The sequence below is a fragment of the Anomalospiza imberbis genome, chromosome 28, assembly GCF_031753505.1.
Source record: "Anomalospiza imberbis isolate Cuckoo-Finch-1a 21T00152 chromosome 28, ASM3175350v1, whole genome shotgun sequence".
NCBI classification, from domain to species: Eukaryota; Metazoa; Chordata; class Aves; order Passeriformes; family Viduidae; genus Anomalospiza; species Anomalospiza imberbis.
In genome coordinates, this window is record NC_089708.1 from 2455202 (window position 1) to 2572121 (window position 116920).

The following is a 116920-nucleotide window of genomic DNA, read 5'->3' on the forward strand; positions in this document are numbered from 1 at the left end:
GTGCCCTCTGCTTTCTGCAAATGCGGTGGTGGGACGCAGGGATTTGTGAGCGTTCTGAGGAAGAGGAGAAGGGGTTGTGTGAGCCCTGCTGCCAAGAGGAGCCCAGGGAGAGCATTTACTCCACCTGCCTGCTCCCTCCTCGCTCTGCAAAGCTGCTGCTGCTTCTGCAGCAGGTCCAGCTCCTGGCAAAAGTTCAACACTGCACCAGCCTGGGAGGAGAGAGGAGGAGAGTCCTGCAGAAAGGAGGAGCTCCGCTGCTCCAGGCCACCTTTGGCCAGCAGCAGAACTGCTGCAAGCCAGGCAAGGGCTGCAAAGAGCCCGTTTCACTTTTCCATCAGCAATTCTTGCTGTGCCCCAACTTCCAGAGGGTTCAACAGGCTTTTAGCACCTCCAGGCATCACCCTGAGAGCTGCAGTTTGTGTTTTATGCCACATAAAACTCACCCCAACGAGCCCAAAATGCTGCAGCAGAGGACTGGGATGTCCATGGGAGCAGAAAAGTTTTGCCCCAAGGAAGATGGTTTTGTCCCGGGAAAGGTAAAAAACATTATCTTTTTAATGAGGCCAGGTAAAATTGGATGAGGGGAGGGAAGGTCCATTTGCACCCCAAATCAACAACAGTCGGGAGGAAGGTGTCAAATTAGGAATAGAGAGGTAGGATGGGAACAGATGGAAACCCTCCAGCTTTGAAGAGGCCTTGGGGCTCTTCTCCCTCACTCCTGCCACCGTTCCCAAGCCCTGTGGGCACCAAGTGCTTCTCCACAGCACGGCCAGGCTGCGGGAAATGGGCCCAGTACTGCAGCCAGAGTGGGAACAGCCCAGTTCCCACTGTGGGATTGGGTTCCCCACTGTGGGATTGGGTTCCCCACTGTGGGAATGGGTTCCCCACTGTGGATTTGGGCTCCCCACTGTGGATTTGGGCTCTCCACTGTGGGATCGGGTTCCCCACTGTGGGATCGGGTTCCCCACTGTGGGATCGGGTTCCCCACTGTGGGATTGGGTTCCCCACTGTGGGATTGAGCTCCCCCCTGTGGGATTGGGTTCCCCACTGTGGGATTGGGTTCCCCACTGTGGGATCCAGCTCCCCACTGTGGGATCGAGTCCCCCACTGTGGGATCGGGTTCCCCACTGTGGGATTGAGCTCCCCACTGTGGGATTGGGTTCCCCACTGTGGGATTGGGTTCCCCACTGTGGGATCGAGCTCCCCACTGTGGGATCGAGCTCCCCACTGTGGGATCGGGCTCCCCACTGTGGGATCGGGTTCCCCACTGTGGGATCGGGTTCCCCACTGTGGGATCGAGCTCCCCACTGTGGGATCGAGCTCCCCACTGTAGGATCGAGTCCCCCACTGTGGGATTGGATTCCCCACTGTGGGATCGAGTCCCCCACTATGGGATTGGGTTCCCCACTGTGGGATCGGGTTCCCCACTGTGGGATCGAGCTCCCCACTGTGGGATCGAGCTCCCCACTGTGGGATCGGGCTCCCCACTGTGGGATTGGATTCCCCACTGTGGGATCGAGCTCCCCACTGTGGGATCGGGTTCCCCACTGTGGGATCGGGTTCCCCACTGTGGGATTGGATTCCCCACTGTGGGATCGAGTCCCCCATTGTGGGATCGGGTTCCCCACCGTAGGATCGAGTACCCCACTGTGGGATCGGGTTCCCCACTGTGGGATCGAGTCCCCCACTGTGAGATCGAGTCCCCCACTGTGGGATCGAGCTCCCCACTGTGGGATCGGGTTCCCCACTGTGGGATCGGGTTCCCCACCTGCCCTCACACCCCTGACAAAACAAACCCGGTGCTTGTCCCACGAGCACCTTCCCGTGCTGGTGCTGCAGGAGGGCAGCCTCAGCTGTGTGGGTCTGGGAGTTTCTCCCATTTCCCCCCTTTTTTTTGCTCCCATGACAATTATTAAACCAATTTCAATAGAGAATTTGGAGGGGTGCAGGGCAAGAGGGATCAGCTGCTCTTGCTGAGTGGGAGGTGAAATGGCAGAGTGGGAGTGAACAGCAATCCCTGCAGATCCCGGGGAGGGTGGTGGTCTCCCTGGATTGCAGAGGGAGCTGGGAACATCCCGGCTCTGCTGATGCTCCTCCTGGAGCCAGACCCTGGAAAGGGGCTCAGAGTTCAGGGGGGTAGGGGTAGTTTTAATGTTTTTTGTTTTTTTTTTTTTTTTTTTTTTTTCCATGATGATTACACAGTAAATAATTGTAGAATGCTTAAAATGGTGATGCAAAAAGAAACATTTTGCCATTTGACAAACCATTAAAATCCAGTTTGTGCTCAATTTCAGGAGCAGCCAAGGCCGGGGTGACAGGGGTGGCTTTGAAGGGCGCTGGTTTTGGCAGGGAGGTTTTTGGGCAGGGGAGGAGCAGCTGCTAGGGGAGAAGGGTCTGGCGTGGTCGGGGTCTGTCCCGCAGGGATTGCCGCTGGAGAAGGGCGGGCGGTGCCCCGGCCCCGTTTTGCCGCAGGAGGAGGATGCTGAGGAGGAGGAGGATGCTGAGGAGGAGGAGGGTGCTGAGGAGAAGGAGGATGCTGAGGAGGAGGAGGATGCTGAGGAGAAGGAGGATGCTGAGGAGGAGGGTGCTGAGGAGGAGGAGGATGAGGAGGAGGAGGATACTGAGGAGAAGGAGGATGCTGAGGAGGAGGAGGAGGAGGAGGAGGTTGCTGAGGACGTGGAGGATGCTGAGGAGGAGGAGGAAGATGCTGGGGAGGAGGAGGAAGATGCTGGGGAGGAGGAGGATGCTGAGGAGGAAGAGGAAGATGCTGGGGAGGAGGAGGATGCTGAGGAGGAGGATGCTGAGGAGGAGGATGCTGAGGAGGAGGAGGAGGAGGATGCTGAGTCACTCCCGCAGCTCCTCCACCCGAGCCTTTCCCGCAGTGACAATGATGGAGACAGCGCACGCTTCTCCCACAACCTGACTTTTGTTTCTCTTTTCTCTCTTCCTCTCTCCGTTCCCCCCCACCCCACTCTCCCAGTCCCAGTCAAAAGGAATCGTTGCTCTAAAACAAAGATCTACGGCTGCAGCTGCCATGAGATGCTGCTGAATCCTTTCTCATTCGCTAATGGACCTTCCCGTTCCTCTGGAGAGCAGCAATAATCTTTGATGCACACAGAGAATGCTGCAGCAATTTTCTTCTCTAAAGGAGCCCTCCTGGGCACTGAGTGAGTCAGCAACGATTCTCCATCACTGGCACTTCTTGGAAGAAGGGCTGGGCTGGGGAAAACTTGATTTTTTTTTATCCATTTCTTGCAGGAATTGGAACAATAAAAAGCTCTTTGCTGCTGCTTTGCACTGCCTGCTGTACAAGCTACTCCTTTAACCTCTTTGTCCTCCGGGATTCCCACAAAAGAGCTCAGTAAAACTCTCAGAAATTGTCCAGTGTGCAGCTCTGGGGGAAATGGGAAGGGGAAAGATACAGCGAGGCCAGGCTGGGTGGAGGAGCCTGCTCCAGGGGAAGGCTCCTGCCCATGGCAGGGGCTGGAACGAGGTGGGATTTAAGGTCCCTTCAAAGCCAAAGCAGCCTGGGATTCTGTGGAACATTCATTGCCTCCAGCTATATTTTTAAATCGTACTTTCATTTGTTCAGAATTTTTATTTATAATATTAAAAAGAAAAAAAAAAAAAAGCCCAACTCTAACTTTTGCTTTAGAATCTCTTTTGCCTTCCCATATTTTATTTTGAAATGCCACAATGGTGAGCAGTATTGCTCAGTGGTCTTGTTTCCCTATGACAAAGTTTTTAATTAAGTGATAATGCACATTTTTCCCAGAGCACTTGTAGATTAATACAATGAACTGAAGTTTAAATAGTGACTTTTTAATCCTCTTTCTGTAGTGTTTAACCCCAGTTAAATTCTGTAGTGTTTAGAAAATTCTGTATGCAACACCTTTAGCTTTTATGGGCCTTTTTCCATGATGATCACACGGTAAATAATAGTAAAACGCTTAAAATGGTGAAATAGATGCAAAAAGAAACATTTTACCATTTGACAAACCATTACAATCCAGTTTGTCCTCAATTTCAGCACCAGCCAAGGCCAATTGTGGATAGTCCCACAACGAATCTGCCTCGTTAACAATTCCTGGCCTGAAATCTCCCTACAGGAAGGAAAAATCCATGGGAGCAGCAGGGCACCCTGGCTGCGCATGAAAAATCCCAATCCCTGCTCCTGGAACTCTTTATTTTGGCTTTTATTTCAGTTTGGTGGCCACAAATCCAAATGTCACCCATCATCCTTGGCTCTAAATCTCACCCAGCCCAACTCCTGACTCCTTTGGGAACACGACTTCCGGAATTTTCTACAAGGGCTGAACTGGAAAATTTGTTCCTGAGCCCTGAAATTCCGAATTTTGTGAGCTGCTGCTGAGGTGCAGGAAAAACCTTTTCCTTTTTCCTTGGAATCTGCTCGAGTAGTCACTGCTCCTTCTTTTAAATCCATGAAACATGCTCGGCTGGGGGGATGTGGGGGTGGAGGGTGAATATTGGAGTTCAGAGCCTCACTGACGGTTTGGAATTAGGAAATCCCTTTTCTCCAGCCCTGTAATTTCCATCGAGCTGTTTCCCCAGACAGAATTGTCTGCGTGACACCAGGTACAGCAGCATTTCATCCGAGCAGCCTGAGGGGGGTTGATCAAACTACCAAGGAGTGTGTGGGAAAGTGCAGGTCTTCCCTTCTCGCCGTGTCTCTGCCTTCCTCCCACACTGCTCAGCAAAGTCTCCAGGGCTGATAAACTCCTGAGGAACATTTGGAACTGATCCCTCAGAGCTTCCTTTGGGAGCAGCTCGTTCCTACCACACCTTGTGCAGCTCCAAAAGGAGCATTAAAGCCCAGGCTCCTGAAATGTAAGAGTTCATCAAAGAAATAGAATTAAAGGATGGAGGAAAACGAAGAGGAGATGAAGCATCGAGGTCTTCCCAGTGATTTAATTTCAGAGGGTGATCCTGTATATGATAATAACAGAGGGTAACATTGTCTTGTTCTGGAGCTTCTCATGTGCAGATCTCAAGATGCATCAAAAGCATGAATCAGCTTCAGAGGAGATTTGGATTGTCCCAGCTAAATATGGAGTTACGATTATTTCAGTGGCCCTGGCAATGGTTCCCAAGGATGTTCCTGTTGCATTTGCTCATTAAAAACACCACAGACACCCACTGGCTCCTCATGAGCTGCTCCAAAATTAGACCCCTGCGAAATGAACCCCAAATGGGGACATTTCTCTCAGTGCCTCATGTTAATGGTTTGATATTGATCCTGCTGCAGAACCTGAGCTGTGTCTCTCCAGTGGGAGATGCTGTTTGTGCCCTGCCCTGTGCCAGCCTTTACAGCAACACGTGCAGAGTGACAGCTCCTCATTCCACCAGATATGCACCCCCTGGTGCAGGAGGAATCTCCACGTCAAGGCCCAGAATTGGCTTTGCACGCCCAGGATAATGGGGATGCAGATCTGCCATCCGAGCCCTGCTGCAGCCACTGCTGCCCGGTGGGACTGGGAGGCTGGGCTGGGCTGGGCACTAAAATCCCCCCATGGACAGACCAAGCTGGGCTTTGTGCTGGGGAGCTGCAGATGGGGCCCAGTTAAATCCCTGAGCGTTCCCAGTGCCCTTCATGGGGAGCAGGAGGTGGAACAGGCTGTGTTTATTCCAGCCTTTATCAACCCCACTTAGGAAAAGCTTCATATTCTCTTGGGGTGTTCTGTGGTACAGGTTATCAATGGTGAGTTTATTAATGGAATGGTTATTAATGAGTTAATTGACTAATTACTGCACTGTGAAGGAGGGAGCATGGGCTGAAATACAGAGTCAGGGCCTGGCTATCAGAATGTTAAAGAAAATGTTACATTTATTAACATTTTAGGGCATGTCTGTTATGGATATGACACTGTCTGTCATTATCTGTGCCTTGCTCAGGGCTATTTTATTTTAAAAGAAAATCCCTGGCAGTCTCAAGGTGTCAGAGCAAGGGGATGAACTTGGTCCGAAGGTTGGTGTCACTGAGGGTTTATTTCTGTGGATCAGCCCCTCCCTGGACAGGCAATGTCACCAGAGCAAATCTTCGCCTGCTCCAGGAAACCCAGGCGGGAACAGTTTTAGGAGCAGCACCAGAGATGTCTGAAGGGGATTTCCTGAGCAGGGTAGGGACCTGAATTCAGCCCCACTGTCACCCCAGAAATCCCAAGTTCTCGTGGAACATAAATAATGACTCCAATAAAAAGTGACAGGGGACAAAAATCTGCCCGGCTGCACCCACACAGAGCCCAGGTCTGTGATTTCCCTGGATTTACACCCGGTTGTGGTGCAAGGCAGGGGTGCTCTCATCCTCTGCACCACTTTGAGATGCACCTGCCTGGAACAACCAGGAATAAAGTAATAAATTACTGCTGAACAGCCTGCAGAGTCTATTCCACGTGCAGCTGCTGCAACGTTTTAAATTTAATTTATAAAAGGATATAGACATCAGCTCTATTAAATTATCTGCCCATGAGGAATGGGGGGATGGAGGGACCATTAGCAAATGCCATTTGCTGACCTCAGCCTTGCCCACGGGGGGAATGAATGATGAACAAAGACACATCCCCCATTTGTGGTTACCCAGAAGGAAGGGGCTCAAAGGGTCAGCCATGCATTATTCCTGGAGAACAGGGACGGGGTCTGGGCGAGGGGCAGATGTGAGATGTGATGGATATTCCTGATCTCAGCCCCAGCAAGGGCTGAGCAGGAGGATCCTGCAGGGCTCACCCTGGATTTACTGAGGCCCATCTGCCCCCTTCGCACCAGCAGGAATGGTGGCATGGATTGGAAGGAGCAGATAAGGCTGGGTTGGATGTTGGGGGTGCTGTTAGGGCACACTTTCGGTGCTCTCCTCAAAAGGGGCAGAGCCCCCAGCCCTGCCCAGGCTCCTGGGGAGGGAGGCACGTTCAGTGCTCTGCAGTGACAGCTCCACACCTGGAAAAAATCCATCAGCTGTCCTGGCTCCAGTTCTCTTCCCTCACACAGTCCCTTCCTGCCCAGAGAGCAAAACATCAACTGAGGCTGCTCTAATTACCCTTACCTCCCAAAAGCTGTTAGTCAAATCCAGATTTACTGAGATTTTTTAGAGAATTCCGATTTTTTTTACCAACACACCCATATTCCAGCTATTTGATGGCACATTTTCCTCCAAAAGCTTTTTATTGGAGTGTTTCAGGCCTGCCCAGAGCCCTGACCTTGCTTTGCTTTTCAGAGCTGTTGTGTAGCTCCCATTATGTTTTCCTGGATTAGAACTAAAGCCCAGCGTGCCTCCAGAGGATAAATAATGTATAGAATCAAGCTGGAAGCTGGCTAGAAGATAATTGCCTGCAGTCCAGTCATCTGGAGTCCCATTTAAAGTTCCATTTCACTCCTGAAGCCAATCCCAGCAGCAGGGCTTTGGGGATCAGATCGTGCTGCTGCTCCCTGCCCGTCTTTGGCCCATTGATGGAGTGTGCAGCTGCAGGCCCAATAAAGAAATCAATCAATAGGATCAGGCCCTGCGGCTGATCAATGCAGCCTTAAAAGCCTGCAGATCACATTACAAGGGTGCCTGCTCCTGCAGGCTCAGCAGATGTGGCTGCAGGCTGGGATTTGGCACGGAAATGGGACTGGAAATGAGCCGGGCTCCCCTGCAGCCCACCCTGCCCCTTCTCCTGGGGGGCCTCTGTGTAAAGCCCTTTTTGGGCCGTGGCTCTGCCATAACCAGAAATGCTTTTGGGTTTTGTCCTTCTGTTCCGTTCTTTGCACAAAGCGAGAGGAATTTCACCTCGGAAAAGCTGCTCCAGCCCTGCCTTCAGTGATCGTATCACCGCCCACAGTGACAATATCCACCGGGACAGGAATGAACTCCCACCCTTGTGCCTGGCTGCCGCCCTGGAGGCACCAAGCAGCACCGAGGAAGTGCAGCTGTGACAGAGCAGAGCAAGTCAGAGGATCTTTTACCAGCCACCACCAGGATTTATTTATTTCTGTCCATTTGATGTGCAAGAATGTGTGGTTTTATTTTTGGCAATCAGCCTCTCTGTTGTCACTTATTCCCATTCTCATCCGTGACATTTTGACATGTCAATAACATTCTGGAGGCTCATCCCAGTGGCAAGATGATATTAAAAAGCTGAGGATGAAATAGCCAGGTTTGTAGAAGATTTGGAGGAGAACTCTACAAGCACTGATTCCCCCTGAGATATTGAGAATTTATGAGGCAAGAAAAGAATGGAAGGTTTGCCCAAAGTGACACATAGCAGTGAGGAAGAGCAATTTGAACCTGGACGTTTTTCACAGTTATCCACTAATTACCATCCCTCCTTAAATCACACATAATAATAAAGGAAATTCCACAGAATTCCACACAGGAAAACATCTCCAGGGCTGTGATCTCACCCATCAAGTGCTTCTCTCCACCTTTATCCACAGCATGCCCTAATAAATACCTGCATCATGAAGCACCTGAAGAAATTGGGACTCTTTTCTTGAATTCTCTGGACTTTTAATTAGGGACCCACCTTTAATTAGGGACACAAAGGTGCCTGAGTCTGTTACAGTTCCACCCAGTTCAGGAGAATATTCTTGCTCCTGATTTCTCAAGCCAGCAGGAGTTTTCTGTGGAATGGGGACAGCCCTGTGCACCCCTATCTCCTCTGGGAGGGGCAGAAATGAAGAGAAAATTTTGGGGGTTAATGCCAAGTGCTTTCAAATCCATAACAGCCATGGCTGGGCCCCACAGACATTAAAATGACCTAAATATCTGTTTATTTAACACCTTGTTTCAGCTCAGGTGAAAACAGCTTGTTTTCATCCAAACCCCAGTGCCCTCACCCTGTTCCACAGCTGATGCTTCCTCCAGATCCCTCTTTCCCATTTCCAACAAATTTGTTCTTTTGAAATGCAGAACAGTGGCAGGAGCTGTGCTAGGGGGAGAATCCTGAGTCTGTAGCTGAGGAGCCTTTATTTTAAAAACAGGGAGTTCACAAACATGAAAAGAAAAGCTTTGCAGGAAGAGGGGGTTGGCTCTGCCTTCCCAGGCTGCTGCTAATTCCTGTTCTCACCCAGAACTGCTTGGGGCCATCCCATTCCAGTGTACATTGAATTCCAGCCTGATTTTTTATGGATCCTGGGATTAAAGGAAGGGAATATCAGATCCTGGACCACAGGAACACTGCAAAGTTATAAAATGTTACAGGAGAGGCCAAGAATCATGGAATGGGTTGGGTTGGAAAGGACCTGAAAACTCATCCAGTGCCACCCTGCCGTGGCAGGGACACCTCCCACTGTCCCAGGGGGCTCCAGCCTGGCCTTGGGCACTGCCAGGGATCCAGGGGCAGCCCCAGCTGCTCTGGGAATTCCATCCCAGCCCCTCCTCACCCTCCCAGGGAGAAATTTCTTGCAATATAAGAATCCGCCTATACAATTTAAATTTTTATTACCAAGCACCAAATCCTGCTAATTTTCCTTCTGTTTTATCCACGGGATGTTGTGTAAGGAAAGATTAAGGATGGTTTTTGCCTTTTGTCTTTCCTGAGACCGTTTTTGCCCAGCCTGGCTTGGCACAGCTGCACAGTGACAGTGCCTGAGCTGTCTGGAGATCAGCAGTGACAGCAGAACATGACACAGATCAGCAAACAAACTGACCCCGTGTGTCCCGGTGGCACTGCACCAAACCACTCTGCTCTGCTGGCTTTTTCCCCTGCCTTTCCTCCTCTTCCTGCTCTTTTCCCTCCCCACTATTCTTTAAATGTCTTTTATTCCTCTCCAAAAGACTCCCAGCAAAGATTATTTATTTTGTGCAGTGCAAATTCACTCTTTCCCTACCACACTCTGTTTTGTCCTTGTCCTGTGTGCTCCACACTTCCTGTTCCAGCCACCTCAGGATCCTGACCTCATCCAGTTCCCATTTTAAATCAAATGACATCATGCCATGACATTTCTTTGGGAATTAGTTGTTTTTTTTGGTCAGCTCCTTCAGGTACTGGAAGGCCACAGGGAGGTCACCCCAAAGCGTCTCCTCTCCAGGTGAGCATTCCCAGCTCTCCCAGCCTGTCCTCGCAGTAGAGCTGTCCCATCCCTCTGATCACCCTGGAGCCTCCTCTGGACTCTCTTCAGCAGCTCCAGCTCCTTCCAGCTCCTTCCAGGTTCTTCTCTCCAGCAGCTCCTGGGTGCAGGGCTTGGCCAGCTCTGCAGGGGGGTCTCACCTGAGTGGGTCAGAATGGGAGAACCTGGGAATGGTTCCGTGGCTCCTCTGGCCTGGCTGGGACATTCCTGCAGCAGCCCCACCCTCCGTGCTCCCTTGTCACTCCAAGCTGACCCAGCAGTGACAGCCAGGCTCACCCACAGAGCCAAAACCCCAACCCAAACCCTGCCAGGGTTTATTTCTGCTGCTGGAGCTCCAGGAGTTGCTGTGAACACAGCAGAGCCCAGTTTGCTGCACCGGGCTCCTGAGCCTGCCTTCTGCCGGGGGGCTCAGGGTCCCTCCTGCCTCTTCCCAGGGCATTTGTTTGGCTCCTTCCCTCTCTTGCTGGGGGTGTTTCACCCTGCCCTGGTTGCCCCCCGCTTTCCCTCTGGTGCAGCCTCAGGCTGTGAGCAGCAGGGCTGCCTCTGCAGCGCATCCTCCTGGCCCTGCTGCAGAGGCATCAATAAATCCCAGAGCTTCCTCAGCGTGCCCAAAGCTGGGCTGCCCTTCACAGGGGAGTGAGGATACTGCTGCTCTGGCTCTTCCCACATTTCAGTCAGCTCTGACCTCGGGAACTGCTCTAATTTGTGCTCTGTGGCAGCTCCCTTGCACACCAGTGACAGATCAAAAGTAGGGGACTGCAGAATAGCCTGTTCAGGTTCCTCAGATCCTGGCACTGAGATTTATCTAAGGAAGAGCAGCAATCCAAGTGAAATATTTGTGTGGAGCAGATGGATTTATTTGGTGATCTGACACAGATTCTTATCCTGGAAAGAAATTCAGGTCAGTTGTGAAATTAAAAGTCAAAGACATTCCTTTAGGAGATGGTTCTCTGACTAACTTCAGCAAAGTTCCACTTTTGCTTCATCCTTCCGGCCAAAAGTCTTTTCTGAGGCAGAGCTGGGTTTACAAATAGCTAATTTTTCACCAAAACCAGAGCCTGTGAGAAAGTTAGTGTGCAGCCTGTGCCTCAGTTTGCCAGATAAACCAGCTGGGCTTGGGAAAATTGCAGTGTCATTCCTGCCTTGTAGCGGAGCTTTGCAGTGAGGATCCAGGAACTTGGATTCCCAGGCAGGCATTTCAAACCCTGCTGCCTGCAGCAAGGAGAGAAAAAGAACAAACAAAAATATCCTTTCCATGCTCACATGGACATAAATATCTATTGGAACTTTGTCAGGAGGAAAGGGGCAGTTACAGCAAACACAGATCACTCCTACCTGGACTTTCTGGCTCCAACCCCACATTTTTCTGCCTTTCTTTTTTCTTTTTATTTTTTTTTTCTTTTTTCTTTTTTTCCTTTTGAGGCAGTTTGCCCTGAAAATAGTTAAGCTCTGGGTCTGATGCCAGCATTGCAGCAAGGGGATGGAGCAAAGCTGAAGGGCAGCAGGATGGATGTGCTGCATCTTTAACTGGGTGTGCCCAGCCACTTGCTGCAGTCTCTGCTGCAGTGAGGGCTCTGCTGCCTCGTTAACCCTCTTCAGTTAATGACAATTGCAGCTGGTGGCACACTCAGGCAGACAATTTGTCTGTGAAAAAAAAATTAGCCCATGAAGGGTGGGAAACTTCCCCCAGCACATCCCCTAGCTCTGCCAGCACCCAGCCCAGGGGTCTGTCCCCGAGCCTGTGCTTTAGGGAGTTAAAAGGTGCTGCTGGGCACAAAAAGGAGCCGGGCAGGGATTGCAGCACCCGCAGCATCTCGCCCCATCAAACACCTCTGCAGAATCTGCTGGATGTGGCACTTACACGGAGATGATTGGGCTGCTGAGCTTCCTTTGCATTTTTAACAGTCCCTTAAACTCATCTGATGTGTGGTCAGGAAAGGTGCTGGCTTCTGAAAGTCCTGAGAAGCAGCTTTTAGAGGATTAAGACAGAAATTATTTTGAAAGTGTGTGTAATGCCTTCACAACTGCAGTGCTAGCTGGTGAGAGGAGAGGTGAGAGCTTGCAGCCCAGAATATTAACTCAGGGCTCAGATGTGAATTAGAGACACGTTGCTTAAGAAATAGGGGAAAAACTGCACAAGAAGGATGGAGCCTTTTGTGCTAAGAGAAAATAAGCACATTTATTTAGGGCTGTGGGCACTGCTGCTGTGAAGGCTGGTGATCCAAAGCTTTCCATGGGATGCTTTGGGCATCCAAAGCTTTCCCCAGCCTCCTTGAGGGCTCGTTCTCTTTATATCAAAACAGCCATCTGTGACAGAAGTATCATATTAAAATCCTGGGGAATTTGTTTGTTCTAAACTCGGTAGGCAGTGTTTGCAGTTATTTTTAGAGACATTTCCTCAGCACACCTTGCAATTCCTCCCTGTGCAGACACTAAGTGCTGCTCTCAGAACAATCCCAGCGTCACCAGCTGCACTCGCTGCTCCAAACCTCATCCTTTTTTAATTGAGGTTTTGATCACGAAATGCATCTGAGACTTGATCTTCCTTCTGAGAAGATGGCGATGCCTTTTTTTTTTTTTTTAACCTAAATCCGAGAGTGATACTTAACCACAATAAAACTATAATTCCGTTGCTGCTTTAATAGCAGCTCGCACGTTCTCACACATTCACGCCTGGGGCTCATGGGCATGCATGAGCTCCTGCAGGATGTGTGGGATTCAGATAAAAGCTCCCAGCTCCTGGCGAGGGCTGGTTGCGGGATCAATCCCTGCAGTCAGGGGAGGGCAGGCATCACCCCTGCCTGCCCGAGAAGGGCTCGCTGTGCTTTTGGCACTGGGAACGGGAGAAGTTGCTCTGTTCCCACTGCTGCTGTGGAAATTCACAATTCTCAGGCCCCGCGGAGACTTCAGAGGGGGCTGCAGGAAGCAGAGACATTTCACTCGGGATTAGACAGCGCTGACATTTCCAGAGGGATGGCAGGGCCGGGGTGGGGAGGAAAAAAAACCCTCGGGGAGGGCTGGAACAGAGCAAACCGTTCCGGACCCCAGCGAGCATCAGCATCAGCAAAGAAATGCTGCTGATTCATCCGTGCGTTCTCCTCCTCCTTCGGACGAGCTCTGGTGCCACCAAGTGCCAGTTCCCCAGGCGGAGCCAGCCCTGCCCGCCCTGCCAGCCCATCCTTCCCAGGGCATGCAGCGATCTGTGTGAGACCGGAGCTAAAATAACCCCGAAACTGCACTAGAAAGGCTTGAGGTGGGCATTTACACCATGGGCCTTAAACCTGATTGCAAATGAGCTGTTAATTAGTGATTGAGCCCCCGTTCTCAGCTTAAATGTGGTGACTGAAATGACAGAAACAACAGTTCAGGAGCTGACCCAGCAGATGTAGGTCCTGCAGCACAGTTTAGAGCCAAAGAAGTGACAGATGCTTCATTCCTGAGCACGTCCTTCTCCCCAGCTACAGCCAGGGCAGGTTACTCAGCAGAATGTGCAGGGGTGGCCTGAGAGCCAACCTGGGGCTGCTGGGCTGGGTTTTGCATCCAAGGAAAGGGCTGGGAAAAGATTCTTTTGAAAAAGATTATTTCTTTTGAAAAAGATATGATTTCTTTTCCAGGGAAAGAGCTGGAAAAAAGATTATTTTGTTGGCCTCTGAAATCCAAATCGAAACCGAAGAGGAGGGAAGGTACAGCCTTAAACTGTGGCAGCTTTAAAGCTCTGATGGGTGAGACAGTGGCACATCCTGGGGATGCACTGATCTTATGTAATGTCAGATGTAAGAGTGCCAGCACTGACGTAAACTGGGAGCTGGGACATTTTTAGGTATTCACTCCTGAGTCTCAAGTGGACTGGCTGTGCCAGCACTCTCTGTGCTGCTTGGCTTTTGTTCTCAGCCACTCAAGGTGATTCAGGCTTGTCCTGCATTCCTTCTGCTGGGCTCTGGGAAGGGAATAATGCCTGGGCTTCAGAGCTCAGGTAATATAGAAATAGAAACTCCTGCTGCTCTTCTCCCATCAGCAGAGCTGTGCTGAACTGCACCATCTCCAGCAGCTGGGTCTTTTTTCAGCCCTTGATTCCTTTAGAACAAAACAGAAGATTTTATACCGGCTAAGGATGGTGTACTACTACAGCAGTGCTGTTAATAAGACTGGAATGCTTATCTATGAAATTAAACCTATGTTAGCAGACAGCTCTGAGTATTTGCAGCACATCCCTGCTGGAATGGGGTCTTCAGTGGAGAATTTCCCCCCACAGTGGATTTCTAATTGCTATTTTTACTGACATTTCCCAAATCAGTGAAGATGGGAAGCAGCCACAGGGCAGATAAAGCTCTCTGAATTTTCCTTTCCTGCTGTAGAAGAAAGGACAGAGTCCCTCAGTCTTGGCAAAGTGGATCACGAACCTCCCCAGGAGCTCAGTCTGCTCCTGCAGTGCTGAACAAAACCTTTCCATGTTCACAGGGCTGGGGATCATCAAATGCCAGCTCCACTCTACTCTGCTCTGCCTCCCTGCCCTGAACCCATGCACTGATGTGCCTGAGCTGGGGCTCACTGGGAGCTGAATCACAGCCCTGAACTGTCAGAGCTGGGCTGCAGCTGGCGGATTTGTGCCTTGTGAGGAACATTCAGGAGCAGCAGAGGTGTCAGAGCAGGCAGAGAGTGGGGCTGATTCACTGCAGGTCAGCTCCTCCACTCTCCTTGGCTCTCCAGTGCACACTTTGGATCAGTAATTAGGGACTGATGGAAGAAATGTGTTTATTTTCTCTTAGCACAAAAGGCTCCATCCTTCTTGTGCCGTTTCCCCCCTATTTCTTAAGCAGCGTGTCTCTAATTCACATCTGAGCCCTGAGTTAATATTCTGGGCTGAAAGCTCTCATCTCTCCTCTGTGACAAGCACATTTCTCTCTCTCTCAGGATTTTTCATTGAGGTGCAAAGAGAGAAGTGAAAGAGAAAACAATTTCTATTTCTGCTCCTTGTTTTTCTCTTGTGGAATGTGTTTGGAGAATTGTTTACCTAGAGCGAATGCCTGGTTGGAGCACGGTGGATTGTTTAGGCCTGATGGATAATCAGATCCACCTGTGTCTGGGCTCTGGAGAGCAGGGTCACGAGTTGTGAGTGAGTTAGAGATGACAGAGAGAGCAGCATGTAGTTTTTAGTATCCTCTTCTATATAGTATATTAATGTATCATAGCATAATTATAATAAAGAAATCATTCAGCCTTCTGAACTAAGTCAGACATCAGCATTCTTCCCATTGGGTTTGCTGACATCTACAACACTCCTCTCACCTCACAGGCACATTGAAGAATGTGCCTGGATCTGGACTCTCACAGAGCGTAATCCTCCACCCTGAGAGCTGCTGCTGGGTCAGGCACTTTTGTCTTACACTGATCAGACTTGGATTAGGGAAGCAATGCCAAAATCAAGCCTTCCTGCCTTTCTCTGCAGCTTTGGTGAAATTAGGCTGCTGTGTTAGAGATAACTCTGACCTGGGCTGAATTACTGGGGCAGGGTATTGACAAGCTGTTCCTCATCCATATCTACACTAAACTCAATAATTAAAATCCCAACAAATAGGAAGACACAGAGCAGCTTTTCCTTACCCACTACAGCGAGTTACAAGTTGCCAGCAAGTAATTCTATTTTCTTTTGCTTGCTGGGTTGACGCCCTGCTCCAGGCAGCGGGTACAGCTCTGGCAACAGCGAGCTGACGTCAAGCCCAGCACTCCTGAGCCTCAGGAACGGAGCTTTGTCAGGAATTCTCCTTGGCCAGAGCCACATCCAGCTCCTGCAGGCACAGCAGGTCTCATTCCCTGGGATCAGAGAGGTGAGAACAGCGTGCTGGCTCTGCCTGGATGGGGGGTGATTAATCAGGGCTGCTGGAGGGCTGGGAACAGCAAGAGCTGCTTCCCTGCAGGAGAAAGTCGCTGCTTGCCACACGATGCCACCTTCTGTGCACGGCAGAGTGGCACAGCCACTGCTCTCAGCATTCTGTGCAAGACAGAGGTTCCAGTCGCTCCCAGTTCCGTAGGACCTATGGAGTGAGTGGCCACTCACTCAGCTGGCAGTGCCCCCTCCCAGTGCCCCTGCCCTCCTGGGCTCCCGCAGTGACTCAGAGCAGGTGATTTTACTAAAAAAATCCATAAATATTCGTGTATGACATCCCCAATCTGCATATCAGCCAGTGTCACCCAGTGTCACCCAATATCAGCCAGTATCACCCAATATCAGCCAGTGTCACCCAATATCAGCCAGGATCACCCAATATCAGCCAGTGTCACCCAATATCAGCCAGGATCACCCAATATCAGCCAGGATCACCCAGTATCAGCCAGTGTCACCCAATATCACCCAATATCAGCCAGGATCACCCAATATCAGCCAGTGTCACCCAATATCACCCAGTGTCACCCAATATCACACAGTATCAGCCAGTGTCACCCAATATCAGCCAGTGTCACCCAATATCACCCAGTGTCACCCAGTATCACCCAATATCAGCCAGGATCACCCAATATCAGCCAGTGTCACCCAATATCAGCCAGGATCACCCAATATCAGCCAGTGTCACCCAATATCACCCAATATCAGCCAGTGTCACCCAATATCAGCCAGGATCACCCAATATCACCCAGTGTCACCCAATATCAGCCAGTGTCACCCAATATCCGCCAATATCACCCAATATCAGCCAGTGTCACCCAATATCAGCCAGGATCACCCAATATCACCCAGTGACACCCAATATCAGCCAGTGTCACGCAATATCACCCAATATCACCCAGTGTCACCCAATATCAGTCAGTGTCAGCCAGTATCAGCCAGTGTCACCCAATATCACCCAGTGTCACCCAATATCACACAGTATCACCCAGTGTCACCCAATATCAGCCAGTGTCACCCAATATCACCCAGTATCAGCCAGTGTCACCCAAGATCAGCCAGTGTCACCCAGTGTCACCCAATATCAGCCAGGATCACCCAATATCACCCAGTATCACCCAGTGTCACCCAATATCAGCCAGTATTACCCAATATCAGCCAGTGTCACCCAGTGTCACCCAATATCAGCCAGGATCACCCAATATCACACAGTATCACCCAGTGTCACCCAATATCAGCCAGTGTCACCCAATATCACCCAGTGTCACCCAATATCACACAGTATCAGCCAGTGTCACCCAATATCAGCCAGTGTCACCCAATATCACCCAGTGTCACCCAGTATCACCCAATATCACCCAGTGTCACCCAATATCAGCCAGTGTCACCCAATATCAGCCAGTGTCAGCCAGTGTCACCCAATATCACCCAATATCACCCAGTATCACCCAATATCACACAGTATCACCCAGTATCACCCAATATCGCCCAAATTTGGATTTCTGGAGTGGAGAAGTTCCCAGGAGAATCCAGCCCCTGGAGAATCAAACCTGAATGTGCCTGTACAATCAATTTCCTTTAAAATGTAAAGCCTTTTCCAAGCCAGAGAGAAGTAATTTATAGAGGACACTGCAAGCTCTCAAGTCTCTTATCAGCAGCACTGCAAGCAGCAGTATCCTGGAAAAGAGGTTATTGTGTTGCTTTTGTTTCTCAGTTGTGGTTCTCTGTATTGGGAATATGTCTCTTTCCTCTTTCTCAATGGGACAAAGGGGAAATAAAGTTAAATGAAAAAAAATGTAGAAAGATAAAACTCATAAAAAGAGCCAGCATTGGATGAATGGAGAAATTCTTAGGGCTCTGAATGTATCATTGATGTGCTCATTTACTCCTATGCAAATGCAGCTGAGTCATAAAAGCAGACAGACTTTATTTTTTTAATTCTAAAATCTGCTTCTGCTTTTTTTCAGAGCATTTCTTGTAAAGATCTCTGAGCTGCTTATGCAAATAAATCAAACCCTGCAAGCAAATAGAGAATTTGTGTTTAGAGAGGATGCAAAGATGCTGCCCTTAAGTTGTAAATTAATACTTCTGAAGAATTGCACAGAACCACTCAAAATTGCAGCAAAATCAAGCCCATTTGAGGTTTGCAGCTCCATCCTAAATGGAGATCAGTCTGAGCCACAAAATCTGGGGTTTGTGTGGTTTTTTGGTCCTTTATTGTCTGTGATTAGATCTAGAAATTGCTTGAGCTTATCAGCTCTAAGATCTGGATTTTATTTTTCTTTTTATTAGCATTGATTTGTTACTGGAGCAATAATTAAATGTGACAGCAGAGATAAGGAAGCAGCAAATCCTGGGAGAGTGCTCAGGTCCTTCCCTGCTTTGCTCTCTCCAGAGGAATCTAAAATTCCCATCCCAACCCGAAAGTCGGTGACTTTTTGTGAGAAGCAACCCGTAGACCAAGGCTGAACAATCATTTTTGGGTACAAAATGCATCTAAATTCCTTAGGAAAAACACTTTACTCCTGCATGGGGCTGGAGAGGGACTTTGGGGTGCGTGACAGGGGTGTCACTGGATGATCTTTAAGGTCCCTTCCAACTCAGACCATTCCATGATCCCAAACACATTTCCAGCTTAAATAGGGGATTTTGGCTCTCTGCTCTCCTGACTGCCAAAATCAGAGGCTTCATTTTATAGCAACACTTTTCACATAAACCTCCCAGGAGGACAGGAGAAAAAAATAAAATAAAAGACTACTGCATTTAAAAAAAAAGACTCATTGATTGCCATCTGCTGAAGACATGTCCCAAGAATTATTGGGAGCTCATTTCCAGCCTTGGAAATGTTGATTAAGTCTGACCACACCACCCCCCTGCTGAGGACACTTTCGGGAACAAGGCATTAAAGATGTAAGAGCTGCATTAAATATAAAATAATCAATATCCAGGACCCAGCTGTGATGGATGGCCACCACAGAGGGCTCCTCCTAACAGGCACTTTGGAATTAGCCAGGGGTTATTAATGAAAATCCTGCCAGAACTTCCTCCTTTTAATCTTCCCCATGATATGGAAAGGGAGGGAGGAAGGGATAAGCAGAATTACTGGCACAGAAAGGAAAATGTGAATTCAGAGTCTGGAATTCTCGTTCCAGACTCTGAATTCAGAGTGAATGAGTCCAGCTGCACCCCTGGGTTTAGGGCAGTTCTGTAATCCTGGCTCTGTTGAGGGTACAGAGGTGCAGGAATGAGGGGGGAACTGGAAAAACTCCACCTGAATTCACACTGGTGTAAATAAGCAGAGTTTCTGCCCAAGATGCCAAAAATCTCAGTCAATTTTCATCTTATTAGCCCAAACAAATATCACTCCTGATCAGCTCAGCTCCTCAAGTGCTGGCAAAACACCTTTTTGCTCTTAGTACTAAACCCAAACCCACTCCAGCTCTCCTTGCTGTGCAGTAATTGGGAATTCCTTCATCTTTTTCTTCATTCTTTAGCCTTTTTTCCCAGTGAAATTCCTACCCAGGTGGGTAAGAAATGCCATAATAGCAGAGTTTATTTTTCCATCAGGAAACAAAACTGAGCTCTGTCCCTATGGCTCTGATTATAAACCCATTTTAATTTCCATGGTAAATGGAAACAGTAGAACAGAAGCAGCCCCTCAGAACCTCAGCAATACCTTCCTACAAAACGTTTATTTCCCCAGGAATTACTAGGGTAGAGAGCACAGGGGGCCTGGGCTCATTCTCAGTGTCATAAACCTCATCTTGCCCTTGGGGACACTTCTGCTGCTGTTCCAAACCCAGCAGAATTCCCTGCTTCCTTTGCTTCTGCGCAGCTCCAAACCATTCATGGAGCTGCTCTGTGGAATGACCTGCATAGAAAAAAATATTAGCTAATGGGTGAATGTGGAATTTTTAATATGGTTGGAAACAAGGGGCCAAACCCAAGCCTGTGACCTTTTAGTTCTCTAGAAATCATGAGCTGGAGGAAAGAAAAGAGGGAAGGGGAAGGGGAAGTGAAGATGTACCAGAGATCTTTGTCTCCAAACATTTTGTAATAAAAGCTGGGAGTACTAAAAGTCCATGTCTGCTCAGTTTGTTCACTCTTTTATTTCCTAGAAATAGTCACAGCTTCCAGCCCAAGAGTTTTGATGATGAGATTTTACCCAAGGCCACTGACTTGAAAAACCTTCCATCAAACTCTCAGCAGCCTTCCAGACAGAGGAACTGCAGCACAGCCTTTGCTGACCTGTTTATGGGATGCTTGAAAGGCAGATACAGCAATTCTGCTGTAAGGCAGCACCTTGGCATCACTACTTCAAACGCATCAGTCAGGTGGAATTCATCTCACAGCCCTCCCCGACACTGCTGGGACCAAGGTTTGGTGTGTGAAGTGTGAAAAGAAGGCAAAATGATTCTTCCAGTGAAGCTGTGCCGATTTCCACCCCCCGAACGAGTCCCTGATCCGAGGAACAAAGCCTGGCCTCCAGCAGGAGTTCAGGCAGGAGTGAGACAGAGTAAAAATTGAACAGGGTAGAAATCCATTTGGATTTAGGTGAAATGTGCCTCTTTGAGCTTGCTAACATAAGTAAAATATGCTGTTTAGTCTGGTAACTGCAGCACTAGCAAAACTGCCCCAGCTAAGGAGAAAGAATGCAAATTTCTAAGCTAAAGAGATAAGAGATAAAAGACTCCTCGGACCTTGAAACAGACAGCGCAGAGTGACCCAGGAGTTCTCTCTGTACTTTCTGACAAAAACTGAGTACAAGTGTAACTAGCTGTAAGTGTAATGAATATGTGTAAGTGTCATGAATATGCATGAACCTATTGTGAAAATCCATGAATATGCAAATTAGCTAGAGTAATAAAAAAGATCGAGAGTCCTCAGGAGCACGCATGTCCTTTGAAAGGAAAAGATCCCTCACACGCGCCCAGCGCTGTAAATACATACCAAATCTTACAAATCAATCAAAATTGTAAGGTTTTGATTCATCACCGCGATTCAGGAGCCCAAGGGTTCCTGTGCTGCTGCTCAGGAGGCTCTTCCTCAGTGCGTGGGGCAGCAACACGCAGAGAAAATGCACAGCTGAGATCTCTGCATGGTCCAGCACCTGAGGGATCGTTTCCCACCATGTTTCCCTTCAGAAATATTGATTTGGGACTTCACACCTTCCTCCTGTACTCGCTGGTGGTCTCTCCCTGAAGGAAATTCAGGCATTTATCTCGCTGGCACTGGCAGCTCAGGATGTGCTCGGAAGTGCTGCACACAAGCCAGGCCACCCTCAAACACTCCCGAGCTTTGCTGCTAAAGCAAAAGCTGATTTGAGTCATTGATGCTTTGATCTGCATGGACAGAGCTGCCTGAGCAAAGGGAAATCACCATCTGGGGAAAGTGCTGGCTGAATGGGAGGTTTTTCTGTCTCTCCTTAGAAAGAAGCGGACGGAGGAGGGGCAGGGAAGCTGAGCTTTGAAATTTTAATAAACTCAGCCATAAAATACAAAGCGATGAAAATGGAAACGGCAGCGGACAGCTCCTCTGATTGCAGGACACATCAAGGCAGAAACTTCCCCAGCTGCCCAGGGCTGTTGCAGTCTCCATTCCTGATGAACTGAGAGGAGTCAGCTTTCAGGAGTCAGGTGGCTCTGAAAATATTTGCACAGAATCACAAAATGGGGAAGAAGACATTTCAGGGAATATTCCTCTGGAGAAAGAGCCATAAACCTCTCTGACAAATCATTGTCCTGCTCAGCTCTGTGTTACCCAATTTAACAGGGGCAGAATTCTCCTGAATCAACAGCTTTGCCCCACTAGGGCTGAGGGAATGCAGGGCTGACTGGGAATCCAGGGAATTCCGTGGCACTGAGGCAGAATTCCATGCCAGGTCCTGCTGATAAAGGGAATTAAAACCCTCTGGACCTCTCCAAGAAGCCTGTGCCTGCCTATTGTTGGAAGGCAGATCCAAAAATCACTAGAACCGGGAGGTTTTGGACATCGCTGAACCCAACTGAGTGAGCTGTGGTGGAGTCACCACCCCTGGAAGTGTCCAAAGGCAGGGTGGGATCTGGAGATTTGGGGATGTGCTGTGCTGGGCACGCTGGGACTGGCTGAGGTTGGGTTTGGTGGTTTTTTTCCCAGTCTTGGAGGACTTTTCCAACCTTGGAGGATTTTTCCAACCTTGGAGACCTTTCCCAACCTCAATGATTCCATGCCAGGGTCTCTGCAGCTCCTGGGTTTGAGCTGGGAGTGCTGGGGAGGTGCAGAGCCAGGTCATTATTGACTCTGACACACACTAACAAACCCAAACTTGAGTGACTCCTGGGGAATTCACTGTTCCTGGATTCCTTTCAGCAGGAATCTGAGGCACTTTTGAACTCCTACAAGGCGCCTTTCAGCATCATTAAGCACCTAAACACCTTTACAAATCTGTCCCCAGGAAATCTCCCGTCCAAATCCTGAAACGTTTGGTAGTTTTACACAAAAGCAACAACTTTTTCAGGAGCACAAATCCTATTTCCAGCTGAGAAACAGGCAGAGCACAGTGTAACCCACAGCAGCTCATGCATTGCTGCAAGGTTTCTGTCTCCTGCAAACCCAGTTCAGTGTGTTCCACCTTCCTGCAGGGATGGAAAGAAATCATTTCTGTACTGGATGAAACAACAATTTTTCCCTCCCCTGTCCAGCTGCAGATGGGAACAAGTTTGTCACACCTTGGCTCCATCAGAGCTGGGTTCTGGTGCCTGTAAATTCAGTTTAATTAATGAACTCTGCCCTTTCTCACAGAATGGCTGGAGCCAGGGGAACTGGTGGCAGGTAAAGAGTGGTTTTGCTTAAAAAATGTTTAGAAATACACCTGACACCTCAACAGAACACAAAATGAACTGCCAAGAGGGTAATGCAAACCAAGGGACAAAATCAACATTATCAGACAACTGGGTAACAAAATGTGCAGTGGAATATTCAGACAGAACCTATCTGGGCAATGGGAATATCTCAAACATTGTTCCATGATAAAACATGTTCAGGCAGATGGATAAACCCACTGCTTCCCTCCTTTTTGTGGGGTATTTGCATATTTAATTAGCCACCCTACTCTGCTGCTTTTCTGCATGGTTTCTGCTGGGGACTGAAAACCAAGAGTTCAATTCTCATCAGACCTGATCATTCATCTTCAGAGGGACCGACTTATTACATCAATGAGCAGATGGCTTTTCTTGTATGAGGTTTTTTGTTGGCTTCATTATTTTATTTTTTTCTCCAGTTTCCTGTTGCTAAAATATAACCTGGTTTACTCAAGGGCCCTCTTTGCTGTTTATACACTCACAAAACCTGGCTTGAGAGGATCCAGACTGATCCAGGAGAACTCTTAAGCATTATCCCAGAAAAAAAACCCAACATTTTTTTTCCTTTTCCCATCGTTTTAGCTGTAGTAACACTTTAACTGCTGTAGATCTGATTTGGACACAGGAGGGCACCAGAATTCCATTTCTTAAACTTCAGTTGTGCCACAAAAAAAAAAAAAAAAAAAAAAAAAAAAAAAAAAAAAAAAAAGAGGATGTCAGAAAAGTCTGCAAGAACAGGGCTTCTTTTTAATGACTTTAACTTCACATTCAGAAACTTAGAGACATTTAGAAATGTAGAGAAAGGTTCTCCTTTTGCAGCCTGATCTTTCACAAATGTGCTGCTCTTTCAGCTATAAAGGACCCAGGAGTAACATGACTTTCTTAGAGCACTAAAAATGTGGGTGAACCTCAGTCACCCAAATTCTGCCCAGCTCTGCTCTGTCCCATGACCTCAGAATCGGGGGTTTGATGTGGCTGAGAGTTAATTTCTGCTGCAGCCTCAATTAGAATTTAATTACTGATCCTGTTCCTGCTCGGGGCAGAGAAGAACAGGCTCCCCATCAATGGCCCTGTGAAGCGACAGAGAAAATGAGAAGGAAAACATGGATTTGGTAATAAAAAATGAAATAAAAGTCTTTCTGAAATAACTCCACCTTTCAGCGAGAGCTGAGCTCGCTCCCTGACACTTGCAAATCCTGATATTTGATGGAGCATTCCCCAAGTTCCCCCACTTGGGTAAAACCAGCACTCCAGTTGCTACTTGCCTGCCTTTCATGCTTTGCTCTGGTTTTCATTTGCTGCCAAGAATTTGTTTCACCTGGGCTGGAAAAACACTGGCACAGCTCAGGCAGCTTATCTAAAAATCAGGGATCTCACAGTAAAATCAGGGTCTGGGCTGTCAGTTCCACTCCTGAGCAGAGAATTGGCAGCCAGAATTCAGGAGGCCTTGAAAAAGAGTCGGTGTCTCCATGAAAACTTTTCTTCTTTAATGATCTGAGCAGGTTCCTCAGTCCCCCTCCTGTTCCCTACAGGACACCTCTCATTGAACTGATTCTCCTCTTTTTTTGGGGGGTTGTGTTGCAGAAATCAATGCCCAGGCCAAGTAAAATAAAAGAAATAAAGAAAGAATTAAAACTGCTTTTCTAAGGAAAGAAACAGCTGGTTTTGCTCTGCTGAGGAAAAACATTTTAACTGATTTTGGGTGCTAGCACACAGAGGACACCTTGAATTTCAGCAAGGAATATTTAATTCCAAGCACTGAAACTTTTACAGGATTTAACCATCAGCCCTGGAGGGTGATGGATGGAGCATTCTCACGATGGAAGGGAATGCAGAGTGATCCAAAAACCCCATTCTCCTTTGATTCTCTTGTTGCCATACACTGCAAAAAAACGGCCACAGAAAAGCCACATCCCAATCATAGCAGGGAATATTTCGAAATCCAGGTAGTCCGAAATCAGACCTAGAAAATCATAGTTAATTGTGCTGACATCCCAGTGACACTGCTCTTCACGTGAAGGCCTCAAAACCCTTTGCAATATCAAGTTTCCATTTATAAAGCCTGGGTGAATCTTTCAGGATTTGCCAAACCCATAAATAGTTTCTGTTCACATCCCACCGGGAGGGGCCTTGGCAGGGCGTGTGCTCTCTGAGCCCCCAGCTCCAGGGAAACACACCCTGGCCCTGCTCAGTCTTTAACCAGAGCATCTGCAGCTTTTTCTGCATGAGAACAAGGATTTTGTGTGCCAGAACGACGTCTGAGCGAGGCTGGCTGCGCTGAGTTGGTGTTTTATAAATAACAAATCAGTTAAGCAGCTCCAGCTTGCAAATCTTGTCTCATTTTCCTTCTGTCCCTCCTTGCCACGCTCTGTGCTGAGGCCCCAGGCACTGCTGGAGTTCTCAGCAGCACCTTGAGCCCCTGGGGAGCAGCTCCGGGATCATCTCCCCAGCAGCAGCCCTTGGGACAAGACCCAAACATCATTTCAGGGCAGGGTTTGGGTCAGGGTTATGAATTTTCCATAAAAAGGGTTATGAATTTGTGGCAAGCACATTTCTCTCTCTCAGGATTTTTATAAAGGTGCAAAGAGAGGAGTGAAAGAGAAAACAATTTCTATTTCTGCTCCTTGTTTTTCCTGTGTGGAATGAGTTTGGAGAATTGTTTACCTGGAGCGAACGCCTGGTTGGATCACGGTGGATTGTTTAGGCCTGATGGATAATCAGATCCACCTGTGTCTGGACTCTGGAGAGCAGGGTCACGAGTTGTGAGTGAGTTAGAGATGACAGAGAAAGTAGCATGTAGTTTTTAGTATCCTCTTTTATATAGTATATTAATGTATCATAGCATAATTATAATAAAGAATTCATTCAGCCTTCTGAACTAAGTCAGACATCATCATTCTTCCCATTGGGTTTGCTGACATCTACAACATGAATTTTCTGTAAATAGGGTTATGCATTTTCTGTAAATAGGGTTATGAATTTTCTGTAAGTAGGGCTATGAATTTTCTGTAAATTCACTTCCCCGGTTTGGCTGCCTGCTGTGAACGGGGTGTGACAGGACAGCACATCCTGGGTGAGTAACGCTCTGCGTGTGTGACAAAGCCAGCTCTGCTCCTGGGGGGGACAGATCAGCACCACTGTTACAAAAGCCAGGGCATGGTGCAGCAGGACTGTGGCTAAGGGTGACAGCGAGTGTCCTGCCTGCAGCTTTCGGCTTTTCTTTGGGTTTATTTGTTACAGCAAATTGCTGATAATTAATTCTTATTTATGCTGCTCTGCCCCTTACAGGCGCCAGGGAAGAGGAAGGAAAACTGAACTTACTGGAAACACAGGTGAGAGAGGAGGGACTATGGAAAACTCTTCCTGAACACGCCAGGCTGGAATCAGAGAGATCCCAAGTGATCTGCCCAGGGCACCCCGAGAGCTGAGCAATAACCCTGCCCTGCTGCCTCTCAGCTGCAGTGTAAAATAATCAAAAATGGGATGATGTCTCCAGATCTTCACGCTTTAATGCAATTAAAGAAGTGGTCAGATGTTACAATATTCTGAATGATCACTGTTCTCTTTCATGAGAGACAGAGGTGCCCTGTCCATGGCAGGGGGCTGGAAGGAGTTAAGATTAAAGTCCCCTCCAGCCCCACTATTGCATGATTCCATGGGCTCCACAGGCACTAATACAGACCACATCCAGTTACTACAGCCCTGGAGAGATGGGAAGAACCTGGATCTCCTCAGTTTAGCCCTAAGGCTGGGTGAACAATGTGACTTAACATCTCTTTAGGTGTTACTAAGCATCCCTGTCCCGGGACTTTTGCTGGCCCAGGTCTAGCCCCGCAGGGCCCAGCTCGTGCTCAGCTGGTCCCCGTGTCCCCAGCTCGAGGTGCTTCACCTCAAAGCCCTTTCTGGAGTGGCAGCTCCTGGCTCTGGAGTGGAGCTTTGCGTCACCGAGTGCCAAGTCAATCTCTAGAACATCGAGTCTCCTGTGAAGTGTGGCCCTGTGACATTTCCCAGATGCCTGGAGTGCTTTTCGAGTAACCTCGTTGTTTTCTTAGCTATTAATGAGTTACCTTGAACAGCGCAGCAGCCTTGGAGCAGCCTGGGCTGGTGGAAGGGGTTGGGATGACATGGGCACGAAGTTCCCTTCCAACCCAAACTATGCAGAATCACAGAATATCCTGAGCTGGAAGGGACCCACTGGGATCACTGATCCAACCCCTGCCCCAAAATCCCACCCTGGGCATCCCTGGAGTGGTGTCCAAACGCTCCTGGAGCTCTGGCAGCCTCGGGGCCGTGCCCATTCCATGGGGAGCCTGGGCAGTGCCAGCACCCTCTGGGGAAGAGCCTTTCCCTGATCCCCAGCCTTTCCCTGATCTCCACGCTCAGACTGACAGCGAAACCCCTCATTACCGTGACAGCGGGGCCGTTTCTGCACGCTCACACCCCAAACCCTTTGAGCAGCAATACCGAAACCACGACCCGGCTCCGTCCCGAGCGCTGCCCCGCTGGCTCGGGCCGTCTCCCGGTCCCGGGGCGGGGCCGTGCGGGACAGGTGATGCCGGGGGCGGGGAGAGCCGCCTCCTTCTCTTCCTCCTCCTCCTCCTCCTCCCGCGCTCTCCCCTCCCTCTCCTGCGCTCGGCGCGCCGGGGGAGGCTGCGAAGTTGGGCGTGTGCCGGGGAGTTTTTGGAGCGTGTTTGGGATCGAGTCTGGGAGGCAGGAGCGGAGCCAGGAGCGGAGCATGGCTGAGCAGCCCGCGGCGCCCGGCCCGCGGCTCCAGCGCGGGGCTGCGGCGGGCGAGGCGCGGCGCTGAGCGAAGCCCCGAACCCCCCGGGACCCCCCGGGACCCCCGGGACCCCCGGGACCCCCGGGACCCCCGGACCCGCCGGCATGGCCCGCTGGATCCCCACCAAGCGCGAGAAGTATGGGGTCGGTGAGTGAGTGCCAGCCGGGATGCCCCGGACCTGTGTGCCCCTTTCCCATCCCTTTCCTCTCTTGCCATGCCTTCCCTCTGTTCCGTACCTTTTCTCCCACTCCATCCCATCCCTTTCCCTTCTCTCCCTTCCTCTCTGTCCCTCCCATCCCTTCCCGGCTGCTCTCCGCTCGCGGTCCGGCAGTGCCCGCTCCCTGGATCCATCTCGGTGCTGCGTGTCCGGCGCCCTTTTCCAGGAACCCCTCAAAGTTCAGGGCTGACTTTTCTCATTTTGCCTCTCCAGCATGTTTTGCACTGAAAAAAGCTCTTAACACAGCAGGACAAAATTTGCCTTCTGGTGTGCCTGGAAGGAGATGTGATTGGGAAAGGATGAAGAGGGTGTCGTGGGCAAATTGAGGGCTCTGGGTGACGTCTTTGCCAGGGGCTGGAAATCTTGATTTAGGGTGAGGGATGGGGAAAGCTTGACTGGAAGTGTCCCAGGCCAGGTTGGACGGGGCTTGGAGCAACCTGGGGTAGTGGAAGGTGTCCCTGCCCATGGCAGAAGTGAAACTGGAGGAGCTTTAAGGTCCTTCCAAGCCAAACCATTCCGTGATTCTGTGACCGACGCCTTGTACCTCCTGCTCTCTCTTCTGTTTAAAAGGATTTTTCTGAGTGCAGGCTCACTTGTCTCTAACAGGAACAGAACCCCGTGGTGTTGCTGATAAAATTCCGCTTTGCTTGAGAGTTTAAACCCGCAGTTTTGAGGTTGGTGGTGAGAATTGGGCAGGGAACATTTGGCAGGAAGCCACTTATGACACAGAGAGCTTTTGATAACTTACTTTACTAAGAGTGATCTTTTGTGCCACTGGTGCTCAGCACTGGACTTCTCAATGTGAGAAAAAAAAATTACTAATTTTGTGCTTGCAAAGTGTTCATCGCCCCAGCTCCCATGAGGGTGTTCAGCCCGTGAGTTTGAAGGTGAAAAACCTCACCCTGTGTGATTTTCACAGTGAGCTCAAGCTGGGTGACCCCTCCACTTCAGAGTGGCTGTGCTGGGAGGCAGCTCAGCTCCTCGCAGGAGCTGCAGAGACATTTTACACCGCACAGCCTTATCTGGTTTCTCCAGGTAACTGGCAGGGTGTGGAGTGCTGACACCCTGAACTTTGTTTCTTGCTGTTTATCCATGGAAGTGTGCACATGGCCTGCTGAGATTGCTGCGGGCATCCGTAATTTCCAAACTTTGGTGGATGATCAGATAAGCCATATCCTGCCGGGGTGATTGCCGGTGCTGGTGTTTTCTGAGCACACCTTTGAGGCTGTTCCCCAGCTCGGAATGGCCTTGGGCAGCAGATGAATCAGAGGCACTCCTCTGACTTCCCTTTTATTTATTACCTTCCGGGGTGAGTTTTCCATGCTGGCCTCAGCCAGCTGCTCCTTGTGACAGCTCCTCTCCCAGAAAGGGCACTGGCCTGAGAATAAGCAGGATGGAGGGAAAAAATGCCTCTTCCTGCATGTTTCCACCCAAAAAGCGTGGGGTGGGACGTACCCTGTGACTCCTGGGTGATCAGCTGGGTAAAAAAGGTGGGTTTTTTCCCCCCTGGTGACATGGGGGATGTCCTGCTGCAGCTCTGGGGTTTTATTTGCAGCCAGGACCAATGAGGTTGATCCACAGGCAGTGACAGAATTATTTAGGCATTGCCTGGCTTTGTCAGGAAGTGTTTGACTCACTTGCATTGTAATTTTGTCAATTTGATGTTTGCAGACTTGATGAGTTTCGTATCTGCAAGTGTGTCCCGTGCTGTGCTCGAGGGCTCAGCTCTCACTGGTTTGGGGTTACTTTGGAGAGAATGATGAGGATTGAGAGGGAGGTTTGGGCTTTTGGGCTGGGACTATACCAGTGGTGAAGTGGCTGCAAGGAGGGGAATGCCCCAGTTTGTGTGGGGTGGTGACAAATCCCAGCCAGGGATGTGTCAAGTGCAAAGACACAGCTTCTGTTCAGAAAGAAAAGAAAAGACTGAGGGGGGGGGGAATCTCACCAATTGATATAAACATCTCCAAAGGGTGCCAGACGCTTCCCAGTCACGGCCATAAAATAAAACACGAGTTCCACCTCACCATGAGGAAGAACTTTTTCCATGGAGGTGGCAGAGCCCTGGAACAGCTCCAGGGAGGGCCTGGAATGTCCCTCTCTGGTGGCATCCCAAACCCACCTGGATGATTCCTGTGCCACCTGCTACAGCTGACCCTGCCTGGGCAGGGGCTTGGACTGGATGATCTCCAGAGGTCCCTTCCACCCCTAAAGAGTCTGGGGTTCTGCAAAAGAACACCCTGGTTGTAGCTGCTGATGGTCTCTGCTTTGGACACTTCTGTAGAACTACTTGGATTTATTTAAAACACAGCCCTGGAAGGCATGGCAATGAAGTGGGGAATTCCAGGAAGTCAGCCGTGTGATTCAGTGTCACTTGTCTGATTTCTGCCCTTCAGAAGGGTTTCTGTCCTGGATTATGTTTTACAGATCCGTGCATTGTGAGTTCCAATGGATTTGCTGGGTTGTAGCTCTGGCCTGGACTGGTTAAAGCTGGGGAGGCTCCCTTCCCCACAGATGGCAGAGGGCTGAGTTTGGAGTGGCAGGGAGGGTAAAACTGGGAATTGCAGTGTTTTTAGGGAAGCAAACGTGAGAGACAAGCAGCTTGCAGCTCTTGCAGCTTCCCCTTAGCAATGAATTCCCAACCAGGAGACAGATGGGATTTGGGGAGGCACAGAAACACCACGGATCAGCTCACAGGCAGCATCTCCTCCCTGAGCAACAGGGTTTGCTGGTCTGACAGGGCCTCCTTGCCACAGGCTTCACCTCTGATGTCGGACTGAAAGAGTATCTTCATGGGAAGCTGATGGGTTTTTGGGCCACACTGAACAAAATAACCTATTCTGGTAAAACCAGAATAACCTATTTTGAGTAAAACCTATGTGTTTTACTAACCTATTTTGAGTAAAACCTATGTGTTTTACTCAAAAAGGAGTTGTCATTTGCAGAAATCCTTCCACAAAGACTCTTTCCAGTCAAAGAACTCTGCTCTGAGGGAAAGAACACCTTAGTGAATTCCCAAGACTTTTAACTTTCCTTATCTATTTGTTTTAAAATTAACTTAGAGCATAAGGAGCCAATAATGTAATTACTTTCTTTTTCTGCTGGCAGTAACCTGGGTTTGCACTGCCTTTAACTCAAGTGCTATACCTGGGTTGTAAAACCAATTCTGTCATTGCTCATCAGCTGTTCTTCACTTTGTGGACCGGAGGCTGTTAATGGAGTGAGAGAACCTGGAGTCTGTGGAATCCTAAATTAGTCTGTAATAAATCCATTATAAACCAGCAACCAGATCCCTTTTCCTGACCCCTTTCTGCTGCAGTGGCAGTGCTGGGCCAGGGCAGGGAGCTGCCCCAGCTCCAGAGCAGTCCAGGAGTGTCAGTGCTGCCTTTGGGGCCACGGTGGTTTCCAGGTGTCTGCAGTGATGATGGATCAGGCACACCAGGTTCTTGTGGCCCCTCTGACTATGAACCAACAGGATGTGAAGTGTTTATTCATCCTTGTGCAGCCTGAGCTGAAAATGCACCAATTGTTCAGTGAATACACCAATCTCAGCTTCCAGAGTCAGGAATTATTTACTTGGGTTTGGTTGGAAGAGCTCTGAGATGTAAAAACCAGCGTGGCTTGCAGCTGGATGCACTGGGAGGGCTGGGGGGATTCCATTGTCCTGAGGGAACAGCTGGAGCTGTGTCAGGGGGTTTTAAGTTGGATTTTGGGAAAGGCTCTTCCCCCAGAGGGTGCTGGGCACTGCCCAGGCTCCCCAGGGAATGGGCACGGCCCCGAGGCTGCCAGAGCTCCAGGAGCGTTGGACAGCGCTCCAGGGATGCCCAGGGTGGGATTTTGGGGTGCCTGTGCAGGGTTTGGATCAGCAATCCCAGTGGGTCCCTTCCAGCTCAGGACATTCCGCGATTCCCTGACCCTCATTTTTGGGCAGTGTGGCTGTTCCGCAGCGTTCGTGTGGTGGGACTGGGGAGGTACCTGGGATTACCCCTGCCAGGTTTTGGTGGCCTCTCACACCCCTGGCACCTGTCCTGGCTGGCAGGAGCAGAGCACCGGGCTGCTTTATTTGAAAATAAGTGTTGAAGTCTTTCCTTTGCCAGATCCCACTGCTGGTTGGTTCCAGTCATGGCTCAGGAATGGCAGCAATTCCTCAAACACCAAGCGGGGCCAGCCCGGGGTGATTGATGGAGCAGGGAGGGAGCTGCAGGACCAGGTCTGCTCTCTCGTGGCTTGGTTTGTGGTGGCTACCTGGAACATAGGCTACACAGTCAGAGAATAAAGTGGGCATTTATTACAGGCCTTCAGTAGATAAACCTTGGGCAGTCAGAAGGTGCACAGTGGTCACCAGTTTTTCAGACAGGTATGAGTTTGGTCCATTTACATATCAGGGGTTCATCCTCCAAGGACAGCTTCAGGCAATGAAGTCCTTTACCCCCAGTTTGCTCCCCACAATTCACTTTTGTTGATGCTTTTCAGGGCCTGAGGCAGTGGAGTGTCCTTGGTTCTCAGGCCTGGAGGGATTGTTTTGTGTGCCCAAAATGTGAAGGCAGTAACTAACACTCTCTGTGGAGTTCAGAGTTACGCACTAAGGCAGTGCAGGATCTGGAAAATATAAATGCTCAACTCTTAAGGCATCACTTGGGCTGCTGGGCCGTGAGCTCCTGCTCTCCCTGTCCCCATTCCAGGCACCTGAAGGGCTCTCTCCTCAGTCTGGGATCAAAGCCCTTCACAGTGCTGGGAGTTCTGCATCGTGTCAAATTAGGACAAAATCCATGTTTGACTCCACTTGCTCCTTGCTTTTCCCCCCCCATTCCTGTTCTGCCTTGGAGCTCATGTCCACTGTTGTGCCTCTGGTTCCTTGCAGGGGCTCCAGAAGGATGGAAAAGCCAATCCCCCCATTCCTGCTCATTTCTCCTGCTTTATTATCATTTATGGCTAAAAATTGTCCGATGGCAATGCCAACAACATTCCCAATGGGGAAAAGCAAAACCTTGGCATTGTTAACAGCAGAGAATTGAATCTTCCCAGCAGATGACACTTCATTTCTGACCTAGCTTCCCAACTTTTATTGGTGTTGTCTGCATTTGATTTGATGTGAAATTTGGCCACGCTACTTCTTGCTTCCATAGTCCTTTTTTTTTTTAAACCATATTAGTCAGGGTGATCTCTATTCTATTGCTTGTCATTCCCTGTGAAATTAATCCTGTGGACTTCAAAGGCATCTCACTGCCATGAACAAGACTTGTCATTGTTCCTTATCTTACTCTTACTTTGAAAAGAAATGTTTCCCCAAGTGTTTTGTGACTTGTGGCTGCTTCAGTTCCTGACCGACATCACCTTGGTGTTCAGGAGCTGTCCAAAGTTCATCTTTTTAACAATTAAATCTCTTTATTGAGGCTCTAAAGAGGCATCCAGAGCTGCTGGGTGTCTCTGGAGCTTGGGCTGAGCTCTGTCCTGCTGATTAAATGTGGGTTAATTCTTCTGAGGTGTCAAGAGATCACAGGAACCAACATCCCCCAGAGCTGGGTGTGGGACCAGTGCTGAATTTCACACCAACTCTTGATTGCTCTGGTGGTTTTTCCTCTGGCATAGGGACTGTATTTGCCAGCACAACTACAAATGGGAGTTACGGAGAGGAAAAGCAAAATAAACACTCATGAACTGAGAAAAGCGTAAATATGTTGGTCAAGAAACAGTGACAGTGTATTAATGTGTAATATTCTTGATCATAATGTGTAATAATCCTTAGCATTCAGCTGTTGAAAAATGCACACCCCTTCTACCTGCAAACTTTGATTGGAAATCTAAATTTTTTTTGCTCTTCAACTTGCACTTTACTTGAGTGGTAGAACATTTCTCTCAGCTATTACTTTTAAAGAAAAAAAGTCCCATTTCTGCCAGGACATTAAAGACACAACCATGACCAAGCTTAAAACCACGTCAGCCCACAGCCATAAACACATTTCCCCCCTTGCTGCTGGAGCTGAGGAGATGTTTCAGCTCCAGTGCATTTAACTGCTGATGCCTGAATGCCTGAAATCCTGCCATGGATTTGGGTGCATTTGCCAGCAAACCTGTGCTAATAAAACCAGCCCATAAATACAAAAAGTTACTAAGCAGCTTTTTGGGCTGGCAGTCCGTGGTTGCCTTCATAAAGCGATGATGTTGCAGAGTTTTAGTTGGAGCCGTTGCTGAAATGCTAAAAATGTCTTTTTGGTGCAGTACAGGCTGTTCTTCCTGGGGAGATCTCCCTGGGCTAGAGGGGGAAGCACCATTTAAAGGATTAATTCTCTGGCAGCCTCGTCCAGATGATGTCTGGCACATAGGCACAGAACACAGCTAAAGCAGCAGTGCTTGTGCTGTGGGGAGGATTCTTTGCTCAATGACACTGAATTTTTGGGAGATATCGGTGCAATCCAAGTGCCCCTGGTCCTGGAGGGTGCTGAGGCTGAGCCAAAAGTTCATTAAGGTGCAGTGGAGATAATGATTCCTGCTCTTGGGAAGTCTGGAACTTTGATCCTCCATGGCAATAAAGCCATTTATGGCTTCAGCTCCAAAGTTCTGAGAGTGGCTCAGAATGTCACGGGCAAGTAGTGGCCAGTTAGTTCTGGAAAAGTGCTTTTTTTCATTATTATTTTTTAGCTTATTTCACCTGATTCTTGCAGCTGTTCCATTCTCCTGCTCTGACAATCCCATGGGGGCTTCAAGCTTCAGAGAGACAGAGTTTGATGTAAAGGAATAAAGTAGGGAAGGCTTCAGTGGTTAATTCTTCATCTCCTGGCATCTCAGGCAGTTTAATTAAAACTTATTGCAAATTTTGGAGCAGTTTATTCTTCATTCTTCCTGGCAACAAAAGGATCAATATTCTTGTTTGGCTTTTTGCTTCCAGTGTAAGACCCCCCCCCCCCCTCATTCCCAGCCAAGATTTCTTGCTCCTCATTTTAATCCTATTCCCCCATTTCTTGTTACCTGGGAGAGGTGGCAAGAGAAGAACGCCTTGGAATTTGCATTTCTCTGGAAATGAGAAGCTGTGAACCAGTCTGTCTGTGCAGTGCCTGTTCTCTGATGGGCTTTGTTCTGCAGAATGGGATCAGTGAGCCCCAGGCCATTAAGGGCAGGTAAACCTGCCCCAAAGTCCACCTTGGGTGAGCAGAACTGGGGGTGCAGAATTGCAATCCCGTTGTTCTGCATGTCAGAAATTCTCCTTGTGTTACCCCTGCCAGCTCCTGGGAGCTCCAGGCTTGTCGGGATCCGTGATATTTAGATGCTCCCGAGTTTGTAGAAAGTCTCTGTCTTTCAGCCCCGCTGCCAAAGAAGGAGTCGTAATTCGTCTGTGCTGGTTTTCAAGGTTGTTTATTCTTTCTTATCTAAAATATTTTCTCTCTGGCCTGCAGCAGGTCTGTCCTGCAGAACAGCGTGCGGGGCTCTGCCCCTTAGCGGGATGTTACAAACATTATATACCAAAAACTACGTGTGCTATATTTACAATAACGTGCCAATACCTATCACCCATGTCGAACAGTGTGTCCCCAGCCCAAACCAACAGAAAAATGCCAACACCACAGGGAAACATGGAGGGCATGAAGAAGAAGAAAAAGGATAAGGCACGCCCAGTTTCCTCCATCTTGCCCCCTTTGAGCCCCTTATCTAGAATCCTAAAATTCTACTTTTGCACCCGTGCCACACTAATTACTACTTATATCAAACACTCAGAGCTTGTAATTCATCCTGAAAGGTTGAAAACTCTTTTGCATGGACAGAGATCAGAGACAGTGTCTCTGGGGGCTCTGTACAGGGGGGCTCCTGACCCCCTGCCAGGGTCCCAGACCTTCCAGGGCAGCCAGAGGGATGCTCTGGATTCCCACACAGGCTTTCCATAAAGGGGTTTCCCACTGGAGCTAGAATCTTCCTTGGCACTGAATCCCAAATTTCTCCAGCTGGGCTGAGCCATGCTATGAGTTCTTTCCTCAGCCTGTGGGAGAGCTGCTCTGTCTCCTCCTGAGCCCCTGGCTGGACAGGGGAAGGTGTTGGAGCCCCTGTTGCAAATTCCCAGCTGTGGCTCAGGTGGGTTTTGCTTGCAGCTGACAAGGGGGGGTTCCTCAGCTTTAGCCTGGGTTTGCTGTTGGTTGTGTTGATGCCAGCAAGGGACAGCGCTGAAGTTTGAACTCAGGGGGACCTTTCTGGTGAAGTTCAGCCCTCAGGCACAGTTGGACCCTGTGCTCAAATGTTTCACTCCTTAAACTCCTCGTCTCTGCCTGCCCCTGGAGTATGCAAACAGCAGAGCTCAGGGTGGGAGCACTCACAGCTCTGGACAGTAATTTCCAAGTTTTCCTACTCCTGCTTTGATGTTTTGCCCAGTGAGAACTGGGACAGTAATTTCAAGCCAGTGGCAAATTCAATTAATTCTTTTGAAAGTGCCACACGCTTTCAAGTTGGAAAGGAGCTGAGCAGGCCAATTTATAGAGTGGTGGGATCTTGCTTTTACAAATCTGCCAGAAAATTTCATTGGAAAAGTTACTATGTTGTACTTCAAGTGCCCAAGCACAAATTGCACTTTTAGCTCGGAGGAAAAAAGGTAATTACGGACAGACTTGGTAAAATCCAGTTGCAGTTGTGTGGGTGTTGTAAACAAACGCTCCATCTTCACAGGCTGTAAAAATGAAAATTAAATCAGAGGTTGCTTTTGTGGAGTTGGATTTCAGAGCCCTGGTAGGGGTGTGCAGTTATTAAATCAGAATTAGTGCCACAGCACTGTGGAGTTTAAACTGCTTCTTGTGGAGGGCACAGCCCCAAGAATGGCTTTGTGTTCTCCCAAGTCTCTTTGTCCGAAGGAACAAAGGAAAACCGAAATAGTTGAGGTGTGTTGAATCGCAGTGAGGCCAACAGCCTCGGCTGAACACAAACCAGGTTCTGCCCCCTCGAAAACCAGCGGCAAAACTGTTTGTTCTGTGGTCATGTTGGGACAATTTCATGGGGTCGGGGTGATTATTTTAAATGTTTTAATGTATTTTGGGGAGAATACTGGTCCTTCAGTCTGGGTGTTGGTGCTGGGATCCCAAAGAGGCAGAACAAAGCTGCCGGGCTTGGAGGACAGTAACATCAGCACCTTTAACCCTGACAGGATGCCTGGCAGGGATCACCAGACCTGGAACACTCTGCAGCCTTAAAAACTGTTCGATGCTTAGGCTAAGCTTTATTATTTATCTCCCCTTTTCATGTTTGGGCACTTTTAGGGAGGTGCTGCTCTCACTGGGAGCAAAAGCTGGGCCATTCCCCAAACCACAGCCTGGGGAATCGCAGGACCAGGGACGATCGGATTGGAGGAGACCTCAAGGATCATCTGGCCCAACCTCTCCTGGCAGAACCTTGAAGATCACCATAAACAGATGCATCAAACCTGGTAAAATTCACAGAAGTGTGAGGAGAGGCCAGGCTGTTTTTCCAGCTGCGTCTCTGCAAAGGGGAACATTTCCTGCTGCTCCAAGGGGACTGGAATTGCAGGTCTGGGTGTTTTGGTTGGTTTCTTTTTTTCTGAAATCAGAGCCTAGATCTGGTTGGGTGCTGTAAATTCAGGAGCAGGTTGGCTCCTCCACTGGCAGCACTGATTTATTTCTCCTCTGGCTCACAACACTCCCTCTTGCTCCAGACAGGAGCTGAGACAGCTCATGTAGATTAATTCCTTATCTGAGCTTAAAACCCCCAAGGGCCCTTCAGAGTGAAAATAATAAAGGAAATGGAGAGGCCAGTGAAGAAAATGACACAGCAAAAGGTTTGTGTGGGAGTATTCATTGGGTGGAAAATAAACCAGAGTGTCTGTGAGGGTCAGAGCATGGGAGCAGCTGGAGTTTGGCTCCTTCCACCCCGAGCACACTCAGAGACAAAACAGTTTGTGCTGGGGTGAAATTCTGCCGGTGCCCAAATCTGGGTGTTTAGGGTGTATCTGTGGCCTGTGTGCAGTTCAGATGTACTCTGAGAACTGAATATTCTTTATTTTTACACAGATACCGTGGTGTAAACACTTGGCAACAAATATTTGAGGGGAAGGTGACTGATGGGGATTCTGCAGACATGAAAATACAGATACTATCTCTTTTTTTTTTCCCTTACAGTCAGGATATCTCATGCTTCAGCAGTTCTGAGTGATTTCAGTTTGCCTGATTTGGATCTGAGAAGCTCTAATTAAAATCCAGGGACTCATTTGTCCCTGCTCCAGAGCACTGTTGTGGAGCTGCCTGTGGGTTTGGGGGCGTTTAAAGCCATAAGAGACCATGGGATCATCCCATGGGAGCCCTTGTATAACCTTGGGAAAACCTCCCCATTCCCATGGGCTGGGCTGTGAGGTTGTTTTTCCTAAAGCAATCCAGGCTTTAGGAGATTAAACCATTGAGCCCAGGATCTGATCCAGCCCCGGCCGGGGAGTGAGACAGGATTAGCCCAAAGATGATGAGGGCAAGGCTGAAACCCTTCCCTGCTCCCAGATCTGGGAGTCAGTTTCATTTGGGCTGTTTGGTCAGGACAGGATCTGCAAAACCTCTGATTATTTGCCTGTCTCACTCCAAGATAATCCATTATTCAGAGGAAATCAGGGAAATCTTTCAGACTTTGATCAAGTGTGCATCAAGTCCTTGTCCTTGGCAGGTGGGCAGGGGACACGCTCGTTTGGGTTGGGTTCCTGGAGCAGTCTGAGCTTGGAAGTGATGGAAGCCTCTTGAGGGCAGTGGCTCTTCCTGCTTTTCTCCTGGTTCCCAAAGAGAGGAGGGAATGTAAAACCCAACAGTTCCAGCATCCAGATTAGAAGGGGCACGTCCCATCCTCCTGCAGAGGCAGATGATGTCATTGCTCAGATGATTTAATGCTCATTTTTGAGATAACCCAGTTTAAAAGTGTTGAGTGCGTTCATTGTGTGAGGTCAGCCTGCACCAGTGAGTGCACAAGGTGCTGAAGTCATAAACCCACAGAATTCCAGGGACTTTGGGGCTGGAAAGGACCTTAAAGATCCTCTCATTCCCTGGGTAGGGATAGTCCACCTGCAGCTCCTCAGAGCTTGGACTCTGCTGTCTAAGGGTGGCTGTTAATGAAAGCATTTCCAGCTGCATAATCCCATTAAATCGGAGTTACTGACATCCCAAATGCTCAGCACTCACTGGGAACTTTTGGAATTGATCTGAATGGCAGCAGCCATCATCCAAGAGTGGGATTTTTTTATAACAGTGACTAAATGTCTGTATTTCCCAGTGCTGAACCATGAATTACTTTTTTTTTTTTTAAGCAAAAGAAGTAGCTTGACATCTAAATCTTAATTATGCCTTTCTCAGTTTTTCAGACACAAATTCCTGGGAAGTTAAACAGAATGTTTTTGCTCCATACATAAAAAAGACTTTGTTCCTCTGAAGAATTAATTCCTCGGGTAGTTCCTTGTTTTTTAAATAAAGCCACTGTGTTTTTGGCTGGATCTTGGCACCGGGGACCATCCCAGGCTCCTCCAGGCAGGGCTGTCCTGCAGAAAGGCCATTCCTGAGTGCTGCAGCAGAGATCAGATCGCTCTGGGTCTGTCAGTGGGCTTTGGCTGTGGGGCTGAAGGATGGAATGAGCTGGGGCAGGGTTCCTGCAGGGCCCTGAATGGGCTCCTTTGTTCTGGGGAGCAGCCCCAGCCCCTGCTATCAGATGGGAGGGCAGGGGGAGCAGGACGTGGCATTTGGACGGGCTTGTTGTGTCTTTGTGGTGGGTGGGGCAGGGGGGGTTCAGAGCCAGCTCAGAGATAATGGATTTTGCAGGGGCTCTGCTTTCCAGGCCAATAATCCACATTTCAAGTGCCCTCATGGAGGAAAAGATTCCATTTCCTTCTGATTTGAGTTACACAGAAATTGTGTGTGACAGTTGCTGCTTCCTTCTCTTCGCATTTTGAGGCATTTTAGCCCAGCTTGGCCTTCAGGGCAGTCTTGAAAAGGAATTAATCTGTGGGGAAAATGGGTCTAGGGATTAATAGAAACATGGAATCATGGAATGGTTGGGTTGGAAGAGACTTAACAGCTCATCCCATCCCACCCCTGCCACGGCAGGGACAGCTCCCAGTGTCCTAGGCTGCTCCAGCCTGGCCTTGGACCATTCCAGGGGTCCAGGGGCAGCCCCAGCTGCTCTGGGAATTCCATCCCAGCCCCTCATCACCCTCAGAGGAAGGAATTCCTTCCCATTATCCCGTCTAAACCTCCTCTCTGACGCTTTGAAGCCATTCCTCCTAAAATGTCCCTGGTTCCCCTGAGCCCCAGCTCAGGTTCCGTGAGCTGCTCACAGACCTCTTGCAAACTGAGGCTTCTCCCTGGGCTCTTGGACAGCGTGGAGCTTTGTGGGGTTTCAAGAGTGTTTTGGGGGTTTTAACTTGCAATAGAATTGTACTTCTTGTTTGGTGCCCCGTGCCTGGCACTGGGGCCCGCAGTGTGTGTGCTGCTGTGGGTGTCCATGGCTCAGGAATGTGTGCTGCGGCTGAGCTGGTGGCCCGGGGCAGTGACAGAGCCAAACCTGCTGCCTAAGCCACCCTTCTCAGCCCTGGGGAGCCCGGGCTCTGCCAGGTTTCCTTTGCCACTCGTGCAGTCCCTGTTTTGGGGTGACTTTGGAGCAGAGCATCCCCCGAGGTTGAGCAATGCCCTCAGCGTTCCTCCTGCAGCCCCTCTGGGGAATGACCCTCTGCTCTGGAGCGTGAAAATCGCTGCTTATCTTCACCTTCTGGCCCTGGCTGTGCCATAAAATCAACTGCTCATGGAATTATCTGCTGCCCTTTCCAATCCTGATGGATTCCATAGGCTGGCTGCACTTGGAAAACACATTCTTCACCTTTTAACCGAACTGAAGCACTAAACCAAACACAGCGAGACATTGCCTCCAGTTGTGCTCGAAGAAATGATCATTGAACAGACCCAGGCTCGTGTTTTCCACCTCCACCTCTTTATTTGGATTAAATTTCCTCCATTTCAGTGCTGCTTTTCATCTGGGATGATAAAAGGAGCAGGATCAACACTCTGAAGTGAATTTCAAAGGACAGAATCACAGCTGAAGTTTAGCTCGGAGCAAAAAGACTTAACTTCAGATATTGCTGCAAATTTGAATACAAACGTCTCTGTATTATTTTTCCTTCTTCCTTTCTTTCTGCTCTGTCAGGATTTAAGTGAAGGGGTTTTATTTTTCCACACCATGCCCATGTTTGTGAAGTGAAGCTTCCTTTTCCTTTCAAGTCAGTGCGAGGTCACGGAGGGGGCTCCGCAGCACAAATCCCTGCAGATGGGATGGCTGGGGACAGCTCTGGCTTCCAGCAGCAGGAAACATCACTTGCAACCAGCAGAGTTCCCAGGGAAAATATGCCAGCAATTTGTCTTTTATAATCTTGTACATAAGCATGAGGGAGGAGGTTTCAGACAGTGACCCTCTGTTCTGGCGTACTTCAGTCTGGCAAGGCAAGGAAAGATAAAAATTGACTTTTTTGGTTTTTTTTTTGATGTGGGAGTTCCTCCAGGTTGTACATGCTGCATGTTGGGATGTGAAACCTGCCTGGTGGAGCAGGCAGGGGGAAGGGGAGGGGAGTGCAGGGGTTAGTTCTGTCTTGTGGCTGCTGTGATCTTTAGGAAGGGGAAGGGAACGGCTTCGTCCTCCCTGCTGCTCTTTGGGCTCAATTAACTCTGTGTTCCCAGCAGAAAGGCAGGCCTGTGTCCACCCACCTTTCCCTGGGCAGCAGTTGATGGGAAAAATGCAGCCTGGTGTTTGTATAATGGGTGATTGTCCCAGAAAAAGCTGGGGCGTGTGGGAGTTGTGTGTGGGAATCCCTGGGTGTGGCAGCCCTGCAGCCACAGGGACCTGGAGGGGCCAGGCCAGGGGAGCTGGGGGTGCTCCGGGGCTGGAACCCTCTGGAGCCGGGATGGGAGAGCTGGGAATGCTCACCTGGAGAAGGGAGAGATCCAGGTGAGCTGGGAATGCTCACTTGGAGAGGAGAAGGATCCAGGAGAGCTGGGAATGCTCACCTGGAGAGGAGAGGGATCCAGGAGAGCTGGGAATGCTCCCCTGGAGAAGGGAGAGATCCAGGAGAGCTGGGAATGCTCACCTGGAGAAGGGAGAGATCCAGGAGAGCTGGGAATGTTCCCCTGGAGAAGGGAAGGATCCAGGAGAGCTGGGAATGTTCCCCTGGAGAAGGGAGAGATCCAGGAGAGCTGGGAATGTTCACCTGGAGAAGGGAAGGATCCAGGAGAGCTGGGAATGCTCAGCTGGAGAAGGGAAGGATCCAGGAGAGCTGGGAATGTTCACTTGGAGAGGAGAAGGATCCAGGAGAGCTGAGAATGCTCACCTGGAGAAGGGAGGGATCCAGGAGAGTTGGGAATGCTCACCTGGAGAAGAAAAGGATCCAGGAGAGCTGGGAATGCTCCCCTGGAGAAGGGAAGGATCCAGGAGAGCTGGGAATGCTCACATGGAGAAGAAAAGGATCCAGGAGAGCTGGGAATGTTCCCCTGGAGAAGGGAAGGATCCAGGAGAGCTGGGAATGCTCAGCTGGAGAAGGGAAGGATCCAGGAGAGCTGGGAATGCTCACCTGGAGAAGAGAGAGATCCAGGAGAGCTGGGAATGCTCACTTGGAGAGGAGAAGGATCCAGGAGAGCTGGGAATGCTCACCTGGAGAAGGGAAGGATCCAGGAGAGCTGGGAATGCTCACCTGGAGAAGGGAGGGATCCAGGAGAGCTGGGAATGTTCCCCTGGAGAAGGGAGGGATCCAGGAGAGTTGGGAATGCTCACCTGGAGAAGAAAAGGATCCAGGAGAGCTGGGAATGCTCCCCTGGAGAAGGGAAGGATCCAGGAGAGCTGGGAATGCTCCCCTGGAGAAGGGAAGGATCCAGGAGAGCTGGGAATGCTCACCTGGAGAAGGGAGAGATCCAGGAGAGCTGGGAATGCTCACCTGGAGAAGGGAGAGATCCAGGAGAGCTGGGAATGCTCACCTGGAGAAGGGAGAGATCCAGGGAGAGCTGGGAATGTTCCCCTGGAGAAGGGAAGGATCCAGGAGAGCTGGGAATGCTCCCCTGGAGAAGGGAAGGATCCAGGAGAGCTGGGAATGCTCCCCTGGAGAAGGGAGAGATCCAGGGAGAGGTGGGAATGCTCACCTGGAGAAGGGAAGGATCCAGGAGAGCTGGGAATGCTCCCCTGGAGAAGGGAAGGATCCAGGAGAGCTGGGAATGCTCACCTGGAGAAGGGAGAGATCCAGGAGAGCTGGGAATGCTCACCTGGAGAAGGGAGAGATCCAGGGAGAGCTGGGAATGTTCCCCTGGAGAAGGGAAGGATCCAGGGAGAGCTGGGAATGTTCCCCTGGAGAAGGGAAGGATCCAGGAGAGCTGGGAGTGCTCCCCTGGAGAGGAGAAGGATCCAGGGAGAGCTCAGAGCCTGAAGGGGCTCCAGGAGAGCTGGAGAGGGACTAAGGACAAGGGATGGAGGGACAGGACACAGGGATTGGCTTCCACTGCCAGAGAGCAGGGATGGATGGGATGTTGGGAAGGAATTCCTGGCTGGGAGGGTGGGGAGGGGCTGGGATGGAATTCCCAGAGCAGCTGGGGCTGCCCCTGAATCCCTGGGATGGTCCAAGGCCAGGCTGGAGCCCCTGGGGCAGAGGGAGGTGTTCCTGCCATGGCAGGGGTGGATGGGATGGGATTTAAATCCCCTCCCAACCCAAACCGTTCCACACTTCTCATTCACGTTCAGCTTTGGCCATGAGCATTATCCAGATTTTTCTGGTAGAATGTGAATGGAATTTTTACTTCTGGGCCAGTTCTGGGGTCTTTCAGGTGTCTGAGCTGCACGCCCAGCTCACCAGTCAGCTTTAAAATCCTGATTTACAGCCCCTTTGTGGGGATGGTGGGTGCAGAGGCAGCTCTAGGAGCAGAAATCCAGTAAAATTCCTGTAATCCTGTGGAAATCATGGATTCAGTGCATTGTCCCTGTGTCTGTGGCACTGTCTGGGGCCCCTGGGAGTAAAGCCTGCCCTGCAGCAAAGGAAGCTGGCCCTGCTTGGGATCAGGGATCCTGCAGGGATGCACATCCCCGGCCTGCTCCTGCTGGAATATTTATAGCCACGGTATTTTGAAGAAAGCTCGGATCTGGGAGAGAATTCCTGGAGGTGAAAGCCCCAGACTGTGCTGGAGCCCGGCCAGGCGGCAGAGCAGCTCATCCCAGTGGGAATGGGGGGCATTTCATGGGAATTTCCTGGCAGAAGAGCTCTGATTGTTATTTATTTATTTCATTTCCAGTCCAGAGCTCAAGCACAAACCTTGGGAAGTCTCAAGAATTCCCCTCTGAAAACGTTCACGTGATTTTTTCGCTTTCTTAAAGCCAAATGTGGTTATTCACCAATGGATTTCCTCGGGGACACATAAATATGGGAATTTTGTGTTTGGGAAGATTTCATTGCTGCATTTAGGATGTGATCCATTCTTAAATCAGTATTTTAAATAAATCACATGGTCTGGGTTGGGTCTGCTCTGACTTTGCTGATCAATTCCTTGAACCGCAGCAAATCATTTCACTGATTTTATATCTTTTTACTTGGTTTGAAAGCAAATTTAATTTAAAAAAAACTTTCTCATCTGGTCCCAGGGAGGGCTCTGCTTTGCCCAGTGAAGCTGCAGCAAATCCCAGGGAAAAGGCACTCCAGGAGTGTGGGCTCCTGCACTTAATCCTATTCCCCCTGGAAATCCCATAAGCATCCAGCTTAACTTTGTCTTTGGGAGGGATTAAATTTGCACAGAATCCCAAGTTTTGGTGCTAAAATTGGTTCTTGGCTGGGCAAAGCCTTTAGCAGCAAGCGAGTGTGATTTGGTTTGGAAATGAGTGTTTTAGTCTGGAATAGGGGTGGTTTTTATTGCAACATCCCATTTCTGATGTTTTCTGATGCTGGAGTTGCTCCTGAGAAAGACTAAAAAATGATAATTACGGAACTGATGTGCCTGAGGTGGTGGTGACCTCTGTGGGCAGGTTTTTGGCAAAGTGGGAACGTGCAGCTCCTCCAGAAGGTGTCCCAGGCCTGTCTGGAAGGCAAAAACCCCACCTTTGTTGTCTGTTCATGATGCTTCTGCATGATAAAATCTGGAAATAGATACAGGATGTCCTTTCCCAGTGTGTTCCACACCCAGGGCGATTTAATCACTTTATTCCTTTTCCCAAATCCTCCCCTGCCTTTGGAGAGCCCATTCCCAAAGCTAATTCCCTCACGGTTCTGTTTTGCCCCTTTTCTCCCCATTTTTCAGCCATCTACAACTACGAGGCCGTGCAGGACGTGGAGCTGTCCCTGCAGGTGGGGGACACTGTTCACATCCTGGAGGTGTACGAAGGTAGGTGCAGCTCACTCGGGGTTTGAAAGGAAAATAGGAACAAATCAGGATTGTTTTTCAAATTTTAGGGCTGTATTTTCAACTTCCCTTACGCCCCAAAGGACAAATTTGGTGTGTAGTGGCTGCTGTAGCCTCCTAATTTTTAAAATATTGTTAAAAATGCAGAGGGTTTGTCCTATCTGTGCTGTTCCAGGCAGAGTTTATCAAGGTAAGGTTTCACCAGTATCTCAAGGCAGCACTAAAAGAGAAAGAAACATTTAATTCTGGCTGTTCACTGCTGTTTTCACCCCACACTTCTTTGATTTGGCTCTTCTTTGGGCCAGGCCAGGCACCTGTGCTCATGAGATGAACAGATCCTGCTGGAAAACAAGAATAATAATTTTTAAAAAACCCTAGCTTTTACCCTGAGTTAGTTCTTGGTCTGAGTGGATGACAGAAAAGGAGGGGGAAGGGCTGGTTAGTTCATAATTCATGTTGTTTTAATATCACAATCTGGCATTAAATGTTCTTCAGATGCTCCAGTTGTGGAGCTTCCATGCCCTTTTTAGGCTGTTTCTCCTAGTCCTTCACTGGGAGATTTTTCCTAATACCTTAATGTAAACCACAGGGTGAAGAAAATTCTTATTTTGAAAATTAAATGACCCTGGGGTGTTTCAAATCTCCCTATCAAATTTGACTCTTTGACAAAGGTTTCAGATGGAACAGAGCCACTCAATCATTCTAAGGAATGCTGTGGTCACTGCTTCCCTTTCCCAAACTCAAAGGTAAAATAGAAATCCGATTATTTTCACAAGCAACATCGATTTGAAGGAAGATTCTGTGCCCAGGATCAGCACTGGGAGCAGGGAGCTGCTCCTTTAGCAATTTGTTCTTGGCCCAATGTTCCCTTTCCATCCTCAGGACCTGGGAGCAGCTCCCAGTCCCAGCAGATTCTGTCGTGGTTTTACCCCACCGCGGGTGATCGTGGTGGGGGAGAGGGGAAAAAGGGAAATCCCCCGTGGAAATCACTGATTTATGACAGGGTTCTGCAAAAAGACACAGGGAAGAGGGAGGAAAACTGCCTTAGAAAGAGGAGGCATCTTGAACTCCCCAAAATTTGGAGGAATTTACTTCTTTCTCCCTGTTTTAATTTTTTTTTTATCATTGTTTAGCCCCTATTTCTTGCAATCAGTTCAACAGAGACATGGATAGGGAATGAGTACATAAATGACACTTTTTTTTTTTTTTTTTTGGCCAGAAGTCTCCCCAGTTTGGAGCTTTGTCAGGAGCAAATTGCCTCTGAATGTTTTCATGTGTGAGGGGGAAAGTGATTGTTCCCATATGCTGAGCCATCGGTGGGGAGCAGAAATCTGTGGCCGAGGCACCTCAGAATTCCTGCAGGGCAACACAAAAATCCCTTTTGCCAGAAAGAGCAGCCAGAAATCCAGGCCAGACAGTTGTGAGTGTACAGGAGAAGATGCGGAGATGGTGACTGCTGTGGGTCTGCTCTAATTTCCCACAAATTCACCTCAAACCCTCCCCATTCCGATATTCTGCCTGCCTGGGAGGAGCTTCTTGTGTCTTCCCGAATGTATTTTTGTGGCATAGCAGCTCTGAGCTGTGCTCCCAGCTCTCTGTGGGGCTGTTTTTGAGGATAGATGTTCTCACAAGAGGCTTTTGCTGCTCCTTTTCATGCTAACCCTGCCTGCTCACCACCAGAGCTGATAAAAACTGGTTTTGTTCCTCTAATCACTGCTCTTATCTGGACACACAAGCCTCGACTTAGGAAAAGTTTCCATGGAACCAGGGCGGGGGCTCTGTGGGAGGAAAGGCTGGAGATGCCCTGTGGAGTCATTTTTTGAGGCTGGGAGATTCTTCATGAAGTCATTTTTGGGGGGTTGGGACATGCCCTGTGGTGTAATTTTTTGGGGTCAGGGAAATGCCCTGTGAAATAATGAAATATGTGAAATATGTGAATATATGAAATAGTGAAACAATTTTTGGGCGTTGGGACAAGCCCTGTGAACTCACGTTTTGGAGGTTGGGAGATGATGCCCTGTAAAATAATTATTTTGGGCTGGGAGGAGGAAGCCCTGTGAAGGCATTTTTGAGGGCTGGGAGATTCCCCGGGTAGATGTTTTTTGGGGTTGGAAGATGCCCTGTGGAGTAATTTTTGGGGTTGGGAGATGCCTTTGGTGTCACTTTGGGGTTGGGAGATGCCCTTGGAGTCATTTTTGGGGTTGGGAGATGCCTTGGAGTCATTTTTGGGGTTGGGAGATGTCCTTGGAGTAATTTTTGGGGTTGGGAGATGCCCTTGGAGTAATTTTTGGGGTTGGGAGATGCCCTTGGAGTCATTTTTGGGGTTGGGAGATGCCCTGTGGAGTCATTTTTGGGGTTGGGAGATGCCCTTGGAATCATTTTTGGGGTTGGGAGATGCCCTGTGGAGTCATTTTTGGGGTTGGGAGATGCCCTTGGAGTCATTTTTGGAGTCACCTTGCCTTACCCGTAGCTGAGGGCATTCCATAGGCTGTCAGTGACATTCCTCAGGGAGTTCAGGGGAGTTTTGGGGCTGTGCAGAGGCTCTGGGTCCATCATCCCCTCGGTGTTGCCGCAGCTCAGGATGGTCCCACGAGTTCCCAGCATGTCCCCAGGGCTGCTGCATCCCGGTGATCCAGAACATTCCTGCTTTTCCCGCTGTTGGCAGGCAGCAGCAGTGGGTTCCTCAGCCAGGTGTCACACGTGGGAGCTCCCTGTGCTCTGGGGTTTTGGCTCTGCAGGGATCCAGGTGGATCCGTGGCACGTTCCTGCCGGGAAGGGCGATCCCAGGATGTGTGCTGGGATTTGGTGTTTGCAGTAAATGTTATCTGCTCCCAGGGCTGCCAGACACAACACTGACAGAGCTGAGCTGCTCTGGGGGCTCAGGCAGAGGCAGTAAAGGGAATTTTGGGTGTGCTTTAGGGCAGCTCTTGGCTGCACAAACCTCTCCTGAGGCGGATCCCAAACCCTCTGGGCAGTCCCTGCAGTCAGGTGCTGCTCCTGTGCTGCCTCGCCGTGCCAGGAAACTTCCTGAAATTGGAAAATCCCTGCTGGGTTGTGCTACCACTGCAAAGGCTGGAATCACAACATATCCTGAGTGTAAGGGACCCACAGGGATCATCCAGTCCAACCCTGGCCCTGTGCAGATACCCCAAAATCCCACCCAGATGGGGGCTGAGGCTCTGAACACGCTTTGCCTCTTGTTTTCCAAGCCCCAGTTTCCAAGTCAGGCTGATGCAGTTGGGGTGGATGGTCAGTGCACCTGAGATTTGGGGGGGATCACGCGGGGTGATAACTCGAGGGGGATCACACACAGGGGGTGATAACACAGGGGTGGATAACACAGGAGGGATCACACGAGGGGGTGATCGATTCATTTTTCTGACCTGCAGCTCCCCTGGGCCAGGGATTCATCAGGGGGTGATATCCCTGGAAATTCAGCTCCAACTTGGACAAAGGGCATAGGGAAGGGCCTCAGGGGAAAACCACAGGCTGAGCAGTGTGAACTGAAGGTTCCAGATGTTTCCAGTACAAGCTGATGTCCATGGAGTCATTGAATGGTTTGGGTTGGAAGGGACATTAAAATCATCCTGTCACACCCCCTGCCATGGGCAGGGACATCTTCCACTATCCCAGGTTGCTCCAAGCTGGCCTTGGACCCTTCCAGGGATGGAAACACTTACAGGGATGCTTCTGTGTGCCAGTAACAATCTGTGTAGGACACCCGAGAGCTCTCAGATCTCTTTTCTTGGATCTCTTTCCCTTTTACACGAATACAGCCAAACCCTCTGCAGAGCCCAGGGTTGTTAGTTCAGGTCCCACTCTGCAGAGCAAGGTTTTGTTTTCCCCTCGTGTCTCTGCCTGCAGAAGGGCACGAGCTCTTTGTGCAAGATTCCTCCTTCCCCTGAGGAGAAGACGCGCAGCGCGTGCTCCTCCTGCCTGCCAGGGGTTCAGCGCTCTGCTCGTGCTGCAGAATCCAGGAAAAGGAGGGAAACCTGCTGCCTCCAGGGCTTTGGAGGGTCTGTCCTTGAGCAGGGAGCTGGGAGGACGCTTTGCTGTTGAGGGGAATCTCTGCCAGTCTGCAGGATTTATCATTATTATTGTTAACTGTAGGATTTCAGGGGAACTGCGGGTGGAAGGAATGTGTGCTCACATACTCTGACCCCTGGCAGGTTCTGTTCCTGCTGAAAAGAAGTTTACCTTGAATTTGTTCCTGGTTTCAGTCGCCCCTGTGGAGGGTGAAGCAATGCCCTGAGTGCTGTGGGACAGGACAGGCCCTGCAGGAGGAGGAACAGGGACCTTGTGGTCCCACATGTGACCTGGCCTTGCATCACTGGGCAGAACTTGATCATCACTGGACTGTTGTCCTTAGATTGTTCTTTTCCATACTGCATAAAATCCACTTAGTGAAGGGTAAAATTGAGGACTTGATCAATTAAAAAGACCCCAACAAAACAACAACCTCAAACTTTGAGTCATTTCTTTGCAAGTCTGCTTGTATTTTTGTTTTCACTCAGATTTCAGTCCGAGTGTTGGAGCAGCTGAAATTTTCCATGTCATCATCAACTGCAAAACCTTTCTCCATTTTTAGCCCATCTTTGCTTGGGGAAAACACTCAAACCCTTAAACAGTCTCATTCCTCTGAAGATTTAAGCAGATTTTGGGGGTTTCTTTAAGAAGAAATCATGTAATTCATTGACCACTTCCCAAAGACTGACACTCCTGTTAAAGTGATGGATAAAGTTATTGAAGGTGGGAGCAGAATTCCGACAGAAGTTGCACGAGGTGCTTGCAGAAACAGCTTTGCACAATCAGACCCAACGTGCTTTTATGCAATGATTGCAAAATATTTGACAGGAATGGGGGGAAGGCCAAGGGGCCCTTTGAAACAGGGGGAAGTTGTGCTGTCAAAGGGCTGAATGTGTTAAATGGGATCAAAATCCCTCCTGGTAAATTCCATGAGCTCTGTCTCCCACCCGGAGTAATTTGTGCTTTCCCCTTCAATTAATGACAACTTAGATAAAAATAGAACCTAAATCTTCTCATCCCTAATCCAGGACCTCATCCATGGCTCCATGAGCAATGGATAATCTTGTTTTCCTCCTATGGAAAGAAAAGGAATTTCTTTTTCCCCCTGAACTCATTACTGGAGTATTGGAGTTTCTGAGGTGGAGGCACCTCCCCATTGCTGGAGAAAAGGCACAAAACTGCACTTCAGAAAATAAATAAATAGAAATTTGATCACATGCACATAAAAATACTCAATAAAATACAAATTAAACCATTCTAAGCTCTAATTTATGGTTGAGGAATGTCAGATCCATGGTTCTTTATGGAACCTTCTTAGATAAATTTAGGAATATGGGGGGGAGCGACAATAAAAACACCAAAAAAAAATTTAAAAACAAACCCAGAGAAAGCAGCCTCCCCTCCTCTCTTCTTTTCCTGATTAGTCCCTTAAACCCCTTTGCCTTCTTGATGCTGCCACTCAGCTGGACGTAATCTCCTTGGAGGGGCTTTAATGTCCCTCCCAACCCAACCCATTCCATGGAAATCCTGGTGAAAACCCAGGTGCCAAAGAGAGGAGAAATGTTCTCTCAGAGACATTTGCTCCTGAGGCCTGGGCAGCACAGTTATTGCTTCTGTCTTACAGTTTTTAGATCTTACCAAGGTAGGATTGATGAACAGGATTTGTGCCAGGGCAGGGAGCTCAGCTCCTACAAACAGAGGTGTCTTCCCAGGAGTGGATCCCAAATGAGAAGATCAATAAACTGGTGTTGTAGAAAGGTGGTGAGAATCACAGTTTGTATTTAATCGCTGCCAACAGGAAATAATTAAATACAAATATCTGTGTTTGCTTTGCCAGGCTGGTACCGAGGATACACACTCCGGAATAAATCCAAGAAGGTACAACCTCACTTTTGGGTGACTCCCATTTTAATTTCACACCTTGCCAGACCCCATCTGGTGCTGAAAACTCCTGAATTTCTTATCTTAACCTCAGGCAGGACTCCTGGCCACGGTGTCCTGTCCTCAGTGACAGAAACCAATGACCTTGAGCTGAAAGTTCAGAGCCGTGTGTTGGGAATTCCTCCACTGGAAGCTTGAGGAATGCAGTTGGAACTTCCAAAATTGCCTGTTCCCATCTCCACACAGGAGATTATTGCTTTATCATGATGCTCTGGGGCCTGTGCACATCCAGCATTAGTTTTGTTTAATGGGAATATCAGAGTTTGGACTGGAAGATATTCCAGAAATTACACATCCCTGGCTCTCAGCCAAGCTGCTGGAGCTTAGGCTGGAAGCTGCCTGGAAATCCAGGTTGCCCCAGGAATGCTGGCACCTCTCCTGTGGTAACAGCCCCCACAGCCTCTGGTTTTAGGGGTGAAGAGGAGAGAAAAGGGAACAGAAAAGGATTCCAGCATTTCCAGGAGGTTCCTCTGTAACAACAAAAATTTGGGAATTTCTGCAGGTGCTGGTGGTGGGAGCTGTTCTAGGGAGCACAGGGCAGCCTGACGGAGGACTCCAGGAATGTTTCATGGCAACGACTGATAATTTTCAGGAATTTCCTGCAGGAAGATGAGGTTCAGTAGAGTAAAACAAGGAATCAGATTCTCTGAGTTGCCAGTATGGAACCTGTTGCTCCTCCCTGTCTTTTTCCTGGCATACTGGGACATTTCTTACTCCTTTCCCCTGTTTTTTGTTAAATATCTTCCTGTCACATCCTGTCCCACAGTAGGATTGATTTATTTCATTTCTCTCTTTATTTTTAGGGCATTTTCCCAGAAACTTACATCCATTTAAAAGAGGCCATCGTGAAGGACCGGGGGTAGGTTGGCACTTCTTTGGCAGCAAAACCCACGGAATTTCATTCCATTTAAACCCCAGAAGAACCAATGTAAATAGCTGTGGTTGTCACAAACAGGGTGTACCTCCTGTGCTGGACGAGCGCTGCACGATCCCATTTTTCAGAGCACTGACACAGCAGAGCAGTCGGGAGCAGGGGCAGCAGGAGATGATTTGCAGAATGAAGGAAGCTCTGCTGGACAAGTCAGTAGTGGGGAGGGTCAGTCCAGCTCCATCCAGCTCCTCTGGGAACTCCTGCAAGTCATAACAGACTCCTGCTGGCAGCCAAGGGCCCAGCAGGAGCGTGGATTCCTTCCTGTCTTGGAAAACACTGGAGGAAATGACTCCTCCTTGGATTCCTTGGGTCTGTGCTCGTTAAGTGAGAGCAAAACAGCGGCTGCAAAGGAAGGAACTTTATAAAACACTTTTTTTAAAACTCTTATTATTTTCAAGTAACTGTTACCACTGCAAGTGGGGATTCGTCCAAGCTTCATTTCTGTCTCTTTATCCTGGGTTTGGAATGGATCCACTGGGAATAAGAGGAGTGAAAGGAGCTTGAAGCATTTTGCATTAAAAATGGATGATGAATGTGGATGTGTGTGTTGAGAACAGCTTAAGGGTCTTGACATCATGTGTGAGTGAGTTGTGTGAAAATTAACTCCTCTGGAATTTCCATTTTTACATTTATCAGAAAAGGGTGTTTCCCAGTAGGTTTTAACCCTTAGTGTGAAGCCTTTCTCTGATGGTCTCCCTTCTCCCTGCAGGCAACATGAGACAGTGATTCCCAGCGAGCTGCCTCTGGGCCAGGAGCTCACGTCCACGCTGCGGGAGTGGGCAGTGATCTGGCACAAGCTGTACGTGGTGAGTTCGCAGGGCTGCTGTGTGTCCCGCTGAGCTGAGCCTGGGGCGTGTCACCAGAGGACACCAGGAAAAACGACGCACCACAGCTTTGGTCACCATGAAGAGACTAATTTATTTTTTCTGACTCCAATCATTTATAGTTCTCAAAAGGTGCCAGTGGATTGGAAGGTGATCGTGCCACCTCTCCAACGACACTGGACAAACTACCAGTACATCAAATTTCTCCGCCACTATGAAAGAATGCAAAACAATAGCTTGTTTACAGAAAGTCGCGTGAGAAAGCTCTCTACAAGGATGTAAATTCAGAAGGCTTTAGAAAATCCTAAGAAATCAGGGCGACAGGGGCAGACCTGAGGGATGAAAAGGGGGCTCAGAGTGCTCTGCTGTCGGGTGTGGGGTCTGACAGAGGCAGGGTGGCACTGCCCTGGGGCAGCAGGGCCTGGCACAGGTCACGCTGTCACCGTGTCGGGGCTGGCTGGGAGGCACAGCTCACCTGGGAAATCCAGGCTCTGCTTTGCCTGTCCTGTGCCAGCCCTGCATGAGGGCAGGAAAACCCAGCTGGGCACAAACCTGGAGTTTGGACACAGCTCTGGGCAGGGGTGAGCTCTGCTGGGCGGGGAATGTTGTAGGAGCTCCATGCACTGGCTGATCCGCACCCAGAGCACCCCTGGGAAACAGGGACAGAGTCAGGGATGTGTTGTGGGGCGAGATGTGACTTCTCAAAAACATCGTGGAATGTCCTGAGCTGGAAGGGATCACTGATCCAGCTCCTGGCCCTGCACAGACCCCCCAAAATCCCACCCCGTGCATCCCTGGAGCTCCGGCAGCCTCGGGGCCGTGCCCGTTCCCAGGGGAGCCTGGGCAGTGCCAGCACCCTCTGGGGAAGAGCCTTTCCCAAAATCCAGCCTGACCTGCCCTGGCACGGCCCCAGCTCTTCCCCGGGTCCTGTCCCTGTCCCAGCAGGAGCTGCCCCACAGAAGGAATTCCTTGGCTGCTCCAAGGCCTCCCGTGTCTGGGGCTCTCAGTAGGGTGGGGAAGGAGCTCTCCTGTCCTGAATCCCTGGGCACAGAGTCACCTCAGCAGTGTCACAAGGCTGTCACCGCAGGGCTTTGGGGACTGTCCTGCAGCAGCTGCTTCTTGCCCAAAGAAATGAGTCCACAGTGAGTTCCTTTATTTAAAGGCACATTAAAGAGTCAAACTTGATTTTTCTCTGAGCAGTAACGAGTTCAGCCTGCGCAAAATGTGCCCCAATACTTTAATTAAGAAGAGGGAGTGAGTTTAAATGAGCTCTAATCACCCAGTGCACCCAGAGCAAGTTTTCCTATTGGAAATTTCACCAGGCCACAAATAATTTGTGTTTGTGTGCCACGAAACCACAAGAATTTGTTCCACCCTCTCAATTTAATGAGAAGCTCTACGTGATGGTATTACTGTGTGAAAAGAGAGTTTTGTTCCTGGCATATTTATTTCTGACTAACTTTCAGATCCCAGCCTCAGAATTTGTTTTTTTAACAAGCAGAAATCTTTCATGTTCCTGTGCTTAACCACTATAAGCCTTAAAATAGGTTTGGAAAATGTTGTGGTTTAAAATGGATTTGAGTTTATTTTATTTTCCCTGCAGTATGTAGTAAAAGAATTTTTTAAAAAGCTAAAGGAGGAAGGAGGCATTTGAGGAGAAAAAGGAAACATGAGGGGATTTTTTATTTTGGCAGCATTTAATTTCACTTCTTTAATTTCTGTGGGTTTCATTGCAACAGGGGCTTTATCTCCACTGCAAAATAAATACAAAAATGGGGAGAGTTTTTAATGGGTTTAGTTAGTAGGAATTAGCTGTGGAGATAACTCAGGTCAAATTGAGGTCTGCTCTGAAAATTCACACAAATTGCCTTTTCTTAGCAAGCTTTTTTACGTGAGAACATGGGTTTTTTTTTTTTTTTGTTTATGAACTATATCTCAAATATCCTTTCTGTAGAGCTCAAAACTCAAGCAGCCCCCATCGGCACCTTGGTGTTCACCCAAGTCAAAGGGAGGATTGTTTTCATACCTTTAAATTTGAGGGAAATATGAGTAGTTGATATGATTGCTGTTCCTTGCAGAGAAGGGAATGGGGAGATAATTGCAATTAGGTTCTTTTTGTGCTGTGTGGGAGCAGCGGGGTTTGTAGCTCACCAGTAACAGCTCCAGCCCCCAGTGAGCACCAGAAGGTGGCACTGGCTGAGGGGGAGATGTGACCCAAACCAAGCTCCTGGGCTTTGGGATCTCACCCCAGGGAAGGCTCCCAATGCAAAACCAGGCCCTGATTTACACTTAAATTTCTCCTTTGGAGCTGAATAACCTCATCACTGTCCCAGCAACTCAAATCTGTGGCACTTCCCTGTGAAATAGTCAGAATCCTCCCAGGAACTGCCCCACTGAGGTGGCAGAGAGAGAGTGAAGCCTGGGCTCCCTTTTAAAAGGGTTAAATGTCTTCCCTGACACTTCTAAAAGCTTATTTACTTATCTGAGCCCATACTGCCACAAACAGGGTGGGTTAGCACATATCATGTTTAATTACAGCCGTGGAGCTTGGAGGTGCAGGAGCAAGGTGTGGGGATGGGACTGATTTTGTGAGGGTGGAACCAGTAAAGGGCATGGGAAGTGTTTTCATTGATTAGAGATGACAACTGAAGGAATGGCAGGAGGGGGACTCTTCACCAGGCAGGGTTTTTTCAGTGTCCTTGTTCAGTTATGGTCCTTTAACACAATTTCTCTGTCCCTTTTATAAAAAGCCTCCATCAGGGCAGCCTGGAAGTGCTGGAAATCACCAGAGGTCTATTTTTAGTGGGTGAGGTTTTTCTGAAATAATGTCCTAGGGAAAGGTGAAGCCCTTAAAGACACTTAAAGATCTTAAAGGCACTTAAACCTTGGCAGTGCCAAGTGCTGCAGAATTTACTGCATGGCTCTGATCTTGTGGTGTCACAAAGTGCCAGGTATTTTTAGTTAAATAAAACTTGTGTGGCTCTGCAGCTGAGGGTTGCTGAGCTAAGGTTTCCAGGTTTTCCTTGATTAAAATTGCCCTTTTTTTTTTGCCTCAGAACAACAAAACCACACAGTTCAGGCATGTCCAGCAGCTCACCTACAGCCTGATAGAGTGGAGATCCCAAATCCTCTCCGGGACCCTGCCCAAGGATGAACTGGCTGAGCTCAAGAAAAAAGTCACTGCCAAGATTGACTATGGCAACAGGTGAGCTCCAAACTCCACCTGGAGGGCAGAGGAGGCTCCCAAATCCCAGGGAAGGCTCTTAATGCAAAACCAGGCACTGAATTAGGCTGAAATTAGGTGAAATGGCAGCTTTGAGTCCCTGTGACAACGTGGCCACCTGGCAGGTGGACATGGAGCAGTTGGTTCTTGATGTGCCACAGATCTCTGTGCCTCGGCAGGAATTCTCCTCTCCTAATTCTGCACAAATCCTGGCAGGGGTGGCCTTTCCCTTGGAGCACAGTGTGTGCCTGGGTTTGGATGCTGGTGGGGAAATGCTCTGCTTTAACGGCAGCTGAGGGGCAGGATTCCATAGACAGGGCAGGATTCCATAGACAGGGCAGGATTCCATAGACAGGGCAGGATTCCCCAGCCCTCAGTGGTTTGCAGTCTCCAGGACTCATTTGTCTGCCTGCCAGCTGTGGTTCAGGTCCAGCAAGTGAATTAAGAAGCTTATGGCAAAGAATAACAATCGGCTGCAATCTGTGAGCTTGGTAGATATTCATCCACCTTTGAAACAGAGCCATTCAAGCAGGAATAAGGGAGGTGTCACCTTAGGACTGAGTTACCTGACTAATTCCTACTCCCTTTAGTGGGAAAATGGGAGGGAGGAGTTTTTTGAGGCAGGAAAACCAGCAGTGAGTGAGGCTATTCCAAGGCGTGGGATGTTGGGCACTGGCAGCCTGGTCAGTGATTTGATCTTTGCTGCTCCCACATTCTGGCTCTTTTCTTTTTTTTGTCTCCTGGGGCTGTCCAGGATCCTGGGTCTGGACCTGGTTGTCCGAGATGACAATGGGAACATCCTGGACCCAGATGAGACCAGCACAATCTCCCTCTTCAAGGCCCATGAAACTGCATCCAAGAGGATTGATGAGAGGATCCAGGAGGAGAAGGTACCTCTGGTGTCCCTGGTTTGCCCTCTTCAGTCACTGTGCCCACTGTGTTTTTATATTCCTCTCAATGTTGTGCTCTTTTGGCAGCAGAGCTAAATTCTCCTGTGTTTGTTTGTAGTGGAAATACAAAATTTAATGGAAATATGGAATTCTTTGCAGTCCCTGCAGCAGAGTTTGGACCTCCGGGGACAGCCAATATTCAACTCCACACACACCTACAGCCTCTATGTGAACTTCAAGAACTTTGTCTGCAACATTGGGGAAGATGCAGAGCTGCTGATGAGCCTCTATGACCCTGACCTCTCCAAATTCATCAGGTAGGGGCTTTTTTTGGAAATTCTTAAGCAATGCAGTCATCAGGGTGATCATTCATAGAAGTCAGCAGGTTGGAAAGGGAAATCCAGCAGATGTTTTCCAGTTCTGTTGGTTGCTGCCCCAGTGGGGGAAAATTAATTCCAATTACTTTGGAATGAATTTCAGAGAGATAGGAAGTCCAGGCGCTGTCCCTCCTAAAGCTGGCTATTTCTTTGATCCCACATTGTCTTTTTATATTCTTAATTTTCCCTGCTGTGGCTGCAAGCCTTGGTTAAGCATTTTATTAATTGTTTCCCGGTAAATCATGGATTTTAATGATGGTTGCCATCCAGTCAGTGCCAGTTCACATCTGAAAACCTGGGGAGGATATGAGGAACTTTATCAGGGAGGCAGTTCTGTGTCGGGAACACTCTGTGTCCATCACTGCAGTTATCAGGTGTGGCCATGCAGTGGGAATTGTCCAGGGAAGCAGCTGCCAGGGCTCACCCCATCTGCCTCCATAAGTGAGTCACTTCAGAGGCATTTTGGGATGAAAGACTGGTTGGGCAAATATTCCTAAAAGATCAAAATGCTGTTGGGCTTTTGCCAGGAAATGAAGATGTCATTTGTTAAAATTTACTTTTTCTCCCTTTCTTTGCAGTGAAAATTACCTGGTTCGCTGGGGCAGCAATGGGATGCCTAAAGAAATCGAGAAACTGAACAACCTCCAAGCAGTGTTTACTGTAAGTTCAGAGAATCCCAGGACGGGTTGGCTTGGGAGGGACCTGAATCCCACCCAGTGCCACCCCTGCCATGGCAGGGACACTGTCCCAGGCTGCTCCAGCCTGGCCTGGGACACTGCCAGGGATTGGGGGCAGCCCCAGCTGCTCTGGGAATTCCATCCCAGCGCCCTCAACCCTGCCAGGGAAGGATTTCTCCCCAGAATCCCATCTGTCCCTGCCCTCTGCCAGTGGGAAGCCATTCCCTGTGTCCTGGCACTATAAATGTCTCCATCCCCCTCGTGGTCTCCCTCTAGATCCAGAAGGCCACAATTTTTACCGGTGTAGAACCCAACAAAACCCCTCCCTCCCTCCCACTCTCCTTCTGTCTTCTTTTCCACTCAGAAAGGACACGGACGGAGCGTGATGTGAGCTCTTTTTTTTTTTAGGACTTGAGCAGCTCTGACCTGATCAGGCCCAGGATCAGCCTGGTGTGCCAGATCGTGCGGGTGGGGCACATGGAGCTGAAGGATGGCAAGAAGCACACCTGCGGGCTCCGCAGGCCCTTCGGCGTGGCAGGTGGGCACTGCCTCCCTGGGGACACCAGCACGGCCCACCAAACCCCTGGGGGGGACTGGGAGCTGCGTGCTGTAAGTGCCAGCACAGCCTGGCAGCTGCCAGGGCCAGCATCTCCGCCCCAGGGCAGATAAACTGTCCCCATGAGACCTTGCACGAAGGGGTAGCTGGAGACCAAACACTGCCACTGCTCACTTTTGTCACCTCCCGCAAAGACAGCAGCTGCCAGGCTGCAGCAGACTTACCAGGGCCTTATCAGAGTGGGATTTGCTCCTCAGGACTCGTGGGATAAAGCTGGAGGTTTTAAAGGAGCCTAGGTGAACCAGACTGCCAATTCTTATTTTATTCCTGGGGTTTCTTGTGAAGGGGCTTGCTTGAAATCCTCGGTGGAAATCAGTTTCCGAAGAGCATTTGAATATAAGTGGAATTTCTTTGCCTTGAAATGCCCCAGTCCCACCTGGTTTTTGTGAGGGTGTATTTTATAAGAGTATTTTATCAGAGTGTATTCCGTGTATTCACACTGACTGCTGTGGGCTGACGTGCACATCAACGTAAATGTGCTTTTAAAAGTTAAAATGAGAGTGATGCCCTCCATTGATGTCACAGAATCTCAGATGTTTTGGGGTTGGAAATAACCTTAAATCCCATCCATTTCCACCCCTGCCATGGCCAGGACTCCTTCCACTATCCCAGGTCACTCAGAGCCCTTGTTTTTAGTGACACTGGCCCAAAATAACCCTTTGTTGTTTCCATCCTGAGAGGGAAAAACTCTCTCTGGGCTCTTGGCAGCTCTGAGGGATGCGCTGGTGTCGTTGCAGTGATGGACATCACCGACATCATCCACGGGAAGGTGGACGACGAGGAAAAGCAGCATTTTATCCCCTTCCAGCAGTGAGTACTGGGCTCCAGAGCTCGCCCCACCTCTGGCCAAAGCAGGCATGCTCTGGGGAAGGACAGATCTGTCTGGGGGCCTGGCAGAGCCCCAGGGGCTCAACAAAAAGATCAGCTGATAGCAGCAGTCAGCTCTTTGCTGGGAGAGGATTCTGTCAGCCCGCAGGAGCCTTTGCTCCCCTTGGTTTTCATGGCTCTGTGAGAGACTCAGTTGCTTGGGGGCTTGGGCAGTGCAGCTGGAATTTCTGCGGGGTGAGGAAGAGGAGCACAGAGCAAAATAATGTTGTGACTTACAAAATTTCTGGGGGGTTGAAAGGCAGGATTTTCACAGAGGCTGAGCAGAGGCACAGCTTTTTGTGTGGGGCCCTCTGTGCCCCTGCCTGCCCACGTTTTCTGGTCAGGGTCAGTCATGGGGAAGGGCTTTCTCCCTCTTCCTGGGGAAGAAATTCCAGCCCCAATGAGTTCTGCATTTCTGCACTGAGAGTTACACTTGTGTGTTTGTTCTGCCTGCTCTGATTGCTCACTTTCTTTGAAAATGGAGCTTGTTTGGGTAGACCCAGCCTTGTTGTTACTGCCCTAAATAGAGCAAAGCATTGGCTGCAGCCATTTGTTATTACAGAGTATTTTCAGGGGAGATTTGGGTTTGTTCCCCTGCCCTTTCAGGGCCTGGAAGGATGGCTTTCCCTGTGCTGAATAACATTGGTCTGCTACTTTTTTTTAATGTGTGTTTGATTGGTTATGATTGGTTATTTTTTATTTGTTTAGGTTTTTTTGTTGTTTTGGTTCAGCGTTTGTTTGGGGTTGTTGTTTTTTTTTTTTTTAACTTGTTTGTTTGCTTTTTTTTTTTGTTTTGTTGGTTTGGGATTTTTTCCCATCTTTCTTCTGCTCCAGTGAGGCTGAGATCAGATCCCCAGCTGGACACCGGGATGGGCAGCCTGTGGAGCCCTCGTTTCTCCCTCATTATTGATGGTGTGGGTACAGGAGAGAAGTCAGGGTCAAGATCCACACCTCCCTAGTCCTGTTTGTGACTAGGGATGGGTTCATCACTTAGGTGTTGTCACAGCAGTCATTAATTTATATTAATTTATATTCGTTTACCAATAGTTAATCTGCATAGGGACGCCTCTGAAACAAACCTGAAGTCAGGGCTTAAATCCCGAGGTCAGTGTTACTTAGCTTAGGCCTGAGGGATAGACTGTGATGCATTTCCTAGTGTGGAGGTTCAAATGGATTTTGTGCAGGTGAAGGAGTGAAAATCCCCATGGGAATCCTTAAAAAAATCCCACATTTATTTGGAAAACAGCCAGCTCTTGGCCAGGCCTCTCCTTGGATGTGGTTGGTGTCAGTCTGTCCCAGTTCCTGATCCCGTTTTTGTGGTCCTCCTGCCCAGGATTGCCATGGAAACCTACATCAGGCAGCGGCAGCTGATCATGTCCCCCCTGCTCACCTCCCACGTCATCGGCGAGAACGAGCCCCTCACCTCTGTCTTCAACAAAGTCATCGCTGCCAAGGAGGTCAACCACAAGGGCCAAGGTGCAGCCTGGGGGAAGCCTGGCCTGGGGGAGGTTCCTGGGGGTGATGAAAGTCTGGGGATCAAGGTTCAGTGGAGTTTAATCCCTTCCCCGAGCCCAATCCGTGGTCTTTGCCATGGTTCTCACTTTGTCCCCGTCACACACAGAGCTAAAATCCAGATAAAACCAGACAAACCTGCATGAGAACAGCTCCTCCAGCTCCTCGCTTGCTTGCTAGTCATATGTTTAAGGTCAATATTTTTTAACACCTTTAAAATAAAAGTGTTTTATGGGCGTGAAATATTTGTGAGTGGACATGGCTGTGTGTCCCAAGTGCTTTGGGGTTAAATCACATTATTCCAGGTTTCTCTGGTCTTCCTTGGCTCAAAGACAATCAAGATTCATCTCTGAAGGGTTGGGGTTTGCTTCCAAGAATCTTCTTGCCCAGAAAAATCTTACTCAGATTCTGGGACAGAGGGGACTGGGCAAGAGAGAACCAGACAGGGACATGGAATTGTCATGAAAACACAGATTTTTTTTGGAAGCACAGGCTTAAATTTCATGGGTTTGTACCTTTTTATTTTCAGTAAACAAGTGTCATCTCCCTTTTCTTAGGTCTCTGGGTCTCCCTGAAGCTGCTCCCTGGGGATCTGGCTCAGGTTCAGAAGGATTTTTCCCACCTTGTAGACAGATCCACTGCAGTGGCTCGAAAAATGGGGTTCCCTGAGATCATCCTTCCTGGTAGGTTCCATGTGCTTTTGCATTCCATGGAGTGAAAGAGCCACCTGAAATTCTAGAATTTCTGTCACAAAAAGATTTATTAAAAAAAAAAAAGATTTCTTTTTATCTGAAAACTTTTTATTTTTCTTGAAATGTCCAGGCTATTTTCTTATTTTTTTGTCACGAGAAGTTGCAAACATGAGTTCCCTTTCTTATGGCAAAATGATGGTTTATGGAGCTTTTGGAATAAAATCTCTTTTTAGTCAAAGGACTTTTTGTTGCAAAGCATGGGTGGCTTTGACCCACCCATTCAGAGTGGGTTTAACCCTAGAGAGCTCATTAAATAAAAAAAAAAACCAAAACAAAACATAAAGACAGAGTTTTGTAGAAAGGAAAATGGTTCATTTTAGAAGATTTTGTGTAATTTGAGACAGAGACGAAAATGATGTGATGGTGGGTGTTGTTAATTAAAGGCTAAGAAGATAACGTGGTACCTGAGGGTGTTAAATTTTAACCTGTCACACTGGGAATGAGAAACCAGCTCATTAAACTCTGGGAATTGCAGGTGACGTCCGGAATGACATCTACGTCACCCTGATCCAGGGGGAGTTTGACAAAGGCAAGAAGAAAACCCCCAAGAACGTCGAGGTCACCATGTCTGTGCACGACGAGGACGGGAACCTGCAGGAGGTAGGATGACCTCCGACACCCTCTGAAGATTTACTACCCAAAATACTCCATATTTACCTTTTCCCCCCCCATCCCTGTGCTTTGTCCAAAGAAAGCCATCCACCCCGGGGCTGGCTACGAGGGAGTCTCGGAGTACAAGTCTGTGGTTTATTACCAGGTCAAGCAGCCCTGCTGGTACGAGACTGTCAAGGTATGGCTGTGTCCTTCACTGCGTGTCACCGCTGGTCAGGAGTGAGGTGACACACAGACTCTGGGTCTCTTCAGAAGGCTGATCTGAGTTCATTAGAAACCCATTCTTTGTGTAGACTGTTCTGATACAGGTGCACCTGATTGGTCATTTAATCAACACCCCTCGCACCACTGGCTAATTAAGAAAACACCCTTTGGTAAACATCTCATGAGGAAACAACTGTTCAAAGCACCAGCTGCAAGATTGCTTTAATTCTTTCTCTGAGTTTCTCACAGCTTTTCCCAGAACAATGCCTGGGAAAGTGATCTGTTTCTCTCTCTCTGACTAAACTGTCGCATCCACAGGTCCCCCTTTTTGTTTAAAGGAGGAGGCAGTGTTTGTAATGCCCTGCAGGAACAGCAAACACTGCTCAAGAGGTCTCTTTAGCAACATGCTGGTTGTTAATCAGAACCTCAATCAGACTCTGATTTAGAATAGTCATGGAGATTTCCAATGTATACCATCAAATTCTTTACAATCAAGCCTTGCTGTTCCTTCTTATAAAAATCCCTTACTAATTCTAAGGCAGTAACACACATCTGTTAACAAATCTGTTGACAAATCTGTTAACAAATCTGTGCAAGGATTGGGTGGTCTAACTTGACAACAACACTTTTCCAGAAATGTCAGTGACTGCGTCCTTCCTCTGCGTGCAGACCAGAACTGGTGTAAAACCAGCAGCTGCATCAGCACCAGAATGTGCTGGAGAGCAGCTGGGGACAGGGAAAATGTGTTTTCATGCTGTTCTCCCATGCAGGTGGCCATTGCCATCGAAGAAGTCAGTCGCTGCCACCTGAGGTTCACGTTCCGTCACCGCTCGTCCCAGGAGTGTGAGTACCAGGAAGGGACACCCGCAGGACTGCTGTGCTGCCCACACCCCCACTGAGTGTAGAACTTGAATTTCTGTATATTCACAGTGGCAAGCAGAAAAAACAAAACTCACTCAAAATTTTTGCACCCAAAGTTAGGTGCTGGTTTTGTCCTGAGACTGAAGTTTGATAAGGAGCAGCAGTTTATCCCCTTGAAAGACAATTAACAATGTTTGTTATTGCTTTGGCTTCTCAGTGTAGGGTTTTGTTTTTAATTTATTCCCCAAAATTAACTGCAAGGCCTGGTGAGCTTCTAATGATCTTCCTATAGGAGGATTTCTGATTAGGCTAATGAAAGGCTAATGAGAGAGTTAGAGCCTGAAGTTCCATCAGATCACTTCAGAGCCCTGAAATGAGGTCAATAATGTGAGGCTCAGCCATTGAAAGGCTCTCAAAGGCACCTGGTTCTGAAGGCAGTGATATCCTTCCAGGGCCACAGCTCACAAACCAAAATCCCAACCAAAAATATCTATAGAATTCTACATCAGAGGATCACTGAATTGTTAAGGTTAGAAAAGACCTGGAAGATCAAGGAGTCCAACCATTAATCTGTCCATCTACCAGCACAAAACCCACTAAAATTGTGTGTGGGAGATGCTCCAGGAGGATGTGTTTGTGTAGCTGCAGTTGCCTATGAAATACAGCCGCTGATGAGGTTAGAGGGCTGCATTTTGGGTTGTGTGGGCATGAATAAGACATTTGCTAATGAAGATTTCTCCTGTTTTGCAGCCAGGGATAGATCTGAGAGAGCTTTTGGCATGGGCTTTGTGAAGCTGATGAATGCAGATGGAACGACGCTGCAGGATGGCAAGCACAATTTGATTATTTACAAGGTACCCTCGGCATTTCCAGCCTTGTCTGTGTTAAACTCATCACAACACTCTCCTGGCTGATTTTCCAAGCAGTAGAAATCTACACAATGTGTGTGTGAGGTGGGAAATCCTCCTGAACTCTGTGGCTTTGGATATAGCTCAGTTCATTTGCAGTATGAGCAACTTATCCCTGAAATTCAGAGCTCAAACAATGATAGAGATGAAAAAGCATTTCAAACCCATTCTGGCTGTCACTGTGGGACATGACCCTTCTCCCTGCTTTGTCCAACCAACAGGGTGACAACAAGAAAATGGAAGATGCCAAGAGTTATTTGACTCTTCCTTGCACCAAAACAGAGATGGAGGAGAAGGAGGCTCCCTCAGGGAAAAATCTGCACCCTCTGGCCAATTTCACCCCCACAAAGGACAGCACAAAGGACAGCTTCCAGATTGCCACTGTCATCTGCTCCACCAAACTCACCCAGAATGGTAGGGGCTCTGAAATACAGAGGGCATTTTCTCCAGGCAGGTTTCTGTGTGTGGCCAGAGAGCTTCAGCTTTCATTTTGCTGCCTGTGTGTCAGTGGCAGCCCTGTCCCATCAAGCTGCCAGAACAAGCTCCCAGAATGTTTGTGCAGCTCCTAGAAACCCTTTCACACAAATACTCGATCCAGGCTGCCAGTGTTAAACCCAACAAGTTTGTTGACACATGTAGAAATGTCACCTGTCAGTGACAGTGTCTGTGTTTTATTGGAATTTTAAATATTTAAGGTTAATTGCCTTCTTCCCTCTGCCTGCTAAGAGAGCAGCAGTTAGGACTGAGCTCTCCAAGGGTGATGGTGTGCATTAACTCTGCTGTGCTGCCAAAGGGGTCAAAATGAAGAGCAGTATGTGACTGAGTCCAGCCTGTGCTGGTAAATGATGGGAGACTTCCAGCAGCAGCCTTGGAAGGCTCCTGCACTGAGTCTTGCACTTCAATAAAATTCCTGGCTTGAGATACCTGCTCTTGAGTCCCTGAAAAAAACCTGCAAAATGGTCTCCAAATGTGTTATCAGATGGCAGCCAGGTTTCCATTTATAGCAGAGCTTTGCTGTTTTGCCAAGACAAAAGAAGCACCTCAAGGTAACATTCTGTGCCTCAGGGTGACTGTTCTTTGTGCACTGACTCCAAAAATAGCCCGCAGCCTTGCTGTGGGCTGCTCTGCAGCCCTTCAGTCAGCTGGGAGCTGGAATTGCTGATTGCTGCTTTGTGTCCTTGCAGTTGACCTGCTGGGTTTGCTGAACTGGCGCTCCAACGCCCACAACATTGCCCACAACCTCAGGAAGCTGATGGAGGTGGAAGGAGGAGAAATCGTGAAGGTATTGCCAGGGATCTGAGCCTCCTTGGTGCACACACTCTCGTGTGTCAGCCTGGTGTTGGACCCAAAAGGTGTCTGGGTAGGCTGGGAGGGCAAGTCTTAGTGCTGAGGAGTGGGAGAATCGTCAAATCATGGGATGGTTGGGCTTGGAAGGGACCTTAAAATCAGATTTTTCACCCCCTGCCATGGGCAGGGGCACCTTCCACCGTCCCAGCTTGCTCCATCCTGGCCTTGGACACTTGGACACCAGGGATGGGGTAGCCACAGCTTCTCTGGGAACCTGTGCTCCACCTCTCATTAGTGGAATTCACCAGAATTACGGAAGTTGAATATTACAGGGATCAGGGAGAGAGCGGTGACTTTATTTTCCTCTTTATCCTTATGAAATAGGAGACACATCCAAAGCCTAACTTTTCATTTTCAACTCCTTTGTGAATGAGGAGGGGCTTGCTGTGAATCTGGGAGCAGAGACAGCCCAGAGATCTCATGGAGCACTGTGGGGAGTGGACCTGATACGGGGGGAATTCCCACAGCAAATGGTCTGCTGAAGGGTTTAGGAGGAAGGATTTTACCTGCAGAGAGGGGTCCCAAGAGTGAATGTGCTGGGATTTTGCAAGGTGATGGTTTTATGGAGCAGCTGAGCATGAGGCTGATGTGTCACTGTGTCACTGCAGACGGGCTGGGTGCAGTGTCCTGCCTCAGGACAGAGTGGGCTGGTTTAGAGAGGTCAGGACTTTTATCCTGTGGGGTGAAAAGGCATTAGAACAGCAAAGTGGGGCCATTTAGAGCTGAGGAGATCTTCCTTACTATGGAGATGGTCATGGCAATCATGTGCATGAACACAGGGCTGGGATCCCTTTTGAGATGCTTTCTCATGGACAGGTTTTACAGTTCAGCCAGGCTGGAAGGGGAGGAATGATCCAGCTCATGCTCCTGTGCAGGATGCCAGAAGCAGTTGCCTTTCCCCACTCTTCTACTGTTCCTTTTCCCCTCTAGTTTTTGCCAGACACCCTCGATGCACTTTTCAACATCATGATGGAAATGTCAGAAAATGAAACCTATGATTTCCTGGTGTTTGATGCACTGGTGAGTGAATCTTCTGTGGCTGCAGAGTTTGTTTTCAGCCACATTTCCAGTCTCTTCCTGGTGATTCCAATGAGCAGTTGGTATTTTGCTCTAGAAATAAATGATATTTAAACACTTCTTGAGGCTTTTTCAGGAGCCAGGACTGAAATGCACATCAGGTTTTTAGTAGTCACAGTGAAAAGAGTAACAAATTGCACACACACAGTATTTAGTGACTGTTATAACACAAATAACACTCTCTGTAGCATTAATGCTGTTATAAAACAAAAATTATAACCCAGCAAAAGAAATGGAATTAGAGTCTGTTCTATTCAAGTCAGTCTGCAGCTCTGTGCATCTGTTTCCTCCTGGATTTTTGGCAGGTATTTATTATTTCTTTGATTGGAGACATCAAGTTCCAGCATTTCAACGCTGTTCTTGAGACTTACATTTACAAACACTTCAGTGCAACCCTGGCCTATGTGTGAGTATTGCTCCCAAACCTTGGGTGTCACCCAGCAGTGTCACTGAGGGCTTTGGGGATGAGATCAGCTCTTGGTGATGTATTTGATTAGGTCATTTTTGATGATGTTAACGTGATAAAGGCAGCATAGAGCAGAGTTGCATCCCTTCTCTGCATTCGGGAGAAAAAGAATCCTTCTTATTGCTCTTTTTGCCCTCTTAAAAATTCTGTTGTGAGATTTTTTTTTTCTGTCAAAACAGACAGAAAAGACACTTCTGTCACAGATCTTGGCTTTCCAGCCCCTTGATCAAGCACCCCTCAGCCAAAGGTCATCACCCTTGTGGTAACAGAAGTGAAAAGTTCAAACTGAGGCCAGTAGGGAGGGCAAAACCAGAAACCAAACTGCTTTTCCTCTCTAAAAATCTCCTCTTCATTTTTACTGATCTGCATGAATTGGCTGTCACCCTAAAGGAAACACAGTTGGAAGTCCTCTTCTCCTGGGATGCCTCCTTCCCTGCCCTGTCCCACAGTCACTGCTTCCACGTGGTTTCCTTCTCTCCTCCTGCTCCACACGTGGGAATTGTCACAGGGAGAAGGCCTCAGTCCCTTCCCCTGCAGAGCACGAGGGTGGAATCTGTAGACTTTTAGCCCAGGTTTGAGAAGGAAATGGGCTGTGAGAAGGCAGCCTGTGGTGTTTGTGTGCCTGCAGTTCCTCGCTGGGCTGAGGAAGCTGGACCTGCGCAGGAACTGAGCCGAGCCTCTCTTGGTTCCCCTTTTTCTTTTATTTCCAAAGGAAACTCACCAAAGTCCTGAACTGCTACGTGGGGAATGCTGAGGACTCCAGCAAGACAGAGCTGCTCTTTGCAGCCCTGAAGGCCCTGAAATACCTGTTCAGGTTCATCGTGCAGTCGCGGGTGTTGTACCTGAGGTGGGTCCAGCCCTTCCATCCCTGGGCCTCCTCTGGGAAACCCACTGGAGTTCCTTCCAGTAAATATCACTAAAGCAGATATTCTTCACCACATCCTCTATCACTGACCGATTAAGAGGATCTTTCTGCCCTTTGTCTGTGGCTGGAGCAAATGAGTTGAGCTAAAATTAAAATAACAGATTAGAAGGGAGGAAAACCTTTTAGTCCCCCCTAACGTGCAATAAGCAGCACATAGTAGAGCTGAAAAGGAACCCAGTATTTTTTTTATAAAGTAAAACATGGAATTTCCTCCTCATTTTCAGAAACTTTAGGAAACCCATAGACAGATACTTCAGTCATTAGGTGAGGTGGGAGATGACGCATTCTCCAGCTGGGGTAAAATCAAAGTGGTTTAATTGCAGCTTCAAAAACATCCTTCCAGAGATTCACAGTGGGGGTTTGGAACCCTTTATTCATGTCCATTCTGGATTTTTTTTCCTGTTTAATACTTGGAACCCTAGCAGAATTTGCTGCAGTGGCAGCCTGAAAAGTGCAGTTTTCCCCCTATAACAGATTCCAGCAGGAAATGACTGCAAAATCTCCAATTCCATTTTCAACCCCATGTCTTTGTCGAAGGACAGGGCATTAAGAGATGTTGTTCCACAGGATGAAATCCTATTTCAGCTGCTGGATTTCCAGGTGTAACTGGCCCTGTTGTTTGCAGTGTTTATGGGAAGAGTGAGGATGGGAATGAATTCAATGATGCAATTCGCCAGCTGTTCCTCTCCTTCAATGTCCTCATGGACCGGCCCCTGGAGGAGGCTGTCAAGATCAAGGTGAGCATCATTTCCAGGGAAAAGTAAAAATCTTTAATTCGATCAACTGGTGCAGTTGGGAAGGGGCTGGGCCAGAAAAAGGAATGAGAGAATTATCCATGAATGTCTTCTCCTGCACCTTTCCCGCTCTGCACCGCGGATCTGGAGTGGCTGGAGGCTCTTTGGATGCATAAATTTGATTTTAAACCAGTTCTCTGAAGTTGTCCCTATATTTGCTTTTGACAAAAACTGGATTTCCCACGTGCGTTTCATGTCCTTGGTCTCTTTCTTCTTTCAGGGGGCAGCTTTAAAATATTTGCCAAGCATCATAAATGATGTCAAACTGGTATTTGACCCCGTTGAGCTCAGGTAACAGTATTAAGTTTGTTTGTCCTCTAAACCCAGCTTATGTGGTGGGAAGAGTTTTGGAAACTTGGCTAAAACCAGCCACTCTGGTTATGATCTGGTGGTGCATATCCTGTGCATGGACTCAAGGAAGTGCTTGCAGGGCTTTAAAGGAAGTCAGTGGAGTTCAGAGGATTCTCTACATCCCAGTTTTTCATTCTGGGAGTGTCCAAGCCCAGGTTGGATGGGCTTGGAGTGACCTGGGGTAGTGGGAGGTGTCCCTGCCCATGGCAGGGGTGGAACTGGGTGATTTTAGGGTCCCTTGCTACCCAAACCATTCCAGGATTCTGGGATCCTTACAGGCACCTTGAGATTTTACTGAAAAGCAAAATCTGAGGGCAGTGAAGTGTTGAAATCTCATGTGAGTTTCCACCAGTTCTTGGGGAATGCTCTTGAAAAGTGTGGCAAAGGCCGATCCTTGGCTGGGAACCCAAAAGCTGTGTTTATCCAGGAAATTCTCAGCCCTGTGGATTCCTGGTTGTGGTGCTCAGAGCTTTGCCTGGAGCTGCCTAGCCCTGTCTCCTTGCCCTGACACAAGTGATTTGCTGGGAAGCAGCAGACAGGCAGCAAATGTCCATGGAATTGAATTAAAGGGAATCTCGGGCTGGAGTGAGTCACTCCTGATGGAAGGGGCATCTGGAAGGAGGCTGTGCCTTTGCTGCTGAGTCGCTCCAAATGAGTCTTTCCAAACTCTTGCTTTCCCTGGCTGTGACAGCCAGTGTGATTAACCTGTGTGGCACTGGAGGGCACAGAGCACCGCCTGTTTTTAGGGTTTGGGGTGTTCCTGGTGTGTCCTGGAATAAAAGTGCCATTTAAAAAAGTTTAAGCCTGCAGTTCCTGAACACTGCTTGGTTTTACTTTCACAGAACTCACAGAATGACTAGGTTGGAAGAGATCTTAAAGATCATTGAGTCCAACCCATGCCCTAGCACCTCAACAGGACTTCAAGTTCTGTGCTAAGTTTCTTAAAAATCATTCAGGGCTCTGTAGTGATTTGCCTGTTGGGTGGAATTCCCAGAGAAGCTGTGGCTGTCCCATCCCTCGAAGTGGCCAAGGCCAGGTTGGAGCATCCTGGGACAGTGGGAGGTGTCCCTGCCCATGGCAGGGGCTGGAGTTGGTGAGCCTTAAGTCCCTTCCAACGCAGCCCATCCTGGGATGCTGTGATTCTGTGTGTGGCCCAGGAGCAGGGCAGTGTCTGTGTGGGATGGATGGGCTGATGCTGGGTGGGAATGCTGACCCTCTGCTCCCTCTGTGTTGCGCACAGTGTCCTCTTCAGCAAGTTCATCCAGAGCATCCCTGACAACCAGCTGGTCCGGCAGAAGCTGAACTGCCTGACCAAGATCGTGGAGAGTGACCTGTTCAAGCAGGCTGGTGAGTGGCACTTGGAAGGCTCTGGGTTCTGTCAGGGGCCACCCACCCTTCAAAACGAGTTCCCCTGTCAGTCATCAGAGGCAATCCACCATTAAATCCAACTCTAGAAGCATTCCTTGCCATGGAAGAACTGAGTTTTTTTGCTGTTCAGTCTTTATACAATGCCCAGTATGTGGGATCCTGATCCAGGGTGGTGATTCAGGAGAGAGAAGCTGAGTGTGCTGTTTGGTGGAATATACAGAATTTATAAATGAAAGGGCAGGGTTAGATGGGATACTGGGAGGGAATTCCTCCCTCTGAGGGTGGGCAGGGCCTGAGATGGAATTCCCAGAGGAGCTGTGGTTGCCCCTGGATCCCTGGGAGTGCCCAAGGCCAGGCTGGAGCAGCCCGGGACAGTGGGAGGTGTCCCTGCCATGGCAGGGGTGGGATGAGATGATATTTTTGGTCCCTTCAACCCAGCCCATTCTGGGATTCCATTATTCAAATTACAGATCATTTAGGTCTCTCCAGTCCGTTTGTTGTAACTCCAGTGGCTTTAAGCAAGTGCTGGTGTCACAGATGGAATCAGGAGCAGGACACTCCTGTGAGGTGCCCATACCCAGGGCATGCTGAGGCTCTGCTCTGTCTCTGTGTCACTTTGCAGAGTGCAGAGATGCCCTCCTGCCCCTGCTCATCGATCAGCTGAGTGGGCAGCTGGATGACAACTCCAGCAAGCCCGACCACGAGGCCAGCTCCCAGCTCCTGAGCAGTGTCCTGGAGGTCCTGGACCGCAAAGATGTGGTGAGCACGAGCTCTCAGGGCTGCCAGTTCCTCTCAGTTCTTCTTTTGAGAAGTTACAGTAAAGAAACATCCTCAACTTATGCTTTAATGAGTCAGAATTGTGATATTTATAGAAATTGTGATGCCTTGCTGTGCAGGTCTTTGTAGGAGCTCTGTCTGAAAAGGAGCCAGGAAAGGTTGAATTAGTTGTTATCACTACTAGAAGCATTTACTTCCATTTCTAGGGACCAAAATGTCATCTCAGCTGCTTTGGTGGCTTGTTCAGTATTTTGGAGCAAGTCAAAGATGTATTATATGGTATAAAAATGAGGAGGTTGCTCGTTCTCTCTATTATGGAATAGGGACAGCTATCACTGTTCAGTCAGAACAATGCACTTCCCACTCTGGCCATGGGAATTGTTCTGAGTGGTTGTGAACAGAGTGGTTTGAACTGCTCAGAGAAAAGATGTCGAAGCCCCAGGATGAGCTGATGAAGCTGGGACAGATCCATTAAGGGAATTCTCCACCAAGTGAATCCCAGAGTGTTCGAATCCATCGCTTGTGCGCTTAAATCTCCTTCTTCTTCTTCCCCTAATGACAATTAAACACGGCCAGGGCAGTCCTCCCACACAGGGAGCTGCCCCTGGAAGGCTGTGCCTGAGGAATGGTCTCCAATGTCCCTTGCTGGCTGTCCCCAGGGTGCCACTGCTCTGCACATCCAGCTGATGATGGAGCGGCTGCTGCGCCGCATCAACCGCACGGTGATCGGGATGAGCCGCCAGTCCCCGCACATCGTGAGAGCCCTTCCCCAGCCCTGCCTCCCAGCACCCCCCTTCCCCTGGGAGCCCTTCCCCAGCCCTGCCTCCCAGCACCCCCCTTCCCCTGGGAGCCCTTCCCCAGCCCTGCCTCCCAGCACCCCCATTCCCCTGGGAGCCCTTCCCCAGCCCTGCCTCCCAGCACCCCCATTCCCCTGGGAGCCCTTCCCCAGCCCTGCCTCCCAGCACCTCTGACAGTGGGGTTCATTCCCCTGGGAGCTCTTCCCTGCTTCCCCAGCACCTCTGACAGAGGGGTTCATTCCCCTGGGAGCCCTTCCCCAGCCCTGCCTCCCAGCAGCTCTGACAGTGGGGTTCATTCCCCTGGGAGCCCTTCCCTGCTTCCCCAGCACCTTTAACAGAGGGGTTCTTTCCCCTGGGAGCCCTTCCCCAGCCCTGCCTCCCAGCAGCTCTGACAGTGGGGTTCATTCCCCTGGGAGCCCTTCCCTGCTTCCCCAGCACCTTTAACAGAGGGGTTCATTCCCCTGGGAGCCCTTCCCCAGCCCTGCCTCCCAGCAGCTCTGACAGTGGGGTTCATTCCCCTGGGAGCCCTTCCCTGCTTCCCCAGCACCTTTAACAGAGGGGTTCATTCCCTTGGGAGTCCTTTCCTGCCCCCTGCCTCCCTAGGACCTCTGACAGAGGGGTTCATTCCCCTGGGAGCCCTTCCCTGCTTCCCCAGCACTTCTACAGAGGGGTTCGTTCCCCTGGGAGCTCTCAGTGGGCAGCAGTGCCTGATGAACTCATCTCTCCTTGCCCTACAGGGCTTCTGTGCCACCCAGCCATGGCTCCTGGTGTTTTTCTGAGGATTAGGATTCAGGTTATCCCACTCCAGTCTGAGCTGAGTCACTGGTGGTGATTTCATTTCCTTTTGGCCCCTGTGCACAGAATTTTGTGTCAGTGCAGTGCCTGACACAGGATCTTTGCTGCATTTTGTCACCTGGGCTCAACAGGATGAAATGCTGGGGGATTGGACCCTCCAGGGGCTCAACAGGATGAAATGCTGGGGGATTGGACCCTCCAGGGGCATTTCTGACCCCTGTGTGGCAGCTGAGGGGGTGCAGGCAGCTGGGGTGTTTTAATTCACCCTGGAGCTCATGTACAGAAGGATGGGAAAGCCCGGAGCTGGGGATTTACCTGATTTTTGATAAGTCTGGGGTCACTTTAATGTGCTACCCATGAGAATTGCTGCTAAATCTGAAAATCAGAGTCAGCTAAATCTGAAAATCAGAGTCAGCTAAATCTGAAAATCAGAGTCAGCTTGGAAAATACTTTTAATAGCTGATGAAGTGGATCAATGTATATGTAAAACAAAATTCTGTGTTTGAAGGATGTGATTCTCTTGTGATCCATGGGGAGAAAGAAAGCAATACCCAGATTTCAAGCTTGAATTTTAGGAATTCTTGACTGGTCTAGAGGGCCAAATAGTCTCAGGTGGTTGTTAGGACACAGATAAGGAGCATTCTGATCAGGGATATTTGATCAGGTCACACTGACGTGCCACACTTAGAAGTTACAGTGCTTAACCCAGGAAAATAACCCAGTATTTTGTGGTTTTCCCATTCCAGGGTATTTTCGTGGCCTGCATGACAGCCATCCTGAGGCAGATGGATGATTTCCATTACAGCCATTACATCAACACTTTCAAAACCAGGCAGGACATCATTGTAAGTCAGCCTGGCTGGGGAATGACCTCAGCCCACCCAGCATCACCACTCCGCTCTGCAGGGTCATTTCTGTGCTGATTTTGGGGTCACCAAACCCTCAGCAGTGGCTCCTGGTGCCACAATTCCTGGGAATTTATTCCTGTCACCCTTGTTGGGCACCGGGGGGGTTGCTGACTCAGCAGAGCCCAAGAGCAGCATTTGTGGCATTGAGGAAAAACATTTTTAATGGGGAAAAAATGTTTGATTTGAGTCAGGAACCAGAAGAGGGAATGATAGGATGGAAAAGAAAAACACTTCCCCTTGTCTGGCTCTCACTTTGTGGCCCTGTTCTCTTTATCTAATTCTTTCCCCTCCTCTGAAGTTTAATTAGTAATGAATCTTGCTTTAGTGGCAGCAATGCAGAAGGTTCTCAAAATGTTAAAAATTCACATCCCCAAAAACTTCGTGTGGGAAACAAGGTGAAATATTACATTTCTGAGGGTTTTTTCTGCTTAAAATCAGCAGATCTTCCCCACAATGGCCCAAACCAGTATTTTAGCAAGACTAGTACACAACACAAGAACTGTTGGAGCTTTTTTGTCCCTGTATTCTTACTTTGCAATTGGGAAGTGGCTGTTTATTGAAATACCAGCTGGGGAAGGGCCTGGAGTTGTGTTCTTCCTGTACCAAAACCCACCAGAAGGTTTGGAATTCAGTTTGGGGAGCCAAGGTGATCCCTTTTTTCATCCGTGCAGTTGGAATTAAAGAATTTCACAGAAAATCGCTTGCAAAAATCAGCTCTTGAGCCAGCGTGGGGCAACAGAGCCATCTACAGGTCACTCACACTTCATGTGGGTTTAGGACTGGTTTTATCTTACCCAAATGATTTGTTGGGAAGGAAAAGGAAAAGGAAAAGGAAAAGGAAAAGGAAAAGGAAAAGGAAAAGGAAAAGGAAAAGGAAAAGGAAAAAGGGGGAAGGGGAAGGGAAGGGAAGGGAAGGGAAGGGAAGGGAAGGGAAGGGAAGGGAAGGGAAGGGAAGGGAAGGGAAAAAAGGAAAAAGGAAAAAGGAAAAAGGAAAAAGGAAAGGAAAGGAAAGGAAAGGAAAGGAAAGGAAAGGAAAGGAAAGGAAAGGAAAGGAAAGGAAAGGAAAGGAAAGGAAAGGAAAGGAAAGGAAAGGAAAGGAAAGGAAAGGAAAGGAAAGGAAAGGAAAGGAAAGGAAAGGAAAGGAAAGGAAAGGAAAGGGGAAAAGGGGGAGGGAAGCCAAAATCAGGCAGATTCAGGAATTCTGGAAGTGTTCATCCAGTGAGATTTTCAGGGCGATTATGAAAAATAACAATTTCTAACCTGATTTTTATGCACTTTTAAATCTACTGGAGCAAACCCGCCTTTGTAGTGGTGTGGTAGTTGTTAATACCAACAGAAAATTTTGTTTGACTGCAATAACTGCTTTTATTTTTGTTGTTCTTTATTGGGTTTGTTTGTGCTGGTATTTCCAGCCCTGCCTTGGCATCATTCCCTGGTTAGTTTAGCACTTTTAGGAGTTCATTCATATCTTCAAGGTGCCCGTGTCAAGTCCAGCCCTCTCATCAGGCTCTGATTTAATAATGCCAAAAGGATTTTTACTGAGGTAGCACCAAGTGCTCCATTTTTCCATCAATATCTTGCCAATTGTTCAGCCCAAACTGTTCAGCTCAACAGATTTTTGATGGTGATCATTTCAAGGGGATGGCTCCTCCTGTGACCTTCTTTGTGTCCCTCTCATATTTGAATATTAATGTGCTGCTGCAGAGAATAGAATTGATTTAAGAGCTTAGAGTGGCTTTTGTATCTGCAGAGACCACAAGGAGGAGATCAATATTCCTGATATTCCCTTCTTTTGCTCATTTCTGTTAATTTTCCCTTTTTTTCTCTCTCATTCTGCAATTCAACTTTGTTTTTTCCAAGTTTGAAGTCTTGTTTGTGCAAAAAGTGTCTTTTCTACAATAATGTGGAATAATCTTAAATCACATCTTTGATGTTATATTCACTGCCTCTCCTTAACTGTCGTTAAACTGGACCAGGAAAAATTTAACCCTAATCAGTGAAAATACCTTGTCATTTCAGGCTTTCTGGATCATCTACATCTGTTGCACTGTCACCACTCAGAGATTTGGGAACAAGCCCTGCAATATTGGTTTTGCTCTCTAATCCAGCTTGTGCACAGCTCCAGCGCAGCTTAATGCAAAACAGCAAAGCCAGATATCATTAAGCAGACCAATATTCTGTGCAATTATTTCTCCTTGTGCAAGTGGATGGATGAGATGTCAGGAATAATTTCATTATTGGGCCATACTCACTGAATGAGAGACCCCTCTTAGGCAGGGCAGGGCACTGACTGCCAATCAGCGTGGTCGTTAATCAATGCAATCCCAATCATTTGCATCTCATGAGCTCACAGCATCATCTCCCTGTAATTCCATGGACACAAACCCACCACGTGCTTTCTTTTTCCAACAGGACTTCCTGATGGAAACATTCATTATGTTCAAGGATCTGATTGGGAAGAACGTGTATGCAGCTGACTGGATGGTCATGAACATGATGCAGAGCAGGTACAGGGTTAAGTCTGGGTTGAGTCTGGCTTTGGAGCCTCCCTGGACCTGATAGGAGGGCGACTCACACAAGGCAGTTTATTTTCTTCGGCCACTTCAGGTTGGTTTAAATCAGATTTCAGCCAGTTTTAGTTCCTGTGCGTTTCCACTGGTGGAACTGGAAATCTCTGTCCTGCCCAGAATGCAATCAAACCCTGGGCTCTTTTTTCCAACTTAATCCAGAGGAGCCTTTTTGGTCTCAGTTCTGGGGGAATCACATGGAGAACCTAAAGCCAGAACTGGACAATGCTTAACCACTCTTCCAGAGAGGAAATTTTCCCTGATATCCAACCTGAGCCTCCCCGATGCAACTTGAGGCTGTTAAACCAAGGGTTAACTTTGCCTGAATATTCCCTGATTTAAAGGAATTCCTGCCTTTTTTGGGAGCACCTCTTGCTGTTCCTGAGCTTGCACATAGGAGCTGTAAACCTGGGGCTGCAATGTCATTGATTTTGTTTACAGAACCACCTTTATTTGATGTTTTATCTCTTTAGGGTTTTTCTCCGGGCAGTGAACCAATTCACCTCCGTCCTCAACCGCTTCTTCCTGGATCAGACTAATTTTGAACTCCAGGTGATTGTCCTGTTCTTTCTGGATTTTCTTGTTTATCCCAGACCTGATAGAACAGCTATATCCCACTGTTAGCAGGCTGTGGCTCGTCGTGGTTCCCCTCCTCGTGGAGGGAGCTCTGCATTTGGGCCTGGGCAGCTTTTTTGGGGGCTGTTGTTGCTTTTCCTTTGCTATCCTCCCATTCTAATCTCCTTTCTCTCCCCCAGCTCTGGAATAACTATTTCCATTTGGCAGTGGCCTTCCTCACTCACGAGTCCCTCCAACTGGAGACCTTCTCCCAGGCCAAACGCAACAAAATCATCAAGAAGTGAGTTCCCATTTCAGGCCCTTTTTTGCTCCGTGTGGGCTGTTCCAGACACCCCCACGCAGCCCCAGGGTGGGAGGAGGTGCTGTGGAAATGCTGATAAAGGCACTGTGATAAAGGGATGGCCAGGACAAGATGTCAGGGCTGTAAATTAGGGCTCTTGGAAGTTTGGTCAGGCAGACCTTGAGCTGTTGCAGCACCTTGCCAGGAGTCTCTCCACTGGAAGGTCTGTAATGGAAAGGTTGTCACGATTCCCAAAATTCCCTTATGCAATTATGGAAGGTAGGTCAGAGGAATCCTAAAAGCACTCCAGCTTTTTAGTCCTCCACCTTTTACTTTTCTTCTTTTCAGAGCCATTCATAGCCCCAAACCAGCAATTTTTAGTGACTGAGCATCTTTTACCTCTTCATTTCCTTGGAATTGGGTGCCTGTTTTTTTCTCTGAGCATCTTGACACAGACTTTTGTTACGATTTGTCCCCTTTTTTCTGCAGAAGTGACTTGAAGAAGCCTGATAATGAAATCTTTTTGCATTGCCTTGATGTCAGAGGTTAAAGCTTTAGGAAAAAACCCCCAAAGCCAACCAAAGTGGGGTGGAATTGCAGGAAGCAGGAGGGCTGCAGCTTTCAGGAAATCTGAATTCCCAGGAAATTCTGCTCTCAGCAATCTGCAGTGCCCTGTCAGAGTGAGCCATGGCCATTTGTGGCTTTGCCATTCACTTCTTCAGCAGCATTCCAAGGATCGTTTCGGTGCTTGGGCCTTTCTCATCTCTTCCTTTTAATACTTCTTCTAGGTATGGGGACATGAGGAAGGAAATTGGCTTCAAAATCAGGGATATGTGGTATAACCTGGGTGAGTTCCAGCTAAAGAATTATCTTTATTCCAGCTCTCAAGCTGGCTTTCAAATCCTTTATTTCCTTAGAAAAGCTGCACATGTTTAATGTGGGGAAATGCACTTATAGTTCACTGTTTCAGCACACAAAAAACTCTTTTTTCCTGTGAATAACTTGGAAAAGCTGATTTTCTCCTCACATCAGCTGCTGAGATAATTTCTTAGATTCCCTCTAAAGGATGTTCTACCTTGAAAAGATTTTTCAGCGAGCCTTTTTTTGTGATTTACAATTCAGTTTTATTATTTCCTTGGGCTATTCCTGAATTTTGGATCTGTAACCTGTTAATTCTTCCTTAAGTGCCATCCACATAAATTCTGAGCAGAGTGTTTGTTGTGTGAACAATGTGCTTAAACATTGGGAAATCCAAATCCTGCCACTCGATGTATTTGACCCTCAATTTCTTGCAGGTCCCCACAAAATAAAATTCATCCCAGCAATGGTGGGGCCCATCCTGGAGGTGACCCTGGTTCCAGAGCCTGAGCTGAGGAAAGCAACAATTCCCATCTTTTTTGACATGATGCAGTGTGAGTTCAACTTCAGTGGGAACGGGAACTTCCACATGGTAAGGGATGCCTTATATAACCAATATATATAACAATACAGTTAATATAATATATAGCTATTAAATATATATGTATATTATCTATTATTGTATATAGATATTATAATATATACATATTATATATAATCTATGTATTATATATAATGTCTAAATATATATTATATAGATATTATAAATATATAGATATTAAATACAATACAATATGATATATATATACAATATGTAAAAGACTATAATTTCATATATAATATTATATATACAGTGTTATACACAATGTAGTTGTGTATTCATTATATATGACTCTAAAATAATATCTATTTAAAATAATATGTGTATATAAATACACTATAATACATGTATTTGCAATATATACACAATACTGTAATCTTCACCAATGTTCCACATTGTCCATCGGGCAAAAGAAAAATAGAATATTCAAACAAAACAATAAAATCCCCACCCAAAATTGTGCCAAACCCCTTGTCAAGTCCCTCTGGTTTGTAGGGTTCAGGACTTGCCAGTTCTGTCCTGAGTGAGCCTTTCCATGATTTGATAATCCCTGAATTCCCCTTTTTTCACCCTTCCCTGCATTTGCAGAGGTGTCAATGCTCACCTCTAAACTAGGAAGCAGTTTGGAGACCCTCAGAGGGTCTAAAAGATCATTTCAGCTGTTTATTTACCTTTGCAATAACAACATCAATCCCCCGAGGCAGACTTTTGGCTGTACGTGACCCTGCAGAAAGCTGCTGGGCAGTCAAATATTAGGATTATTTGGTCCCTTAATTACAGCAGAGCGTTGCTGTGTGGGGTGAGAGAGGGAGGACCTGCATTTCCTTGCTCCAGTCCTGCCTTTTGCATTTTTCCTCCTTTTATTCTGCCCCAGCACTGAGAACAGCCTGGCCTTGGCCTGCAAACGCGGCGTGTGCTGGTGGGGAGGCTCAGGAGCCCCCCAGGCTGTTTGTGGTGCCAGCCCCTGCTCCTGAGAGCTGCTCTCTGCTTGACTGGATTTTTGTTTTTGTTTTGCCTTTCCAGTTTGAAAACGAGCTGATCACCAGGCTGGACCAGGAGGTGGAGGGGGGCCGAGGGGATGAGCAGTACAAGGTCCTGCTGGAGAAACTGTGAGTTTTATAAAGCACCTGGAGGCTCGTTTTATATATTTTTCCACGCTTTATTGGGCTGCTTTTCTAATACAAAGAAGCCCTAATTCATTAATTGTTCCAGTGAACAGGAAGCTGGTGCAGCTGCAGCGATCTTAGTGCTGTGCAGGTGTTCTGGGGCTGATTGTCCAAAAGATGAGGGGTTTATTTGCACTTTTAACTGCCCTAAACTGGAGATGGAATTCAGAGTTGGCTGCCAAACTGGGGAGGGGGCTGCAAGTGGAAGAGCAGTCTCAAAGTTAAAGCAAAATTGGAGTTTTTAACAACAAAAACTCAATTTTTTTGACCAGCAAGTGCTGTCCTGCCCTGCCTGAGTTGGCTGTCTCGGGTGTGTGTGTCCAGCACTGACTGTCCATCCAGGGAAAGGTTGGAGGTTTTGGGTAGTTCACACCAAAATCCCATTGAGCAGCACTCGGAGGCACAGTTGAGCGTTGCCCCGTGTCCCTGCAGGCTGCTGGAGCACTGCAGGAAGCACAAGTACCTGTCAGCCCCGGGAGAGGTGTTTGCCCTGCTGGTCAGCAGCCTCCTGGAGAACCTGCTGGACTACAGGACCATCATGCACGACGAGAGCAAGGAGAACCGCATGAGCTGCACCGTCAACGTGCTGGTACGGCTGGGACATGTCCCCTGGGCTGGGGACAGCTCCCCTGGGCTGGAGACCCCGATCCAGGGATGGGGACACCTCCCCTGGGCTGGGACACGTCCCCTGGGCTGGGGACCCCGATCCAGGGATGGGGACACCTCCCCTGGGCTGGGGACACCTCCCCTGGGCTGGGGACCCCGATCCTGCGCTGGGGACACCTCCCCTGAGCTGGAGACCCCGATCCAGGGATGGGGACACCTCCCCTGGGCTGGGGACACCTCCCCTGGGCTGGGACACGTCCCCTGGGCAGGGGACAGCTCCCCTGAGCTGGGGACCCCGATCCAGGGATGGGGACACGTCCCCTGGGCTGGGGACAGCTCCCCTGGGCTGGGACACGTCCCCTGGGCTGGGACAGCTCCCCTGAGCTGAGACACGTCCCCTGGGCTGGGGACCCCGATCCTGGGCTGGGGACACCTCCCCTGGGCTGGGGACACCTCCCCTGGGCTGGGGACTCCTCCCCTGGGCTGGGGGAATGTCCCCTGGGCTGGGGACACCTCTCCTGGTCTTTTCTAGACCCCCTTGGAATCATTTTTGATCTAGGGGAGGATTTCAATGAGTTCCTCATGCCATTTTTGGTTAATGATGTGCTCAAGTCAGGCTCTGGAGCTGTAATCACAGAAAGATGGACAGTCCAGAATCAAGTCCTTGGCTGATCCTCCCAGTCTGGAACCCTGGAACACAGGCAGAGAAGATGCCTGGCTGATGGCTGGCATCCCTGTTCCCCTGCAAAGAGCCTGTATAACTTTAGACAAGTGATTTCTCTGGTTTGCCCCTTTTTTGGAGGCACTGGTGCCCCCCTGGTATGAAGGGATGGTCCCAGGGATGGATCCACCTGAGCAGCCAAAACAACAGCAAATATCCCTGAAATTCCTAAAACTGCTGCTCGGGTTACTTGCCTAGAGATGATTCTGCAAATCTGTGGTGCTCTGCATTGCCAGTGTTTGACTTTTTCCTCTTGTTGGCAGAATTTTTACAAGGAGAAGAAGCGAGAGGACATTTACATCAGGTAGGCCATGTCCTTGGGCCTGAAGCAGCCTTTGTTGCCCTGGAGCTCCCTTGGATTCAGGAGTCTTTCACACCAAGGAATTGCTTTTGCTTTGCTCAGGTATCTGTACAAACTCAGGGACCTGCACACAGACTGTGAGAACTTCACAGAGGCTGCCTACACCCTGCTCCTGCACGCTGAGCTGCTCCAGGTATGCCAGGGTTTGGGATTTCTTGAGGCACAGACACCTCAGAATGACCAAAGCACTTGTTTTTCTGCTTTTAATGGGAATCATTAGGTACCAGTGGTCATTGAGGGGCTTCACAGTCTTGGGGATTCCACAGCAAAATAACTATGATATATATAATGATATATATATGAAATGATATGGTTATATATATAATGATATAATGAGATATAAATAATCACATATGATATACCTATATAATGGTATCGTGTAAAATATATAAAATAAGTGATATAATCAAATAATAATGATAAAAGAAAAATCATTATTAGCATCACCTCGTTGCATCCTCCTGCTGCAGGGGAGCTGGGAGAGAATGTCTCATGTTTATATCCCTGCCAAACTTCCTTTGCCTCCATGAGGGATTTGTTTTGAGTCACCCTGTAAGGATTGATCTGGAATGTTCCAGTTGTTTCACCTTTGCCTTTTTCCCTGTCCCAGTGGTCAGAGAAGCCCTGTGTCCCTCACCTGCTGCAGAGGGACTCTTACTGCGTGTACTCCCAGCAGGAGCTCAAGGAGAAACTCTACCAGGAGATCATCTCCTTCTTCGACAGGGGCAAGGTGAGTGTCTCACCCTGTTCCTGCAGCAAACCCTGCCTTGGCAAGTTCACTTCGGTGAGCATTTAGGATTTCCTCACTGGTAAATTCTGGGGGCAGGCTGGAGTTGGTTAAAAGGAGAAAAGCAGATGTGGTTCCACACCTGGCTGGGATCTTGACAGGGATCCCAATACTGCCATCAGCAGGGCACGTGTTTGTCTGGATACATTTAAATCCCATTTCTGTGTTGGCCAAAGGGTGTCTGGAAGGTGAAGCTGGTCAGGGTTCTGGGTAGATGGGAACAGGGCAGGTGTTTTCCTTCCTTCCCCTGGGAGCGGCTCCTGTCAGGTTTCTGGGCTTGCAGGGAGAGAGGCTTCCCTGGCTGGCACTGACCCTGGGAGCTGCACCTTGGAGAGAGGGTTCTGCCAGGGCTGAATGGCTTTGAGCTGAAATAAGGGAAGTTTCGATGGGATCTTGGGAGGGAATTCCTCCCTGTGAGGGGCTGGGATGGAATGCCCAGAGGAGCTGTGGCTGCCCCTGGATCCCTGGAAGTGTCCAGGCTGGAGCAGCCTGGGATAGTGGGAGGTGTTCCTGCCCATGGCAGGGGTGGCACTGGGCTTTGAGGTCCCTTTCCACCCAAATTCCATGATTCCATGATGAGACAAACCCAAGGAACCCCCATCCCAGTGCTGCTGGAGGAGAAGACCACCTGGGCTTCTCTCTGCTGTTCAGACCTGTCCTTCCTCCTTCCAGTGCCCCAGTTTGTCCTGTCAGGATCTCAGTGGAGACCTGGCTTTGTAAATCACTCTCAGATCTCCAAATCACAAGATCTGTATGAATGTAATAATCCCTGCAAAAAAAAAAAAAAAAAAAAAAAAAGCACAGCAGAGTCTGAGGGAAACCTGGCAGAGCATGAAAGTAGTGCCTGAATTAAAATCAGCTGCGTTTTTGTTTACCTATCTGTGCTAATGAAGGCTTTTAACTGAGTCTTTCATGTTGCCTGTGCTCTTCTTCCCCCTCCTGCCTGTCCTCATCCTCTGTGGAGATGTGGGAAAAAGCCATTCAGCTGAGCAAGGAGCTGGCTGACATGTATGAAAACAAGGTCTTTGACTACGAGGGACTTGGTAATCTCCTGGTAAGGCTTTTTCCCTCCATATCCAGCAGGCTGCTGACTGCTTAAATTAATACTGTTCAAGCAGGATAAGCCTAAAATAAATGTATGTTAAAGACAAACAAACCAACTTAACCCCGTGGCTTTGTAAAGGTTAGTAGTAGAATAAATATTTTCATAGTGTCTTTTCACCTCCTAATTAGCATGATAATACCATTTGCAGATGTTTAGAATTCTTGGTCTTAACCAAATGAAGTAACATCCAGGGTGTATTTTCAGGCTCCATAAATCTCATCACCTTGGTTTTTTCTGTGGTAAAAGTGCTGGGCATGAGCACAGAGCTAGAGAATCCTCTTGGCTCTGAATTCTGCTTTTTAGTGGTTAAGGATGGAACCAGATGGTCTTTGTGTTCTTTCACAGCAGAATCATCTGCCCAGTTTTATTTCTGCCAGTTCTCTGACATTTGTCACCATTTGTGTCTGTTCTCTTTCAGAATATATTTGTATTTCATTTGTTTTCCCACAGTGAAGGATTTCAAATATCCTTCTGGAATCCTAAAGCCGTGGCATTGTTCTCATGTCTGCAGACCAGGAAATGAAGTTGGTTCTGCCCCAGACAAAGCAAATATTTAATCAAGTAAATGGATAAGGATGAGGGACTGCATCAAAAAGCAGTTGTGAAGTGTGTTCTGAGGGCAGAGCTCACAGATCAGGAATTGTCCCTGGGAACGTGAGCTGGCAATGTCCTGGAGTCCTCCAAAGTGAAAGTGTGCTGCTGTTTTCTTTTCCAGAAAAAAAGAGCTACTTTTTATGAGAACATCATGAAGGCCATGAGACCTCAGCCTGAGTACTTTGCTGTTGGATACTATGGACAGGGTTTTCCCTCTTTCCTGAGGGTAAGGATCCTTCCCCACTCAGCTTCTCCACTGCTGGAGACCCTAAAAGTCACAACTTTTGCAGAGCTTCCAAGAAAATTCGGTGCCAAAGTCCTTTTCCTTTCAGTGGGACTGACAGATGTAAATCCCAGGAGTGTTTCAGAGCATTTCTGTGTCTAAAAAGAATCAAGTCAGAGGTGAAATTTTGTGTGTTCCAGCTCGAGTGGAGTCTGGGTGTTACAATAGGTTTTTTAGATGAGTGTTAAGTTCTTCTGTGGATTTAAGCAGAATTTGCCTTCTGTGTTTGTGCTCCCTCTGAAATGTGATTGTTGCTGTTAGAAAATGTTCAGCCTGTGAAGAAATTATCCCATTGCTCTTCAGCCTCAACCAACCAAATTTTCAGGACAGGGATTATTTCAGTGGTCAGGGAGAGTTTGTCCCACACAGAAGAATTCAAGTGTAAAGGTGCTTCTTATTTAAGACAGCTGCAGAGCACTGCTGGATCTGTGGAGGACAGGAATGACTCAGATCCAGGGTGAAAATATTCCTGTTATTTAAAATTCAGGGCCATTTTACCTACTCAGACTGGAGCTCTTTGAAGTTCTGGTCTTCAATGGAAGCCAAGCTTAAAAAAAGAGAAGAATGTTAAGTTCTGTGTGAGGAGATGGCATGGAGGGCTTTCAACTCCAGGCCACGTTTTGGAATCCATCCCTTCCTGAAACTACTGCCAGGTGGAAAAATGATTGGCCATGGTCTGGTGTTGGGTGTGCAGAGCAGAGCTGCCAGGGCTAGACCTTGTGGGTGGTGGTGGTCCGGAATGGGACTGAGGTGAAATTCTCACCTGTGCCCAGGGACATCCCTCAGGGAACTCACACCAGGGCTGGCAGGTGCCTGTATTTAAGAACTTCCTGGCACATTTATTCTGCTCCTAAAGATCAGCTCCTGGCTGAGGTTGCTGTGCTGAAGCTGGGCGTGCTGGGAGGTGTGAGCAGCCCGGTGACTCTGGGATGTGTTTGTGGACAGCAGCACCTGTGTGAGGGCATCCCTGCTCATTGCAGGTGGCCTTTAAAAGCTCCTTTCCAACCCTAGTTGATGATTCTCTGTGGAGCAATGGATTTTTTAGACAAATCTGAGGTTCCCCTTGCCAGGCCTGGCTCCCAGCAGGTGCTGTGCCCTCATTCCTGCCTGTGTTCCTTCCTTCACCTCTTCTGTCCAGCTGGGATCGACCCTTCCCATAAACCAGCTCGGGGTGGGGGTTGGAAAGCTCTGCTTTGTTGAATTTTAATTCCCTTTTTCTTCTCCTGCCCACAGAATAAGATTTTCATCTACCGTGGCAAAGAGTACGAGCGGAGGGAGGATTTTAACCTGAAGCTGCTGACCCAGTTCCCCAGTGCTGAGAAGATGACCAGCACAGCCCCTCCAGCAGAGGAGATCAAGGCTTCCCCCAAACAGTGTATCTTTTGGGTTTGGGGCATCTTGGCACACCCCAGAGCTCCCTGTTCCCTGCAACAACACAGCTGGCGACCAGCAGTCGTGAGAAGTGAGGGGGTTCTTGCTTCAGGGGGGTGTGGAGGCAGGCACTGGGCATGAAAATGGGGCTATCCAGAGTTGTGAGGGTGGATTTAAAGGCTGTTTGAGGCTGTCAGAGTTAAACAGGTTGCTGTCAGGGTGAGGAACAGACTGCAGGGAGGATTTCCTGTGTTCTCACTCAGGTGGTGCTGGCTGCTCTGGCCATGGTGGGACCCAGTTGGGTATTTCTGGGTGAAAGATGGGAAATGCAGGCTGTGAAAGTAGGGTGAGAAGTGAAGGGTACTCCCTTCTTCCTTGCAGTCCCTTAGCATTTATGAAGTGCTGGGGTGTGTGTGTTTTTTCCCCTGAAAGTCCCTTTGTAAGACGTGTGAAGTGATTATGTCACTAAAAGTTGTTAGGTGCAGAGCCCTTACTATTTTTTAATTCTTATTTTCCCCCCTTGCTGGTGGGACTCCAAGCTGTGTCTCAAGCTCCCCACCAGGCTTAAGATCCTCTGAATTGTGAGTGTGAGCCAGTGGAGATGCTCCAGACTGCTGCCAGTGACTTCAGTCAGTGGCTCCTGGAGGATGCATGCCAGGAAAACCAAATTCTGGGCTCCCAGCCTGTGCTCGCCAGGCCAGGCTGAAGAATCTGAAGGTCCATTTTGGCCCTCAAACCCTGTGCACAAAGGCCCAGCCCAGGCAGTGATAGCAGATGCTTCCTGTGCAATCCTCCTGCCAAGCACTGAATCCACATAGGAAATTAAAATCCCTTCAAGATCAAACTTGGTATCAAAAATGCCTCTTCTGTTGCTGCTTTGTTTCAGCTGCTTCCTTTGCATCTGTTTGTGTTTGTTCTGATGTTTCTGGCTCGGGATGAACCCGAGCTGCAGAATTTGGATGCAGATCTGAACCGTCCCCAAGGTTTGGGGGTGTTGGGTTCCGGGACTCTGGCACAGCCCTGGGATGAAGGGAGCAGCTGCAGGGCTTGGATTTGGGACAGGTTCTCCTTGGACTCCCACAAACACCTCCTGAGAGGAGGAGTGCCCAGATCTCTGTTGTGTTAGGCAGACCTTGCTGCTTCTGGGGTTGGTTTTACTTTCACGCTCCTTTACCCGCCTTTGCCTCAGGCTCTTTTTTATGTCTTCAGGCTGGTTTTTTGCTCTTCTACGACAAAATACCTCGTCCTTCTTTTGGTAGTGATGTGCTGGGGCTACCAGGTGAGCTGTGCTGAGCCTCAGGGGTTCCCTGCACCCCAGAGCAGCCCAGTGCCACCAGCTGAGCACAGGGAGCTGTGCAGGGGCTCAGCAGGGCACGCAGCCCAAGCTGACGGGCTCTCCTGGGACACACAGCTCCTCAGCTGGGCTCACAGCCTGATCCAGCCTGGCACTGTGCTTTGGGGCTCAGCTTTGCCTGGGGGCCAGCTGGCTCCTCACTGCAGGCAGGCTGACTTTGCTCTGGCTCTCAAAATGCTCTTCAGAGCTGCCCCAGTGAATTAAAGGGCTTGTGGGGGCTGCCTCAACCCCCCACTGAAACACTGCCACTTCAGAGGGCAGGGGATTCACAGAAATCATCTCCTAATGGGCTCAGATTGCCTAAGCCTTGCTTTTCCAGCCAGGTTTTTGCTCCTGTAAAGCCTCAGCACAGTTCTTGAAGCAGAATTTTGGAGGAACATGATAAGCTGTTGTGCTTGGGGATACAATTGCTAAGATCTTTTTAATGTGTGTCATTATTCACAGGTGCAGAAGCTGAGTGTGAAGCAATGCCTTTGTTCAGTTGGCTTCATGAATCTGAAAAGTGGGAGGGAAGGAGCAGCAGCCTCAGATAAATAACTGTGGGCTGAGAGAAGAGGCAGACGCATCCTCAGAACCTCCTGCAGAACCTTGCTGCCCTTTTTCTTGTCTCCCAAAGTAGGAATTGGTGGTGCCAAGGATTCCCAAGCATTTTCAGGGAATTTCAGCACCTGGAAGTGTCCAAGGCCAGGCTGGAGCACCCTGGAGTAGTGGAAGGTGTCCCTGTCCATGGCAGGGGCTGGCACTGGATGAATTTCAGGGTCCTTTCCAACCCAAACCATTCTGGGATTATTATTTGTAAAATCCTTTTCTTTTGGGGTTTTTAATTCACAAGGAGCCTAAAAACTGCAAGATGCAACAGAATGCGTGTGATTAGTGATGAATTAGCCAGGTTTGAAGAAAAATGCTTAACGAGAGCACAGGGATTTGTGGAAAAGTCTGACAATGGAAAGAGGAAGGGTATTTCTCTCCCTCTCCTGTTTTCCCAAAAGGATTCCTAGCTTTTCATCCTTAACCAGTGCTGCTCAGATGTGCAGTGCTTCATTGTGAAGCCTGTGATGAACCTGCCACCTAATTACAAAGACAAGCCTGTTCCTGAACAGATCTTAAAGTAATTTATTTTTCTTTTCCCTCGACATTTTGTGTGTGTTTTCCCCACTAGCTTGGGCACAGGGTGCTGTGCCTTTGTATCTTCGTGTAAATTGTGTCAATTCCTCCCCACAAACTGTGAGGAAACACTTGAACAGTTGAGTGAGGAGGATGGGAGGTGAGGAAAATCACTTTTTTTACTCTGCTTCTTCCCAGCTACTACAGAGCCAACGAGGTGCAGCAATTCACTCACTCCAGACCTGTCAGGAAAGGAGAGAAAGATCCAGACAACGAGTTTGCTGTGAGTCCTTTGCCTTTGGTTTGGTTTGTTGGTGGCACTTTGACCAAACTGTCGCCTTTTCCCTCTCTTGTGGCCACGGAGGTTGGGAAGGAAAAAGTAGGAGACACAAAGGGCATTGCAGTCTGCACCTGAGGTTGGGGGTGATGTCAAGGGGCTCCATAGCTGGAGTTTGAACATTCAGCATCCATCAGAATCCATGGATGTGGTGCTGTGGGAGCCCAGCCTCACCAGAGCTCCATCCCAGTGAGGGGAGGTGGGAATGGCTGTGGAGTTCTGCCAGCTTGTTCTGGAAGCCTCCTTCCTCGCAGGAGAGACTTGAGTTGAGTCCCAACATTTCCCTCACATCTCAGATATCTTTTTTTCCTTCTCTGACCAGAACATGTGGATAGAAAGGACAACGTACACGACAGCTTATTCATTTCCAGGCATCCTCAAGTGGTTTGAGGTCAAACAGGTCACAACGGTGAGTTCTCCACGGGGGCTGCATCTCCTCCTCTCCAGTCCCTCATGGAATAAAGCCTTGGAGCACTTGGGAATGCCAGTCCTTCCACTGTTGGACGTGGCACAGATAAAAGCAAATTACTTAGTTTCTTACTGAGTGGAGAGGAATAAATCACAGAACCATGGAATCCCGGAATGGTTTGGGTTAGGAAGACCTTAAAATCATCCAGTCCATGGGCAGGGACACCTTCCACTGTCCCAGGCTGCTCCAGCCTGGCCTTGGACACTTCCAGGGATCCAGGGGCAGCCACAGCTTCTCTGGGAATTCCATCCCAGCCCCTCCCCACCCTCCCAGGGAAGGATTTATCCCTAAAAATTGCATGAGGGTTTTGAAAGGTTTATTCTGCGACTCTGAAGAAGGCTCATTCTGTTTCTCCTGTCCCTCAGGAGGAGATCAGCCCCCTGGAGAATGCCATAGAAACCATGGAGCTCACCAATGAGAAGATCACCAACATAGTCCAGCAGCACACGTGGGACCGGAGCCTGCCCGTGCACCCCCTGTCCATGCTGCTCAACGGCATCGTGGACCCCGCCGTCATGGGGGGCTACACCAACTATGAAAAGGTCTTTGGAGCCCCTCTGCAGGGCTGGGACAGCTGGGGGTGTCCACCTGGGGAGGGGAAGGCTCCAGGGAGAGCTCAGAGCCCGAAGGGGCTCCAGGAGAGCTGGAGAGGGACTGGGGGCAAGGGATGGAGGGACAGGACACAGGGAACGGCTCCCACTGCCAGAGGGCAGGGATGGATGGGATGTTGGGAAGGAATTGTTCCCTGGGAGGGGCTGGGAGGGAATTCCCTGAGGAACTGGGGCTGCCCCTGGATCCCTGGCAGTGCTTGATCCCTGAAGTCCCTTCCAGCCCAAAGCACTGCAGGACCCTGTGACCCTGTGACCTGTGACTCTGTGACCTGTGACCTATGCCTCTGTGACTCTGTGACCTGTGACCCGTGACCCTGTGACCTGTGACCTATGCCTCTGTGACCCTGTGACTCTGTGACCTGTGACCTATGCCTCTGTGACCCTGTGACTCTGTGACCCTGTGACCTATGCCTCAGTGACCCTGTGACCTATGCCTCTGTGACCCTGTGACCTGTGACCCGTGACCCTGTGACCTGTGACCTATGCCTCTGTGACCCTGTGACCTGTGACTCTGTGACCTGTGACCTATGCCTCAGTGACCCTGTGACCCTGTGACTCTGTGACCTATGCATCTGTGACTCTGTGACCCTGTGACCTATGCCTCAGTGACCCTGTGACTCTGTGACCTGTGACCTATGCCTCAGTGACCCTGTGACCCTGTGACTCTGTGACCTATGCCTCTGTGACTCTGTGACCCTGTGACCTATGCCTCAGTGACCCTGTGACTCTGTGACTCTGTGACCTGTGACCTATGCCTCGGTGACCCTGTGACCTGTGACCCTGTGACCCTTGACTCTGTGACCCTGTGACCTATGCCTCAGTGACCCTGTGACCTGTGACCCTGTGACCCTGTGACCTGTGACTCTGTCACCCTGTGACCCTGTGACCTATGCCTCGGTCACCCTGTGACCTTGTGACCCTGTGACCCTGTGACCCTGTCACTCTGTCACTCTGTCACTCTGTCACTCTGTCACTCTGTGACCCTGTGACCCATGACCCTGTGACTCTGTCACCCTGTGACCCGTGACTCTGTGACCCTGTGACTCTGTGACCCTGTGACCTGTGACCTATGCCTCAGTGACCCTGTGACCTGTGACCCTGTGACCCTGTGACCCTGTGACCCTGACTCTGTGACCCTGACTCTGTGACCCTGTGACTGTGACCCTGTGACCCTGTGACTGTGACCCTGTGACTGTGACCCTGTGACCTGTGACCCTGTGACCTGTGACCCTGTGACCCTGTGACTGTGACCCTGTGACTGTGACTCTGTGACCTGTGACCCTGTGACCCTGTGACTGTGACCCTTGACCCTGTGACCCTGTGACTGTGACTCTGTGACCTGTGACCTGCAGTGTGCAAGCCCAGGTGGGAGCTGGCAGTTCCAGTTCCAGTTCCAGCTGGCACAGACCCGGCCCTGTCGGGGCTCTGTGTGTGCACAGCTCAGCCGGGAGGAGGAGAGGACCAAGAGCAGAGCTTTGCACTGGCTGCAGCGTGGGAGGGCTCAGGTTTAGTGCTCTCAGGGCCAGGGGAGGATCCAGCTCTTCTGGGCCTCCTTTGCAGTGGGATAAGAACCTGCTCCTGCCTTGTGGGGCACAGAGGTGCTTGGGCATTCTGGGCAACAGAGAAAAGCCAAAACCTGGCGTTCCTCCCCTGCATTAATAGGGGATGAGAAGGCAAAAGAGGCTTTCTCTTGCCAGCAGCCTCTGTGTCTTTGGAGTCTTGCTACAGAGCAAATAATTCAGGGAAAAAAGCAGCATTTCCTGTACAGGTTTACTCAGCTGACTTCACTTGAGCAGTGTAGGTTGTTCTTTTTTGTGATGTTTAACTTAAGCTGTTGATTCCCTCCACCTAGTGATGAAATTCCCAGCACAAAATGCACCGCTTGTTTCCACAACGAGGGTGGAATGTGGTAAAACACATTTAATTCTCCTCAGCTGTGTCCCAGTCCCATGAAATGAGGTGCACACGTTAACTGGGAGAGGGGCTGATTGATCTGGGTCTAACTCTGCTGATTCCAGAGGAGTTTGGATGCTTTGCCAGGGCTGAATTTGGCCCTGAATCCTCCCATTTTATGAATTAAGGTTGACATCAAGTTTAGAATTACAAAAGTGGGAAAGCAGTTAAAACTAGAAAACACAAAATCTCTGCAGCCACATCTGGAAATACTCATTTCTGGTTCATATTTTCCTATTTCAGCTGCAGATCAGTGCAGAACATTTGGCTTTTGTGGGCGGCTAAAATCTGAGTTTTAATTGTTTCATTGTAGCCAAAACCCAAAGTTGGGGTTTTTAACATCTTTCCTCTTGCAATAATTAAGCACTTTCAAGGAAAATCCTCTGGGACCAACCCAGCAGCCCTTTCCCAGGCTCACCTCCATCCTGTTCAGGATCAACCCCCCAGCCCTATAAACTTGTACCACAGTCCAGTCTTACAGAAGTAAAAAAAAATATACTCAGAGGCTGAAATAGCTCAGAGAGACAAATGAAAAACTTATTAGGGGGTTTATCTACAAAAAAAAAAAGTTATTCTGAGCAGGAATTGCGATCCCTTTTAATGGAATACATCATGGCAATTGGCACAAATTTAAGTTTTCGGTCCAGGAAAACGGATTTGTGTTTGTTCACCTTCAAACCAAGACCAGATTCTGCTGATTAAAGGTAAACCCAGGAGAACTGGAGACTAAAGGGGCTTTGTTGAAGGAAGCTGGGAGCCCAAATCCCAGCATGGTCTTTATTTCTACTGAATCTTTGTAACCAGCCCCAGGTGAAAACGAGAGATTTAAGGGCTGAAATAAGGAAATTACAGCAGGAGCTGCTTTGCTCTCCTTGGGGCAGCTGGCCTTGTGTGCTGTGGGGCACTGACTGCTGAAAAATAGAGGCTTTTTGAAGTCAGAACTTGAGGGTTTGGGTCTGCCACTCACATTTAAGTGAGAAGTAGAATTGATGGAACCTCAGTTATTCAAATCAGTGCTGTGAGAAGGGGATCAGGGCTGAGCAAAACCTTCCTGATGCAGTAACTTCTTTTTCTTGTGTTTTGCTAGAAACAAAACTGTAATTTTTTAAATAAAAAAGTGGGGTTTGTTCCCTTTTCCCAACAAATAACCCTGGTTCTTTGTCCCTCAGCTTGGTGCCAGCAAAATTTGGGTTTAATATGAGGAAAATGGCAGTGAATTGCTTTTAAAGGAACAAATAACCCTGGTTCTTTGTCCCTCAGCTTGGTGCCAGCAAAATTTGTGTTTAATATGAGGAAAAATGGCAGTGAATTGCTTTTAAAGGATCTCCCCCTCAGAGCTGCCTGAGGAAGCAGTGTCTGTGTCACCTGTGTCACCTTCTCTCTGTGCTTCCAGGCCTTCTTCACAGAGAAATATCTCCAAGAACATCCTGAAGATCAAGACAAAATTGAGCTGCTCAAGCAACAAATCGCTATACAGGTATGGAATTGGGAATATGGAGGCACTGGGGGAGTGGGGAAGAGGGAACCCTGGAGTGCTTTAGGTGGGAAGGGCCCATCCAGTGCCACCCCTGCCATGGGCAGTGACACCTCCCACCATCCCAGGGTGCTCCAAATCCCATCCAGCCTGGCCTGGGGAAAACACTGATGTCTGTTCAACACCTGGAGCTCCAGCACTGAAATTCCCTCACTGCCAGCAGCTCTGAGGCAGCAGCTGAGCTCCCTTGCTGTGTCACTGTTTATTTCCCCCTCTGCAAACACAAAACACGTTGATTTAAATCCTTTATTTTTATCTGAGCTGTTTAACTGACGCTCTGGGGAGCAGGAGGGCTGGTTTGTGCTCCTGCAGCTCATTCTGCTCCTTCCTCCCACCCTCCCTCAGATGCCTCTCCTGGCAGAGGGGATCCGGATCCACGGCGAGAAGCTGACGGAGCAGCTGAAGCCCCTGCACGAGAGGCTCACAGCCTGCTTCAAGGAGCTCAGGAGGAAGGTGGAGAAGCACTACGGGGTCATAACTCTGGTGAGGGAACCTGCTTTTTCCGTGTTTTGCCCCAGAGGAACGCATCTCCCCCTTTTCCACCCATGGGTGGGTGTGAGGTGGTGTCACAGAATCCCAGAATCATCAGGGTTGGGAAACAGCTTTGAGACCATGGAGTCCCAGCTGTGCCCTGTCCCCCCGCTGTCCCCAGCCCAGAGCTCTGAGTGCCACATCCAGGTGTTCCTTGGACACCTCCAGGGATGGGCACTCCAACCCTCCCCGGGCAGTTCCAAGGCCTGAGCACCCTTTCCATGGGGAAATTCCTGCTGATGCCCACCCTGAGCCTGCCCTGGCCCAGCCTGAGGCCGTTCCCTCTGCTCCTGTCCCTGTTCCCTGGGATAAGATCCCAAATCCCCCTGGCTGTCCCCTCCTGTCAGGAGCTGTGCAGAGCCACAAGGTCCCCCCTGATCCCCCTTTTCTCCAGGCTGAGCCCCTTCCCAGCTCCCTCAGCCTCTCCTGGTGCTCCAGCCTCTTCCCCAGCTCTGTTCCCTTCCCTGGACTCCCCCCAGCCCCTCCATGTCCTTCCTAAACCGGGGGACCCAGAACTGGAGGTGTGGCCTCCCCGATTGCCCAGGGGACAGTCCCTGCCCTGGTCCTGCTGGCCACTCTGCTCCTGATCCCTTTGGCCCTTCTGGCCACGTGGGCACACCTGGGCTCGTGTCCAGCTGCGTCCATCAGTCCCCCCAGGTCCTTTTGTGTCCAGCAGCTCTGTCCCCAGCCTGGGGGTTGTGGCCCAAGTGCAGGACCCTTGGTGCTGTTAACCCTCGTGTTCCCGGGGACCCAGCCTGGCCAGGTCCCTGTGCACGGCCCCAGGCTTGCTGCAGATCTGCTGCTGCTGCTTTCTCACGGTGTTCCCGTCCCTGCAGCCCCCGGCGCTGACCGAGAGGAAGCCCAGCAGGTCGGGCTCGGTGGTGCTGCCCTACATCATGTCCTCCACCCTCAGGAGGCTCTCGGTCACCTCCGTGGCCTCGTCCGTGGCCTCCACCTCGTCCACCTCGTCCGAGAGCACTTCCTCCAGGCCGGGCTCCGACGGGTCAGTGACTGGCAGTGACCACAGCGGGGGCCGTGCCCCGGAGGGGAGCAGGGCCATGCCAAGGAGGGGAGCAGGGCCGTGCCAAGGAGGGGAGCAGGGCCATGCCAAGGAGGGGATCAGGGCCGTGCCCCGGAGGGGAGCAGGGCCGTGCCCCGGAGGGGAGCAGGGCCGTGCCAAGGAGGGGATCAGGGCCATGCCAAGGAGGGGATCAGGGCCATGCCAAGGAGGGGATCAGGGCCCGTGCCCCGGAGGGGAGCAGGGGCCATGCCAAGGAGGGGAGCAGGGCCGTGCCAAGGAGGGGAGCAGGGCCGTGCCCCGGAGGGGATCAGGGCCGTGCCCCGGAGGGGAGCAGGGGCCGTGCCAAGGAGGGGATCAGGGCCGTGCCCCGGAGGGGAGCAGGGGCCGTGCCCCAGAGGGGATCAGGGGCCGTGCCCCAGAGGGGATCAGGGGCCGTGCCCCAGAGGGGATCAGGGGCTGTGCCAAGGAGGGGATCAGGGGCCGTGCCCCAGAGGGGAGCAGGGCCGTGCCAAGGAGGGGAGCAGGGGCCGTGCCAAGGAGGGGAGCAGGGGCCGTGCCAAGGAGAGGAGCAGGGGCCGTGCCAAGGAGGGGAGCAGGGCCGTGCCAAGGAGGGGAGCAGGGCCGTGCCAAGGAGGGGAGCATGGCCGTGCCCCAGAGGGGAGCAGGGCCGTGCCCCGGAGGGGGATCAGGGGCCGTGCCAAGGAGGGGAGCAGGGCCGTGCCCCAGAGGGGAGCAGGGGCTGTGCCAAGGAGGGGATCAGGGCCGTGCCCCGGAGGGGATCAGGGCCGTGCCCCGGAGGGGATCAGGGCCGTGCCCCGGAGGGGAGCAGGGCCGTGCCCCGGAGGGGAGCAGGGCCGTGCCAAGGGGGGGATCAGGGCCATGCCAAGGAGGGGATCAGGGCCATGCCAAGGAGGGGATCAGGGCCCGTGCCCCGGAGGGGAGCAGGGGCCATGCCAAGGAGGGGAGCAGGGCCGTGCCAAGGAGGGGAGCAGGGCCGTGCCCCGGAGGGGATCAGGGCCGTGCCCCGGAGGGGAGCAGGGGCCGTGCCAAGGAGGGGATCAGGGCCGTGCCCCGGAGGGGAGCAGGGGCCGTGCCCAAGAGGGGATCAGGGGCCGTGCCCCAGAGGGGATCAGGGGCTGTGCCAAGGAGGGGATCAGGGGCCGTGCCCCAGAGGGGAGCAGGGGCCGTGCCAAGGAGGGGAGCAGGGGCCGTGCCAAGGAGGGGAGCAGGGGCCGTGCCAAGGAGAGGAGCAGGGGCCATGCCAAGGAGGGGATCAGGGCTGTGCCAAGGAGGGGATCAGGGCCGTGCCAAGGAGGGGATCAGGGCCGTGCCCCGGAGGGGGATCAGGGCCGTGCCAAGGAGGGGAGCAGGGGCCGTGCCCCGGAGGGGAGCAGGGGCCGTGCCAAGGAGGGGAGCAGGGGCCGTGCCCCAGAGGGGATCAGGGGCCGTGCCCCAGAGGGGATCAGGGGCCGTGCCCCAGAGGGGAGCAGGGGCCGTGCCAAGGAGGGGATCAGGGGCCGTGCCAAGGAGGGGATCAGGGGCCGTGCCCCGGAGGGGAGCAGGGCCATGCCAAGGAGGGGAGCAGGGGCCGTGCCCCGGAGGGGAGCAGGGGCCGTGCCAAGGAGGGGAGCAGGGGCCGTGCCAAGGAGGGGATCAGGGGCCGTGCCCCGGAGGGGAGCAGGGCCATGCCAAGGAGGGGAGCAGGGGCCGTGCCAAGGAGGGGAGCAGGGGCCGTGCCAAGGAGTGGAGCAGGGGCCGTGCCAAGGAGGGAGCAGGGGCCGTGCCCCGGAGGGGGATCAGGGCCGTGCCCCGGAGGGGATCAGGGCCGTGCCAAGGAGGGGAGCAGGGGCCATGCCCCGGAGGGGGATCAGGGCCGTGCCAAGGAGGGGATCAGGGGCCGTGCCCCAGAGGGGATCAGGGGCCATGCCCCGGAGGGGGATCAGGGGCCATGCCAAGGAGGGGAGCAGGGGCCGTGCCCCGGAGGGGAGCAGGGGCCGTGCCCCGGAGGGGAGCAGGGGCCGTGCCCCGGAGAGGAGCAGGGGCCGTGCCCCGGAGGGGATCAGGGGCCGTGCCCCAGAGGGGATCAGGGGCCATGCCCCGGAGGGGGATCAGGGCCGTGCCAAGGAGGGGAGCAGGGCCGTGCCCCAGAGGGGGATCAGGGCTGTGCCAAGGAGGGGATCAGGGCCATGCCTTAGACAGGAGCAGGGCTGTGCCCTAGAGAGGAGCAGGGGTCACCGTTGGTCAGGAGCGGGAGTGAGGTGACACACAGACTCTGGGTCTCTTCAGAAGGCTGATCTATTTTATTAGAGACTCAATTCTTGTGTAGACTGTTCTGATACAGGTGCACCTGATTGGTCATTTAATCAACACCCCTCGCACCACTGGCTAATTAAGAAAACACCCTTTGGTAAACATCTCATGAGAAAACAACTGTTCAAAGCACCAGCTGCAAGATTGCTTTAATTCTTTCTCTGAGCCTTCTCAAAACTCCCCAGAACAATTCCTGGGAAAGTTTTTGTGGCTTCACTCTCTCTCTCTCTGAATCAACTGTCGCATCCACAATCAGGTGCTCTGAAAATCAAGATTTACTGCATGGAAGTACATTTAAAATGTTACTGGAGGTCAGTGTTGCTGTTCCATTTTACAGGCAGGGCTTTGGAGCACAAACAGTGGGAACTGAGTCCCAGCTGCTGCCTCGGGAGCACAGTTATCCCCAGTGCATTCCAGGTGCCCACTCTGTGTGTTTCCCAGGAAAACAGGGGAGTGAGGCACCACAAAGGGGTTTATTTTGGTCAGCCAAGAGGTGAATAAGGCACACAGCATGTGTTTCACCCTGTTTGCAGCTGCACCTGTGGTGTGGGAAGGAGCTGCCACACCTGGGCACATCCCCTGATGTCACTTGTGTGTGCAGTGACTTTACAGCTGGGATAACCCGAGTTCAGGTGGTTTGGTGCAGGTCAGTGGGACTCATGGCTGAGCAGGAACTGCAGCTCTGGCTCCCTCTGCAAGCAGATCCCACTTTACCTTGGACAAAAACCACATCATACTCAGAGTTCCAGGGGTAACAGCACAAATCCCACTGAACAATCCGTGGTCCTGCCTCACTTTTTCACAGTAATCCCTTACACAAACTAAGAGATCACAGCTTTTTAACAAAGAGCCCTTTCCATGTCTGATGGACTCGTGTTTCATGTTTTTCTCACTCTCTTGGGCCACAGATCTACCCTGGAGCCTCTCTTGGAGAGGAGAATATCCACATCTTCCAGAGCTGAGGAGCTGCCTGTGAAAGACGATGGTGACAACAGGATTAGCAAACTCAAGAGGAAGGAGTGGAGCATCAGCAAGTCTCAGGTTATTGTGGAGAAGGAGCCAGAAACAGAACTGACTTCCAAAATGGTAAAAAAACCCCATCATCATAACGTCAGCAGTAATAAAACCCACAGCAGGAGCTGAGTGTTTCCATTGCTCTCAGCCATGCTGGTCAGAGGGAGCCTCATTAAACAGTGGGAGGGGTTCAAATACCAACCAGCCTCAGTCATCTGAGTAATTCTCTTATTTTAATTTGGAAAATCCGTGTCATGGGCCCAACTGCAGCTTGGCTGGAGGTGCAGCCTGGGAGCAGGAGGCTCAGGGAGGTGCTGAGCAGAGCTGAGCCCTGGGGTGCTCTCAGCACCATGGCAAACCCCTGTTTAGGTTGGAGCAAGGAGCCCCTGCTCAGGCAGGCAGGGATCCAGATGTTGAGCTGCTGTCAGGCAGCAGCACTGCACAAATCAAATGTCCTGTGAAGTGCAGACCCCTTGCATGGATCAGGGAGTTGGGAGAAGATGCTCTGGTGGTTCAGTCACCAGCTCTGGAAGCCTGGGTCTGCCAGGCTGTGCTCTGCTGCAGCCCCGTGTGAGGGCAGGGTGGTCATTGCTTGAGGAATAAACCAGAATGTGCACCCCAGAGGAGGCTGGGATGAGGAACAGCCTGGAGGCTGTTGGGCTTTAAGGCTCTCAGTGGGGTTCAGAGTGGTCACCCAGAGCACAGGGATGAGTTTCAGCTCACAGACAGAGCTGTACACCCCGGGATATTGTCCTGATGGGCATAAAAACTGTGTTATACCTTGAAATATTATCCTGATGGGCATAAAAACTGTGTTATACCTTGAAATATTGTCCTGATGGATGTAAAAGCTGTGCTACACCCCGAGATATTGTCCTGATGGACATAAAAACTGTGTTATACCTTGAAATATTATCCTGATGGATGTAAAAGCTGTGCTACACCCCAAGATATTGTCCTGATGGACATAAAAACTGTGTTATACCTTGAAATATTATCCTGATGGATCTAAAAACCATGTTACACCCCGGGATGTTGTCCTGATGGATGTAAAAACTGTGCTACACCCTGAGATATTGTCCTGATGGATCTAAAAACCATGTTACACCCTGGGATATTGTCCTGATGGACGTAAAAACTCTGTTACACCCTGAAGGACATAAAAACTCTCTTATACCTTGAAATATTGTCCTGATGGATGTAGAAGTTGTGTTGTACCCTGGGATATTGTCCTGAAGGATGTAAATACTGTGCTACACTCTGAATCTGAGAGAATTTGGCACCTGGGCATTTCAGTGCTCCTAATCTCACTGAAGCTGGTTGCTACTCTGATTTAACACAGGCTCGTTTTTCACAATAGCACGAAAACTCAAATTCCTGTGTTTCCCTTTCCTCTCCAAGTTCCAGCTGAATCTGGCGTGGACAGGTAATGCTGATCCATTTTCAGGAATTCTCATCAGCTCTGAGGGATGCTGCCAGCACTTGGAGGCTGTAGAGTGTTTCTAAGAAAGGGATCTGTGGTGCCAGGGTGCTGTCATTGGTACTGACAGCGTTTCCAGCCCAGGAAAACTGGGGTTGTGGATGCTGGTGCTGCAGGAGGCCTGGCCCTCTGCCTCTGGAATTGCTGTTGGATGAAATCCCCAATATCTCTGAAGGGAAGGAGCCATCCAGGGTTCCAGTCCTGCCTCAGGATGTTGCAAAGCCCAGGAAAAACTGTTTTTATGGCTGCTCTGCTCCATGGCTCCACAGTGAGAGCAGGAGTTGGACAGAGGGATTTTCTGGAGCGTTGGACTAAGCTGTCTGGGAGCTGGAAAGCCAGAGGGAAGCAAAAGACTGCCTGGGCTTCATGTGTGTGTGTGTGGTCCCTTCTGTGCAGAGAGAAATCCTGAACTGCCCGGGGATGGAGAATTGACCTCTGAAAAAGAGTTTAATTATGTGTTTAGGTGACAGCCTGCTCTGGGAAGCAATGAACTAGTATTTGAAAGGACCCCAGTATTCGTGCACTGGACTTCTGGGGCCGCACTGAGGTGGCCTCGTGGTTTGAGTGAAGAGCACAAAGGATGTGACACTGGAAGGAGCTGGATGCAAATTCCCAAATGCAAAGGATTTGCTCTGTAAAGCCTAAAATAGACTCATTTCACAGCCCTCAGGAGCTGGATGATACCAGAGCCCTGACCTGCACCCAGAATTTTATTTTTCTTTATTTCTTGGAAAGAGTTCACCCTTAACTCCCCTCCAAAGTTTTTCCACAGAACTGCAGCAATTTTTCAGTGTGACATCTTCCCTCCTTAATTAATACACTTAATTAATACATTAGTAATGCCATTAAAAGCAGGTTAGTGCTGCTCAGGAAGTGCCAGGGGAAGCTGGGCTGTGTCCTGGGAGCACAAAGGGTGCCTTTGACACAGCCAAGCCAGGCAGGACTTTGATTCCTGTTCACCTCTCTGTGCCAGTGTTTGTGTCACAGTGACAGCTCTGTGTTCCTGCCTGTGCTCACCTCTCTGTGCCAGTGTTTGTGTCACAGTGACAGCTCTGTGTTCCTGCCTGTGCTCACCTCTCTGTGCCAGTGTTTGTGTCACAGTGACAGCTCTGTGTTCCTGCCTGTGCTCACCTCTCTGTGCCAGTGTTTGTGTCACAGTGACAGCTCTGTGTTCCTGCCTGTGCTCACCTCTCTGTGCCAGTGTTTGTGTCCCTGTGACAGCTCTGTGTTCCTGCCTGTGCTCACCTCTCTGTGCCAGTGTTTGTGTCCCTGTGACAGCTCTGTGTTCCTGCCTGTGCTCACCTCTCTGTGCCAGTGTTTGTGTCACTGACAGCTCTGTGTTCCTGCCTGTGCTCACCTCTCTGTGCCAGTGTTTGTGTCACAGTGACAGCTCTGTGTTCCTGCCTGTGCTCACCTCTCTGTGCCAGTGTTTGTGTCACACTGACAGCTCTGTGTTCCTGCCTGTGCTCACCTCTCTGTGCCAGTGTTTGTGTCCCTGTGACAGCTCTGTGTTCCTGCCTGTGCTCACCTCTCTGTGCCAGTCTTTGTGTCACAGTGACAGCTCTGTGTTCCTGCCTGTGCTCACCTCTCTGTGCCAGTGTTTGTGTCCCTGTGACAGCTCTGTGTTCCTGCCTGTGCTCACCTCTCTGTGCCAGTCTTTGTGTCACAGTGACAGCTCTGTGTTCCTGCCTGTGCTCACCTCTCTGTGCCAGTGTTTGTGTCACAGTGACGGCTCTGTGTTCCTGCCTGTGCTCACCTCTCTGTGCCAGTGTTTGTGTCACTGACAGCTCTGTGTTCCTGCCTGTGCTCACCTCTCTGTGCCAGTGTTTGTGTCACTGACAGCTCTGTGTTCCTGCCTGTGCTCACCTCTCTGTGCCAGTGTTTGTGTCCCTGTGACAGCTCTGTGTTCCTGCCTGTGCTCACCTCTCTGTGCCAGTGTTTGTGTCACTGACAGCTCTGTGTTCCTGCCTGTGCTCACCTCTCTCTGCCAGTCTTTGTGTCACAGTGACAGCTCTGTGTTCCTGCCTGTGCTCACCTCTCTGTGCCAGTGTTTGTGTCACAGTGACAGCTCTGTGTTCCTGCCTGTGCTCACCTCTCTGTGCCAGTGTTTGTGTCACACTGACAGCTCTGTGTTCCTGCCTGTGCTCACCTCTCTGTGCCAGTGTTTGTGTCACAGTGACAGCTCTGTGTTCCTGCCTGTGCTCACCTCTCTGTGCCAGTGTTTGTGTCACAGTGACAGCTCTTTTTTACTGCCTGTGCTCACCTGAACGTATGTGTGTCTCTGTTCCCAGCAGGGCACGGCAGGCAAGGCACAGAGGCCCAAGAGTCTGCAGCTAGGAGACAACAGGCTGACTCTGCTCCAGGGCTCCTCGCTGCAGCAATCCACCTGCAGCCCTCCTCCCATCACCCCCAAAACCCCCCGGACCCAGAGTAAGTCCTGCTGCTGGATTATTGTGGGAATGACTCCGTGTTTGCAGGGAACACGCTGGGGAGGGAGGGAGGAGCTGCTCCGAGTTAGATCACAGCTCGGGGCTGTGGAAATCTCGAAAATCAAGATTTACTCCATGGATGCACATTTAAAATGTTACTGGAGGTCAGTGTTGCTGTTCCATTTTACAGACAGGGCTTTGGAGCACAAACAGTGGGAGCTGGGCCCCAGTTGCTGCCTCTGGAGTACAGTTATCCCCAGTGCATTCCCGTTGCCCACTGCCTGTTTCCCAGGAAAACAGGGGTTATCATTTTTGTCAGATAACAGAATTTGGCTGTGCTATCAAAGGTCACACCCGTGGCTTGCACATCACTTGTTGAAGCAGTGCATCTCAGGAATTCCATGGAACAGTTTCTGGGTTTCTCAGTTCCTTGTTTTCTCCTGTATTGACCTGGACAAGAAGGATGGGGAGGGACTTTTCACAGGGGTGAGGAGTGATGGAACACAGGGGAACGGTTTTAAACTGCCAGAGGGCAGGGTTAGATGGGATTTTGGGGAGAAGTTCCTCCCTGTGAGGGTGGGGACGGGCTGGGATGGAATTCCCAGAGCAGCTGGGGCTGCCCCTGGATCCCTGGCAGGTGTCTCTGCCATGGCAGGGGTGGCACTGGGTGGGATTTAAGGTCCCTCCCAACCCCAACTGTCCCGTGACTCTGAATTTTGGGCAGGTTTATGAAACCCTGAGGAGAGCAGCACATGCAGTCAGTGTAGATGGCTGTAAATCATCAGGTCAGGTCTGCAGGAGCATCTCCAGTGGATCCCCAGGAGGGCACTGCAGTGATCCCATGGTGTTTGTGATCAGCTCCGTGCCTAAATGATCAATGCAATGAGGGTTCTGTTAATTAGTGAACAATAGCTCCCATCACATGGCAGAGAGTTCTAGGAGAGCTGGCTGGGCAGCTTGGACATTCAGCTGTAAATGTTCCACCTGAAGGAGCTGGAATTTATCTTCAAGGATTAACAAAATGAATAATTTCAAAGGTTTCAAAAACATGCTGAATGTAAAACAGCACACTAATCTGATCCTGGAAAAGAAGAGGGGGGAAAAAGCCCTTTCTGGTATATTCAGGAAGTTCTGTAGTTAATTCTGCAGCACATTTAAATGTGGCTTAAGGTAAAAATAAAAATCCCTGGGCAGTTCCACCCCTAGAACTCCCTGGCTGCTGCATTGCTCAGTCTGCTGCTCTTTTTTGAAAGGAACAGAAGTTCCTGGGTAGGACTTGGCTGTATTTATGTGGGTGTCAAGTCAGAATCCAGTGCAGGTAATGATCTAAACCAGCATAAAATTGTTGTGAGAGGATAAAAACAAAAAAATCGTTACCCGGGCAGGGGATGAGCTGGGGAGACAACCAGAAACAAATTCAGGGACTCGGTGAAGAAAGATCTGTGAAAGGAATGTAAAAGCTCTCTCTTCTCCTTAGCAAGGGTTTAATTGCTGGAATCCTTCTGAAGTTTGGGTTTTATCTCCTCCATCAGCTGGAGTTAAAATCAAAGTGAGTTCTGAGGGGAGGCCCCAGGAACACTCCAGCTGTGCTGATGGAAGCAGTTTGCTGCTCTCAGAGCCATTTGGGGAAGGGGAAACTCCTCAGGGCACTGGGAACTGCAGGGGGACTCAGCTGGGACCCAGCACATCCCTGCAGGCTGAGCTGCTGCAGCAGGGAACTGCTCACAGATGAAAACCACAGGGTATTTAATGAATTTCCCTTAAAATCTGTGTGCAGCCCCATTTCCCATTTCTTTTTCACCTTTCTTATTTGGTTGGGTTTTTTTTTTTCCTTATTTGTTGGGGTTTTTTTCCCTTATATTTTGTTATTTCTTCTCTCATTGCTGTTGTTTCCAGGCTCCCCCTCCTTGCAGGCTGATGGATTGGCCACGCCACCCCCCCCTCCACCCAAAAGCAAACCCTACGAGAGCAGCACCCCCAGGAACTCCGTGGAGGTGAGGAAATGGGAGCTGACAGCTTTTTGGAGAGCAGCTTTGGAGCAGGAGGCACCAGTGGAATTTTCCAAGCTGTTCTTAGGGTGGTGCTGCTTGAAACCTGTCTCACCATTTCACTGCTTCACTCCCTGAAACCACAAAAGAAGGAAAAAATGGTGGTTTTTTTTTTTTTTTTTTTTTTTTTTTGCTTCAGGAGAAGACACTGGAGTGCAGTGCCTTTATTATTTTTTTTCCAAGTGGGAGTTGTGTTGTCCTTGGTCAGGAAAAAAGTGTGTGGGGATGGGAAGAGATATGGAAAACACACCAGCAGCAAAAGTTTCAAAAACATGATTAGCCTAAAATAGTGCAATAATTTGGGCTGAAAAAGAAGTGGGGAGAAAATCACAATTTTCAGAGTTCTCCAATGTCTCCTTCTAAGCTTCAGCTTGGCAGAATCTGATTTTTCAAGCCATCAGTGAGTTTAAAAAGGCTGTATTTAAATCCTGCCCTTTGTCTCAGTTCCATGGAGTGATTTTCTTGCAGGAATATCAAACTGCCCCTTTGTCAGTGCTGTACCACTGATGTTTCTCTTATACCTCGTGGTCACCAGGCTCTTTGGAATCCCTGACATGCAAATATTGTGTCAGAATCGTTTCACCTGCCCCTGAAATGAAGGTGCTGGTGATGCCAGACCAATTCCTCACCAGTGGGAAGCAAGAAAGGATCCTTTGTGACTGAGAGAGGGATGGTGCCCTCCCAAAACCTGTCAGGAATTACCTTTTGCAATTGAAAGGGAGGGATGTCTTCCCCAGTCCAGTTTACAGAGAGGATTTGGGAGTACCTGAGTGGGATAAACTGGGATTTGTCCAAGAAGAATTTGAAGAGTGATCACACTTGACTACTTTAGCAGCACAGGAAAACAAGAAAACAGCTCATGACTCAATAATTCTGTGTTGTGATGCTGGAATAAAGCCTTGAAATATGGGCTCAGGAGGAAGTTTTTCTTCTTTGCCCTTCATTTGGCTGGAAGTGACTGTGGCTGCTGTGCCCAGCAGAGATCCCAGCTCCAGGGATGCTGTGGGAGTCGCTGGATCAAGAGGATTAATAAAAGAGCCTCCTTCCCTTGAGTCCTGTAAGGAAGCTAATTACTGCCATGTCCTGGCCTGCAGCATCCCCCTTGGCTGGCAGCCAGAGGGAAGGGATTCACAGGGCTGTAAAGGGAGATTGGGAAGGGTTTTCTGAAGGATTTTGTCAGTTTGCTGTTTTAAAGTTGGGTCTGTCTTCCTTGGGTTAAAACAATCCTGAAACGTTAGAGTTTTGGCTGAGGAGTGATGAACCACACAACCTCCTCACTCTCCTGGCCTTTCCCATCTCATTTATTTACGGGATGCCCCTTAAAACAGGCAGGGACAACATGAAATCCCCCCTTAGTGCAAGAACAAGAAACGCCCTCCAAGCCCCTCTGCAGGCAGGCAGGATGTGGCTTGTTTAATTAGAGCTGCCCTTGCTTCCAGTTTAGGGTGTTAAATTTTGCCATTCTGATTTGAGCACATTTTACATCCTTTGGGGCAGCTCATCCGGCCAGCAGGAGAAAAAAAAAAACCTGAATTTTAAAACCTGGAAGGAAATGGGTTTGTTGGCATTGATCACCAAAAGGAGGGATAAATGCTGAAGTTGGGCTGCAGGTCAGAAGCAGTTAAAGTCTATCCTAGGCATGCTCCAGCAACTAAAACATTTCAGCTTCTGGTATCTCCTGGGGATCTGTCCTTTGGCCCTGTCACGTGGAGCTGGGGCTGAACTCCAAGGTTTGCTCCTGGAAGAACCATCACGACCTTTTGGGTTCCTCATTTGGTGAAGCAGAATGCCCTCCCCTTGCCAGCAATGGTTTATTTTTGTGTTTCCATCTCCTCAGGTTGCTCCACCGCTGCCCAGCAGACGTGAGGCCAAACCTCCCCCTCCACCCCCCAAAACCAGGAAATCCAGCGTGGTGTCCTCGGAGCAGGGGCTGCAGTGAGGATCTGGGGTCACAGCAACGCCCAAGGTGCAGTGGCTGCTTTATTTCCAGCCAGCCTGGGGACCTCCCCTGCCATTGCACCACTTCCCCTGCAGTTTTCCTGGGAAATACCACGAAGGAAACGTCGTTGGGCCTGGATTCCCTGCCCTGTGTTTGCCTGTGCAGTGCTGACACACTAATCCAGACGTCTTCCTCCTGGAATTCTCCCTCCTGGACTTGTCTGTCCCGAGTTTGTCACTGCTGCAATCCCAGCAGCTCCTTCCCAGTGTAACTGGGAATCCTGGGCTGATCTCACGGTGGTATCACTGCAGGGCAGTGGAGTTTCCTGCCTGGCTCTGGGTCTCTGCCCAGCTTGTGCTTGGTTTGGAGCAAGATCTCATTTTGTGCTTTCTAATGAGGTGGGAAAAATCCCTCCTGTAAATGTTTGAGATGACAGAAGCTGCACTTTTGCCAGGGCTGGACTGGTACCACCTGCACTGATACCAGGGCTGGACTGGTACCAACTGCACTGATACCAGGGCTGGACTGGTACCACCTGCACTGATACCAGGATTTCACTGGTACCACCTGCATTGATACCAGGACTTTACTGGTACCACCTGCACTGATACCAGGATTTCACTGGTACCACCTGCATTGATACCAGAACTTTACTGGTACCACCTGCACTGATACCAGGATTTCACTGGTACCACCTGCACTGATACCAGGATTTCACTGGTACCACCTGCATTGATACCAGGATTTTACTGGTACCACCTGCACTGATACCAGGGCTGAACTGGTACCACCTGCATTGATACCAGGATTTCACTGGTACCACCTGCATTGATACCAGGATTTTACTGGTACCACCTGCACTGATACCAGGATTTTACTGGTACCAGTTCCAGAAACAGCTTGTGGCCTGTTTATTTATCATCAGTATCGATGAAGATTTTGCTTTCTCTTCCAGGAAATTATTTTGTTTGTTCATTCTCTCATTTTGCTTCTGATAATCTTGGAGAAGTTGGGGAGAGCCACTAAAACCCTGCTGAGGGTGTTGCTCACAGCAGGAAAGACAGTTATTGTTGGGCTGGGGGTTCACGGGCCGTTATTGTGCTCCCCTGACTGAAATGGGTTTCTGACCTTACTGAAAAACCAGAGTTTGTTAAACCTAATGAAAAGTTTCCTCAGCAAAGGCTTTTTCAGGGAAAACCAAACCAAACAAAACCCAACCCAACAAAAACCACCCACAGGAGGGTTTTGCTCAGACTGAAGTTGTCACTTTCATTTGTTCTTCCCACTTCTTTTGACATTGGTGTGACTGCAGGAGCTGCTGTGCTGCCTGCCCAGCTCTAGAAGCAGATTGCCCTCATCCCAGATTGCCATCACCTCCAGCTTGGAGCTGCTTTGGAGGTGGCACTGCGGTCACATCCCATCCATCCCCAGCCTGATTGCTGCACGCACTTCCAGCTGTCTCCGGGCTGCTGCTTCTCAGGGGAAATCTTGGGAATCTTCCTGGACACCCTGGCCAGCTTTCCCCCTCTCTGGGGCATTGTAGGACGTGTCAGCTCCTCGCTGTGCTCTTGGACACAGACGCTGCTTGACTTGAAAACCACTGGGTTTTCTTGTCTTCCCATTTTCTGTGCACTCTCCCTGCCGCTGGCAGCGCTGCCTTCCTGCTGCGCCCACACCGACCCGGGATGCTCTGGAAGGTCCCTGCAAGGGCAGCTTTTTGTCTGGGCTGGGAATTCTGCTTCAGGCAGAACAACAGGATGTGGTCTGAGGTGTCTGAAGTGCATCTTAACAGCACCTATTGTTAATTCAGTGCCTTTCCCCACTCTGCATCTGGCTCTGACCTCAGTCCTGGGTGCTTTTCAGAGCAGGTTGGGTTGAACTCCTCGAGGGAATCAGCAGGAGCACAGGAGGCTGAGTAGGGATCCCAGGAATGGTTTCCCTGGTGTGGGCAAACAGACTGAGCTGTCAGGTTTGGGTGTTTTGGTTCTAAGTGGCTTTGGAGTTTTCTTTTCCATCCTTTTTGTTCTGCTTTAACAACCTTAACATGTGAAAGCACCTTCTGCATCCAGGATTTTCCTGGAGAAGGAAAACTCCATGCCAAAAACTCTCACAGGAGAAGGTCTGACCTTGGGAAGAATTTTTCAGCAGATCTTTAACGAGCTTTTTGCTCTTTTACTTGGGGAGGTTTGGCTCTGGCTGCATTTTTTGCAGTTGCAGACCAGGATTTTGAACAGAATCCTTGGCATGTTGGTGGTGAATTATCCCTCCCTTCCTTCCCTTCCTTGGGCAGTGCAGCTGCCAGGGGTGAGAACAGTTGCCACCTTCAGCTCTGCTCTGCCTTGAAATTGCTCCTCTCACCTTAAACCTCACCTGGGTTTGCTGCTCACAATTTCAGGCTTCTCCTCTCCCTCCCTGTGTCTGCCCAGTTGAGCACTGGGATGGGAACCCTCTGAACTGGGAGGAGAGGAGCAGCTGACACTAAAGAGCTCAGAACACATTTTCCCTTGCCAGGACATTTTGGGCATTTTCACTGGCAAATTTGCCAGAAAGGGCTCTAAATTTGGTTCTTTTTTTTTTTCTTCCCTTCTCAGCATTATTTATGTTCTAGAGTTTATAAACTTGTCCCACTCCTGCTCCTTTTGGCAATGTCCCCAAAGTGGTGTCCAGTTCTCTTACCTGGCTGATAAAGGTTGGCATCACTGGCTCAGAGGTGCAAGATGGGATTTCTGTTCTGTGCCCAAATGAATCAGGACTTTGGGTCAGCTTTGGGGGGAAAAAATCATCAAAGTGTCAGATTTTGAAAGGCAATTGGGCATTTAAGTGTGTGAGGAAGAACAGCATTCGAATGATTCTAAATAAGTGGAATTAAGTGCCCACTCTTAGGAGAAATCCCACCAGAACTGTGATTTTGTTGTGTTTGCTCTTTGCTTGGGTACCTGCCTGACACGAGTTGTGAGATTTAATTTTCAGAGGCAATTTAAGGTTGTCTCTACCTTGTTTTTTTAAACGAGAACCATCTCTTCAAGTTAATTAGGTGCTTTAGGAAATGCCTCTAATGTGTTTTAAACTGGAGGGTTTAAAATGGGAATAAGACAGTCCACAATGATGATCTCTGCATACCACAAATTACAGCAACTTCTGCCCAATTCATGGTTTGGAATAAAATCTCAAAGATAAAACATCCACTCTGCAGAGAAGACAAAACCTAATCCCATTTCAGAGCCAAGCTGTTCAAAGCTGCTGTGAAATTTCAAGTCTTTGAGGATTTCAGTTTCTCTCCTTTGGAGAAATGTGCTCAACACTTGTTTTCTGGAGCTTTTAATTAAAATTTGTCATGCTGTGATAAATTCCTTTAAAAATGTGACAGGCTCTAATCCACATCAGGGGCAGAGGGGAGCAGGCAGCTTTGCCTTTCAGTGGATTATTGGATTAGGAAAGGACACAGATTCCAGGGAGAGCAGCTCTGTGATCAGCAGTGGCACAGAACTCCAGGATGGATGTGCAGGGGCTTTCTGGGCTCCTGCATCCCATAAACTCCCTGCTCCCAGCCCAGTGTCTGCTCCAGACTCACACCGAGCTGGACTTGCAGTGACAATGCCCCAGATTTTCCTCTCCTTATTTATTTTTACCATTGTAAATGGAAATTATAACTTTAAATCTGTAATTTAACTAATTTTTTTTTTATATAGTGAAAGCATTCCTGACCTGCCTCTGCTACCTTCTTTTGATTATTTTTATTTCAATTAAAAGCTTGACCTTATTTTTACTGTTGCAGACCAAATCCTGTGGTGGACCAGGGTAAGCTTTTCCAAAGACTACAGCAGGGAGGAAAAATCAATAATGTGATTTTATGGCTGTTCAAAAGCACGAGGTTCACCTGATTCTTCTCTCTGAACCTTAAACAAAGCACTTTTAGGACAATTTGGGCACTACAGGGTTTACTCAAAGGGGGTTCACACCTCCCATTTTCAGGTCCATGTGGTGCTGGTTTGTATTTTTAGGCAGAGGTGGAAGCGCCTCAGCAGCTCCAAATTCACCCCAATGTGCATTTGATTAATTTTTCTCACTGTGGTATAACAAAGGTTTAATCACTCTAGACCCTGGGACATGTTTGTTGTGAATTCAGCAGGGTTTGGGTGTTGTGGAAGGAGTTTTTGTGTGTTCTGGGATCCTGGATTGGTGATTCCATTGCAAACCCACTTTTTGCAGAGTGCAAATAGGATGTTTGGGGTTTTTTCAGTCCTTTGCAACTGAATCAGTAAAAATACAGCTTTAAAGTGGCTCTGGGGAGAGCAGGAGCTGTAGGAAGGGACTGCAGCTCTCTGGGTGAATGCCACATGATTCACTAAATCTGTAAAGCAAGGTGTACACATTTTTGTGGGTTTCTCAAATGTAATGATTGTTGTAAAGTTTGTAAATACATTTTTAAAATAAATGTAGTTTTTATGACTGAACCAGAAGAAACAAGCAGTAAAAGTCTTTCTTCCATGGACCACTGGTGGACAGGGGAGTTAATTCCAAGAGTGAGTTTATTCTTTTACCAAACTTTCCTTGCTCTTTTACCCAGAGAGGAGTGAGATGAGGCCATGGTTTTGTCTGGACACGTGAAACAAAAGTTGTCCCATCCAAATTGTCCCTGCAGGACTCAAAGCAGACCCTTCTCTGCTGCTCCCACTCTGGACTGGGATGTGTTCCCTTTTACGTAAATCCAGTAATCTACACAACAATTTTCCACTATTTTAATGCAATTTCAGAGTATTTATTCACATATTGATCCAAGCAAAGACCATTTGAGGAGGAATTTATTTTAACGCAGTTTTGAAACCTCACTCTGGCTCTGTGGCTCCATTTCACTTTGGAAATTTTTAAACCTTCTTTCTTCTGTCTTCTCCCTCCACCAGCCTCTCCTGTAACCACACACCAAATTCTGGGTTTAAAGAGCAGAAATGCCTTGGAGGATGGAATTTTCAGGTGCTAAAATACCACAGAGGTGAAGCCTGGGGTGGTTTGGATGGAGATGAACTGGGTGAATATCTGGGGGTTTGTTCCCTGAAGTGCCTCAGGGAGGGGGAATTTTGTGCTCCCTCCCACCTTCCCCAGGAAATGATGATAATGAGTGTTTTTCCATGGGGTGGAACATTTCCAGCCACTCCCCTTTCTTTTCCCTGTTTAATATTCCTGTAGCAACACCAGGAATGTGTTGGGTTGGAAAAGCTGGGTGTGGAAAAAGCTTCATTTGTCTTCAGTGTTATAAAGCAGCAAGAAATGAGAAGTTCCTGAGCAAACCTCAGGATCTGGTGGGGTTTGGTCCTTTCAGCTCTGCCAAGACAGGCCAAGTTTCCCTCAGTGAGCCAGAAAGGACTCATTTCAAATATCCTGGTAATTATTCCGGTGTGTTTTCCTGCCTAACATCATCTCTTGCAGTAAAAAAAAAATACTTAACTATAGTAAATTACTGCTGCTGGCTCTTCACCGTGCAGGCAGTGCTGCTGGAAGTCATGGGCCACAACTCCAATACATGTTCAGTACAAACAGGATTAAAGACGAGCTAAAATCATATTTATTTAGGTAGTTTCTGCATGAAAATCCAGTGGAATTCAGGCTCTGCATTACTGTTCCTGATTTTATGAGCCTTTTCCAGGCCTGACGCCTCAGTGAGTCTGGAGAGGCTTTCAAGCACTCAGAGCTTTGGGGTTTGGCTTCAAAGCTGAAGTCCAGATTGAGCTTTTGGGATGGCCCAGGGACACTTCCCAGGAAGTGGTGGCCATCTGGCCCCATCGAGGTGTTGCTGGGTTAATGGAAAAGCACATCTTTGCCTGAGAAGGCTCACTGTGTGTCAGTGAACTCAGATGTGAGGGCTGTGCTGTCGCTGCTGTGCAGCAGCTAATGGAAATGCATTTCCCAGCCTGGGGACCCTGGGAGCAGCAGCTTCCATCTGGCTGTGCCCTGCAGCAGCAGGGACACCCTGGGACAGGGACAGCCCTGGGACAGGGACAGACCTGGGACTGGGACAGGGACAGCCCTGGGACTGGGACAGGGACAGACCTGGGGCAGGGACAGGAACAGACCTGGGACTGGGACAGGGACAGCCCTGGGATAGGGACAGACCTGGGACTGGGACAGGGACAGACCTGGGACAGGGACAGACCTGGGACAGGGACAGGGACAGACCTGGGGCAGGGACAGCCCTGGGACAGGGACAGGGACAGACCTGGGACTGGGACAGGGACAGCCCTGGGACAGGGACAGGGACAGCCCTGGGACAGGGACAGGGACAGACCTGGGACTGGGACAGGGACAGCCCTGGGACTGGGACAGGGACAGACCTGGGACTGGGACAGGGACAGACCTGGGACAGGGACAGCCCTGGGACAGGGACAGGGACAGACCTGGGACTGGGACAGGGACAGCCCTGGGACAGGGACAGGGACAGACCTGGGACTGGGACAGGGACAGACCTGGGACAGGGACAGACCTGGGACTGGGACAGGGACAGGCCTGGGACAGGGACAGCCCTGGGACAGGGACAGGGACAGACCTGGGGCAGGGACAGCCCTGGGACAGGGACAGGGACAGCCCTGGGGCAGCAGCAGGGACAGCTCTGGGACAGGGATAGACCTGGGACTGGGACAGACCTGGGGCAGGGACAGCCCTGGGACTGGGGCAGGGACAGCCCTGGGACAGGGACAGGGACAGACCTGGGACTGGGACAGGGACAGACCTGGGACTGGGACAGGGACAGACCTGGGACAGGGACAGACCTGGGACTGGGACAAGAACAGATCTGGGACAGGGACAGCCCTGGGACAGGAACAGGGACAGACCTGGGACTGGGACAGATCTGGGGACAGGAACAGGGACAGGGACAGACCTGGGACTGAGACAGCCCTGGGACAGGGACAGAGCAGGGACAGGGACAGACCTGGGACAGCAGCAGGGACAGCCGTGGGACAGGGACAGAGCAGGGACAGGGACAGGGACAGCCCTGGGACTGGGACAGAGCAGGGACAGGGACAGACCTGGGACAGCAGCAGGGACAGCCGTGGGACAGGGACAGACCTGGGACAGGAACAGGGACAGCCCTGGGACTGGGACAGGGACAGCCCTGGGACTGGGACAAGGACAGACCTGGGACTGGGACAAGGACAGACCTGGGACAGGGACAGCCCTGGGCCAGCAGCCAGGGGTGCTGTGGCTTCGTAGGGAGCCGGGGAGGGCTGGGCTTGGTCTGGGTAAATTGAGGCAGGAAACGCCACTGCTGCAAGGGGAGCTTTGGAATGATGGATCCCCGTCCTGGGAGTGTCCAGGGAGGGATTTGGGAACGGTGCAGGTGACAGTGAGGGACCTCTGCAGGTAATTTTGATCCAGTGGGAGATGTCCCTGCCCATGGGACAAGGTGGATTTTAGGTCCCTTCCAGCCCAAACCATCCTGGGATTCCATAATAAGGGCAGAGCCAGTATTTCCTCATGTGAGCTAAACTTTACTCCCTCTTCCTCCTTTTTTTTCCCTCCCCTCATGTATCTTCTTTAAATTTTCCCCTAGTGATGACAGAAAAACCACATTACTCACCATGGCTTCCTTCAGATCCCCGCTCCTGGAATTCTGGTACGAGCCTGGGCACGCACTCTGCTGCACCTCCTCTAATTGCTCCATTTCATTTGCAATCTGGATTGGAAAAGTGACACAAGGAAGTGAGACAACCTTCAGGAAGGGAGAAGGGAGATTCTTCTGCCAAAAGCAACTCTGCCCCAGTTACAGATGGCGGCAAAACTACACAACTGAAATTGTGTAGTGGAATGTTCCAGTGCACAACTGAAATTCACCTTTTCCTCACGAACCCCAGGATGCTGAAATGAGGAGGAACTAGACATGAAGTATGGATTGGAAAAGAGGGGAAAACCAGTGCTGGACAGAACCTTCCACATGTGCTGTGTCATTTAAGTGCTGAGCATCCACCGCATGCAAATTGCCAAAATGTTAAGGGAGGTGGAGGAATTATCATAAAATAACCCATCAGAATGCTGGAATTTAGGGAGAGGATGAAATCAGATTTTTAACCCGGACCTCAGAGCTCCATCTCTCCCTTGGAGCTGTCTGTCCAAATTATTCCATAGTGCTTCAGTGAAAGTTCAGAGGTTTTATACACAGCGATTATGAAAATATATATATTTTTTTCTCCATACAATAGTTTTAGTTTTGCCAGCTACAATGTGCTGTTCCTTGGGCCAGGCTGACAAATGTCACCTCACCCCTGTTTTTCCAAATCCTACTTCAACCAATGTCTTTATCCCCAGATCTGGGGATGGCTGGGGGACAGACACGGGCAGAGCTGTAGAGGGCAGCCTTTGTCACCTTTTTGGCTGCATTTTTCTGCAGGCCAGGGTTGTTTCCCAGCCCAGGACCCACCTCCTGGAATGGTCCCAGCAGGACCTGGGCGCTCCTCTTGCCCCCTGGCTGGAGGCCGTAGGACCAGTGCTGGGCCAGGCACAGCCCCACGGACAGCACGCACAGCAGGACACTGGCCACCATCCTCCTGGACTTCTCCATCCTGGGAGAGACAAAAAAGCACCTGTCTGGTCATAAAGGCATTGCAGCTCCATTTGCACCTCGGAGAGGGATGGAAATGAGGCATTTCTGGGACACAGAATCGTGGAATGTGCTGAGCTGGAAGGGACTCCCAAGGATCGTGGAATTCCAGCTCCTGGCCCTGCACAGGCACCCCAAAAATCCCACCCTGTGCCTGCTCCACTTCTGATCTGCACCTCCTGGGCAGGAGCCCCAGCTGGATTTGCAGCCTCTCAAAGTGTGGATTAGCTCACTTGAAAGAGATTGGACATCTGAAAAATTTGGCTGAAGATCTAAATTAGGATTTCTGAGTTCCAGGCATGTGTGGATTTCAAAGGTTGCATTCCCTGCTGGTGTTTGCAGATGTGTTCAGCTGGTTTCTGATGTCCCTGCTCCTTAAAAACTGAAAACTGCCCTTTGCAGACTCTTTTTTTTTTTTTTTTTTTAATAGGAGCATCTGTAAGCACTGGATAAATAAAAAGGGAGTGTGGGATGTTGTTCCAGCACATTACCTGCTGCCTGAGAGAGGTTGTGGAGTAACTCCAGCTCTTCTCCTCTGGAAAATGTCTGTAAAGGTGCTCTCACCTCACTTTTTATACCCAAGAACCCCAGTGCCACCCCATTCCCAGCAGGAGACTTTTTCCACTTCTCCCTCCCAGGCTGCAATTTTGATGTTGCTGTTACAGTCACTGTCATGCACAAGCAAAGCCCATAATTGGGACACCCCGGTGCAGCAATTAAATTCAGCTCTTTTCTCTAAAAGTCATACACGTAACAGCCTTGTTTTTAAGAAGTTGTAAATCCCACACTGGGGTCCAGAAGATCCTGCTGGGAAATGAAGGAGCTCTTCTGTCAGTGAGTTCTGCTTCCTTTAGTAAAAGTTCTTGGGTGAGTCTGAATTTGTTGAGGGTGTGAAATGGGTGAGGAACTGAGCTCAGTCTTTAAGAATCCTGGAATGCTTTGGGTTGGAAAATAACTTAAATTCATCTATTTCCACCCCTGCCATGGGCAGAGACACCTTCCCCTATCCCAGGGTGCTCCAAGCCCCATCCAACCTGGCCGTGGACGCTTCCAGGGATGGAGAATCCGTGGTCCAGGCAGCACCTCGTGCCCATCTTCACTTATACCAGGCATGAAGGAAACAACCCTTCGGTGCTCTAACTTATGCCTGTGCTTGCACAAGTGCCCGGAGCAGTTGGAAATCCTCCTCCTTAATATTTAACTTCAGGTGCCTTGGTGTTCCTTGCTTTGTAAAATGCCAGGTGGGATTAAACTGGACCAGTCTATGATTGTCAATGTACTTTGCTGGCACGATGGAGCCTCCGGTGTGTACAGGATCCCCAAATCCTTTTTAGAAGGGCCTGGAGTGACAGGGACAAGGGGGAATGGGTTTAAACTGACAGCACAGAAGGTTTAGGTTGGGAAGAAATATATAATTAGGACAAATTCCTTCCCTGAGAGGGTGGGGATGGGCTGGGATGGAATTCTCAGAGCAGCTGTGGCTGCCCCTGGATCCCTGGAAGTGTCCAAGGCCAGGCTGGACAGGGCTTGGAGCAGCCTGGGACAGCGGAAGGTGTTGGGGATGGAATTGATGGAAATGATCCTTAAGGCCTGTTCCAACCCAAACCATTCCATGATTCCCTATTTTTCAGTCTCGAGAGTATGTGCACTGCAGGTTTCTACAGATTTATTTGCATGCAGGAGTTCAGTTCAGTATTTTTGACTGCAGAACTTGTATTTTCCCCCACCTGGCTGCTCCTCTGCCTTGCTGTGCACTGTTCTGTGCCACCTGAATGTCTCGTGTTCCCTGTTCTCCAAACATCCTCTGCTCCGGCTCCCATGGCCTCTTGGAGCTTTAATGGATTGAAGTCATTTAAGAAGTAAATAATTCAGGGAGGATTTGGTGACTCTCAGCAGAGTCAATCTTCCTGCCCCAGTGCTGCTCCCACTCCCGGCAGGGGCAGCCAGCCCCCAGCTCCAGCTCAGCTGCTCAAGCTGTGAAAACAGTCGGGGTTCAGAGCAGAAATGTTCCTGCTCCTCCGGTGAGGCACGTGGAGTCACCCAGGGATTTTCCTGTGTTCGGAGCCTCCTTCCTTCCCCGATGAGCTCTGCAAAAATGAGGGTTATTTAAAGGTAAAAGCAGAGTTGGTTTGGACATTTAAAGAGAGCTTTGCCCCATAATTGCACCTCATTATCCACCACCTACCCTGGCTCTGATGAGTCTGCCCTGAACAGCTTTGAGCAACTTTTTCTCCACAGGTTTCTGGTGCAATCCACAGGAATTGGACTTTTATGATCCTTGGGTCCCCTCCAGCTCAGAATATTCCACGATTCTCTGACTATTCTGCCTCCAACTATTTTATTAAGCAAATATAAAGGGTG

General features: G+C 49.5%; 2 protein-coding genes across 6 annotated transcripts; one reads left to right on the plus strand and one right to left on the minus strand.

Moving 5' to 3' along the window:
• Positions 1-27480: 27480 nt before the first annotated feature.
• Positions 27481-106008, plus strand: DOCK5 (dedicator of cytokinesis 5). Of its 5 annotated transcripts, none has more exons than XM_068174589.1 (52): positions 27481-27709; positions 45035-45118; positions 51000-51040; positions 51907-51962; positions 52744-52840; positions 55915-56063; positions 56836-56971; positions 57131-57288; positions 57927-58008; positions 58434-58563; positions 59379-59451; positions 60842-60984; positions 61578-61703; positions 62248-62372; positions 62464-62562; positions 63359-63431; positions 64200-64303; positions 64579-64771; positions 65542-65639; positions 66635-66724; positions 67087-67187; positions 67960-68094; positions 68798-68909; positions 69187-69257; positions 70558-70664; positions 71308-71444; positions 72122-72217; positions 73801-73899; positions 76375-76469; positions 77003-77081; positions 77285-77385; positions 78174-78232; positions 78681-78835; positions 79868-79953; positions 80443-80599; positions 81601-81641; positions 81741-81831; positions 82309-82428; positions 83450-83539; positions 84306-84410; positions 85701-85842; positions 88219-88300; positions 88495-88579; positions 88956-89042; positions 89468-89644; positions 93060-93143; positions 93546-93683; positions 94568-94734; positions 97971-98148; positions 101848-101986; positions 103882-103979; positions 105871-106008. In XM_068174589.1, the coding sequence occupies exons 1-52, from the start codon at positions 27667-27669 to the stop codon at positions 105970-105972; spliced, it is 5616 nt and encodes a 1871-aa protein (XP_068030690.1). In that variant the 5' UTR covers positions 27481-27666; the 3' UTR covers positions 105973-106008. The 5 variants fall into 5 exon arrangements, 4 of the variants coding, with proteins under 4 accessions (XP_068030690.1, XP_068030691.1, XP_068030688.1 ...); XM_068174590.1 differs by having other exon boundaries at positions 101851-101986; XM_068174587.1 differs by lacking the exon at positions 105871-106008 and having other exon boundaries at positions 103882-104130.
• Positions 106009-110715: 4707 nt separating this feature from the next.
• GNRH1 (gonadotropin releasing hormone 1) lies at positions 110716-114526 on the minus strand. The gene is made up of 3 exons (XM_068174366.1): positions 114380-114526; positions 113543-113638; positions 110716-110879 (listed from the first exon to the last, which is right to left on the minus strand). The coding sequence occupies exons 1-3, from the start codon at positions 114518-114520 to the stop codon at positions 110838-110840; spliced, it is 279 nt and encodes a 92-aa protein (XP_068030467.1). The 5' UTR covers positions 114521-114526; the 3' UTR covers positions 110716-110837.
• Positions 114527-116920: the final 2394 nt, after the last annotated feature.

Coding starts and splice junctions, on each gene's coding strand:
- GNRH1 (XM_068174366.1), bottom strand. CDS start 114,520: ATGGAGAAGTCCAGGAGGATGGTGGCCAGTGTCCTGCTGTGCGTGCTG. Junction 113,639..114,379: donor TGCTGGGACCATTCCAGGAG/GTGGGTCCTGGG, acceptor TTTCCAATCCAG/ATTGCAAATGAAATGGAGCA. Junction 110,880..113,542: donor GGGATCTGAAGGAAGCCATG/GTGAGTAATGTG, acceptor GTGTGGTTACAG/GAGAGGCTGGTGGAGGGAGA.
- DOCK5 (XM_068174587.1), top strand. CDS start 27,667: ATGGCCCGCTGGATCCCCACCAAGCGCGAGAAGTATGGGGTCG. Junction 62,373..62,463: donor AGGACGGGAACCTGCAGGAG/GTAGGATGACCT, acceptor CTTTGTCCAAAG/AAAGCCATCCACCCCGGGGC. Junction 82,429..83,449: donor CCTTCTTCGACAGGGGCAAG/GTGAGTGTCTCA, acceptor TCCTCTGTGGAG/ATGTGGGAAAAAGCCATTCA.